The sequence below is a fragment of the Gossypium arboreum genome, chromosome 6 (genome assembly GCF_025698485.1).
Source record: "Gossypium arboreum isolate Shixiya-1 chromosome 6, ASM2569848v2, whole genome shotgun sequence".
Taxonomy (NCBI): domain Eukaryota; kingdom Viridiplantae; phylum Streptophyta; class Magnoliopsida; order Malvales; family Malvaceae; genus Gossypium; species Gossypium arboreum.
The window spans coordinates 82,157,993-82,302,171 of record NC_069075.1 but is presented as its reverse complement, the minus strand read 5'-3'; the positions used below and the strand labels follow the sequence as shown (position 1 = coordinate 82,302,171).

The 144,179-nt window shown below is 35.3% G+C and overlaps 1 protein-coding gene across 5 annotated transcripts; it reads left to right on the top strand.

Moving 5' to 3' along the window:
* The first annotated feature begins 41,251 nt into the window (after positions 1–41,251).
* On the top strand, positions 41,252–72,730 carry LOC108486265 (putative serine/threonine-protein kinase). Of its 5 annotated transcripts, none has more exons than XM_053029603.1 (4): positions 41,252–42,703; positions 42,955–42,987; positions 71,686–71,769; positions 72,495–72,730. In XM_053029603.1, the coding sequence occupies exon 1, from the start codon at positions 41,569–41,571 to the stop codon at positions 42,670–42,672; it is 1,104 nt and encodes a 367-aa protein (XP_052885563.1). In that variant the 5' UTR covers positions 41,252–41,568; the 3' UTR covers positions 42,673–42,703; positions 42,955–42,987; positions 71,686–71,769; positions 72,495–72,730. The 5 variants fall into 5 exon arrangements, with proteins under 5 accessions (XP_052885563.1, XP_052885562.1, XP_052885561.1 ...); XM_053029602.1 differs by having other exon boundaries at positions 42,955–43,076; XM_053029601.1 differs by lacking the exon at positions 71,686–71,769 and having other exon boundaries at positions 42,955–43,076.
* The last annotated feature ends 71,449 nt before the right edge of the window (positions 72,731–144,179 follow it).

Sequence of the window (144,179 nt, the reverse complement as noted above, 5' to 3'; positions counted from 1 at the left end):
TATACTCTACAATAGTGTGATGATTCTTGACAATTTAAATTGTATTTTCGTATAGTAATGGATCTCGAAAGAGCTATAGCTAATGATGTAGAGAGTAATGCGCCAGCTCCCGCTCAAGGGGTAGCACCATCCGTGTAACACCCCAAACCCGGCCTGGACATTATGACCGGATCTGATGCGCCACATTGATGCGTTCAAAACATTCCGTATTACTTAGTTTGGAAAAGCTGAGTTGGTGTTGTAAAAGACACTTTTAAAAGTAGGTTAAAGTGAATGGAAGCTGCGCACCAGGTAGGAAACCAGGAAGAAGAGGAGGTGAGTCCGCTTGACCGCTTAAGTACCAAGCTCTCTTCGGATCCAATCCTAGACATGCACACCGCCATTGCCACACTCTAACATCTCGTATAATTTTGAGAAAACCGTTTGATTATGACCAGCTTAAGAAAATGATTAAGGTTGCAAATCGTTTGCTTAAAATATTTATTTTTCTTGGGAAAACATTTACTTATGGAAACTTTTGCGTCATCGTGAACTTTTTAAAAACAAGTAGTTTTATAAAACGAACCCTAGTGCTAGCCAGTTTAATAATCCCCAAAATAAAAGTAATTAAAAAGAGCGGCCTTATTACAACTTTAAGCATGATAAAAATAAAATAATCCAAATTAAAGGCTAAACTTATTTAAAATCGTCAATCAATCTTCATGGCCACTCTGAATCCCGCCCAACTCCAAGTCCACCAATTCTAGGGCTCACCTGCAAGGATGGAAGAGGAAGGGGTGAGTTTGGGAAAACTCGGTATACTGAAACCCATCCAAAGCCCAAATCACTCAAGCCCATTGGGCCTAAGCCCTATTCAGATAATAAGACACAAGAGGTCAAGCCCTTTCGTATCACAAGAGTAAGGCCTTAGCCCTTTTACATAACAATGTGGCCCATAGGCCCGATTCAAGAATATGAGTAACATCAAGAATAATGAATGCAAGCCCATCCGGGAGACTACTCAACCCACCAACCGCTACATCGCCTGCATCATTTCTACACACCTTGTGGGGAATATCTCAACCCACCCAAATTTACTACACCACAGCTTAAAGAACGCCTCAAATTTCAATCACCGAGGCAAAGCCTCCAAGACGTGGATGAACCACTTTCAAGATTTCCTCCATTAATACCCCAATCCCATGCAACAGATATTAATAAATGCATATCATGCAAAATACAAGAGTAATCAATCAAGCAGTTCACCAATTTAAAACCCTAGGGGTATATCGGTAATTTTACTATTTAGGGTAATTTCGTGATCTACGCCATCGCACAAGCTAATTCAATAATTTTATCGGTTTTATGCAATTTGATTCTCCCATCTAACCGACAAGCTACTTTGCCCACCTCTTGCCCATATTGGGTCAGTAAGCCCATTGGGCCCAGCTTTTGGCCCATCGAGGCCCTTTTCGAGAGTACGTTGATACGTCACACAAACTTACTTACCACTTTGCGGTGCTAGATCTAATAATTACTCTATGTCTTGAGAGCATTCAGATACTCACAAGCCTATGAAATGCCGAATTTGGCATTTCGCTTTTGCCGAATTGAACTAAAGAAGGGTGTTTAACACACATTTGTTTCATGACGATCTCATTGAGATCCCTTACGATGTCCTAGAATTATTCATCACCATTTTTATCATACAAGTTATGCTTAACAAACTCAAAATCCACCCTACCTTATTCTACCAAAGAACCCTTATTGACCATAAGTTGCTTACCTTCACAGGGTCCAATAATACGATTCAAGCTTATCCAAGTCGATACTCCAAGCCTCATTGCTCCTCCAAAGTTGTCTATATCACACAGTCCAAGTCAACACTTGCCCACAAGGGCAAAATAGTCATTTAACACCCTAGGGGCAAAATGGTAATTTTACCCCACAAGGGTATTTCAAGAATTTTACCCTCTGAGGGTATTTTAGTAATTTTTCAAACCATGGGTATTTTGGTAATTTTATAAACAAAGGGTATTTTAGTAATTTTACAAACCGAGGTATTTTGGTGATTTTATAAACCAAGGGTATTTTGGTAATTCAGTAAATTGAGGGTAAAACAGTAATTACGTAAATCGGAGTACTTTGGTAATTTTACAAGTCGAGGGCATTTCAAGAATTGGTAAACTAAAGTATTCTAAACATGGATAACAATACGAATGGGCCTAAAGCCTATTCTCGGCCCAAATGGGCCCACACGCTCGTGTGGCCCTTTAGCCCAAACCTAGCCACAGATATTCGATTCACCTAGCCTAGTCCAATATTTACTACACAATCAAACAACTTATCCAATTGGGCTCAGAGGCCCATTGGGCCCATATGGCCCCTTTCGCCCATCGCACCAAGTAGCAATCCAACAACAAGAGTAGTGATAAATACACACCGATAGGAGACTGGAGTTAATCCGCGCCAAGCACTTCTAGCCGATGCCCAACCCAAACGAGCTCGCCATAACGCGAAGGGATCACCAAGAAAGGTACCTTTGCTCTCCTCATAGTTCTCTCTATTTAAAGCCACCAGCATCCACTCCTATGTTAGCTTACCGATGTGGGATCCTCTATCATCGAGTTTAAATTCAACACCAACTCTTGCCATCCCAACATAGCAAAATAATCAACCTTTGCATGCCAAGGGATTCGAACCAAAGTCCTCCTATATGCCAACTCACGCCATCACCACTAGGCCACCAACTCATTTGTGTCATAAATCCAACACATTAAACTTTAAAGCGCACCTACTTGCTTCTAGATTTATTGAAAAGAAAAACCAAAATATATTGCAAGAGCCAAGACTTGAACCTTGGACCCCTTGCTTCCTCTATGGCGTCACTTCCTTGTCCCTAAGTGGCGCCACCTTGCCACTACACCACACTCCTTTTTGTGTCACAATTTCTCCAACAATATTCTTAAGGCCTACCTACTACACCCGTGGTTTGATCTACCTTAAATTTTACTAGAGTCCGTGTTTGAACCCAAGACTTCTCCAACACTTCTCAAGACACTTAACCACTAAAATAAGCCTTCATTAACAAAATTTACATGCACAACAAAATATTAAAAGTCGCCTTCAACCGCTCCCATGCTCAAGGCCCAAAACTTCTAGGCCCAAATTCAAGGTGTTACAATCCGACTCTAGACCCGTGACTAGTAGCCATGAGGGAGAGTCTAAACAAGCCTTCTTCCAGATGATGAACAAGTGGTTCACGGAGTTCGTTCGAACAAATCTGGTTGCCCAACAACCTCCACCCCCACCTATTCATCAACAAATCCCTATTTTTCCTCAAGTTATAGATCCAATACGATTGAACAAGCCACTGGTAGATAAGATTCAAAAACATGGGGCTTAAGAGTTTCGAGCTACTGTTGATGATGATACGGAGAGAGCTGAGTTCTGGCTCAAAAATACAATCAGAGTATTTGATGAATCATCTTGCACTCTTGATGAATGTATTAAATGTGTTGTATCTTTCTTGAGAGATAATGCGTACCATTGGTGGAAAACATTGTTATCTGTAGTTCCTAGAGAACGGGTTATTTGTAACACCCCGTACCCGAGACCGTCGCCTGGGTCGGACACAAGGGGTTAACAGACTTCGTTCACTTAATTTCACCGTTCATAAAAAAAAATTCCAGACAGCTGGCTAACTGTGTCACTGTCACCTTAAAAATCATATCTTGAGTTCTACAACTTGAAAATCAGTTTCGTGATTTTTCCCTGAAACTAGACTCATATATCCATCTACAAATTTTTTTATAGAATTTTTGGTCAGGCCAATTGGTACAGTTTATTAGTTAAAGTCTCCCCTGTTCCAGGGTGCGACTACACTGACCTTCATGCATTACGACCTGGATATCTCCCTGTACAGGGCTTCAATACTGATTCCGTTTGTTTCTATAGAAACTAGACTCAAAAAGGAATCTATACATATATGGCATGACTTCTAAATGTCTCGGTTTAATTTATAATGAATTTCCAAAGTTGGAATAGGGAATCCAGAAACTGTTCTGGCCCTGTTTCACGAAAACCTAAATATCTCTTAACATACAACTCGTATGACCGTTTCGTTTATTCCATATGAAAGTAGATTCATCAAGGTTCATTTACATAATTTATTCACTATTAATTCCATTCCTACTATTTTTAGTGATTTTTCACATCCACATCACTGCTGCTGTCAGCATCTGCCTTTAAGGTAGACTTTACCTATTTCATAGTTTCCATGATTCAATTAGCCCTTTTTGCATACATAGCACAAAGTATAATCATGATTAACCATTCCAATGGCTAATCGTTTCCAAACATTTCCATACCTCTTAGTGATCAACATACAAACAATTATAGTACTATGCTAAAAATGTATATAAGCCATTTTCGCATGGCTATCCAAAGTTTTACATACCAAAGTTCAAACAAACATAATAGTCTATACATGCGAAATGTTCTCTTAGACCAACTAAGAAGAAGATACCAAAAAGTTGCAAGCTGGTGTGATGACTTGATGACGGTCCCGAATACGCAAAAAGTCGAGTCCAAGAAACCTAAAATGGGTGACAAGCAAACACCGAATGAGTATATAACTTAGTAAGTCATAAGCATTACACTACCATCCATTAATAAAATTTTCACAAGAGGAAACAACGAAATGAGGCTAAGTACTCCATCCATACCGAACTATGCCATAGTTTCTTAGACCTTACGATTCAATCTCATTCCAAGTCCTACATTGACATTTCATACGCTATTCAATAGGATAATTGAGGCATTTCCATACATCATTTTATTTTCGTTACAATCATACAACTAAACGAACTTTCACTTATTCCACGATGAACCTTATGTACGTGACTTCAATTATAATCATCACATAGGTTCAAAACTTACCACGCTCAACTCCATATATAAACATAGCACCTATTAGCCATGAACTCAAGGTACTTACCCTTTCCGCTGTTCGAAATCGATTCGGTAAGGTCGCACCCTTAATATAAATAATTGATAGAAAATATATATATATATAGTGGGTTCGCACACATAGTGCTTAATAATCGACCACGCACACTTAGTGCCATGTACTTTAAACTCGTACACTTAGTGCCATGCATTTCAAGCCCGCACACTTAGTGCCATTCTCTCAACCGTGAACACTTATTGTCCGCACACTTAGTGCCGAAAACCAGCCACTATATACGCTTCACTTCTTTTTTACATTCGACAATTTCATTTCTACATACATATACATTTGTATACATTTCACCTCATTAAACACAATTGCATAGGTATTACGATCATTTAAATCAATACCAACTATATGCTTAATGACTTACCTTGTGTTGGGTAAAATAATTCCAAGTCGGCTACTCGATGACCTTCGATTTCCCTTTGTTGGACGCCTCTCCTTTAGGATCTTGAGCTTAAACAAATAAATTAACTCATTCAAACGCTTTGCTACATATATTGGTATTCACATTTTAATGATTTTATGACATACGGAACGGCATGGTAAAATTTTTATCTTGCTACCTTATGCTCTTAGCTATTCGGCTAATAACCATATGCTATCGCCCTACTATCAATAATCCAATCACACATGCATATATATATATATGGCCGAATGTACAAAGCTTAGACTCATCATCACCTATGCTCTTAATTTGATGGCCGAATATGCATACATATATATATATATATATATAATATCAACTATACTATCATCTTTAATTCACCTAAACACAAAATTTCATCTCATGAACACTTGACTGAATTTTTCCTAATCTAGCATGGCTTCACATATATTTGTAACATCCTATAAATCCACATATATCACATTTCTACATAAATTTTCTTTTACTTTTCCTCTACTTCCATTCACAACATCAAAAGCACCATACACATGTATCATTACAAAGCTTCACACTTAGCATGTAAATGACATCAACACAAATCCACCTTAGCGAAACTTAACTCATCTTCATGCCTCATCACCACAACATCAAACATCAAACATCAACCAAGAAGACAACACCCATGGCGAATATCATCCCCATCTCATAGCAAAGATTTAAACTATGGGCTAGGTAGAACTCAAACTAACAACTAAAAACATGCATGAATCTCATGGACAACATCAAACATACCTTAGTCTAGCAATCTCCTGGGCTGATTTTCTCAAGCTCTTCCCCTTCTTCTTAGAACATTCGCCAAGCCAACAAAATGTGAAAGGATGGGCACTTTTTTTCTTTTCTTTGTTTTCATCATATTCCTTTTCATTATTTATTCTTTCTAACATAACCACTAACTAAACATGTTTGCAACATGTTTCCATTCATAGCATGGCCGCCACTATGCTTAAATTTTGGGTAAATTGACATGCAAACCCAAAGATTTTCACAACATGCATTTATAGGCCACCTTACATTTGCCTAGCACATTTCTAAATTTTCTCACATAAGTCCTATTTGATAAAATTAACTTACAATTAACAAAATCCAAACATGAAATTTTCACACATGCATATGTACATATAATGAGCATCAACTATGACGGTTAATTATTTTTATGACTCGGTTTAGTGGTCCCGAAACCACTTTCCGACTAGGGTCAATTTAGGGTTGTCACAACTCTCCCCACTTAAGAAATTTTCGTCCCGAAAATCTTACCGTAAATAGGTTTGGGTATCGTTCTTTCATAGAGTTCTCGTGTTCCCAAGTAGCTTCTTCCATTCCGTGTTTGAGCCATAACACTTTCACTAACGGAACCCTTTTGTTTCGCAACTCTTTCACTTCACGAGCTAGGATACGGATCGGTTCTTCTTCATAACTCATATCGGCTTGAATTTCAATCTCGGAGGGGTTTATTACATGAGAAGGATCGGATCGGTAACATCGAAGCATCGAAACATGAAAACGCTAGGATCCTTTCGAGTTCGGGGGTAAAGCAACCTATATGCAATCGGGCCAACTCGTTCGGAGATCTCATACGGCCCAATGAATCTCGGACTCAATTTTCCCTTACGCCCAAATCTGAGTATCTTTTTCCAAGGTGATACCTTGAGAAACACTTTGTCTCCCACCTGATACTCAATATCTCTTCGTTTTAAATCCGCGCAGACGACTTTCGACGATCCGATGTCGCCTTGGACTCTCACGAATTATACTTACTTTCATTCAAAGATCTTTAATCAAATCCACTCCGAAAATTTCTCACGAATTATACTTACTTTCATTCAGCATCTTTAATCAAATCCACTCGAAAATTTTACTTTCACCGAGCTCGGTCCAAAATAATGGCGTCACGGCATTTTCGACCGCATAAAGCCTCGTAAGGTGCCATCTTAATACTTGATTGAAAACTATTATTGTGGTTAATTCAATCAAAGGTACATACCGCTCCCATGAACCACTAAACTCGAGGATGCAACATCTCAACATATCCTCAAGTATCTGAATTATCCGCTAGGATTGACCATCGGTTTGGGGGTGAAAAGCGGTGCTAAAATGCAACTTGGTACCCAAGGCTTCTTGAAATTTCTTCCAAAATCGTGAGGTGAATCTCGGATCTCTATCCGACACAATAGAAATCGGTACCCCGTGTAATCTCACAATCTAAGAAACATACAATTCAGCTAGTTTATCCAATGAAAAATCCAGACGTCACAGGATAAAATGAGCCGCCTTAGTCGACCTATCAACAACAACCCAAATCGCATCTTTCTTACTTGTCGACAATGGCAACCTGGACACAAAATCCATCGTGACTCGATCCCATTTCCATTCGTGTATCATGATCGGTCAAGTAAACTCAGAGGCACTTGATGTTCCGCCTTTACTTTCGACATATTAAACACTTCAAACAAAATCGAAATGTCTCGTTTCATACCATGCCACCAAAACTGACGTCTCAGATCGTTGTACATTTTCGTACTCCCCGGGTGAATCGACATTCGGCTACAATGAGCCTCATTTAGAATCATCGAAATGAGTTCTGAATTTCTTGGAACACACAAATGACTTCTGAACCTCAAACAATCGTCATTATCAATTTGAAACTCTAATTCCATATTCGGAACACATTCAGCCCGTCTTGCAACCAACTCATCGTCGACTTTCTCGAGCTTCACGAATTTGATGAATCAATAATGGTTTGGCCTTTAATTGGCTACTAACACATTGTCGGGTAAAATGCACAAGTGTACATTCATTGCTCGTAAAGCAAGCAAAGTGATTTCGGCTTAAGGCGTCCGCAACCACATTAGCCTTTCCGGGTGATAATCAATGACCAGCTCATAATCTTTCAACAACTCAAGCCAACGTCTTTGTCGCAGATTTAAGTCTCTTTGAGTCATCAAATATTTGAGACTTTTGTGATCCAAAATACATGGCACTTCTCACCAAATAAGTAATGTCGCCATATTTTCAAGGCGAATACGATGGCGACTAATTCGAGATCATGGGTCGGATAATTTTTCTCATGTGGCTTTAATTGTCTCGACGCATAGGCCACAACTCGACCTTCTTGTATCAACACGCAACCTAACCCAAGTAGGAGGCGTCACTATAGATGACAAACTCTTTGCCCGATTTGGGTGCACTAAAATTGGGGCTTCAATCAAATAAGTTTTCAGTTGATCAAAAATTTTCGACATTTTTCCGTCCATTCAACTTAATATCTTTTTGAAGTAGCCGTCATGGGTGTGGCTATCATCGAAACCTTTACAAACCGTCAAGAGTAACCCGTGAGTCCCAAAAGCTCCGAACCTCATTAATATTTCTGAGGCTTCCAGTTAAGTATGGCTGAAATTTTGCTCGGTCAACTCGAATACCGATGCAGATACCACATGGCCCAAGAAGCTAACCTCTCTAACCGAACTCACACTTCATTGAACTTAGCATATAACTGTTTATCCCGTAAAATTTGCAACACTAATCTCGGTGCTCAAGATGTTCGGTCTCATCTCTTGAATAGACCAAGATGTCGTCAATGAACACAACTACTGAACCGGTCCAAATATCGTCTAAAATCCGATTCATCAAATCCATAAATATCGCAGGGCATTAGTGAGCCCAAACGGCATCACTAAGAATTCAGAGTGGCCGATCTCGCTCGAAAGCGTTTTGGGTATATCCGAATCTCGAATCCAAGAATCGATAATAACCCGATCTCAAATCTATCTTTGAAAACACCGAGGCTCCCTTTAGTTGATCAAACAAATCATCAATACGCTGAACGGATATTTATTCTTTATTGTCACTTTGTTCACCGACGATAGTCGATGCACAACCTCATGGTTCCGCCCTTCTTTTCACAAACAATCTGGTGCACCCAAGGTGAGAAACTTGGTCGAGCGAAACCTCTATCCGTCAATTCATGCAATCGAAGCTTTCAACTCTTTTAACTTTCGGTTAGTGCCATACGATACGGAGCTATCGAAATCGGAGTAGTCCTGTACAAGCTCAATACCAAACTCTACCTCCGAACAGTGGTAAACCCGATAATTCTTGGGAAAAATGTCCGGTATTCACAAACCACCGCATGATTCGGGTTTCTTTTCTAACTCTTTGTCATCAAGTACATACGCAAGGTATGCTTTGCCCTTTCTTACATATTTCGAGCCAACATTGATGATATTACAGCTGGCAACCCCTTTAAGTCCGTAGACTCAACTCGGATTATCTCGTTATTTGCGCACCTTAAATCAATGGTTTTTCTTTTGCAACTCACCACTGCGTCATATATGGTCAACCAGTCCATACCAAGAATAACATCAAATTCATCAAATGGTAAAAGCATCAAATCGGCCGGAAAATAGGATTCTCGGATCATTAGAGGGCATCTCTTACACACTTTGTCAACAAGCGCATATTGACCCAAAGGATTTGACACTGAATTACGAACTCAAGAGACTCAATAGGCGAGTCTTCTTTGGATGCTAAAGTCTCACATACATAAGAATGAGTAGAGCTGTGGTCGATTAATGCAATTACATTAGTGTCAAAAGAGTGAAAGTACCAAGTGATAACATCGGGGAGGATGCTTCCTCTCGTGCACGGATGGCATATGCCCTAGCAGGAGTACGGGTCTCAGATCGAACAGCCGTATTCGAGGCCCCTCTCTGACTACCTGTAATATCCTGATTTTGGGCCTAGTCGGAATAGTGGTTTCGTGACCACAAAATCCGATATAGAAATAATTATTTTATGATTATTTTAAGGTCTATGATATGATTGCATGATTGTGTGAAAATTTCGTGAAGAAATTTTATGCATAAAGTACTTAATTTGAAATTTGGGACTAAATTGAATAAATTGCAAAACTTGTGTTCTAGAAGTATTTTGCATAAAATTGAATTATATTATTAATTAGAGGTCCTTAAAGAGTAATTTTACCAATTTCTAAGTCTATGGACAAAAATTGGACATGGATGGAATTTTGGAAAGTTTAGTAGTAAGGGCATTTTGGTCATTTAGGGTAAAATGAATTAAAATACAAAATTAAAAGCCAATTTTGCTCATCTTCAACCCCATGGCCGAATATAGCAAGGAGAAACCATGGCTAGGGTTTTTCAAGCTTCCAAGCTTGATTGTAAGTCCGTTCTAGCCTCGCTTTTAATGATTTTACGCTTTTGGAGTCCCAGAGCTCGATTTAGCTTATGCTAGCAATAATTTAACCTAGGGTTTATATTTGGAAAAATACCCATAGGTGAAATTTGTGTATTTTGGTGTTTTATGATAGAATATGAGGTTTTAAATTATGTTAGACAACTTGTGCTACTCGGTTTTAAGTGAAAACGAGCAAAAGGGCTTAATCGGTAAAAATACCTAATAGTCATAAGTACATGTTAGAGTGAGAATTTGATGTTGCCATAGAAGGAAAAATGATCAGCATGTCATAAAACACAAGAAAATAGGCTGAATTTTAATTTACGAGCTTTGGGGCAAAAGTGTAAATATGCAAAAGTTTAGGGGCAAAATTGTAATTTTTCCAAAATATGATTTTGGGTCAATTTGAATAATGTGAGTCCTAATTAGACTATATTTTAAATGATAGAGCAAGGAAAACTGAAATTGGCTAAAATGGGGAAAATACCAAGTTGTGGATTTAAATGGTAAAATAGCCATTTTCAAGATACGAGGTAAGTTCATGTGTAAATAATGTAGCATAATTGTTATTTTTAAGTTATTGATGTTAAATATATGATATGCTGATTTTTATCATGAAATATATGCTTTGTGGTTATTTTGAATAAAATGCAAGATATGTGTATTATCTCGTTAAATATAAAGTGCTACCGAGTATTGGTTTCGTATTTTACTAAGATGGCAAGGATATGTGTTCGAGGAAAATCCCGTTTGAACCTTAGGAATAGATTAGGATACAAGTGACATGTCACTAGGATGGTTGAGCATCCGAACTCGTTGAGTTGAGTCCGAGTTCACTTATGGATGCGAATGTCCGAACTCGTTGAGTTGAGTCCGAGTTCGTGAGATGTAACTAGGCATCCGAACTCGTTGAGTTGAGTCCGAGTTCACTTATGGATGCGAACGCCCGAGCTCGTTGAGTTGAGTCCGAGTTCACTTATGGGCGGGTTACATGGTAGCTTGGCTACATATGTGGCACTTATGTGCAAACTTTCCATGTATCCGAATTATATTCGATGTGTTCAACGGGTAAAGTTCTACTCAAATGGAGGAATACTCAAGATGAAAGGGACGATTGGTAAGTGTTGTGAAATGGATACTTTGAACAGGTATGTACTTAACCCTCGGGTTGAAAACTCGATATAACAACAATATGGTAAGATGATAAATGAAAAGGTGATATGAATGTCTTGGTGATGATTATGCAAATGATGTTTTATGTTTGCTTATATGGTTATGTTACTTGCTATTTGCATGTGAGCTTACTAAGCATTTATGCTTACTCCTCCTTTTCATTCCTTGTAGTGTTGACAAGCCAGCTCGAAATCGGAAACGGTCGGAGGCACGCCACACTATCCGTATACCATCTTGGCATAATGGCTTGTATATTTTGAGTATGGCATGTATAGCATTATAATCATTTTATATGTATGGTCTTATGATATGGCTATTGAGTGGTATGGAAATAGAAATGCTTAGTAATGATTAGCCATTGGAATGGCTAATCATGATCATATTTGGTATTATGTATGTCAAATTGCTAGCTAATCCATGGAAACCATGAAATAGGTAAAATTTACCATAAAATAGATTCAGACAGCAGCAGTGATGTGAGTTTAAAAATCACTAAAAATAGTAGAAATGGAATTAAATAATGAATAAGTTATGGAATTGAAGCTTGATGAGTCTATTTTCATATGGAATAAGCAAAACAGGTATATGAGCTATATTTTATGAGATGTTTAAATTTTTGTGAAACAGGGCCAGAGCGATTTCTGGATCCCTGTTCTGAATTTGGAAATTCACCATAAATTTTACAAAGATAATTAGAGGTCATGCTTTATATGTACAGATTCCTTATTGAGTCTAGTTTTATTAGAGATAAACGGCATAGTCATTGAAGCTCTGTACAGGGAGATTTCTGATTCGTAATACACAGAGGTCAGAGTAGTTGAACCCTGAAACAGGGGAGACTTTAACTAATAAACTGTACTAATTGGCCCAACCAAAAATTCTAGAAAAAAATTAGTAGATATATATATGAGTCTAGTTTTAGGAAAAATTTACGGAATTGGATTTCGAGTTTCGTAACTCGAGATATGATTTTTAAAGCGACTGTGATGCAGTTAGCCAGCTTGTCTGGAAATTTTAAAATGAATTGTATGAGCTGTTTAATTAATGAATTAAGTCCGTTAACACCTCGTGTTCGACTCCGGAAACGGTCTCGGGTATGGGGTGTTACACTACCACCCCTACCTCCTGAAATTCTCGGTGGTCTACCTCTAGCTGTCATTCCACTAGGTCTTGCACCTTGCATCCTATTCTTCTCATCAAGCTCCGTGCAATCTCTAATGAAGTGGTCCTTCAAACCGCATCCGTAGCAGGCCCTGTTAGTAGACTTACCCCAACATTCACCTATGTGTCGTCTTCCACATTGGGGGCATTCAGGTTTCTCTTGGCGATTATTGCCCACACTAGCTACCAAGTAGCTCGGAGTCCGTCGATGGTCGTGTTTCTAATGGAAATTCCCTGATCGTCCTCGATTTAATAGTGTCCTCTCTGAACTTCTTTACAGCCGAGAATGGAGCTTTACCCATCGATCTTTTACGATAGTCTCTAGCTTCAAATTCAGCCTTCTTCTTCTCCTTTCCAAGTTCTTCCGCCTTGCAAGCTCGTTCAACTAGTGTTACGAATTCTTTTATCTCCAAAATACCCACTAGTAGCTTTAAATCTTCATTCAATCCTTCTTCAAATCTCTTGCACATAGCAACCTCATCAGCCACACACTCCCGGGCATACCGACTGAGTCTTACGAACTCATGTTAGTATTCAGATACTGTCATACGGCCTTGCTTGAGTTCCAAGAATTCCTTACGCTTTTGATCGATGAACCGTTGACTAATATATTTCTTTCAAATTTCGCTTGGAAGAAATCCAAAGTAACTCGCTCGCTTGGGACTATGGAAATCAAGGTCCTCCACCAATAGTAGGGTGAGTCTCGCAACAAGGATATAGCACACTTTAGACATTCATCGGTGTGCATGATAGTTCATCGAACACGAATGGTGTTATCAAGCGTAACTCGACCCTTTCGGCATCATCAAGAACTATGGCCTTGAACTCCTCGGCTCCGCGCTTCCTAATCAAGTCTACTGGTGGTTTACTCAGCCTCACAGGATCGAGAATCGATGGCATTACGGGCTCTTGGGGTGGATTATTAAAATTGGGAATGGTTGGACAGCCGAATGGTTCAGCATATTGCGCGACCCACTCATTCATCATGGTGAAGAAGGCTTGTTTTGCCCCCTCATCCTGATTATTTGCAGATGACTGAGGTTCAACAGGTGGTGTCCCTTGCGCAGGAGCAGCCGCTACACTTTCAACATCATCCGCTAAGGGTCTCTCTACCCCGGGTTCCATTTGCTAATCAAAACAAAAATTTTAACCGTCAGAAGTCATCACATTATTAAGCACTAACATTAAGGCATGTATAGCTAGACTCATACGCGCTATGGTAGTCCTAGAACCGACTAAACCATAGCTCTGATACCAATAAAATTGTAACACCCCGTACCCGAGACCGTCGCCTGGGTCGGACACGAGGGGTTAACAGACTTCGTTCACTTCATTTCACCGTTCATAAAAAAAAAATTTCCAGACAGCTGGCTAACTGTGTCACTGTCACCTTAAAAATCATATCTTGAGTTCTACAACTTTAAAATCAGTTTCGTGATTTTTCCCTGAAACTAGACTCATATATCCATCTACAAATTTTTTTATAGAATTTTTGGTCAGGCCAATTGGTACAGTTTATTAGTTAAAGTCTCCCCTGTTCCAGGGTGCGACTACACTGACCTTCATGCATTACGACCTGGATATCTCCCTGTACAGGGCTTCAATACTGATTCCGTTTGTTTCTATAGAAACTAGACTCAAAAAGGAATCTATACATATATGGCATGACTTCTAAATGTCTCGGTTTAATTTATAATGAATTTCCAAAGTTGGAACAGGGAATCCAGAAACCGTTCTGGCCCTGTTTCACGAAAACCTAAATATCTCTTAACATACAACTCATATGACCGTTTCGTTTATTCCATATGAAAGTAGATTCATCAAGGTTCATTTACATAATTTATTCACTATTTAATTCCATTCCTACTATTTTTAGTGATTTTTCATATCCACATCGCTGCTGCTGTCAGCATCTGCCTTTAAGGTAGACTTTACCTATTTCATAGTTTCCATGATTCAATTAGCCCTTTTTGCATACATAGCACAAAGTATAATCATGATTAACCATTCCAATGGCTAATCGTTTCCAAACATTTCCATACCTCTTAGTGATCAACATACAAACGATTATAGTACTATGCTAAAAACGTATATAAGCCATTTTCGCATGGCTATCCAAAGTTTTACATACCAAAGTTCAAACAAACATAATAGTCTATACATGCCGAAATGTTCTCTTAGACCAACTAAGAAGAAGATACCAAAAAGTTGCAAGCTGGTGTGATGACTTCGATGACGGTCCCGAATACGCAAAAAGTCGAGTCCAAGAAACCTAATATGGGTGACAAGCAAACACCGAATGAGTATATAACTTAGTAAGTCATAAGCATTACACTACCTTCCATTAATAAAATTTTCACAACAGGAAACAACGAAATGAGGCTAAGTACTCCATCCATACCGAACTATGCCATAGTTTCTTAGACCTTACGATTCAATCTCATTCCAAGTCCTACATTGACATTTCATACGCTATTCAATAGGATAATTGAGGCATTTCCATACATCATTTTATTTTCATTACAATCATACAACTAAACGAACTTTCACCTATTCCACGATGAACCTTATGTACGTGACTTCAATTATAATCATCACATAGGTTCAAAACTTACCACGCTCAACTCCATATATAAACATAGCACCTATTAGCCATGAACTCAAGGTACTTACCCTTTCCGCTGTTCGAAATCGATTCGGTAAGGTCGCACCCTTAATATAAATAATTGATAGAAAAAATATATATATATAGTGGGTTCGCACACATAGTGCTTAATAATCGACCACGCACACTTAGTGCCATGTACTTTAAACTCGCACACTTAGTGCCATGCATTTCAAGCCCGCACACTTAGTGCCATTCTCTCAACCGTGAACACTTATTGTCCGCACACTTAGTGCCGAAAACCAGCCACTATATATGCTTCACTTCCTTTTTACATTCGACAATTTCATTTCTACATACATATACATTTGTATACATTTCACCTCATTAAACACAATTGCATAGGTATTACGATCATTTAAATCAATACCAACTATATGCTTAATGACTTATCTTGTGTTGGGTAAAATAATTCCAAGTCGGCTACTCGATGACCTTCGATTTCCCCTTGTTGGACGCCTCTCCTTTAGGATCTTGAGCTTAAACAAATAAATTAACTCATTCAAACGCTTTGCTACATATATTGGTATTCACATTTTAATGATTTTATGACATACGGAACGGCATGGTAAAATTTTTATCTTGCTACCTTATGCTCTTAGCTATTCATTAATAACCATATGCTATCGCCCTACTATCAATAATCCAATCACACATGCATATATATATATATGGCCGAATGTACAAAGCTTAGACTCATCATCATCTATGCTCTTAATTTGATGGCCGAATATGCATACATATATATATATATATATATAATATCAACTATACTATCATCTTTAATTCACCTAAACACAAAATTTCATCTCATGAACACTTGACTGAATTTTTCCTAATCTAGCATGGCTTCACATATATTTGTAACATCCTATAAATCCACATATATCACATTTCTACATAAATTTTCTTTTACTTTTCCTCTACTTCCATTCACAACATCAAAAGCACCATACACATATATCATTACAAAGCTTCACACTTAGCATGCAAATGACATCAACACAAATCCACCTTAGCCGAAACTTAACTCATCTTCATGCCTCATCACCACAACATCAAACATCAAACATCAACCAAGAAGACAACACCCATGGCCGAATATCATCCCCATCTCATAGCAAAGATTTAAACCATGGGCTAGGTAGAACTCAAACTAACAACTAAAAACATGCATGAATCTCATGGACAACATCAAACATACCTTAGTCTAGCAATCTCCCATGGCTGATTTTCTCAAGCTCTTCCCCCCTTCTTCTTAGAACATTCGGCCAAGCCAACAAAATGTGAAAGGATGGACACTTTTTTTTCTTTTCTTTGTTTTCATCATATTCATTTTTCATTATTTATTCTTTCTAACATAACCACTAACTAAACATGTTTGCAACATGTTTCCATTCATAGCATGGCCGGCCACTATGCTTAAATTTTGGGTAAATTGACATGCAAACCCAGCATTTTCACAACTTGCATTTATAGGCCACCTTACATTTGCCTAGCACATTTCTAAATTTTCTCACATAAGTCCTATTTGATAAAATTCACTTACAATTAACAAAATCCAAACATGAAATTTTCACACGTGCATATGTACATATAATGAGCATCAACTATGACGGTTAATTATTTTTATGACTCGGTTTAGTGGTCCCGAAACCACTTTCCGACTAGGGTCAATTTAGGGCTGTCACATTATTTGGGAGTTTTTCCAATCCGAATTCCAAAAGAAGTACATTAGTCAAAGATTCATTGATCAGAATCATAAAGAGTTTCTGGAGTTAAAATAAGGTCGGATGACTAAAATTGAGTATGAAAGAGAATTTGTATAGTTAAGCAAGTATGGTCAGGAATATGTTTCCACTGAAGAAATCATGTGCAAACAATTTGTAGATGGATTGAATGAAGATATAAAATTACTAGTCAGAATTCTAGAGTTGAAAGAATTTGTCATTCTAGTTGAGAGAGCTTGTAAAGCCGAGGATCTTAGTAAAGAAAAGAGAAAGGCAGATTCATAATCTAAAGACTCGAGAAAAAGATCAATGAGTAAGCCATATCAATCTTCATCGAAGAAATTTTGAGACTTGTTTAATCGTTCTAATGCATCAGTGGGACATTCAAGCAGAGATCGTGAAAGGCAGCATTCGAGCTTTAAAGCTCCGGCTATCTCGATAGCAAGTGTCGGGAGTACGAAACCAAATCGACCTGAATGTAGACAGTGTAACACCCCGTACCCGAGACCGTTGCCGGAGTCGAACACGAGGTGCTAACAGACTTAATTCATTTATTTGCACAATCCATTTTAAAAATTTCCAGACAAGCTGGCTAACTGCGTCACTGTCACATTAAAAATCATATCTTGAGTTCCAAAACTCGAAAACCAGTTCCGTAAATTTTTCCTGAAACTAGACTCATATGTCCATCTACAAATTTTTTTCTAGAATTTTTGGTCAAGCCAGTTAGTACAGTTTATTAGTTAAAGTCTCCCCTATTTCAGGGTTCGACTACTCTGACCTTCATGCATTACGACTTAGATATCTCCCTGTACAGGGCTTCAATACTTATGCCGTTTGTTTCTAAAGAAATTAGACTCGAAAAGGAATCTGTACATATAGGGCATGACTTCTAATTATCTCTGGTTAATTTATAGTGAATTTCCAAATGCGGAACAGGGGATCCCGAAATTGCTCTGGCCCTGTTTCACGAAAACTTAAACATCTCATAAAATACGGCTCATATGATCGTTTCGTTACTTTCATATGAAAATAGATTCATCAACGTTCGATTACATAATTTATTCACTATTTAATTCCATTCCTACTATTTTTAGTAATTTTTCAAATCCACATCACTGCTGCTGTCAGCATCTATTTTTAAGGTAAACTTTACCTATTTCATGGTTTTCCATTGATCGACTAAAATTTTGTCATACATAGCACCAAAATGATCGTGATTAACCATTCCAATGGCTAATCGTTACCAACATTTCCATAACACTCCATGAACAACATACAAAATGATTATAATGCTATGCTCAAAATATATATAAGCCATTTTCGCATGGCTATCCAAATATATACATTACCGAAAGGTACATGACCAACAACAAAAGGGTAGTCCTATACATGCCATTTTCAGAGTTCAACTAAAAGAGTACCAAAAGGGCTTTGATAGTGTGGATGACTTCGACTTTGACACTCCCGAATCCGATAGCTGACGAACCAAAATCTATAAAACAAAGAATCAAAGAAACGGAATAAGCATTTAATGCTTAGTAAGTTTTGAGTAATGAAATCATGCACAATCAAGTATAGCATTCATATGACTAAATGAATAATTTCATATACACATATTCTCACAATCATACCTACTTCACATTTCCAACCCTTATATTCATACATAAGGAATCAACTTGACTAAAGGCCTAAGCTTGTTAATCGATTGAGCGAATATTATTTAAAAGGAATCAATTATTCCAATGCATATACAAAACATACCTCATCGTTGGGGTTTTACGAGCGTATTAATTGAAATTATTACAGCAAGATTGCTCATTCCCAAACCAAGTACCTTCGGGATTTAGCCGGATATAGCTACTCGCTCAAATGCCTTCGGGACTTAGCCCGGTTATAGTAACTCGCACAAATGCCTTCGGGACTTAGCCCGGATATAGTAACTCGCACAAATGCCTTCGGGACTTAGCCCGGTTATCATCCGAATATTCATGCACATATCAATAAATCATGACACATCTATATTTCATTTTCATAACTAGAATTCAAACACAAGTCACTTATCAAGCATTATCATTTTCGCTCAATAGCTACATACAAAGAGCATGATTTTGATTTGCTTATAACATGATCTAATCGAATCATAATCTAAGTTCCATTACTCAAAACTTACCTCGGATGTTGTCGAACGTCTTCAACGGCTATTCAATTACTTTTTCCTTCCCTTTATCGGATTTAGTTCCCCTTGGCTCTTGAGCTTAATTTAACAAATAAATTGATTTAATCATCTTGAACATCAAGAGAAATTCAAGGTACTTAGTCCATATATATATATATTAGACATTAGAGTCATATTTATGAAATCATGAACCAAATTCAACATATTGGCTAATATTCTCCTTGAGCCGATTATCTAAGTCAAGATAGAATCATCATTATGCTTGCCTATAACCGAATACATGCAACACCAATCTATCTATTCATTCATGTGTGCATCTTATTTAAGCATGTATATCTACAACCAATTCATCATATAAATATCTATGAATTCACTCAAACAATCTCAATACAACACATGGTGCTCAAACCATTATTCAAATTCAAAACTCGGCTAGTACACATATATACACTAGCAATCAAATACTAACATTTGCACTTCACCTTAATAGCTAGCTTAGCAAACCTTAATTTAACATATAATTGTTCATAACACAATTAAAGCATCCTCTCCATTCCATTAATTTAAAACACATACATTGCCCAATAATATCCAAAATCATATTCGGCCTTAGTACACACTTGTTAGCCGATTTTTCTCCATTTAGTAACTAATGCACATATGTGCTCATTTGCTAGACTCTACTTCACCTAACTACCATTTATCTCTTCTATTTACTACCATGGCTGAATGTTATGACCCAAGCCACACATATTGTTCCTCAAGGCCCTTCAATGACCACATTCGGCACCCCTTAGGAACAACCCAATTTCAACCTTCAAGAAGGAAGAAAAAATATATGTACTAAGAGATTCAAACTACTTGGCCGAATATCAAACCTCCAATCAATCAAAATTTAATCCATGGAATGAATAGAACTTGAACTAACCACCTTCTTTATACATAATTTTCCAAGAATTTCAAGATACTTACCTCTTCCTAATCCTCATCCAAGCCGAACATGAAGCAAGAGAACTCCTTTCTTCTTCCTTTCTCCTTAGAATTTTCGGCCAAAGATGTTAAAGGATGAACACTTTTTTTTCTTTTCTTTGTTTTCATCACCCTTCATCTCCTTATTTTATTACTAACCCTTTTATTTTATTATTTCTAACATAAAACATTAACACAACATGTTTATAATATGTTATGACCCATAGCATGGCCGCCACTAGCTCAAATTTTGGGTAATTTGACATGCAAACCCATCATTTTTATAACATGCATTAATAGGCCACTTTACATTTGCCTAGCACATTTCTAAATTTTCTCACATAAGTCCTATTTACTAAAATTCACTTATAATTAACGAAATTCAAGTATGAAATTTTCACACATGCATATATACATATAATAAGCATTAAATATGACGGTTAATTATTTTTATGACTCGGTTTTGTGGTCCCGAAACCACTTCCCGACTAGGGTCACATTAGGGTTGTCACAGACAGTGTGGAAAACGATATTTCAGTGATTGTAGATTGAATGATCAGGCTTTCTTAAATGTGGATCATTAGATTATTTTATCAGAAATTGCTCAAAGTTAGCTGAAAAATATAACGCTCAGAGTATGAGGCTGAGTAATACTGCAGTTAGAGGGAGACTATCCCGTAATGTTGAAAATATGAGTGGTGGTAGAGATGCAACATGAGACACTACTGCGAGATTTGATGCTAGAGTACCTGCTAGAGTTTATGCTATTCGTGCTCGCAAAGAAGCGTCATCGCCAAATGTTATCACCAGTACTTTCACTCTCTATGATACTAATGTGAAGCATTGATACATCCAGGATCAACTCATTCTTATATATGTATGAATTTAGTATCCAGTAAGACTTTTCCTGTAGAGTCTACTGAAATTATGATTAGAGTATCGAACCCCTTAGGCAAATGTGTTTTGGTTGATAAAGTCTGCAAGAATTGTCCATTAATACATCGAGATTTCTGTTTTCCGGCTAATCTTATGTTATTGCCATTCGATGAATTTGATGTGATTTGGGGTATGTATTAGTTAACGATGCATAGTGTTATAGCGAATTGTAGATGAAAGACAATTGAACTGAAATGCCAGAATAATGAGACTATTAGAATTGAATCTGAAGATCTGAATAGTATGCCAATTGTGATCTCATCTATGTTAGCTTAGAGATTTTTGAAAAAGGGATGTGAAGCTTACCTAGCTTATGTTCTTGATACGAAAGTGACAGAAAGAAAGATTGAAACAGTACCAGTTGTGTGTGAATACCGAGATGTATTTCCTGAAGAGTTACCAGGTTTACCACCTCCCAGAGAAGTTGAATTTGGTATTGAATTAGTACCGTGTACAACGCCGATATCGATAACTCCGTACCGAATGGCCCCGACAGAATTAAAAGAATTGAAAGCTCAGTTACAAGAGTTGATAGATAAAGGTTTTGCTAGATTAAGTTTTCATCTTAGGGTGCTCCCGTGTTGTTTGTGTAAAAGAAAAATGGCACGATGAGAATGTGTATTGACTACAAACAGCTGAATAAATTGACTATAAAGAACAAATACTCTCTACCGCGGATTGATGATTTGTTTGATTAGTTAAAAGAGGCAACAGTGTTTTCGAAAATCGATGTGAGATCGGGTTATTTCTAGTTGCGAGTTAAAGACTCCGATGTGCCAAAAACTGCATTTAGAACGATGTACGGACACTACGAATTTCTTGTAATGCCTTTCAGACTAACGAATGCACCAGCTGTTTTTATGGACTTAATGAACCAGATTTTCAAGCAGTATTTAGACCGATTTGTAGTTGTGTTTATTGATGATATCTTGATTTACTCACATGATGAATTTGATCATGCCAAGCATTTAAGAATTGTGTTACAAACTTTGCGAGATAAACTGTAACAACCCGATTTTGGCCCTAGTCGGAACAGTGGTTTCTGGACCACAAATTTGATATAATAAAATTTATTTTTATTATATTTTTATGGTCTACAATTTCACAAAATGATTTCATGAAAATCTCGTTCGAAAATTTTGATGTTTGGGCACCTAATTTAGTCAGAAGGACTAAATTGTAAAAAGTGAAAAAGTTGAGTTATACATGTTAGAGGTGTCTAATTGTTATTAAATTTTAAATTTGAGGTATTTAAATGGTAATTGGACCATTGGATAATTTGGTGGACAAGAATGGACATGAAATGGATGAAATAGAATATTTTTAAGTTAAGGGCATTTTGGTAATCTAGTAATTAAAATGAATTAAAAACAAAATAAAAGCCAAAATTTCTTGTCCATCTTCTTCCTTGGTCGAATATGACATAAAGAAACCATGGCTAGGGTTTTCCAAGCTTCTAAGCTCAATTATCAAGAAAACTGATATTCGAGCTTAAATCGGGAAAGTACGAGATTGTGGACTAAAATGAAATAATTAGTCGTGCTCAGATTCGAGGTAAGTTCATATGATAATAATAATGCAATGTTATGTTTGAATTATAACTCTTTACTATTATTTATGTTTGAATTATAACTCTTTACTATTATTACATAAATTGTATGATTGAATATATTGGAAAAGTTGATGGATTGGTGTATATGATGTGAAAATATGACATGGAAGAATATTACATGAAATGCAAGAAAATGAAGCTACATGACAAGTGATATATGAAATATGTGATATATTTTATGTAAATTTTTAAAAGCTTATTTGCTACTTGAGTTATGTCTTATTATGCCATGAATGGGCAATTGGTACTATAGATAGTGAGATCGACACTTCGAGTAAGTTCGACAGAGATGTGGCATTGAAAAATCCCGTTTGAACATTAGGAATAGTTTAGGATGCAAGTGACATGTCACTAGGAAATTATATGATCTGAACTCATTGAGTTGGTCTGAGTTCATGATTTATGTGAAATCTGAACTCGTTGAGTTGGTTTGAGTTTGTGATATATGTGGCATCCGAGCTCGTTGAGTTGGTCCGAGTTTATAAGGGATGCGATGCATGTAATTGGGTTCCGGGCAATGGTCTTATGTGTCCTACCAGTGGCTAGGTAATCCTTGAGTTGGTCAGATACTTGATAGCTTGTGTGAGTAGCCCGTGTAGCTACACCTTGGTCGATAGCTTTTATGAGCAAGCCTGTGAGTAGCTCCATTATGAGCGTTACATGTTATTAGGTAGCTTTGGCTATGTATGTATATGTGGCACTTATGTGCAAATTTTCCACGTATCCAATAGCATTTCGAGTGTTCAACAGGTAATGTAATGGATGATGTGATGAAAGTCCTACGGAGGACATGTTAAGGAAGGTATGATTATATGTTGTATTACGAGTTGGTACAGGTATGTACACTAAACTCACGAGTAATGCCATGATACATGATGTTTCATAATAAAGAGGTATGCGAGTGATAAGTAAGTCAAAGGTTTTGAATGATGAATAAACTTATGTTTATGTTTATGATTATGTTTATTATCTCATCATATGATAGTTATCATGATATTGCACTAAAATAGTTTTGGACAGCAACAGTTGTGTAACTTTGGAAATCCACCAAAAATTGTGTAAATTGAATTAGAAACTAAATAAGATATGAGATTAAAGCTTATTGAGCCTAGTTTCACATATAGGAAATTATGTAAACAAAAGAGTTTCATATTATGACATATTTGAATTTTTGTGAGATAGGGTTAGAGTGATTTCGGGATCCCATGTCTTAACTTTGGAAAATCACTAAAAATTGTACAAGAATAATTATGGGTTAGAATTTATATCAATAAATTATTACTGATTATATTTTCAAGAGAAATAGACAAGAACATCATCCAGATCTCGTACTAAGAGATAAATAAATTTTAGTAAAGAAAGGTTGAAGCTATCAAACAGCAGAATAGGGGTAATTTTGAAGAATAAAATGTACTTATTGGCTAGGTCAAAAATTCTAAAAATTTTATGGTAAAAAGATATGTGAGTCTAGTTTCAGATAAAATTAGTAGATCTTAATTTAGAGTTCTGTAGCTCAAGTTATAAATAATTTAGTGACTATGACTCGAGTAGACAGCTTGACTAGAATATGAGCAAATAGTGGAATTATGTGCAATTTCGATTATGTCACCATGAGAACATGTTGTAAGAATTTGGTAAAAGCATGTTAATAAATTGCTTATTATAATTTTCATACAGGCTTACTAAGCTATAAAACTTACCCTTCTCCTTTCCATTTCTTAAGTGTTGTCAGGTTAGCTCAGGGTTGGAGATCGTCGGGGGCAGCATCTCACTATCAAGCTATCACCGTTGGGGTATTGATAAACCTTAAGTGTTTTTGAGTGAGGGGCATGTATAGGGACTTAGTTATTGTGATATGTAATTTTTTTATTTGGCCAAGATGTTGGCTTAAATTGATTCGTTGTGTTTAGCCATGAGATGTGGCTTATATGGGTTATGACTTGTAAGCCTATTTATTCAAGCTATGTGTTGATGCCTTGTGATGTGTTCATGTGATTATATTAGTTTCATATGAATGGTTAGTGTTACGGTATGTATGCTTGATGAATGTCTTATGACCAAACGAAATGGTCATAATTAGAGAGTAAAAGTGTGATATGGCAATAAGTCAAAATGCTTTAAAGATGAAATTGGTGTGTTTAGAATTGGTATAAAATGAGTAAGCAAAATACATGTATGATGACATATGAATATTACAATTGAGTCTTAATGGAAGATGTTTAATCATTAATGTAATATCCTGATTTTGGGCCTAGTCGGAATAGTGGTTTCGTGACCACAAAATCTGAGATAGAAATAATTATTTTATGATTATTTTAAGGTCTATGATATGATTGCATGATTGTGTGAAAATTTCGTGAAGAAATTTTATGCATAAAGTGCTTAAATTGAAATTAGGGACTAAATCGAATAATTTGCAAAACTTGTATTCTAGAAGTTTCTAGTATGAAATTGTTTTGAAATATTAATTAGAAGGTCTTAAATAGAAATTTTACCAATTTCTAAGTCTATGGACAAAAATTGGACATGGATGGAATTTTGGAAAGTTTAGTAGTAAGGGCATTTTGGTCATTTAGGGTAAAATGAATTAAAATAAAAATTAAAAGCCAATTTTGCTCATCTTCAACCCCATGGCCGAATATAGCAAGGAGAAACCATGGCTAGGGTTTTTCAAGCTTCCAAGCTCGATTGTAAGTCCGTTCTAGCCTCGTTTTTAATGATTTTTACGTTTTTAGAGTCCCGGTAGCTCGATTTAGCTTATGCTAGCAATAATTTAACCTAGGGTTTATATCTGGAAAAATACCCATAGGTGAAATTTGTGTGTTTTGGTGTTTTATGATAGAATATGAGGTTTTAAATTATGTTAGACAACTTGTACTACTCGGTTTTAAGTGAAAACGAGCAAAAGGGCTTAATCGGTAAAAATACCTAATAGTCATAAGTACATGTTAGAGTGAGAATTTGATGTTGCCGTAGAAGGGAAAAATGATCAACATGTCATAAAACATAAGAAAATAGGCTGAAGTTTAATTTACGAGCTTTGGGGAAAAAGTGTAAATATGCAAAAGTTTAGGGGCAAAATTGTAATTTTTCCAAAATATGATTTTGGGTCAATTTGAATAATGTGAGTCCTAATTAGACTATATTTTAAATGATAGAGCAAGGAAAACTGAAATTTGGGCTAAAATAGGGAAAATACCAAGTTGTGGACGAAATGGTAAAAGTAGCCATTTTCGCATACGAGGTAAGTTCATGTGTAAATGTAGTAACATAATTGTCATTTTAAGCAATTTAATGTTGTTTATATGATATGATGCTGATTATTATCATGAAATATTATGCTTTGTGGTTATTGTTGAATAATATGTAATTATGTGAATTACTTGATGAGTATGAACTATCACAGAAGTATCGGTTCCAATATTCCATGGAAGATGGCATATGTGAGATCGAGGGAAAAAAAGCCCGTTTGAATCTTAGGAATAGATTAGGATTCAAGTGACATGTCACTAGGATGGTTGAGCATCCGAACTCGTTGAGTTGAGTCCGAGTTCACTTATGGATGCAAATGTCTGAACTCGTTGAGTTGAGTCCGAGTTCGAGAGATGTAACTAGGCATCCGAGCCCGTTGAGTTGAGTTCAAGTTCACTTATGGATGCGAACGCCCGAGCTCGTTGAGTTGAGTCCGAGTTCACTTATGGGCGGGTTACATGGTAGCTTGGCTACATATGTGGCACTTATGTGCAAACTTTCCATGTATCCGAATTATATTCCGATGTGTTCAACGGGTAAAATTCTACTCAAATGGAGGAATACTCGAGATGAAAGGGATGTATTGGTAAGTGTTGTGAAATGAATACTTTGAACAGGTATGTACTTAACCCTAGGGTTGAAAAATCGATATAACAACAATATGGTAAGATGATAAATGAAAATGTGATATGAATGTCTTGGTGATGATTATGCAAATGATGTTTTATGTTTGCTTATATGGTTATGTTACTTGCTATTTGCATGTGAACTTACTAAGCATTTATGCTTACTCCCTCCTTTTCATTCCTTGTAGTTTTGACAAGTCAGCTCAGAAATCGGGAACGGTCGGAGGCTCGCTCACACTATCCGTATACCATCTTGGCATAATGGCTTGTATATTTTGAGTATGGCATGTATAGCATTATAATCATTTTGTATATATGGTCTTATGATATTGTTATTGAGTGGTATGGAAATGCTTGGTAATGATTAGCCATTGGAATGACTAATCATGATCATATTTGGTGTTATGTATGCTAAATTACTAGCTAATCTATGGAAAACATGAAATAGGTAAAATTTACCATAAAATAGATTGAGACAGCAAAGATGGACGTGAGTTTGAAAAATCATTAAAAATAGTAGAGATACAATTAGATGGTGAATAAAATATGGAATTCACGAATTATGAGTCTATTTTCATATGGATGGAACAAAACAGGTATATGAGTTATATTTTATGAGATGTTTAAATTTTTATGAAACAGGGCCAGAGCGATTTCTGGATCCCCTATTCTGACTTTTGAAATTCACGATAAATTTTACAAAGATAATTAGAAGTCATGATTTATATGTACAGATTTATTATTGAGTCTAGTTTTATTAGAGACAAACGGCATAGTTATTGAAGCTCTGTACAGGGAGATATCTGATTCGTAATACACAGAGGTCAGAGTAGTCGAACCCTAAAACAGGGGAGACTTTAACTAATAAACTGTACTAATTGGCTTGACCAAAAATTCTAGAAACAAATTAGTAAATAGATATATGAGTCTATATTCAGGGAAAATTTACGGATCTTGATTTCGAGTTTTGGAACTCGAGATATGAATTTTTAATCGACTATGACGTAGATTGTTAGCTTGACTGAAAATTTTAAAAATAAATTGTTTGAAATTTGTTTAAGTAATGAATTAAGTCTGTTAACACCTCGTGTTCGACTCCGGCGACGGTCTCGAGTTTCAGTAACTCGAGATATGATTTTCTTGTAGCTGTGACGCGAGTAGCTAGAAAGTCGTGAATGTAGAAACAAATGATTTGAAGTTCTTAAATTGATAAATTATGTTCGGTAACCCCTCAAGCTCGACTCCGATATGGTCTCGGGCGTGGGGGCGTTACATTTGGTGGTATCAGAGCAGGTTTAGTCGGTTCTCGGACTAACTTAGCTTGTGTAAAAGTTTAGCTATACATGCCACTGATTTGTGATAGTGTGATGTCTTCCGACGCGTATAAGTACCGTCTTATTTAGACAGGGTACTCTCCAACCGAGCTGTGCCGACCATATTCAATGTTATGTGAAGGTATTTGAGTAAAATTATGATTATGATAAGTCTCGGTTCATAAAAGTATGAATAAAAGTTTATGATGCATATGTGATAAATATCCATATTTGCTTAATGCTTATATGATGTAGTGTATATGGCTTACTTGATAAAATGAACGGAATAAATAGAAAGTAGTAGAGGTATGAATAAAAGTCATAATATCATGATACGAATGAAAATGTCCTTGTCTTGATTTGGACATCGAATGTTGATGAATGTTAATGATATACAATTTTTATGAGATAAAGGATTATAATGAAATGAACTTATCTATGTAAAATTGTTGGACTGAATTATATGATTGTAATGATATGTACATGATGATGCACAAAATGAAAGTTGTGATTGTGATGCAAATATCTATGTTTGTTTGGCCTTATATAATGTCATGAGCATGAATTAATTTAATTAAATGAATGGATAAGTAAAGCTGTCTAGAAAACATAGAATGTATGCATAAGTATATTGTCTAAATGGGACAATAGGAAAATTGGTGTAAGCCAACATGAATGAATGACATGATTTTGATGATGTTACTATGATGATGGAAGTTGTGTCATATGTGTATGAATAAGAAAGTCGAGTCGAGGTCCTACAACCCTCCCCTCATCAAGTGGTACTTATAATGGAATTTCATGAGATTTGTATTGAATAAGTTTTCGATTGAGAACCCAAAGAGTACAGTGATAGAATAATTATAAGTATGATCAGAGATTGAAAATGAGCTGATAAGTAAAGTCAGAGCTAGTAAAGTATCGGATTGACGTAAAGATTATTGGAGTTATGCATCGTCCCGATTAGAAAAGGAATTCTCCTTGGTAAACCGAATTACTCGGTGCAAGGTCGAGAAAAGTGTAAATCGAAATTTATTCAGAACTAACCTTCTTTAGTGAATGGTTTAATATGAAATTTGTGACGACAGAACTAGTTGGGGAAATGATAATTGAAATGTGAACTATCTGAGTGTGACAGTTATGACTGGACAGATTTAGCAGTCTCTTTTGAGATGTTCTATGTGTTTACCCGTTCTCAAAAATATTTCTATGGCTATTGATCTTCTGAAGAAATTCTTGTTATATGGGAATGTCTTCTAATCCCGGTGTTGGATGAAAGCATTGGTAGTCTGACTGGTTTATATTTTATATTGCTATATTTCATCGGGTATTCTATTTCATTTCGTCTGATAAGAATTGATGAGAGAATACGTATGATATTATGATTCTGTTTCTTCTACTTGATGCTTCATCCGATATATATGTATGGGAAGATATATTGATCTTGTTATATTTGATTTCATGGGATTAAATGATGTTTTCTTCGGACTTTCTTTCTTTGAAGAATTATCGGGTATTCCGTATTTTCTCTATGAGTTTGGTTTTCGATTCTCGGCATAGTATCGTATCTTGGGTTTCTTTATCCGGATCTCTTTATTCGGATTTCTTTATTCCGGTTTCTCTATCTTGGATTTCTTTATTCGGTTTTCTTGTTATCTTTGTTCCATAATTTGTCAATTATGACTCATGTTCGAAGTGGGTTCTTCAACTCGTGATAATCATGTAAAATATGACTATAATTCTAATTTGATCTTAGTAATGTGGTGATTTTAGTATTGGGATTTTTTCTAATTTATGTGTAAGGATTTGACATCAGTAAAGGCATAGGTGATAAAAGCGCGAGTTTCAGTCGGTATAGTAAATTATTTATTTGAAAGATTTCATGTGACAATTATGTCAGGATTATTTTTCCCAAGTCTGATAATATAATTTCATTTTTGTACTGATAAAAGAGTAAATAGTCTGAACGAGAAGTGTATATTTATTAGGAAGAGTTGGATATTAGTTTAAGTCACTACGAATGATAAGGTTTCCATCTTGTGAAAGCTGAAAAGTTTATTACATGTTTCAGAGTTCGGATAGATGAGAATATTGGTAACCGAAGCGTCTGAACTAGACTAGTCTGCATTGAGCAAAGACTTCCTGACTTTCAATAATGTATTGTTGTATAAATTGTGATGTGTTTCAAGACAGTGAGGTAATGTGATAGTTTAGAGCATCCGATGTTACATAAAATCGGAGTTGTTAAAGGGGTTAAAGCTGAGCATTGGGATCTATCAAAATTATCCTTGTCAGTGTTGATATTGGGATGGAAATGAGAAGGATTATTCTTGAGGCCATATCAGAATCATTTCTATGGCAGAAAGAGGAAAATGTGATGTATCCTATTGTTAAATGTTTGGCGAGATCTATAAATCATATTTGTATTGAATGAATTCCTACTCATCAGATTCGTGAAATTTTAGGTCTCTTTGATTGTTGGATTTCTTGGAATTCCGGTCTCCATTAAATCGAGTTGAGATCCGGGTTTTATGTCATGATATCATGGGAAACTGAGAAAGGTTGAAATTTTAAGAACAGTTGAGAGTTGAGACTATAAGCTTTTAGATCATATGAGAAATTGAAGAGATGTATTGGAGGTACAATCTAAGTGCAAGTTCTTCGGCACCGAATATGAGATTAAAAGTGAAGACTGCTCGGTAAGATTTTAGGGACGAAAATCACGAAGGGGAGAGTTGTAATATCCCGATTTTGGGCCTAGTCGAATAGTGGTTTCGTGACCACAAAATCCGAGATAGAAATAATTATTTTATAATTATTTTAAGGTCTATGATATGATTGCATGATTGTGTGAAAATTTCGTGAAGAAATTTTATGCATAAAGTGCTTAAATTGAAATTAGGGACTAAATCGAATAATTTGCAAAACTTGTATTCTAGAAGTTTCTAGTATGAAATTGTTTTGAAATATTAATTAGGAGGTCTTAAATAGCAATTTTACCAATTTCTAAGTCTATGGACAAAAATTGGACATGGATGGAATTTTTGGAAAGTTTAGTAGTAAGGGCATTTTGGTCATTTAGGGTAAAATGAATTAAAATAAAAATTAAAAGCCAATTTTGCTCATCTTCAACCCCATGGCCGAATATAGCAAGAAGAAACCATGGCTAGGGTTTTTCAAGCTTCCAAGCTCGATTGTAAGTCCGTTCTAGCCTCGTTTTTAATGATTTTTACGTTTTTGGAGTCTCGGTAGCTCGATTTAGCTTATGCTAGCAATAATTTAACCTAGGGTTTATATTTGGAAAAATACCCATAGGTGAAATTTGTGTATTTTGGTGTTTTATGATAGAATATGAGGTTTTAAATTATGTTAGACAACTTGTACTACTCGGTTTTAAGTGAAAACGAGCAAAAGGGCTTAATCGGTAAAAATACCTAATAGTCATAAGTACATGTTAGAGTGAGAATTTGATGTTGCCATAGAAGGGAAAAATGATCAACATGTCATAAAACATAAGAAAATAGGCTGAAGTTTAATTTACGAGCTTTGGGGCAAAAGTGTAAATATGCAAAAGTTTAGGGGCAAAATTGTAATTTTTCCAAAATATGATTTTGGGTCAATTTGAATAATGTGAGTCCTAATTAGACTATATTTTAAATGATAGAGCAAGGAAAACTAAAATTCGGGCTAAAATGGGGAAAATACCAAGTTGTGGACGAAATGGTAAAAGTAGCCATTTTCGCATACGAGGTAAGTTCATGTGTAAATGTAGTAACATAATTGTCATTTTAAGCAATTTAATGTTGTTTATATGATATGATGCTGATTATTATCGTGAAATATTATGCTTTGTGGTTATTGTTGAATAATATGTAATTATGTGAATTGCTTGATGAGTATGAACTATCACCGAAGTATCGGTTCCGATATTCCATGGAAGACAGCATATGTGAGATCGAGGGAAAAAAAGCCCGTTTGAATCTTAGGAATAGATTAGGATACAAGTGACATGTCACTAGGATGGTTGAGCATCCGAACTCGTTGAGTTGAGTCCGAGTTCACTCATGGATGCAAATGTCCGAACTCGTTGAGTTGAGTCCGAGTTCGAGAGATGTAACTAGGCATCCGAGCTCGTTGAGTTGAGTCCGAGTTCACTTATGGGCGGGTTACATGGTAGCTTGGCTACATATGTGGCACTTATGTGCAAACTTTCCATGTATCCGAATTATATTCCGATGTGTTCAACGGGTAAAATTCTACTCAAATGGACGAATACTCGAGATGAAAGGGACGTATTGGTAAGTGTTGTGAAATGAATACTTTGAACAAGTATGTACTTAACCCTCGGGTTGAAAAATCGATATAACAACAATATGGTAAGATGATAAATGAAAATGTGATATGAATGTCTTGGTGATGATTATGCAAATGATGTTTTATGTTTGCTTATATGGTTATGTTACTTGCGATTTGCATGTGAACTTACTAAGCATTTATGCTTACTCCCTCCTTTTCATTCCTTGTAGTTTTGACAAGTCAGCTCGGAAATCAGGAACGGTCGGAGGCTCGCTCACACTATCCGTATACCATCTTGGCATAATGGCTTGTATATTTTGAGTATGGCATGTATAGCATTATAATCATTTTGTATATATGGTCTTATGATATTGTTATTGAGTGGTATGGAAATGCTTGGTAATGATTAGCCATTGAAATGACTAATCATGATCATATTTGGTGTTATGTATGCTAAATTACTAGCTAATCCATGGAAAACATGAAATAGGTAAAATTTACCATAAAATAGATTCAGACAGCAGCAGTGACGTGAGTTTGAAAAATCATTAAAAATAATAGAGATACAATTAGATGGTGAATAAAATATGGAATTCAAGAATTATGAGTCTATTTTCATATGGATGGAACAAAACAGGTATATGAGTTATATTTTATGAGATGTTTAAATTTTTGTGAAACAGGGCCAGAGCGATTTCTGGATCCCCTGTTCTGACTTTTGAAATTCACCATAAATTTTACAAAGATAATTAGAAGTCATGATTTATATGTAAAGATTTATTATTGAGTCTAGTTTTATTAGAGACAAACGGCATAGTCATTGAAGCTCTGTACAGGGAGATATCTGATTCGTAATACACTGAGGTCAGAGTAGTCGAACCCTAAAACAGGGGAGACTTTAACTAATAAACTGTACTAATTTGCTTGACCAAAAATTCTAGAAAAAAATTAGTAAATAGATATATGAGTCTAGATTCAGGGAAAATTTACGGATCTTGATTTCGAGTTTTGGAACTCGAGATATGAATTTTTAATCGACTATGACGCAGATTGTTAGCTTGACTGAAAATTTTAAAAATAAATTGTTTGAGCTGTTTAAGTAATGAATTAAGTCTGTTAACACCTCGTGTTCGACTCCGGCGACGGTCTCGAGTTTCGTAACTCGAGATATGATTTTTCTTGTAACTGTGACGCGAGTAGCTAGAAAGCTGTGAATGTAGAAACAAATGATTTGAAGTTCTTAAATTGATAAATTTTGTTCGGTAACCCCTCAAGCTCGACTCCGGTATGGTCTCGGGCGTGGGGGCGTTACAATGAAATTGATGTTATATTATGTGTCTATAATGTATTTATGTATGTGAGGGATTAAAGGTAGCAAAAGGCTTGGAAAATCGCCTAAGTATTGGCCACATGAGCAGAGACACGGCCATGTGTCTCAATCGCGTGGGGGACATGGCCTTAGCATACGGACGTGTCCCTTGTCTCACACGGGCGTATGGCTCTATATTAAGGAAAATTCCCAAACTTTTTTGAAGTTATCAATTTAGTCCTGAACCTTTTTCGATCCCTGTTTTGGGCCTCATAGGCCCATATTAGGGACAAATTGTGTATGTATGAATGAAATTGATTTGAAGAAAAATTTTATAGCTTGGTCTTGCATGAATGACTGTGTATGTGTTCGGTAATGCCTCGTACTTTGTCCCGGCGTCGGACACGAGTTAGGTGTGTTACACAAATAGTTGTTTGTAAAGTTTAGCAAATGTGAGTTTTGGCTATGAGAGGTTGGATTTCTGGGACATATTATTTCAGCTGATGGTATCCGGGTTGATCCGATTAAGATATCTGCGATTATAGATTGGAAGCCTCCGAGAAATGTTTCTGAGGTCCATAGTTTTTTGGGACTAGCGGGATATTATAGATGGTTTGTAAATGGCTTTTCGATGATTGCAACTCCGATGGCAAGATTGCTTCAAAAAGATGTTAAATTCGAGTGGTCAGATAAATGCCAGAAAAGTTTCGAGCAGTTAAAAGCTTTATTGACTGAAGCTCCAGTGTTAGTTCAGCCTGAGTCGGGTAAAGAATTCATAATTTTCAGTGATGCATCGTTAAATTGCCTCGGTTGTGTTTTGATGTAAGAAGGAAAAGTTGTAGCTTATGCTTCGAAACAGTTGAAGCCGCATGAAAAGAACTATCTGACGCACGATCTAGAATTGGCTGCGATTGTGTTCGCGTTGAAAATTTGGCGCCATTATTTGTTTGGTGAGAAATGTCATATTTATACCAATCATAAAAGTTTGAAATATCTGATGACTCAAAAAGAATCGAATCTGTGATTGCAGAGATGGTTAGAATTGTTAAAAGACTATGACTTGGTAATTGATTATCATTCGGGGAAGGCGAACGTAGTTACTGATGCTTTGAGCCAAAAGTCCTTGTTTGTTTTACGTGCTTTGAACACACAATTGGTTTTGCCAGACGATGGTTCGTTAGTAGCCGAGTTGAAAGCGAGACCATTATTTCTACAACAGATTTGTGAAGCTCAAAAGTTTGATAATGAGTTGCAAGCAAAACGGGTTTAGTGTGAGGCATTTTTTGATTCAGAGTTTCAAGTTGATACAGATGATTGTTTGAGATTCAGAGATCGAATATATGCTTCGAGAAATTCAGAGTTGATTCAGATGATTTCGAACAAAGATATAGTAATTGTTTATCAGTACACCGGGGAAGCACAAAAATGTATAATGATTTGAAATAGTTTTATTGGTGGCATGGCATGAAACAAGATATCTCAGAATTTGTTTAAAAATGTTTAATTTGTTAGCAAGTCAAAGCTGAGCATTAAGTGCTGTTAGGTTTATTACAACCTATTATGATTCCTGAGTGGAAATGGGACAGAGTAACTATGGATTTTGTTTTGGGTTTGCCCCTAACTCTAAGAAAGAAAGATGCAATCTGGGTTGTTGTTGACAGATTAACGAAATCTATGCATTTCATTCCAGTGTGTACAAACTATTCACTCGATAAATTGGCTGAATTGTATATTTCTGAAGTTGTGAAATTGCACGGAGTGCCTACTTCTATGGTTTCGAATAGAGATTCGAGATTCATTTCACGATTTTGGAAGAAACTGCAAGAGGCATTGGGTACAAAGTTACATTTCAATATTGTATTTCACTGTCAAACGGATGGTCAATCCGAGCGGGTTATTCAGATACTTGACAAGATGTTGCGATGTTGCATTCTTGAGTTTGAGGGTAGTTGGGAGAAATATCTACCACTGATTAAATTTGCTTATAACAATAGCTTTCAATCAAGTATTAAGATGGCACCATACGAAGCACTATACGGTCGTAAATGTCGAACACCGTTGTACTGGACTAAGCTAAATGATAATAAGATTCATGGAGTTAATCTGATCAGGGAAACAAAAGAAAAAGTGAAAGTAATTCGTGATAGTTTGAAAACAGCATCAGATCGATAGAAATCGTATGCAGACTTGAAATGGAAAGATATTGAGTTTCAGATCAGGGATAAAGTGTTTTTGAAAGTATCACCGTGGAAAAAGATATTGCGGTTTGGTCGAAAAGGGAAATTAAGTCCGCGATTCATCAGACCGTACCATCTGAGTTAGAGAAGATACATAATGTGTTTCTAGTATCGATGCTATGAAGATATCAATCCGACCCTCCACATGTTATTTCCCCGACCGAAGTTGAAATTCAGTCAGATTTATTGTATAATGAAGAACCGATTCGAATATTAGCTCGTAAGATCAAAGAGCTGAGGAATAAGAGAATTGCATTAGTGAAAGTATTATGGCATCGACACGGGGTTGAAAAAGCTACGTGGGAACCCGGGGATGCTATGAGAAACCAATACCCGAACCTATTCACTGGTAAGATTTTTAGGGATGAAAATCCCTAAGGGGGGAGTTGTAGCAGCCTAGTTTTAGCTAAATCAGAACATTGGTTTTGGAATCACAAATATGATGTCAAAAAATTATTTTAATATTATTTTATGTGTTTACAACATGATTGTACATATGTGTGAAACTTCGTGAAATAATTTTAGCATTTAAATGGTTAATTTGAGAAAAATGACTTAATCGCGTAAAGTGTAAAACTTGTGTGATATTAGTTAAATGTGCCTAATAGCTATGGCTTATTAAAGTGAAGGTCCTTATGATAATATTAGACCATTAGTAGTGTTAATTGACATAAATGGTCTTAATATCATGAAATATGGTGGCTTTTAACTAAAGTTATATTGGTAATTAGTTTAATTAATATATGTTAAATAAAACAAAGTTAAAATAAGCCTAAATATCATCATATTCAACTGAAATTAAAAGAGGAAGAAGCCATGGGAGACCATTTAGGTTTCGGCACACACTAAGCTTGATTGGTAAGTGTTTTGAGCTCGATTTTTGATGATTTCTACGTTTTTGAGATCGTTGCTTTGTATTCTAGCTAGCCCATGCCTTAATTTTTTGAAGTTTTTAATGATTTTTTAAAGTTCCATTGATGAATGCTTGAGCTTTTGAATGTTTTATGATGAAAAATGAATATTTGTTGATACTTATACAAGTTTTGTTAAGTGATTTTGAGTAAAAATGCCTATTAGGTATTTAATTGTGAAAAGTGTAAATTGAGGGATTGAAATGTGAAATAAATGGAAGTATTAGGCTGCTAGGGATCTATATGAAATACGGCTAGGCTTGGGTTTAATGAAATTTCATGAATTTTGTGTATTTGTGAAATAGGGACTAAATTGTAAAAATGTGGAACTTTAGGGGCTAAAGTGTAAAAATGCCCAAATATGAGTTTGTGGATTGAATTGAATGATTTGATGAATAAATGAGTTAATTTTTAATGTATATAGATCAAAAATGAAAGAAATCAGATTTAAATCGGGAAAATTAAAGGTTTTCGAATAGTAGATCCAATCCATTTATCCCGAATACAAGGTAAGTTCATATGCAAATAAATGTCTTTGAATTTAATTATATATGTTTAATAGTCATTGAATTGCTATGAATGTTGAATGATCAAATAAGAGCAAGATTCGACAGGGTTGCAATATTCGAAAGTCCTGTACGAACCATAGGAATAGTATAGGATGCGAATGCCATAACATTAATATTAACGAGATGTGATTATGTGTAAGACCATGTATAGGACATTGGCATCATTATGTGATTACATATAAGACCATGTTTGGGACATTGGCATCGTTAATTAATTTCGTGTAAGACCATAGCTAGGCTATCGACATCGATATCTGATAACATGTAAGACCATATCTGGGATATAGTATTGTACGAGCTATATGTGATCTCCAGGTACCCTTAACAATTCCAAAAGGTTCAACGGGCAAAAGTCAAGTCGAGAAAGAATGTGTGAATGAATTAAATGTCTCAGGTATGTACGAGATTCATACAAGTATTGAAAAGGAAAGTATTTGATGAATTCACTCATGATATTGAATGTGTATACATTGGGAAAGAATTGTGAGCTTATATATGCTTACGTATAGTTTGACTATTGATAGAAATGGTGTTGATTCACGTTGTAATTTTATTTGTATATGGCTTACAAAGCTTTTAAAGCTTACTTTGTGTGTTCTTTCCCTGTTTTATAGATAATCGAAGATAGCTCGGAGTCGGGGATCATCAGGAACATCATCACACTATCAATCAACTTTTTGGTACTTTTGATACTTTGTAAATATAGTATATGGCATGTATAGGCTAGTGATATGATAATGTGTTTTGAGATATGATATTAACTATGAGATTTGGCTCATAAATGATGTAAATGTTGGTATGTATTTAGCCATTTGGGTTGGCTTATTTTATGAGTTTGGTAAGTGAAATATGACGTATATAAATGGCCTTGTGTTTTGGCATGTTTTTCATGGATGTTGTGATGATTAATTGGTATGATTTGAGGTTTTAAATAGATGATAAGATGAAGAGAAAAATGCATAGAGAAGATAGGTGAAATTGTTGGTAATGGCATATTGTTTTAGTATGTTTTAGATTATGATTTGAGTAGTGAAATGGATAGATTTTAAATGGCATGAGTTTTTTGTGAAATAGCATGTTTTGGTTGCTTATAAATGTATTCAAATGGTATGAAATGTTGTGGTTTAGGTATGCTTGAAGTGGGTGAGAAATGTGGCTTAAACCAAGCCTATTTGCGCCCCACACGGTTGAGCACATGGGCGTGTGACTCAACTGTGTGTCTTCTGTAACTTAGTTATACAAGTCAATGAGTTACACGGCTTAGAAACACGGGCGTGTCTACTAGCCGTGTGTGACACAGGGACAGGTACATGGGCGTGTTGCCGGCAATGTGACCCAAGTCAGCATATCCTCTAGATTTCACACGGCCATGGCACACGTGCGTGTCTCCGACCATGTGATGCTAGTCAGTATGTATGCCCTGTTTCCACACGGCTTGTGACACGGCATGTTTGGTGATCGTGTGAGACACAGCTTGTTCACACAGGTGTGTGATCCCTGTATGCATGAAAATTTTATAAGTTTCCCAAAGTTTTCAAATGTTATCGGTTTAGTCTCAAACCTCTTTCAAGCATGTTTTAAGATCTTATAGAGCCTTATAAGGGACAATATAATTATGTTTGATTGATATTTAATTGATAATGGATTATGTTTGAGAAATGTATGTCGTATGTTGTGATTTTATCGGTAATGCCTCGTAACCTATTCTGGCGACGGATACGGGCTAGGGGTGTTACAAACATATTTCAAAAATTAAACTTCAAATAAATTTTCTATAATATAAGCACTAAGGTTCTTAGATTAAAGTTCTTACAATCAATTTTGCTTTACTGGGCATGTATATATATTTACTCGGCAAACTTGTCTCCTGACCTCGTGTAACCTTTGATTACTTCCTAGGGTTGTCAAGCCTAGGGTTTAAGAACACATAATTTATATCAACTAATTCTATGATGAACTCGTATTCTTTTTGTTAATTAATCGAATTAATTAATTAATCAATTCAATAAATGAATCATGCGAGGAATGAATGAAACGCGAGAAATTATTCTAATATTCATACTACAATTAATTGATCCGGTTAACTAAGTATAAATAAAATAATGAAATATAAGAGTAGAGAGAATGTTCATTGATAATATATTAAGGCGTAATTATGGAGTAATCTCCACTTGCAATTATCTTTACAATAGAATAGAAAACTTCTGACTAAGCGAACATAAAAATAAAATACAAAGAAAACTAAATAGTAAAAATTGTTTGTCTAAATCTATATATCAATCCCAATGACCCTAAGGTGACTTATATAGGCTACGGGTTACTTGGTGACCATTTAACCTCGATAACTTTGGGGTTCTAATTAATGTAATATTCTGATATATGCTTGGGGTCCAAGTAAGGAAATTTCCCAAGAGTGTCGTCCAAGGAATTAACCATGTTTTGGCCTGCCTTTGCCGCGTCATCGAGACGTGGGAAGACTTCTCATCACAACGATATGTTTATCTCTACTTGTACTGATAAGTTAGGCTTGCATATTGAGCCAATAAATAGGCAGCTTATTTGCATGAATAGATCCATCTTTCGGAGAGTGCTTGTGTTGATTTTGTTAGTTTATATACTATTGACTTTCATTGTTTTTTTTCCACTCGTTTCATAAGCATTATTTTTTTAGTGTTGAATTTGAGTGTAAGTAATGTTTTGGGTGAGTGATTTATGACAAGTTGCGTCTATCTATTGGGGTTGTAATTGCTTCTTGTGTAAGGGTAGATTTGGCTTTAGCCAATAGGTAGTTAGATCAATTATTGAATAAAATCATTCATTGAGCAATGCTTCGTAAAGTAAGATTGGTAAATTTAAACTGTGTTAATAAATCTCTTTTGTTTACTTCTCTCCTTCCCTTCTTTGCATACTACCTATGTTTTGTTCAAACATTTGTTTGAACATACTTTCCAAACATATAGTTTGAACATCAAGTTGGAAAAAGAGCAAACTAAGGTTGTTACAATTTTAATCTTTTCATTCCATGATTTTGTGTTTTTTATTGTGAACCTAGAACTAAAACTAAAGTTTGAACTTAGATTTGGAGAAGTGATCACTCATCCTCTTGTTCTGAAGCTAAAGTTTCCTCCAGCGGTGAGGTTAAACTCGACAAGGATGTTAAGCATTCGATGCCCTTTTGGAAGTAAAGATTATTGGATTCTGATTCAAGTTGTATTTTGTTAAGAGACTAAATTGAAATGTAGCAAAATGTAGGGTAAACTTTGGGTGGTTTAAGGAGAAAAGATGCAGAGAAGCCATGAGGGTAGATTATTCACTTCTAGACCTTGAATATTCTATAAATAAAAAATAAAAAGAACTTGAATGAGTATGTTTTAGTGGAAATATTAAGAAAATGAAGCTAGCAAAAGGGTTTTGTATTTTATCTTTATTTTGATAACAAGGTTTGGTATTAATTTATTCAAATGTAATTTTTTTTTAGTTTAGTTTTAGTAAAAGAACATTTGGAATTATCGTCAAGAGATGTTTAAACTTTTAGTCAAAAAAATTGCTACATATTTTCACCCCGTTAGCTCGCATTCCACCTCACGAAAATTTCAGTAAAGTATGGTAATAATTAAGAGAAAAATACTTTAGTTACCAAACCAACTTAGACATTAGAATAAACTCCAAAGTAGAGAAAGAAGTTTTTTGCCATTATAAAAAAATTAACCTACAATTTCAAAACAAACCTACTCGATGGAAAAATAAAAATGGGACCCAAAAAGGAAAATGAGTGAGGCTAATTTTGAAGTCTGACAGTTTTTTCTTATCCTAAGATCAACCCCACTGTATTCTTCCTCTCGCTACCGTTGATTCGTCCACAATTTCCACGACCCAATCCTCCCCTCTCCCATCAATCATTGAAAAACAAAACCGGACGGTCGCTTTCTTCTTCTCCTTCCCTTCGCTCTTCCTTTTTTCATCTAATCTCATAGCAGTTCTTTTCTTCTTCGCTAAATGGATCGAAGTCTTCAAGCAGTTATTGCAGCAATCTTAAGCTTCTTTTTAGTCTCTATAGTCTTAGCTTTCCTCATCTTAATCTGCAAATCAACTAAAAAGTCCACCCGCCCAAACCCTCCTCAAACCCGGTCCTTAAACCGAACCCAACCCGCCCCTAATCCTCCCGATCTCACCACATGCGACAGCGCCGCCTTCGACCCCTCTCTCAAACGTCTTGACATGGCGGAACTAGCTTCCGCCACGAAGAACTTCTCCTCCGACCTCATCATTGGCGACGGTAGCTTCGGAATAGTTTACAAAGCTACCCTCTCTTACGGTGTCACCGTCGCAATTAAAAAACTCGACCCAAATGCCTTTCAGGGGCTCCGGGAGTTCCGAGCTGAGATGGAAACCCTAGGCAAGCTGCGTCACGACAACATCATCAAGATCCTCGGGTTCTGTTCTTCGGGTGTGGATCGGGTTTTGATATATGAATTCATTGAGAGAGGAAGCTTGGACCAATGGTTGTACGATGAGGAACAAGAAAACACGATTGGCCGTTTAACGTTATCTTGGGATACGAGGAAGAAGATAGTGAATGGGATAGCTAATGGTCTGGCATATTTACATGGCCTTGATACGCCCATTATCCACAGAGATATCAAGGCTAGCAATGTCTTGCTGGATAGCGATTTTGAGCCCCATATCGCTGATTTCGGACTCGCTCGGCAAGTCAAAGAGGCCCATTCCCACGTATCCACACAAGTCGCTGGGACTATGGGATACATGCCGCCCGAGTACCGTGAAGGAAACACTGCTGCGACAGTGATGGCCGATGTTTATAGTTTCGGGATATTAATGATCGAGATTGCCACCCAAAATCGTCCCAATTGGCCGGTGAGGTTCGAGGGGAAAGATATGGGACTAGTGGAGTGGGCTAGAAAAATGGTGGCCCAAAATCGACAAATCGAAATGATATATCAAAAGATCCCAAATAAAGAGTTAATCGAGGATGAGGTTAAGGAGTATTTCCGAATTGCATGTATGTGTACAAATGAACTTTCCAAAGAAAGGCCTGTCATGAGCCAAGTTGTTGAGCTGTTGAGTCGAATTTCTTCATGAACTTGCAATGGGGAAAATGATGATTGTCTTGGTAATATTTTCCCTTTATAAGAATGTATTATTTTTGCTATCATGTGAAATACTGTAAGTAGCTTATAAACATTTAGGCAATATATTTATATATTTATATATGGAGTGGACAACTTCGTAGTTGATGTTTGTAAATCTGCATTTTATAGTGAAATTTACATTTTAACCATTGCACATGGCATTACGTATTTATCTTTGACTTCATGAGTGAAACAACAAAATCTAACCCTTTTTTTATCGACTTTGTTGCAGAGGTTCAGTTTGCCATCTTTATTTACTTTGCCGGTAAGGGTTGCTTTTGCATTTTACTTCTAAATTGGCACTGAATTCTCCAATAAACAAGGGAAGCCTCCTCGTATCATAAATTATTCATGGTAAGGATGCTAAATACGAACTCTGAATTGCACTAATACTTATTCATTGAAACTAACCTATAAATCTTTAGCTAGCCATTTCTACAATGCTTTTTTAAAAATATGTTGACTTGATTCCTTATTTCCAGCTGCTACAACACAATCATATGGTAAAATAGAAAAGGAAACCTAGGCTTGGATTTGGAAATTGTTACTGCAATTTGGTTTTTTGGGTGATCTAGAGTTTTAATTTAAGGATAGGTAATATATTTCCAAAATAAGCTAACTTATTTTTACTTTTAGGAGTGTTGCTTTGGTAATTGGAAAATCAGAATCTATGCTTACTTAGCACATTATTATCAGAATCTATGACTACTTAGCACATTATCAATTATGTTGCATTTTCCTGTTTGGCTAACTTGATTGCAATATAAGATTTTGTTGTTTGGTTGATGAAATGCAAGAATATTCTAACAATTAACCCATCTTGGTGTTATGAATGAAAGATGTTACTAGAGCACTTACGGAGCAGAAATCTCGAAAATCGTTTAAGAAATCAATCTTTGAACAATTTAATTAAATCATAAAACTTTGAAAGAATCAATTTCAATGTTCTGAAATAATCTACAAATCATTTAGATTTGTTTCGTGATGATTGGAAGTGTCTGGAACCAAAAACAAGCTTCGGTGGGCTTAGGACTGAAAAAATAGTGTAGTAGCCCAAGTTCAGGGGCTATGTATTGGTACAAATAATCTGTGAACCGATACTTGGGATAAGGTTTTGATGCATAAGTCTTATGTGCCAAAAATTGTAGCTTTTTAGTTATTGTCTTGTAATGTTTCGATACTTATAGTATCGGCACCAGAACATAAACTCCTAAGGCTGAAATCTAGTCCCAAAACATTAAAAAAACATATCTAAACACTTTCATATCATTTCAACAACTCTCAAGACATTATAGAACAAAACATAAACCCATTTAAGCTTAAAAACATGTCATAAACACTTTCAAATTGCACACTGAGCAGAGTTTATTTAAGAATACCAAAAAGGATTCAAATTTTCATTTTTCACATTTACAAATATAAATTCTATCTAAGGATATACGTGCATGTCAATATTCTAATAGAAAAGACAACCAACATAGCTAGAATACAACCTTAAAAGCTTGAATGGTGATGCCGTGCTCCCAAGTCGGAACTATAACATTCTCGAACAAGTCACCGACCTACGCATACAAGGAACTAATGTGCTTGATGACAAGGATAATCGTACCGGTCCTATCCAGTTATTAATGTTGAGTCCTTAGGGGGTATTTATCGCGAAATTTACTTATGCCACATTTTAATGTTACTAGTGGATTCATTTCTTAGTACCTAATTTTAAAGGCTCAAGTTACACATTTAAGTTATTTAACTTATCACATTAAGAAGTCCAGACGTATGGATCTTGATGAATATTTTATCAAACATTTTTTTCATTTTTATTAGAGTTCGATTTTCATAATTTCATATAAGTTCCACCTATGACCCTTTTTATTTCATACACATATAGTCAAACATTTTGTTTTCGTTCATCTCAATAGGAGTATACAAGGAAAAAAAAAAAGATTTCAATCTTTTATCATTATTTTAAGGTCCTTATAAACATATCCTAGTTCATAGTTTTTCTTTTGTTGAGTACTTAACCTCTCATTTGAATTAGCATTACCAATTTCCATTTCTGCCATAAGTGATCGGATGAGATATTAGAGCACATTCTTTATTAGCTTACTCAATTATTCAATTCTTTTTAAACTTATTTAATATATAGCCTTTTGTCCATGCCATTTTAATACACATATAACATTTTATATTGATAGACAAGTTTTATTATCAAATTTAATTCATTTCTCCCTTAATAAACTTTAGTAAAAAGTGACTTGGGTACTCGGGACTCCATTCAAACACACTAAGTGTTAATCCTCCAAAATACTGCGGCGAGCACTAAAGTGCTAAGCCTGAAGGCATTAGAGAATGCATGTGAGGGAAAAGGGTAGGGGGAGGAGGTGCAGCGACCGCTTAAATAAAGGAAAGGGACAACGGAGTTATGGGGTGGTGTAGTAGGTTGGGTATGTTTAGGGTTAGTTTTGGGTTTTGTATTAATAATAAAATGTAAAATATAAAATAAAATTAATAACATATAATTAAATAATAATCATTCTCGCTGCACCAAATACCTAGATCTCATTCCACTTGTCTGCTATTTGTTTGAGATATGTAACACCTAAAATTGGTATGCTCTACCGAACACATGTTTTTGCTCCACCCAATTTCTCTTTGTTTTAGATGTGTCACACCTAAACTTTGGCATCCTCCACGGAACGCATAGATGTCACTCCACTCATTTGCTGTCTGTTTGAGATGTGTAACATCTAAAATTTTTCTCCATCGTATTTAAAATTTTTTATCTAAATTGGGTCTTCTCTTAAACTTTTATTTCTCATCTTATTCGAATATCATCTCTCCCAACTCCCAAGAAGAACCTTATTTGTAGTATTGGCATGACTTTTTCAAGTCACTAAGGATCACGGAGTTTGAGGGCAGCAACTTGTTGGTTGACTTCACCGCCCCAATAATGCTCGAGACGTTGCTCTTTAATTTTAAAAGCTCTTCTAGTACGTTCTTCAAGAATCTCCTTGTCTCTATTTGGGGAGACCACCAAAATTTGAACCAGTCATGAGCAAGCAGATTTTTGTTTTCTTGAAAACATCTTGTGCCGCAGTTTAATAACAACACATACTATCCAAGCTCGAATTGTTCTTCTACAACCATCTTATCGTTCCATCTCTTCATCAGTACATGACACGGTTGTAGACAAACTGACTTAGTGATGAGCCTCCATGTGCACTAGTTTAACGTGGAGTTGATCTCTAAAGTTGACGGGTTAACAATGGAGGGCTAAAAGACTTTGCGTTGGTCAATTCCTTTTTCACTTCATCAAGGGGATGTTTTAAATTTATCTTCTTTGTAATGTTGCCAAGAACTTGAATTTAACAACATTCTTTCAAATATTGCATCAAATTTAAAATAGAGTAAGACCTTAAAGATTACCTATTCATTTTCTACTCTAATAGTGAGTTTGCCTTTCTAGACATTGATAAGTTCACACTGTCGCTAAGAAAAGTCTACCAAGGATCAGTTGAACATCCCTGTCTTCCTTTATGTCTAAGAAAAGTCTACCAAGGATCAGTTGAACATCCCTGTCTTCCTTTATGTCTAAAATAATAAATTTAGCAGGCATTTTCTACTCTAATAGTGAGTTTGCCTTTCTAGACATTGATAAGTTCACACTGTCGCTAAGAAAAGTCTACCAAGGATCAGTTGAACATCCCTGTCTTCCTTTATGTCTAAGAAAAGTCTACCAAGGATCAGTTGAACATCCCTGTCTTCCTTTATGTCTAAAATAATAAATTTAGCAGGCATTTTCTACTCTAATAGTGAGTTTGCCTTTCTAGACATTGATAAGTTCACACTGTCGCTAAGAAAAGTCTACCAAGGATCAGTTGAACATCCCTGTCTTCCTTTATGTCTAAGAAAAGTCTACCAAGGATCAGTTGAACATCCCTGTCTTCCTTTATGTCTAAAATAATAAATTTAGCAGGAAAATAGAATTTTTCCACCTTCACAAGTACATTATCCACAACACCTATAGGATATGCTAGAGTTCTATAAACTAACTACAATGTAACTAATATAGGCATTACCTCCCCAAGTCTAAGCTTATTATAAATTGACAACGGTTTCAAGTGTATGCTTGATCCCAGATCGCACAAACCTTTAGAGGAAGAGTTAACATCGATGGAGCAAAGGATATTGAAGCTACCTAGATCCTTAGGCTTTGGAGGTAACTTATGTTGTAAGATAACACTAAACTCCTCAGTTAAAGCCACAGTCTCATAATCTCCAAGATGCCTCTTGTTCGACAAATGTCCTTTATGAACATGACATATATTGGCATCTTTTCTAAGGCTACGACAAATGGAATATTCAGTCAGTTTTTTGAACATATCTAAGAACTATTGAAACTATTCATCCAATTTCCTTTTTTGCAATCGCTTTGGGAAAAAAAGGGTGGATAAATTGAAACCTTAGTTTTAACTTGTAATAAAGGCTTGGGGAAAAGAGTTGAGTCAATCTTTAGCTCTCCCATCTAGAGAAAAATTAAATAATTGGAGTCTGATCGCCTCATGGAATACCCCATTATGTTGGGATCTAGTTCCCTTATTGTAGTGATTTCGTCTATGTACTTATAATTTTTCAAACAAATTGATTTAATAAAAATCCATCATTATCATTAATATCTTTTGTATATTTTCTTCAATTGTTTTTCAAGCAAAGAAAAATGAAAGTAAATTTTGATTCACTATTTATTTAACGTTTAAACTAACATTAAGTGATACTACGTGGTCAAATCATAGTGTGAGAAGATAACTTAGTCTAATCTAAACATGTACCTAGTCTAATAAAAATTGAGCAAGTCAATTAAAACACTAATATGTCATCTATCAAGTTCAAATTGGGAGATACTTTGTTTTGGATAACAGAGCGGACGACTCCTAGAAGATAGAGATATTGATGTAACTGACTAAACTGATAGTGTATCAAACAAGACTCAAGTAGAATAGATCCTATATCTGTTTATGGATTTCTACATTTGGGATGTTCAAAGTGTGACTTACCTTAATCTTGAGTAAGTGACTATATGCATGACTTATCTCATTTGATATATTGATAGCTTGTGTTCAATTGCTAATAGAGCAGAAAGTTAGTATGTTGGGGTATACGATCTTCTAAATGAAATAGCTTCATTTGTAGTAGTGGAATTTATAGCCCAACAAAAGGTTAATGATGTCATTTCATCAGCATTACATGATAAATGGAAAGTAATGCATTCATGGGTCATTTATTTTAGTGACAAATGAATTAATTACTATTTGATAATAATTGACTTTTCATTAAGGAATGTGTAATAGTTACCATGAAATAAAATAGGATCATATTAAGAGAATAAATTTATCCTAAATAGATTAAGGATATTCTATCAGGGTAACACACTTATGAGAAGGTCATTGGACTGGCACTTAATAAGTAGCTTTCGTAATGATATGCAATTAGGGAGAGCTTAGTCATGGTATTGTAATGAAATGACTTCATTATTAAATAAATTTATAATTAATAGGTGAATAGATGAAATTTAATTATAAGTTATTTGAGACCCCATTATATATGTCAAATCGGTCTTTTTCTAACTTGTTGAAACTAGAAATGAATTGCAAGTTGAACCAAATTAATATAAATGAATTGAAATGATGAAGTTAGAGAAATGAGTCGTATTCACAAATGAATGCGTTTTCTCACTAAGTATAGAAATGATATGAAAATTAATTTTAGATTTTTAATTATTATTTCATTAATCATAATTAAATAAATGTAGTTCGAAAATGAAATTAAATTAATTAGTCATTAGAATCCATTAAACAAGAAAAATTAAATATATTTCCCACTAGAATCTTTTACGATAAAGTTGTCATGACTTTAACGAAATTAGAATTAAGTTTAGAAAATTATTTGATTAGAAAATTAATGTAGTTAATTAAATTAATTGAATAGATAATTTTATTTGGGAAGTAGAAAACAAATATTATGTTGGATAAAATTATAAAATATTGTATCAAAAGTCCACGAATCACATATAATTGGATTGAAAACATGAGAGGCCCAAAACTCCTTATGATAGATGAGAAAGGCAACAACCTTAGTATTTTAACTAGGGTGTGCCACGGACCCTCACTCTGATTAGAGTAGAATCGTATTTTCTATTAAATAAATATTATTTGTTTAGAGCTTGTCCAACTAGGATTGTTTTATCTCTCTTTCTAAATATATAGAACCAATTGACCTAATAGACACACTTCTTAATTATTGAGTTATCATTATTATGTTAAAAAATAATGATAACTTATTTACTTAGAATTAAATTTATTTTCTAAGAATTACGATCTTTATCGGATTTTATTGAGAGAATTATTTCTTGTTATTTGTTTGGTGCATATTGGTCAAGCTTACACTCAATGCTACTCGTGGTACGAGGATAATGAAGGTCGTTTGTTTAAATGTCATGATTGACTCGAATTTGTCTTACGCAAAGCATGTTTACTTTTCAGTAAAAATTTTATTGCTATAAATAGCACTAATTGACTCGGTTTTGAAAATTTTAAACTTCCGCTATAACTTTAAACAGTTTTCTTAATCGGATTTTTCCAACTATTGGTGTTAGAGTTAGGTTGTGCTATGCTTATATTATAAATTGGTATCAAATTTTTTTCTCTTCTTCATTTTTGGTTAATTTTAATAAGATGTGACATTCTTTTAATTATATACATGTTTTAGGTTATGTATGTGAATACATGTGTTTAATTATTTTATTATATATATGATAAAGTAAAATTTTCAAAGTTGTGTTTCCTAGAAACTAGACTATGTAATTTAGATTTTAATAAATTTAAGGATATGTAATTAGATCATGGATTATCATTTCCACATAGGTTTTATTTTATTTTTTTATAATTATTCATGTGAGTTAGAAATGGACTTATGGTTTTTGTAACCTAAATTTTTCTAAGAAGCCCAAAGAACGAAGAAATATCCAAAATCAATTGAGACAACGCAAAGCCAACCTAGCTAATCAGCAAAAGTTAGCAGGTGCCAGTGGTGGTTCAACCAGTAGTAGTCAAACAATCAACAACAGTGGCGATAGTGGAGACCCATGGTGGTGACCTGTCATAATTTGATACGTCAAATTAAGATCTCTATTACATTTAAAGAGCTTATTCTCAAACAATTTAGGTGTCTTTATTTACTTTTTTCCATTTTTAGTTTTTGTTGTTAATAAATTGTTTTTTGTGAGTTTTATGCTCTTTTAAGACCCAAATTGGTCAACGTGCCATGGGAAATCTAACAATGTGCTTGAGTGGTGTAAGGAGTCTATAATGGAATGAACTTGAAGAAAGCATCACTTAGAATGTGGGTATCACAATATCAAACCATGAAAGTCGTGATACCTTTGACAATTTGGAAGTGTGGAAAATTGAGGCCAACTACAGTGATATTATGATACTAGAGCATGGGTATCTTGATACCAAGATCCCGATACTGAGATCCCCAAGTCACTCAAGTTCAACACTTTTTTTGGTATAGCGATACTGTTGCCTGACAGGTGAAAACACTACAGGGGCAATTTTATGTCCAAGTAAGCTTAAGTCTTTTGTTTTCATTTAAGGGAATAATTATCAATGTTAGGTTAAAAGTTAGTAGACTATAAATACTACTTTATAAGCTTTGTATTTTCAGAATTGGTGGTTGAAAAAATTTTTCTCTTTAGTTTTCATAGTTTTAGGTTAGGATTTTCTTTTATTTTCACTTTAAATTAGGTTTTCTCTTTTCTTTTTAGGCTAGATTATATTTTTGTTATTCCATTTCTTTCTCATTGTTGAAGGCTATGTAAAAGGGAGATGATGAAACTTTTGGGCTTCGTTGGATTCCAATCAATTTAATGACCATTTCTCAAATTCTTTCCTTTTACCTTATGCCTACCATTTGTTTGATAAAATGTTTATTTGGGATTTAAGTTTGATTATATACTAAATTTGTTGATGGTTGGTTGATTGTTTATTTGTTAGTTTAAGTTAATGTTTATGTTTAATTAATTGATTGTTTGATTATAGAAATGTTTAATATGCTAGAATTGACACATTTAGTGAAAAACCTAAATAAATGAGACCAAGATGAGGGTTTATCCTTAAATAGTTTTATATAATTGTGTTGAATAGTAAGACCAAGAGAAAAGCTTAGTTGGTATCTTTTAGTCTAGGATAAAGTCGAGAGGAGAATCTTAGCTAAAAGTGGTGAAAAATATAATTGGTATAGGTTTATTAGCTTAGTTAGTGAGTAATGAATCAATTTGTAACACTCTAAACCCAACCTAGACGTTATGACCGAATTTAGAGGTGTCACAAAGAAATATTTAGAAAACTGAGTCGTTTCTATAAGACTTTGTGTTGTTGTTTTAAAAAATCGTCCAAGTTCTATAATTATCATTGATAGCGTTATTTAACTAAATCATTTGCAAAAACATTACTTACAATGGAAGTCTTAGAAATCGTTATATTTTGAAAATCTCATTCATGTTTTTAAAAAACCTTTGTTTACGTTAATTGTCTCAAATAAATTGTTAAATAAAAAACCCCAAATCCAAAGTAAAATCAAATAGTCCGAATAGTCCAATTATTACAAAACTCCCAAAAATAATCCTTGAAATAAAAGACCATAATCTTTAATAGTTACGAACTTGTGGTCACTGTGAGGCTTCACTACACCGATACGCCTAAGCCTGTGGATTACCTGAATAGAACAAACAAATAGATATGATTTTTCGTAAACTCAGTGTACAACTCAACAAAAATAGGCATGCAATACATAAAAAAGTCTCATATACGGTCATATATAGATTTGAACTCATGTCCATTTCAGATACAGATAACAAAATCAGATAGGCAGTACAAATATGCAAAGTCCTACCCCCCATTCTCTACAAACCATCTCTGACCATCCTATCACAACATGTGGAGTTAAAAACACCCACCCATCTCTACACACTATATAGTGTTGATGTGACACGTTACAGAAAAAAATGTAGCCAAGTTGCCAAAATATAGGCGAACTGTCACCGTACAAATCACTTCCTCCACATATACAAAACCCACCCCAATCACAGATACAAAAATAACATATATAGTAATATCATGCATAACATGCTCATATACAGATATCATATATATATACTTAACAGAATAATCAGACATGCATAATAATGTCCTACTCAGAGCAGAATATCAGGTTATCAGATCACATAATTTCAGGGTTTGGTTAGCTCTTACAGACTTTACGGTAGGCCCACAGTCGATCAGAATGATTCGTGCGACCTTAGAGAAAATTTTAGAATTATGGGCCCACATGCCTATGTGGCTCGCCCATATGGCCTACATGCCCGTGTGACTTGCTCGTATGGCCCACACGCTTGTGTGGCTTGCCCGTATGGCCCACACGCCTGTGTGGCTTGCCCGTATGGCCCACACGCCTAAATTTTCTTCACTCGTATGGCCCACACGGTCTGACCCAAAACTTACACGCCTATGTGGCATGCTCGTGTAGACTCACATGTAACACCTCTAACCTGTATCCATTTTCGGTATAGGGTTACTGAGTATTACCGGAGTTTACATTTTAGAACTATAAAAAGTTTTAGTACATTTAATTCATGTCATCAATCACAGTAAAATCAATCAATAGCATACATATTGTCCTTTATACGAGTCCTCGAGGCCCTAAAAATACATTAGAAACAAATCGGGACTAAATTAGAAACATATAAAAATTTTAGGGAAATGATGAAAATTTACAAACTGCAAAGGTCATACGGCCGTGTGGCCAGGCCGTGTGACTCACACGCCAAGAGACATGTCCATGTCTTAGGTCATGTAGGCATTCGAAATAGGGACATATGGCTATGTCCCATCCAGTGTCTGTACCGATGTAACTCACTGACTTGGATCACAAGCCAAACCACACGGCCGTGTACGCTTCGAAATAACCTCACAAGCCCCTGTGCCAGGCCGTGTGTTAGGCCGTGTAAAACCTGACTTGCAACCCTTTGAAAACTACAGGGGACACACGGCTGAGACACGCCCGTGTCTTTACCCATGTGGACGAAAATATGTCATTTTACAAGTCATTTTTCTCACCGTTTTCAACATATACCTATAATTCCTTTTGCATATATACCTAAGCCCTCAAAAGGCACCAAAATCATCAATAATCAAGCCAAACACATATGGTATAATAACATCCAACCAATATGCCCAAAGGCACTTCAAATGACAACATTAAAACATGTATAATCATGTACCCAATTTGACCAAAATAATTTATTAACTTCTAACTAAGTTTGCATCATTACACAACATGTAAATCACTTACCAAAATATACCATTTGGTACCAACTGTACCACATAATCATTAGCATCAAAATACATATATGCTTACTATGACAAAACACCAATTCACAACAAGTTATACGTCATATCTAATATGTACATTTAACTACTTTTCTATCTAAAATCATTCAACCATAACAAGTTATATATCAACCATTACAAGCCTACTTATATACACCTAATAATATATATCATTTTACCATCACAAGGCCAAAATGCAAACTAACCAAATGGTCATTTCCACAACCAAAACACATAGGCTAACATTAGCCAAAATACCTATACATGCCATTATAACCTTAACTAAGTTATCAAAATCTATCGATATAATCACTAGATAGTGTGATAAATCTCCAACGAGCTTTCAATCTGATCGAGCTTCCGATAGTCTGTAAGTAAAGAAAAATAACTACATAAGCAATGAATGCTTAGTCAGCTCGTATAAACTTTAATCATATCAATTCATTCCAAATATGAAATTTATACATATATAAAAAATCCAATACCGATACCGCAAGACTCAGAAGCTATATTCAACAACTCACAAGGTGAATAAACCCACAACACCACTTATACATATCATCCTTAGCATGGTAGGATTTTAAATAACTTTAAACCCTTTCAAATTTTTCTTGTTTTCATTTGCATTTCATTACTTTCCATTGCATTTACTCACATTAGCTCAAATAATATCAATTCAATTCATCATTTTCTTTTTCATCATTCTACACTTCAGGTATGAACTTACTATTTCATTACCTTTCCATACCCATTTTATATGCATAACACACAAAACATAAGCGCATCATTCAATCATAGCCACAAGTTAGTGTATTTAAATATAATTATTTTTGGAACTAACCACATGGAAAACCATTTCAATAGGAATTACATAATTTAAATCTTACCGCCCTTTCATGATCACAAGCATATTTCCATTTAGGCATTTACCATTTCAATGCATAACTTATAAGTTTAACATGGTATAATCCAACCACAACTTGGCCAAAGCCTAAGCACATATACACCAATCATGTTAGTCATGTAAATTCACATATGAATCAATAATCATGAATGAACTCAACAATTAATTAAATTTCATATACATGTAACATACATATCATGTATCAATACATTATGTAAAATTATTTTCATATATTTCATGTAAATACCTGTAATAGTTCGCATCAAACTCATATCATCTCGTAACAAAACATTGCCCATTAAACCATTTATAATATCGTTGGATACTCAGGATAGCTCACACATAGTGTGCTAAATTGTAATCCGTCAATTCCTGTACATGTATGCTCATGCGAGCGATGAATCGGTATGCTCTCGCGAGCTGTGAATCGGTAAGCTCATACGAGCTGAGAATTGGTAAGCTCATAAGAGTTGTGGTGTGTCCACAACACATGCAAGACCTCAACCAAATTAGTAACCTTAATGACATATCATTTGTATCCTACGGATTCCTAAAGTTCAAACGGGACTCGGTAATCTTAGTGCATCGTTGAAATTTTTCCCGTTTCATTATAAGCTAAATTGTATAACAACATATGTATATATCGTTTTATTTTCAATAAAATTCATATAATAACATTCAATTCAATCAACAACATACATTGTATAATTCATACAAACTTACTTGGCTAAATTGTAAAAATACCACAGTTCAAGGGTATTTTGGTAATTTTCTATTTTCCTTGATTTTCCACCCAATCTTGAAATTAATAATTTCATTCAATATATTAATTTAGTCAATAAAAAAAATTCATTTCATACAATTTGGTTATTTTTGACATTTTTACAAAATTGCCCCTAAAGTTCTACTTTTATTTAATTTAGTCACTGAGCCCAAAACATGCAAATTAACCATTTTTACCCAAAATTGAGCTTATCTGAATGTTCGTGGTATCCAAAACAACCCATTTATGCAACAATTTCACATTAAATCCTTGTACTTTTATTAATTTAACAAATTAGTACTTAATAAAAAAGTCATCAAAATCACTTAACAAAATACTTTTAAATATAAATCAACATTCCAAATTCATCACCTAGCATAAAAAATCACAAGATCATCAATGGAAACATTCAAAATCTTTAACATTTTTAAAATCGAAGGTACAGGCTAGTTGGACCTAGTTGCAACGATCTTAAAAACACAAAAATTATAAGAAGTTGATAGCTTAGGGGCTTACAAGCAAGGAATAAACATGGCTGAAAATTTCCAGCATCCATGGCTTCTTTCTTGCTTGTATAATCGGTTGAAAGAGAGAATGAAAGATGACAACTTTGTTTGTTTTATTTAATTTATCATTTATTACTTAATTACCAAATTACCCTTACCTAACTTTAAAAATTACATAATTGTAAAGCCATGCACATTCACTATCACCTTCAATGGTCTAATTATCATATAAGGACTTCCACTTTAAAATTCTATAGCTATTTAATACCTTTAGCTTATAGAACACAACTTTTACACTTTATGCGATTTAGTTCTTTTTGCTTAATTAACTATTGAAACGATAAAATTTTCCAACAAAACTTTAATACACCTTAATTACACTCCATAAATATTTCTAAAAATGTTTATGGCTTGGTTTATAGAAACGAGGTCTTGATACTTCATTTTTTAAAACCACTTGAGCTTAATAAATCATTTATACAACAAAAATCACTATATCAAAAACCTTTTTAAAATCACAAATAACTTGTAGATATTAAATATAATATTTTCAAACTTACTTGTCAGGTTTGGTGGCCTGAAACCACTGTTTCGACACTACTGAAAAATAAGTTGTTACACCACACGACCATGTGGCCCACACGGTCACACCCACATCTTCACACAACTGTGCCTTGCGCACGGTCACATCTTCGTCAGACACATGACCGTGTTTTGCACACGGCCAACCACGCGGGTGACCACATGCCCGTGTAGCGTCGACAGTCTATACTTTTGACTTTCGCTGAAACTCGATTTTCACGCATAAGGGGTACACATTTGGTTCGTTTTCGTGACGAAACTACTCCCAAGACCACCAACACCTAAAATAGATTGCCAAACACCAAATTAGCGGCTAAATTGTGAATTTTTCAACTACAATCTGACAAAAACTCGACTTACTGATGACAAAACCACCGCTAACACCGTTCAAGCAAACGGAACGAAACCTATAGTTCAACGCCTTCTCTTACACCAAAATAATCGTAGATTGACTGCCAGGGAACCACTTTAGTTACATTTATGCTATATCATGGGTGTATACCCATTCCTTTAGTTTGTCTCTCTCATGGCTGCTTGTTAGATTTCACTCATCGTCATAATCTGACTGAGAATTCGTGTCTAAACATATATATCGGAGTTCGCCCAATCTTATATGCCCAAAAAATTGCATCTAGGATTACCATCTTGCCAGTCATACTTCATCTCATCTTTACTATGATTACTTAACCTTTCCTATTACAGAGGGTCTTACGGACAGAACACTCTTGGTATGTCTATTCTAAACGTCAAGACAAACTCTTGGGCAAACAGTACTTCGCCAATCATGCTTACTTCAAGCCATGCGCCTTATCACATATATTTACTTACATGTTACTCTTTCTTAATCCATTACACTTACATTTCTTAAAAGTCAGCTTTTACTCATTCAAAGCATCTTATACACTATTTATACTAGTGTTCCTTCCCTTTAGTTCAGAGTCTGCTAGATTGGGCACACTTAAAAAAATAACTTACACTTAATCAAATCCCACGTTAGGCACCAAAATTAATTCCTTAAGCCTTATACACATAGTCAGAACTTGCTCTTTGTGCCTTGCATTTATGAACACCGTTCTGTAACTGGCACTTTCTTAGGTGGAGTGTTACATTGTTATGCACCATACATACAGTGAGTATGTCAAATTATAAGTGACATGGCTAAGAACTCATACATGTGGCCAAATGAGAGATTCACTTATAAACTAAAACCTTTAACGGTGAAAGCGATCGGTCAAGAAGATAAATATCAACAATTTTTTTATAAATTGAATTGGTTGGGGCCAACTATCAAGCAAATAAGAGTAGAGCCATATGTAGAGAAACAATTGGAGGATGTGAGCTATATTGGTAATAGCGGTGGAAATCCCTATTCAAACACATATAATCCTGGTTGGAAGGATCATTTGAATCTCAAGCGGGGAGGTAATTAAGGAGGAGGAAACCAAGTGCAGAATAGACTGAATCTTCCATAACAACCTCCACATTTACAAAGAACTCAAAGAGACCCATAAAAAGTGACTATACTATATGTGGTCAACGATTAGATCGAATCAAAGGGGAGATATAAGTTATAAGACCAGAATGTACTCAAAACCAAGCAGATATGAATGGCATGACGGTGCAGATGCATCAGATGATAGGTTTGTTATAAAAATGAGTTAGTCAAGGCATCCCCAATAACACAGAGAACAACCCTCGGATAGATGGGAAGGAACACGTAAATGCAATCGCCTTTTGATCAAGTAAGACACTTGATAACCCAAGTGCACCCGCACATGAAGAGGCAATTATATTTGAATCATCAATAAACCCGTGGAAGAAATCGAGCATGAAGAATTGATCAAAGAAGTAGCAGAATTGATGGCTAAACGGGTAATCTCAAAGTTGAATATGATTAAGATACCATTCCCGTCTAGTTTAGAGGACAAGCAAGAGAAGGATGAAACTGAAATTGTAAGTTTTTTCAGCTTATTTAAATCCCTCAATGTCAATTTACCACTCTTATAACTAATCAATAAAATTCCCAAATATGCAAAATACCTAAAGAAAATTATGGTAAGACACAAAAAAATGAAAAAAAGGTGTACAAATTGAATTGATGCCTTATGTAGTGCTATTATCGCGAGAAAGATACCCCTACAATTAAAAGATCTGAGAAGTTTTACAATTCCAGTAGAGCTAAGGGATAGACATTTCAATAAGGTCTTTTGTGATTTAGGTGTCAGCATTAACTTGATGACCCTATTGGTTTACCAGAAACTTGGATTAAGTGAATTTAAGAATACTTCGATAACACTATAATTTGCTGATAGGTTCCTAATACGCCCAAAAGATGTGTTAGAGGATGTATTAGTTGGAGTAAAGAGCTTCATAATCCCAGTAGATTCCGTAGTCCTTAAATTTGAGGAAGATCAAGATATTCTCTTTCTATTAGGTAGGCCATTTTTGGCCACATCTAGATTAACCATCAATCTAAAAAAAATGAATTAATAATGAAATTCAATGGCGAACTAAAAGTATACAAATGCAGTAATAATGCCAAAAGTGAGGAATTACTAGGGGAGGAATGTTTCATCTTATTTGATATAACCCCTAACAGTCTTGATCAAGGGTATTTGCATGAATACAAGTAAGCTAAATTTGAGGGAATGAGACAAATGGAAAGATCTCAATTGGACGGAACTCTATTGGAAAGATGGTGATGATAAAAAAAGGCAAAGAAAGTTAATGGTAGAACTCATCGAGTTACTGGACGATTCTAGTAGAAACACATAATTAAAACATCAAAAATTAAAATAAACTTGTACATATTGTAAATTAAATTTTTTTTTAGGTTTTAAGACTTTTATTTAATCGTTTATGTTTGATTTAGTTGGTAGAAGGTTTCCAGAAGCAAGCAATGAAGCTCGAAGCTGTTGAAGGTGTCTACGGACAACCAAAGGACTTCGACATGACCAAAAAAGAGGGATTTGGCACGTTCCAGGTCGTGTCTAAACATAGGTAACCATGTGTTGCAGCACACAACTTTGAAACTAAAGAATTCTTGAATACAAGGTTGTGTTATGAGATAGGCATCCCTGTTTTGCGGCACAGCATTTCGAGCCAAAAGAAATAGAGACACAGGAGCATCGTGTCATGACACACAACAAATTTGCTAACTTTCCTTTACTAGATCCAAAAACAAAAACATCATAGATTATACGTAGATTGCACAGCAAGGTTGCCTTAAATCCCCTTATAAAACCCTCTCGAATAACAACCAAGTTACCCAAGCCACCTTCAAGCAACCAAATATCTCTAATTATCTTTTTTTTTTAGAAAATTTTGTGTTTTCATCAACCGCTAGCAATCACAAGTGTGCTTCAGTCTCTTCACACGACAACATTCAAGATCACATTCAAGATAGTGAATCATGTTTCGATAATTTTTTTTCACATTTGAGAAAAAGAGAGGGAATTCAGAAGTCATCTTAGAGAAATCCAAAAGAAAACGCCCCATGTAACACCCTTAATCCGTATTCATCACCAGAATAGGGTTACGAAGCATTACCGGACTTACAATACAATTAACGGAGCATTATCGGACTTACAATACAATTAACATTCATTTAGCATACATTTTCTCAATTCAACCATTCTTCATTCAATCTCAATCAATTTGTCCCAAATACGAGCCTACGATGCCCTAAACATGCTTTGGGAGCGGTTCGGGACTAAACTGGTAACTTATGAAACTTTACGAAACTTAGAAAATTTTTTCTCAAAACAGGAGACACATGCAGGTGTGGCCAGACACACGGCCACCAGACACGCTCGTGTCACAGGTCATGTAGATATTCAAAATGGGAGCATATTGTCGTGTTCCAGCTCGTGTCCAACCTCATGTAACTCTCTGACTTGGGTCACACGGCCAACACACATGCTCGTGTGGCTACCCCGTGTGCCTTAAGAATGGCCACACATGCCCGAGTGCCAGGCTGTATGCTAGGCCATGCCAAACCTGTAGGGTGTACTGACTTATTTCACATAACCAAGTCACACGCTCGTGTGTGAGGCTGTGTGGAGTATATTAACTTGATTTCAATTTCAATTCTAAATTATGCGTCGGATAGTTCTTTTCATGTGACTTCAACTATCTAGAAGCATAAGGTATCACTTTTCCTTGCATCAACATGCAACCCAAACCGTTCAATGACGCGTCGCTGAAAATCACAAATTCTTTACCCGACTTAGGTTCAACCAACACTGGTGCCTCGTTTAACAATACTTTCAATTTATCGAAACTTTGTTAACACTTCTCAGACCATTCAAACTTTACATCTTTCTGTAGCAGTCTGGTTATTGGTGTAGTAATCATCGAGAACCCTTTAACGAAACGTTGATAGTAGCCAGCCAACCCCAGAAAACTTCTGACCTCAGATACATTTCTAGGTGGTTTCTAGTCAATAACTGCAAAAATCTTGCTCGGATCAACTCGAACTCCATCCTCCGAGACAATATGTCCCAAAAATCTAACTTTTCGGAGCCAAAACTCACATTTACTGAATTTAGCATACTGTTTCTTATCTCTCAATGTTTGCAACACAATCCTCAAGTGCTAAGCATGTTTAGACTCATCTCGTGAATAGATCAGAATGTCGTCAATGAACACAACAAAAAGTCTGTCTAAATACGATCTAAATATATGATTCATCAAATCCATAAAAATGGCAGGAGCATTAGTCAATCCAAAAGGCATAACAAGGAATTCATAATGTCCGTACCTCGTTCTGAACGTAGTTTTCGGCATATCTGAGTTTTTAACTTGCAGCTGATAATAACTAGATCTCAAATCAATCTTTGAAAACACTGTTGCACCTTTCAACTGATCAAACAAATTGTCTATTCTTAGCAACGAATACTTGTTCTTTATTTAACTCTGTTGAGCTATTTATAGTCAATACAAATTCTCGTTGACCCATCTTTCTTCTTTACAAACAATACTGGCGCACCCCAGGGCGAAAAACTTGGTTGTGCAAAACCTCTATCTGTTAACTCTTGCAATTGAGCTTTCAACTCTTTCAACTCTATCGAAGCCATTCTATATGGAGCTATAGATATCGGAGATGTTCCCGGTACTAATTCAATAGCAAACTCAACTTTCCTGACCGGTGGCAACCCAAACAATTCTTCTGGAAATACATCTAGATATTCACAAACTACAGGCACCAATTCAATTTTATTTTCTAAGACCTTAGTATCTAAAACATATGCTAGGTACACATTGCAACCTTTTCTTACATATCTCTAAACCAATATTGACGAGATTACTATTGGCAATCCACCCATTTCATCAGATTCAATCTGAAGAATTTCATTATTCTGACACTTCAATTTTATAATATTTCGTCTACAATTCACAATTGTATCGTGTAGAGTCAACCAATCCATACCCAGAATCACATCAAACTCATCAAATGGTAAAAGCATAAAGTCAGCCAAAAAACAGTAACCCCGAGTCATTAAAGGACAGTTCTTGCATACTTTGTCAACTAGAACATACTTTTCTAAGGGGTTCGATATTTTAATTACAAATTCTGTAGACTCAACAGACAATTTCTTACTAAACACTAAATTCATACAAATATACGAATGTGTCGATCCAGGATCAATTAAAGTAATCACACTAGTGTCGTAAAGAGAGAATGTACCGGTAATAACTTCTGGGGACAATGCCTCTTCGCGAGTGCGAATAGCATAGGCTCTAGCAGCTGCTCTGGCTTCAGATCTCATAGTTGAGTCCCTAGTCACACCTCTACCATTGGACGCATTCCCCGTATTTCTCGGTGGTCTCCCTCTTACATTCGTATTACTCGACCTTGCATTCTAAAATTTATCTTTATCGAATAACTCTGGGCAATCTCAAATAAAATGATCTGGCGAGCCACATTTGAAACAATCTCTATTATTCTTATTCCAGCGCTCTCCAAAATGTTTCCTCCCATACTGTTGACACTCTGGTTTATTGTTTCTTACACTGCCAACGCATGAGACAGAAGTTGCTTGAGTTTTAGAACTCACATGTTGATTTCTACGATCTCTATTTTGATATCCCATTGATACATTTGATCGATTATATGAATCTCGAAATTTCTTTGATGAAGAATGGTATGGTTTATTTATCGGTCTTTTTTTCGAATCTCTAGCCTATGAATCGGCTTTCTTCTTTTCTTGGCTAAAATCTTAGGCTTTGCAAGCTCTATCAACCAGAACAACAAACTCATTCAAGTCTAGAATCCCGACCAGAAGTTTAATGTCTTCGTTCAGCCCGTTGACAAACTGCTTACACATAATCTCTTCGGTAGAAACATACTCTCGAGAATATTTATTCAACCGTAAAAAATTCTCTCTCGTACTCTGTTACGGTCATACGACCCTGGTTCAGTTCTAAAACTCTTTATGTTTTTGATCCAGAAACTATTGGTTTATATATTTCTTTCGAAACTCAGTCTGAAAGAACTCCCAAGTGACTTTGTTTCTTGGCACCATTGATACTAATGTATTCCACCACTGATACGCGATGTCCCTCAATAGTGATATAGCACATTTTAAACTTTCAGTCGGTGTGCAAGAAAGTTCATCAAGTACTCTAATAGTGTTTTCAAGCCAAAACTTGGCTCTCTCAAGATCATCGTCAACATTAGCTCTGAACTCTTCATCCCCGTGTTTATGAATCTTGTCGACTGGAGGCTTATTGAATCTTAAAAGCTCAACACCTTGAGGAGCTATGGGAACTGGTTGGGGATTAAGAGGGGGTGGAGGTTGTTAAGTAGTCGGGTTCATTCGGATATATTGTGTGAACCACTCGTTCATCATTTATAAGAAAGATTCTTTAGCCTCTCCTTCCTAGCTACCCGACACGGGTCTAGAATCAGACAGCGCTGTCCTTAAGCGAGAACTGGCATATTACTTTCAAGCTCGTCAACTATGGCTCGATTGAGATCCATTTACTATATGAAAACACATTTTAAAATATCAGTAGTCATCACACTATCACGATTTTTATATGGCATGTATAGCTAGACTCTCACACACGCTACGTTAGTCTTAGAATCGACTAAATCGTAGCTTTGATACGAATAAATGCAACATCCCTCACTCGTATTCATCACCGGAATAGGGTACGGAGAATTACTGGACTCACAATACAAGTAAACATTCATTTAGGATAGATTTTCTTAATTCAACCATTTGTCACTCAATCTCAATCAATTTGTCCCTAATACGAGCCTATAATGCCCTAAACATGCTTTGAGAGTGGTTTGGGACTAAACCGATAACTTATGAAACTTTATGAAACTTAGGAAAATTTTCCTCAAAACAGGGGACACACGCCCGTTTGGCCAGGCCGTGTGTCTCACACGGCCACCAGACACGCCCATGTCACAGGTCGTGTAGACATTCAAAATGGGAGCACATGGCCGTGTTCCAGCTCGTGTCCAACCCTGTGTAACTCTCTGACTTGGGTCACAAGGCCAACATATACACCCATGTGGCTAGCCCGTGTGCCAAAAGAATGGCTACATGCCCGTGTGCTAGGCCGTGCCAAACCTGTAGGGTATACTGACTTATACCACACAGCCAAGTCACACACCCGTGTGTGAGGCTGTGTAGAGCATACTGACTTGATTTCAATTTCAACACCAAGGGACACACGGCTGCGTACTTGACCTTGTGTCACGGAAATTGTCACACGCCTAAACCACAATTCAAAGCATCAATTCAAAGCATTATAGTGTGGACAAAAATAGGCTATTCATCAAACCATTTTGCCACCCAAATTGTCACACACCTAAACCACAATTCAAAACATCAACTCAAAGCATAATAGGCATTAAATCCACCTCAACCAAGCATTTTTTAAACTATTTCAATGCCAACAATATACAAGAGACAGAATATTCCAATTTTCCATTTAGTTCGTACCAAATATCAACTACTTCAAACATCAAAATGACCAAACTCAAATATGCATTATTTGGCCTAATTTCGCGAGCATACCAACATCCACAAATCAACAATTTAACATTCACAATACTTATTATCATCAATCATCACACAACCATCAACCAACTCAATTCACAAGATATAATCAGACATATATGTACATGATTCCAACAAACCAAATATACCAAATTAAGCCATCACTCATGGCTATTTATACATACCAAGACATATACATTTACAAGCCAATCCATTTGGCCAAAATCATTATCAAGTCATAACCAAAATGACCAAAGTCCCTATACATGCCATACTCCTAAAATACCAAGTTCACAGGTATCGAGAGATAGATGGATAGTGTGACGATGTCTTCGACGATCCCCGAATCCGAACTAGCTTTGAATTCACTATAAAATACGAAAAAATAAACAAAGCAAGCTATAAAGCTTAGTAAGCTCGTATGAGATAAACGTAATGCAATCACATAAACATAAATCAATAATTTGAATACATCAATATCTAGCTTTCCTTAACTATCAAACCTTTCAAATGCTCATTCACAAAACTATATACTTCCATTTTCATTTCTTTGATTCAACACTAAAATAGTTTATACACATACCTGTATCATCTCATACCAACCTCATATACATTCTCATCCTTCATTTACTCGTTGAACCACTTGGAATAGAACTCGGATACTCAAGGGTCTCATACGATAAGTACCTATACCATGGCCTGAAGCCAAATCAAGGTAACTTATCTGTAATACTAATATCATGGCCCGAAGCCAAATCAGCTGATATGCATGGCTCGAAGCCAAATCGATTTATCTTACACCCAAAGTGCTATATCATGGCCTGAAGCCAACTCAAACTATCCCTAATGACATGTCACTAGCATCCTAAACTATTCCTAAGGATCAACCGGGCTTCCAATTGTTGAATCATCGTCGAATTATTCCCAAATTTGTTCTATAACACCCCTTACCCGTATCCAACGTCGGAACAGGGTTCGAGGCATTACCGGGCTTACATCAAAACATTCATACAAAACCAGGCCATAAAATTTCATCCAAATTAAAACTTTTCATACACATGCATAACATCCCTTATACGGGCCTACGAGGCCCAAACATACATCGGGGGTGGTTCGGGACTAAATCGAGAACTTTGGAAACTTTTGAAAAACTTAGAAAATTTCATCATGAAACAGGGTCACACGCCCGTATAGGTCGGGACACGCCCGTGTCCTCAGCCCATGTGACTCTCTGTTTATGACGTCATCACAAAAATAAGAACACAAGCCCGTGCCTCCAGGCCGTGTCCCTCACACAGCTGAGACACATGGCTGTGTCACAGCCCATGTGGCCAATTTGAAACTAAAGTACATGATGCAGGGGACACACTGCCCGTGTGGACAATTTTTAGGCTATTTTCCAGGCCAATTGCCACCCTCAATAACAAACTCACATGCTTACTTTTATTGATCATTAACATGGAACATTTAAATATTCAATCATCCACAAACAATACAAGATCATGGTAACCTTATATCATATTTTACATACTTAAAACATCATGCTTAGTTAAGCTCAAATTTACTAATTCTCATGCATAAAAGTTTATAAGATTACTCTCATATCATACATTTAAGCCTTAGTTATCAACACATCATCTCATCTCAATTAAACCATCAAGCATTCACCGCCAACAATATAACTCATTACATACACACAATCACAAGCCTTATCTCCATGACATAGGCACATGCATAATCATATAATCAACATAAGCCACCATTCATGGCTATACACAAATTGAACTATAACCATTATAGGCCAAAACATTTGGCCACATTAGTAATGACATAATTACAAAAGATAAAGCCCCTATACATGCCATAGACTTAAGTATTTGAATACTTATACCCAAAATGGTAGTTTGATAGTATGATTGAATCTCCGGCGATCTCCAACCCTAGCTAGTTAAATAAACCTATAAGAGATAAAAAGGAAGGGGAGTAAGCTATAAAGCTTAGTAAGTTCATATGAAAATAATAAGCAATTTATTAACTTGCTTCTCAAGGTAATACAACCATATTTGCATTTTTACTTATGTTCAGGTCAAGCTTTTTTCTCGAGTCATAGTCACTAATTTATTTATATTTGGAGGTACGGAACTCCAAATTAAGTTTTTCTAATTTTCCTTGAAACTAGACTCACATATATTATTACCATAAAATTTTTATAATTTTTGGTTTAGCCAATAAGTACAGGTTGTTCTTTAAATGCACCTCTGTTTTGCTACCCGACAGCTTCGACCTCTCTTCACTAAGAATTAATTATCTTATAGTACGGGACTCGAATAATGTTACTGTCTATTTTTATTGAAAATATACTCATTAATAATTATAGACATATAAATTATAACCTATAAATAGTTTTGTACAATATTTAATGATTTTCTCAAATCAGAGTAGGGGATTTCAAAATTGTTCTGACTCTTTCTCACACAACTTCAAATATCTCATAATATGAAAATCTTATACTTACACCGTTTCTTTTATAAGAAACTAGACTCAATAAGCTTAAATTCTATATTTTATTCAATCTCTAATTCACTTTCTACTATTTTTGGTGTATTTTCAAAGTCGGACTGCTGCTGTCCAAAACAGTTTTAGTAAGAAAATGATAATAACTAAATTTACCACACCTTCTTTTCTTTCAATTAGAAATCCATATATTTATAAACATATACCATTATTCACCAAATTAACACAACATCATTTCACAATGCTCATGGACTTACCATTCATGGATTTCATATTAAGTTGAGTTTCTGTACATACCTGTACTGATCCTTACCAATTCATAAATATACATAATGCCGTTGCATCTTCGATGTCTCGCACACTATGTACCATACTCGATTCCTCGCACACTAAGTGCTTTTCTAAATGTTTCGCACACTAAGTGCCATCCTCGATACTTTGCACACTTAGTGCCATTTATATATATATATATACCCAAAGCTATCTCAAACTGCACACCAAGTGCCACTTTTAGCCGAAGCTATTTCGAACCGTACACTAAGTGCCATTTTAGCCGATAAGTCGTTAATCATAAAAATAATTATGTATAGACAATTTATACAATATCAAACACTAAATGCATAAATTTAACAATGCTTAATACATACGAACTTACCTCGATCGTCATCGACTAGTCCAAAACTCTGTTTTTCCCTCGATTTAGACTCGTACGAGGCTTAACTTGATCTAATTAATCAAATTCAGATATTTCAATTCATAATCTATTCATTTTAACTCAATTTCATATTTTGGTAAAATTACTATTTTACCCCTACACTTTTGACCTTTTTACAAATTAGTCCCTAAGCTCGTAAAAAAAAATTTAGTCAATTTCATTATAGCCCAAGCTATCAGAATTTCATACATGCTCATATCAGCCCATATTTTTCATTTATTCATACTTTTACCACACAATTTATTATATTTCACAGTTTAGTCCAAATTTGACATTTTTGCTAAAATTTACTTAACAAAACTCAATAATCTACCATCAAAGATTTATTTTCTATCATTAAACATCAAGATACTCAAACATTCAACAATGGCATCATCCAAATACTATAACAATTTCGAAATCGGAGGTACAGGCTAGCTAAAACACAAAGCAACGATCTCAAAAACGTAAAAATTATTAAAAACCGAGACGAAATGGACTTACATGCATGAACAACCATGGCCGAACCTTCAAAGCTTTGAGAACATTATTTTCTTTCTCACCTTCGGCTATTGATGAAGATGATAGCATGTAATTTGGCTTTTGTTTTATTTTGTTTTATTATAATTACCAAATATCATATTTAACCTTAATATACATTAGTAATTTCCATTATACCAAGCAATGGGATTCCACTATCAAGAATTATGGAATAATTACCACTTAAAGACTCCCATTATTTAGTTCCATAGCCATTTAATATCTTTAACTTATAGAACACAACTTTTACGCTTTGCGTGATTTAGTCATTTTTGCTTAATTAGCTATCAAAACGATAAAATTTTTCAACGAAACTTTAATACCATCTTATTGCCACTTCGTAAATATTTATAAAAATATTTAGAACTCGGTTTATAGAAACGAGGTCTCAATACCTCATTTTCTAAACCTACTTGACCTTAGGGTCATACCACTTGAACTTAATAAATCGCTTATAAAACAAAAATTAAAATATCAAAAACCTTTTTTAAACTCACAATTAACTCGTAAATATTAAATATAATATTTACAAACCTACTCGTCAGATTTGGTGGCCCTGAAACTACTATTCCGATTAACCCTAAAAATAGGCTATTACATTTCTCCCCCTTTTAGGGATTTTCGTCCCCGAAAATCTTACCAGGAGAAGTTGCTTCCAAATCTTATGAATCACTTTCACTATTTTCTCAAGGTCACAAATCGATTTCAGCCTCGCATATCTTTTTCCCATAGCCTTTGACTGTGTAACACACAGTGCTAGAGTATATTGTCAAAATTTTGAATTACTCACTTAGAACACATAGCTCAATTGATCTATCAAATAGGAACTCGGTATATACTAAAACTATCATGCAAATTTTTTTTTCCATCATCAGATAAGATCAATCGAGTAACCATTCTCACAAAAATAAGCAAAGATCTTTCCATTCAGCATCTATAATTATATCTATTTTCTCTATATTCTCTTAATGAAACATATTCCAATCAGTTCACTAGTACATTACTGAAAATCATAACTTCTGTACTTAACCTAGACTGAACTCAGCACTAAAACTTTAGCTAATAATACTTTCAACTATTTCCAACTTTGATATCTCGCATCGATCATTCAACTTTCACAAACATGATAATCTCATTAACTAGAACAATTTTAACTCATAACAACATCATTCGGTTAGAATATTCCAATAAGCATAGTTCCGTATCATACTCTCGAGAACATAGTTTCTTTATTCCAACTATCCGTCTATCTATATGCTCATGATTGTACAAAAATTAATCACCATACTAGAGAATCATTTAAATACATATAACTCAATTCACATCTCAACAAATCAGTTCACGCTGATATAAACAACTAAGTTGATTTCCACTACTACAACCCAAGTACATGCACTCATTCATAATTCTCTTGTCATGCAAATCAAAGATCTCACAACTATATTAGCTCAAGGAAACGAAGATATTCCGAATAAACTCACTAACCTTAGTCAAGCTTACCCGAGAAAAGAAAACCACTACACATTTCAAGCTTGAGTTTCCATCATTTATGCCTTTGTCGATGACAATTCTTTACACTGAAAATCAGAGAAATCCAGATACTAGAATTTTCCACATTCCTATTATCAAATCTAGATAATCATCACAGATCAAAGAATGCACTTTAAAGATGAGCCATGTTAGATAATCCACACAATGAGGATGATAAGAAAACCCTAGATACGATCTCGCAACAGAAACCCGAGAACATAACTCATAAGAGAATAATAATAAAGAAAACTATGTTAATTTAGAACACCCAGAAGAAGTCACCGTAAAATTTTCAACTTTAACTGTTACACACAGACATCTTTACAACTCATTTATCCTTTCTCTGACTAATTCTGTCATCAAGGACCCCATATTATCCCACTCACTAACAATAACCAATTCGAAAGGAATCCTAGCAAACATATCTTTAAACTTCATACCCAAATGAGTAGAATAGCCGAGACCAATTTTCTTCTTTAACAAAAACATTACATACTCTATGTGATCTTTTAAAACATCCCGATATTTCTTCTAAACTTGAGTTCATTTGTTACTCTGTACTCTACTCTGTTTGCATTACTAATTATCCCACTATTGAACTCTTTAATCTCATACTTGTGAGCTTGTTCAACATAATTCTCGTAAATTTCTTTTTCGTCACAAAAGCAACACTGGTAAGGTGAAGTTGTAAAGCCTCTAACTTGACTCTCATAAATTCACACTTATGACTCAACATTCACCATCAATATAATATCATCACAATCACATAGTTTACTCCAAGCAAATTAACATACTTATTTATTTTACAACTGTTTCTGTCATCCACAATTTCAAACAATAAATCTACTTACTCGAGCCCAATACTAGTATCTAATTAAATTTCAACATTTAACTTCAATTCTACTTACCAACATTTGTCAAATTAAAGAGCGTCTTACGAGTCTGAGTACGTCGTTTACTTAAAGCCATAGTCCAACTATGGTCTTACACATACATTGCCAAATCCCTACCGTTGTGACAGCCCTAAAGTGACCCTAGTCGGAAAGCGGTTTCAGGACCGCTAAACCGAGTCACCAAAGTATTTGAATATGATATTTATTGTCTAAAATATGTGAATATGAATGTGTGAAAGTTTTAAGCTTCGATTTAGTCGATTGCATGTGAATTTAGTAATAGGACTTATGTGTGACACTTTTGAAATGTGATAGGTTAATCTATAAGGACCTATTAATGCATGTTGTATAAATGATGGGTTTGCATGTCAAATTAGCCAAAAATCTAGATGGTGGCCGGCCATGCTATGGGGTAAAACATATTATAAACATTTTGTGTTAATATGTTGTGGGAAGAATAATAAAATATGAGGGGAGTGGGAGGAGAAACCAAAGTTGTTTCATCCTTGCTCCCCCATTTTGCCGTAACTTGAGGAAGGAAGAAGAAAGGAGTTCTCTTGCTTCATGTTCGGCTTGGATGAGGATTTGGAAGAGGTAAGTACCTTGAAATTCTTGGAAAATTATGTATAAAGAAGGTTGTTAGTTCAAGTTCTAATCATTCCATGGATTAAGTTTTGATTGTTTGGAGGTTTGATATTCGGCCAAGTAGTTTGAAGCTCTTAGTACATATATTTTTTCTTCTTTCTTGAAGGTTGAAATTGGGTTGTTCTTAAGGAGGTGCCGAATATGGTCATTGAAGGGCCTTGAGGAACAATATGTGTGGCTTGGGTTATAACATTCGGCCATGGTAGAAAATGGAAGAGATAAATGGTTGTTAATTGTGATAGTTTAAGGAAATTGTAAGTAGTTTGAATAAATTAACAATAATAATAATAAATCATCTAGTGAATTGGTGTAGTTGCCGAATTTGAACTAGGAAGTTATTGAGTAATGTGTGTGTTTTAAGTGATAGAATAGAGTGAATGCTTGGAATGTGATATGTATGAATTATAAGTTGGATTAAAAGCTGTTATATTGCCTTATCATTTTCAGAAATGTGCTTTGTCAAAGAAATTGAGGGTTGATGTTTAAGTGATATGAGTATAGGGATATTCGGCTTGTAGTTTTATAGATGTAATATGAGTGTTAGGACGGAATGATGTTTAAGTACGAATGTATTTGGATGGATGTGCTTATAAGTATAACTTGAGATAAAATGGTGCTTAGTCATCATAAGTAACCATATTTGTAGAATGTATTAAGTATATAATCGGCTTCAACATAGACATGCATATTCGGTCACATGAATGAATACATAGATTGATGTTGTACGTTCGGCTATAGGTAAGCATATTGATGGCTTTATCTTGACTTAGAAAATCGGCTAAAGGAGAATGTTGGCTAATATGTTGAATTTGATTCATGATTTCATACATATATGACTCTAATGCCTAATATATATGGGCTAAGTACCTTGAATTTCTCTTTGATGTTCAAAATGATTAAATCAATTTATTTGTTAAATTAAGCTCAAGAGCAAAGGGGAACTAAATCCGATAAAGGAAAGGAAAAGGTGATCGAATAGCCGTTGAAATCGTTCGACAACATCCGAGGTAAGTTTTCGAGTAATGGAACTTAGATTATGATTCGATTAGATCATGTTATATAGCGAATCAAAACCATGCTCTTTGTATGTGGTTATTGAGCCGAAAATGGTAATGGTAGATAAGTGCCTTGTGTCTAAGTTCTAGTAATGAAAACGAAATAAAGATGTGTTATGATTTGTGGACATATGTGCATGATTATTCGGATGATAACTGGACTAAGATCCGAAGGCATTCGTGCGAGTTGCTATATCTGGGCTATGTCCCGAAGGCATTTATGCTAGTGATCATATCCGGGCTAAGACCCGAAGGCATTTGTGCGAGTTGCTATATCCGGGCTAAGACCCGAAGGCATTTGTGCGAGTTGTTATATCCGGCTAAATCCCGAAGATACTTGGGTTTGGAAGTGAGCGATCTTGCTGTAATAATTTCAATTAATACGCTCATAAAATCCAAACGATAAGGTATGTTTCGTATATGCATCGGAAAAGTCGATTCGTTTTAAATAGTATTTGTTCAATTGATTAACGAACTTTCGGCCTTTAGTTAGGTTTGATACCTTGTGTATGAATATGTTGATTGAAGCGCGAAGTAAGTATGATTATGAGAATGTGCATATATGAAGTTATTCATTTAGCCATATGAATGTTATACTTTAGTCAAAACTAATTTCATTACTCAAACTTACTAAGCATTAAATGCTTATTTCGTTGCTTTGATTCTCTGTTTTATAGATTTTGCTCGTCAGCTATCGGACTCGGGAGTGTCAAAGTCAAAGTCATCCACACTATCTAAGCCACTTTTGGTACTCTTTTAGTTCAATTTTGAAGATGGCATGTATAGGGCTGACCCTTGTTGTTAATTGAGTACCCTTTGGTAATGTATATTCGTATAGCCATGCGAAAATGGCTCGTATATTTTGAAGTATAACATTATGGTCTTATGATATGGTTATTAAGTGGTTTGGAAATGTTTGATAAGGACTAGCCATTGGAATGGCCAATCATGGTCCTATTGGTGCTACGTACGTCGTGGCTAATCGTGATTATACTTGAAAACAATGAATGTCAATTTGTTAATGGATTCATGGAAATTTATGAAATGGGTAAAATTTACCTTAAAATAGATGCTGACAGCAGCAGTGATGTAAGTTTGAAAAATCACTAAGAATAGTAGGAATGGAATTAAATCGTGAATAAATTACGTAATCGAACCTTGATGAGTATATTTTTATATGGAAGAAGCGAAACGACCATATGAGCCGTATTTTATGAGATGTTTAAGTTTTCGTGAAACAGGGCCAGAATGGTTACTGGATCCCCTGTTCTGACTTTGGAAATTTACCATAAATTAATCAGTAATAATTAGAAGTCATGCTTTATATGTACAGATTCCCTTTTGAGTCTAGTTTCATTAGAAACAAACGACATATGTATTGAAGCCCTGTACAGGGAGATATCTAAGTCGTAATGCATGAAGGTCAGAGTAGTCAAACCCTGAAATAGGGGAGACTTTAACTAATAAACTGTACTAATTGGCCCAACCAAAAATTCTAAAAAAAAATTTGTAGATGGATATATGAGTCTAGTTTCAGGAAAAATTTACGAAATCAGTTTTCGAGTTCTGGAACTCGAGATATGATTTTTAAGGTGACAGTGACGCAGTTAGCCAGCTTGTCTGGAAATTTTAAAATGAACTGTGTAAATAAATGAATTAAGTTCGTTAACACCTCGTGTTCGACTCCGGCAACGGTCTCGGGTGTGGGGCGTTACAACCGTGGTCTTTATTTCACTTGCCATAACCTGGTTATGGTCTTATTAGTTGATTGCCATATGTATATTTAGTAAAAGCAACTATAATTTATATCTCACATAACATTCAATACATACTTCATTATAGTCAAATAAACACATTTTGACATGAAACATGTCTATACACAATTCTTTCTTATTTAACATACATAATACAATATGAACTCACCAATTTTACTTTAATTTGATTCTCACATAAGTTCTGTATGTACCTGTATTACTTATTCTGATCGTACTTTAATTCTAATCTTGAATATGCCCGTTGAACCATTCGAAATCATTACGGATACTCAATAATCACATATAACTCATACAATGCCATATCCTAGATATGGTCTTACATGTTATCACATATCGATGCCACTGTCCCACACAGGGTCTTACACGAAATCACAATACAATGCCAATGTCCTAGACATGGCCTTACATGTAATCACATATTGATTTGATGCCATGTCCCAGACATGGTCTTACACTGACTTTCTTATATCGAGGTCGAATGCCATATCCCAGGCATGGTCTTACACTGGCACTCCTCTTTCCGTGCCGATGCCATGTCCCAGACATGGTCTTACATTGGCACATATCAAGCCGATGCCATGTCCCAGACATGGTCTTACACGAGCTCACATGTATTTCCAAGGTCCAACCATGGTCTTATCCGTCAATTCATCATCGAACGATTGTTCTCATTTCCTACGTTCTACTCAATTTGATCTTCCAATTCAATTTCATATTATCATATTATTTATGATTCCATATCAAAACCATAAAACATAACATTATAATACCTTTAATTTAGCAATTGAAACATAATAAGCACATTTATTATACATCATTCGATAAGTGTACATAAACACACATTCCGTCATCTTGAGTAAATTAGCTTATCATATTCACTTAATCAAATAGATTAGGCACATAACATCATATGAATACCAACACACATAGATAAGCTTATCACCATGTAAACTTTCATTTTATTCCACGTTTCCACATTTCTTAACTTATGATTATCACATTGCTTACGTTAGCACATAATTATCATGAACTTCTATTTACACCTTTCTCAATTTTGACACATCATAAGCATGTTTCAATCCTCTCAATATCATTTTTCTGCATTACTAAAAATAGCTCGGTTGGAATTCACCTCTGTCTTAACAAAACAATTTCGTTCGAGTCAGGAGATATCACACTATCACGAGTAGTAATATGACATGTATAGCTAGACTCACATACGCTAGGTTAGTCCGAGAAGCAACTAAACCATAGTTTTGATACCACTAAATGTAACACCCCTTAGCCGTATCCAACGTCGGAATAGGGTTCGAGGCATTACCGGACTTAAATCAAAACATTCATACAAAACCAGACCATAAAATTTCATCCAAATTAAAACTTTTCATACACATGCATAACATCCCTTATACGGGCCTACGAGGCCCAAAACATACAGCGGGGTTGGTTCGAGACTAAACCGAGAACTTTAGAAACTTTTGGAAAACTTAGAAAATTTCATCATGAAACAGGGTCACACGCCCGTATGGCTCGGGACGCGCCTGTGTCCTCAGCCCATGTGACTCTCTGTTTATGATGTCATCACAAAAATAAGGGCACACGCCCGTGCCTCCAGGCCGTGTCCCTCACACAGCTGAGACACATGGCTGTGTCACAGCCCGTGTGGCCAATTCGAAACTAAAGTACATGATGCAGGGGACACACGACCCGTGTGGACAATTTTTAGGCTATTTTCCAAGCCAATTTCCACCCTCAATAACAAACTCACATGCTTACTTTTATTGATCATTAACATGGCACATTTAAATATTCAATCATCCACAAACAATACAAGATCATGGTAACCTCATATTATATTTTACATACTTAAAACATCATGCTTAGTCAAGCTCAAATTTACTAATTCTCATGCATAAAAGTTTATAAGATTACTCTTATATCATACATTTAAGCCTTAGTTATCAACAAATCATCTCATCTCAATTAAACCATCAAGCATTCACCGCCAACAATATAACTCATTACATACACACAATCACAAGCCTCATCTCCATGACATCGGCACATGCATAATCATATAATCAACATAAGCCACCATTCATGGCTATACACAAATTAAACTATAACATTATAGGCCAAAACATTTTGCCACGTTAGTAATGACATAATTACAAAAGATAAAGCCCCTATACATGCCATAGACTAAAGTATTTGAATACTTATACCCAAAATGGTAGTTTGATAGTATGATTGAATCTCCGGCGATCTCCAACCCTAGCTAGTTAAATAAACCTATAAGAGATGAAAAGGAAGGGGAGTAAGCTATAAATCTTAGTAAGTTCATACGAAAATAATAAGCAATTTATTAACTTGCTTCTCAAGGTAATACAACCATATTTGCATTTTTACTTATGTTCAGGTCAAGCTTTTTTCTCGAGTCATAGTCACTAATTTATTTATATCTGGAGCTACGGAACTCCAAATTAAGTTCTGCTAATTTTCTTTGAAACTAGACTCACATATATTATTACCATAAAATTTTTATAATTTTTTGATTTAGCCAATAAGTACAGTTTATTCTTTAAATTCACCCCTGTTTCGCTGCCTGATAGCTTCGACCTTTCTTCACTAAAAATTAATTATCTCATAGTAGGGGACTTAGATAATGTTTCCGTCTATTTGTATTGAAAATAGACTCATTAAGAATTATAGGAATATAAATTATAACCCATAAATTTTTTTGTACAATTTTAATGATTTTATCAAATCAGAGCAGGGGATTTCGAAATCGTTCTGAATCTTTCTCACAAAACTTCAAATATCTAATAATATGAAATTATTTTGCTTAGACCGTTAATAGACTCAATAAGCTTCAATTCCATATTTTATTCAATCTCTAATTCACTTTATACTATTTCTGGTGTATTTTCAAAGTTGGACTTCTGCTGTCCAAAACTGTTTTAGTAAGAAAATGATAATAACTAAATTTACCACACCTTCCTTTCTTTCAATTAGAAATCCGTACATTTATAAACATATATCATTATTCACCAAATTAACACAACATCATTTCACAATACTCATGGACTTACCATTCATGGATTTCATATTAAGTTGAGTTTCTGTACATACCTGTACTGATCCTTACCAATTCATACATATACATAATGCTGTTGCATCTTCGATGTCTTGCACACTATGTACCATATTCGATACCTCATACGCTAAGTGCTTTTTTGGATGTTTGGCACACTAAGTGCCTTTTTGGATGCTTGGCACACTAAGTGCCATCCTCGATACTTTTCACACTAAGTGCCATTTATATATATATATATAGCCAAAGCTATCTCAAATTGCACCCCAAGTGCCACTTTTAGCCGAAGCTATTTCGAGTCGCACACTAAGTGCCATTTTAGCCGATAAATCGTTAATCATAACAATAATCACATATAGACAATTTATACAATACCAAGCATTAAAAGTATAAATTTAACAATGCTTAATACGTACGAACTTACCTCGATGTCAAAACATTGAAATGGATCGACTAGTCTGAAACTCTATTTTTCCCTCGATATAAACTCGTACGAGGCTTAACTTGATCTAATCAATCAAATTCAGCTATTTCAATTCATATTCTATTCATTTTAACTCAATTTCATATTTTGGTAAAATTACCATTTTACCCCTACACTTTTGACCTTTTTACAAATTAGTCCCTAAGCTCGTAAAATGCAAATTTAGTCAATTTCATCATAGCCCAAGCTATCTGAATTTCATACATGCTCATATCAGCCCATATTTTTCATTTATTCATACTTTTACCACACAATTTATTATATTTCACAATTTAGTCCAAAAATGACATTTTTGCTAAAATTCACTTAACAAAACTAAATAATCTACCATCAAAGATTTATTTTCTATCATTAAACATCAAGATACTCAAACATTCAACAATGGCATCATCCAAATACTTTAACAATTTTGAAATCGGAGGTATGGCTAGCTAGAACACAAAGCAACGATCTTAAAAACGTAAAAATTATTAAAAACCGAGACGAAATGGACTTACATGCATGAACAACCATGGCCGAACCTTCAAAGCTTTGAGAACATTATTTTTTTTCTCACATTCGGCTATTGATGAAGATGATAGCATGTAATTTGGCTTTTTTTTTATTTTATTTTATTATAATTACCAAATACCATATTTAACCTTAATATACATTAATAATTTCCACTATGCCAAGCCATGGAATTCCACTATCAACAATTATAGAATAATTACCACTTAAGGACTCCCATTATTTAGTTCCATAGCCATTTAATATCTTTAACTTATAGAACACAACTTTTACGCTTCGCGCGATTTAGTCCTTTTTGCTTAATTAACTATCAAAACGATAAAAGTTTTCAACAAAACTTTAATACCATCTTATTGCCACTTCGTAAATATTTATAAAAATATTTAGGACTCGATTTATAGAAACGAGGTCTCGATACCTCATTTTCTAAACCCACTTGACCTTAAGGTCATACCATTTGAACTTAATAAATCGCTTGTAAAACAAAAATCACAATATCTAAAACCTTTTTTAAACTCACAATTAACTTGTAAATATGAAATATAATATTTACAAACCTACTCGTCATATTTGGTGGCCCCGAAACTACTATTTCGATTAACCCTAAAAACGGGTTGTTACATGTTCGAAGTCACATAATCACGATTTATGCTATATCAAAGCATATAAAATACATTTGAAATGAAATTATGACATACGAACTTACCTCAGATGCTAAAATGGCGAATCAAATCTACTATTCTGTAACTTTAATCTTTCCCCGATCTAAACCTGTATTTCTCTTTTCTTGATCTAGATATATTCAAATTAACTCATTTAATCATCTATTCATTCAATTTAGTCCAAAACACACTTTAAAATACATTTACACTTTTACCCCTAATATTTCATAGTTTTTACAATTTAGTCCTCATTTCATAGAATCACAAATTAATGAAATTCAAAATAGACCCATGCTAGCCAAATTACTATTATACCCCTAGTAGCCCATATTTTTCATTTATTTCACATTTTAACCAATGACTTTACACATTTCTAAATTTAATTCCTATTTTGCATTTTCACTAAAAATCACTTTACAAAACTTGCATCATTCATAATAAATATTCATAATCTATCATCAAACATCCAAACTCATGCATATTCATCAATGGAAACTTTCAAAATCTTTAATATATTTGCAAAATAATCCTTGGGCTAGCTAGTACTAGCTGCAACGATCTAAAAAACGTAGAAATCATTAAAACGAGACAAAAGTCGTACCTTAATAGATAATGAAAGCTTGGCCAAATGAACCCTAAAGAAATTAATTTTCTTCTTTGCTATGTACGGTTGAAGATGATGATATTAGATAATGGTTTCATTTTGTTTTATTTATTTCAACTTAATTAACCAAATTACCTTTTTAACCTTAATTAATAACCATCAAAATACTTAAATACATGTCCATATATGTCCATTCATTACATTAATGGTATAATTACAACATAAGGACCTAAAATTTAAGGTTCTATAGCTATTAGATACTTTTAACTAATAGAACTCCACTTTTACACTTTACGCGATTTAGTCCCTTTTATCAAATTAACTAATCAAACGATAAAATTTCTTAATAAAATTTTCACAAAAATATATTTTCATGCTATAGGCATTAAAATACTAATTTTGATTTTAGATTTGTGGTCCCGAAACCACTGTTCTGATTTGACTAAAAACGGGCTGTTACACCCCATTAGGAAAAAAGATTCGAATCCCTACTTACATTGAATAGCAAAATAAGGGAGACAATCCAATACCACAGATGGGAAAAGTTCTATACAATTCTAAATGAAGTGGCATGCATTCATGTGTTCAAGAATTTTATGCTTCATTAAAGGAAACAAAAGGAAATCAATCAAAAGATGAGTCGTGCTCACAGGATCTGTCTTGAAGATCATGCACGGACAACAGACTGAGGATGCCGCAATTTCTCGCCGTTAAATACTATACCAAGCCTAGAACTAGTAAAACCAATGAAAAAGAATATATAGAAGAAGATGACAAAGAGTCAGAGCTTGATTCTGACTAAAACATTTTTAATTTAATTTGGACTACTTATTTTTTTTAAGATTTGGATATTTTTATTTTCTTGAATTTTTTTTATTATTTTAGGCTTATATTTTTTTGGTAGATTTTATTTTCGTTTTCTATCTTTATGTAGGGACTCCACATTTTTTTTGAAGGCACTACAATTTTGAGCTTAATCAGCACGGAGGAGACCACCCAACAAAATCTGAGAACTTCTAATGAAAATCAGGTAATCTCATTCCTTTAATTTTTTTATGCACACTAGGGACAATGTGCTGAATGAATTTGAGGTGACATGAAAAAAAATTAAGTTTTTCGACTTTTATTTGCTTAGTTTTTATATATTCTTACTAGTTAAATTTTTTTCTCTTGTGTGTTCTATTGTGCTTTAGCTTTTAGAAATACAAGTGATTGGTTAAGAGCATGTACATAGGTTGTTTGTTTAAACTATAAATTTAGCCTGAAAATAAATCATTTAGGTGATTTATATTTTGACTAATTAATTCAATCTATTAGACTGTGAATGGGAAAAAGGGAATAAAAATATCATATGATAAAGGTAAACAAAAATAGATCTTCATGTTTGTTGAATTATAGGATGTTTGAATTAAAAATACTCAGTAAATAAATCTATGGTTATTGAAATGATGCAGTATTATACTCCTTAAAAGCATGTGTTTAAATTCAAATGAATTGTGGGAACAAAAGCATTGTTAGTGTGATAAAAGTATAGAATGGATAAAATTCGAGTGTTGAGTGTTCACAGTGAAATCAAAATATGAGAAACTGAGAAAAATCACTCATATTGGCACAAAAATTCGTAAGTGTTTGTACTTATAAATATTGTATTAGAGTTCAAAGTATGGGTGAAAGAAACTGAGTAGAGAAATTTGAACTAACTGTACTCTTCACGTATAAATATTATCTTCATACATACATTTTTATGAATTATATATTTAATTTTCTTTAACTTATTTGCTTTGTAATCTTTTGAATTAATATGTTTGAATATAAATAACTGTAAATTATTTAGACATCTAGCTAAAGTTATGTGTTTAAGCACAATTTCCTAGTGCCAATGCTTCAATCTGAACACGTGTACCAAGCTTGCTCAAGAACATTTTCTTTTCTTGTATGCTTATTTTTCATTTTATTTGTTTTGTTTGCTTGAGGACAAGCAAAAAATTAAGTGTGGGGGTATTTGACTTGCCACCAATTGCAATGGTAGTTTTAGTACATTTTGGCATTTAAGGGGCTTGTTTTCTAGTCATTTTATATTTAATTATTACATTTTCAGCTTTCGTAGTTTACATTTAATTATTTGAAAAATAATATTTTTTACACAATAATTTATGTTAGTTGACCTATTAGACAAAAATAGGCCTTAAGTAGTTTTAATTTGCTTAATTGAGTGTGCAAGATGTGTAGTTATAAGCCCAATAGCCTTATGGACGACTCACGAGTGTAGCATAAGTTTCTTGAGATACAACATGTGAAAACAGACTTCAAAGCTCAGATTTAAGGTGTCGTGTTGTGAAACACCCTTGGATATGTCGCAACACAAAGCTGGTCATTGGGAGCAAGAATTGATGAGGCTATGGCTTATAATAGACCTAATTAGGGTTCTAAACATATCTATAAATAGAAAGGTTGTTGCTAAGGAGTCGTAGTTAGTAGATTTAGGTTTTAATTAGTCTTATTTTCGTTTCTAAATACTTTGTTATTTTCTATTATGTTCGATTTGAACCTAAGTCCCTTTTAATAAAGTATTCAATAGTTTTTTTTTTCTTTTTTTCTTTTGCAAACATCAAGGTCAATTCATTGTCAAGAGATTTCGCAACTATAAGCGCATTTGATTCATCAAACGGATCAATTTCTTAACCTTTCTCTTATTTTAATTTATTTATGTTTTCTTTCATATTTAAATTAAATCTAAGAGTTATGACATCTAGATCCATGAGAGGCTAAGTCTCTAGGGAGATTAACAAATGGATATGGGGGTAGTTAATGGAGGAATGCGAATTTCCCATAGGAATTAATTTGGTTTTAAATTGTGTGCTTAAACCCTAGGAGTGACGACCTTAGAAAGTAATCTACGTTAAACGATGTCAAGAGGTTTGTTTTTTGAGAAATCATAATTTATCCCAATGGAGAAAATGAGGTCGGGAGATAAGCAAGCATTTGCCGATTAGTTAATTTTTAACACTCAATTTCCAATTAATCTAGAAATCTGAAATAATTAGAGGACTAAATTGAAAGAGACCGTAAGTTGACGAGCTCTATTGAAAGAAATGAGAAAGTTGGAAACAAAATTGGACATGGTTGAGAACCAAACCTGGTTCAGTTGGTTTCTTAGTGGGAGATATAATAATTAGCTATGGATGGTTCTTAAAATGGTGGTAATAGCACGATAAGGGCTATAAATAGCTGGGAAATTGCTTCCCAGAGATTATTTTCTTCTCAATTCTGTTTCCTTTCCTCTCTTCTTCATCTTCTTCTTCGATTGCTTTGAAGAAGAAGAGGCCATGGAAGATAGACTTCATGAGTATGAAGCTGGACAGGTAGGGAAACCATCATGCTAGTAAGGCTCTTAGCCTTTCTATGTATGTAATAATTAACAAATGAAGTTATGGATCTTTAGAATTATCTTAAGGGGTCTGCATGTTATAAAATTTTAAGCTTCTAAGTTGAAGTGCAATTTTAACTAGTGGGTTTTTGGTTGTAAATACTTAGCTCCCAAGAGAGTGGAAGCTCTAACATTTGAGGATGCTAAGCTATGTAAATAATAAAGCTTCAAGCGAGTTCCTAAAACTCTATGAACATTATTATTTATGCTGTTTGAGTATGCCATGATTGCATAAACATGAAGCATGATGATATGTTCATGTATTGCATGACTGTAGGAAAAACCTTCAAGGGTTAGACGAAGCTAGGAAGGGAAATAGGGAGAAAACCTATTAGATACCACCTTGGGTGAAGCCTCAAGCCTTGTGGAGGGAACACTGTGATGATTAAACATCAAGGTTAGGTGGTGTAAAGGAGGTAATGAGAGGAGTATTCAGGTAATATGAATCGAGGAAAGGTATTTATCACGACAACATATCGATTGGTCCTTTGGGGCAAAATTGTGACAACGGTATATGGCGTAAGACCATATATGATAGACAATATGGCAGTCTAGTATGAGGTACATAGCACAGCTAGGTAAAATGAGTAAGACCATGAATGAAAGACTCCACGGAATCATTTGATAGTGTACCAAGATGGCGAATCGATGTAAGACCATGGATGAAAGACTCCACAGCATCCACAAAGAAAGTCCACTGAGACAGTAAACAGAAAATAAATAAAGTCTGTCAAGAAAATAAAGACAAGGTAAGTTTGAGGCGACATAGAAAAAAATGAGGTAAAAAGGGTGTAACACCATAGCTCGATTGTGGAAAATATCAGAGAGAGTCTACTAAAGTGGTATACATGTAGTCCACCAAAATGTTCCAATAATGCAAAATGCTAAAATAGTAAGGGCGAGGTACGATGCATAGGGGTGCAAGAGTCATGGCTAGGAGTCTGTCAAAAAGGTAAGTGGAATAAGGAGAAGGGTATAAGACCATAGCTTGACTAAGACAACTTATGGAGTCCAGCAATTCATTAAGCAAAAGGGTAATTGTATATACGATAGGTACGAGAAACCACATAGGTTAAAGAAGAGTTAAAAGAAAGTATAACGAGTGGCAAGCGAATCTGGAGGAGTCTGCCAATATGATAGAAGTGATAAGGAACAAGGTATAGGTGATGACCTAACAAGAATTAGAGGAAGATAGGTAAAGTGAGAGTTAGCCTGTTCATGGAAATGTCTAAAAAGGAAGTTATCCAAGGTAAGAATAGGAATCTATTACGATGGATTTCATAACAAAACTACCGGTAATTCTTTGCAGATTGATGTAATCAATTCACTTTATTTGGGTTTGAATAGATTATTCACTTGAGAAGCTAGTTAAGTTACATGAATATGAGATTATTAGATTGCACTATATGCTATTATTCATTGTTTCTGACTGTGATCTGAGTCCTAAGTATTAGATTTAATTTCAGTTTTGTTTTCCATTCGTAAACAGACAACTAATTAGAAAGAGTTGTTTACATTCTGGAAGATATGATTCGATGTTATATTATTGAATTTGTAGGCAGTTGCAAGAAATATTTACCATTGACTAAATTTGCTTATAATAATACTATCAATATAGTATTAATATGGCACCGTTTGAAACAGGTGTAACTGAAAAAATCTATTATAATGGTATGAATTCAATGAAAAGAAGCCAGTCGAGACTGACTAATCCATAAAACTGGGTATAAAGTTCTTAATATTAGTAATTGTTTGGAAGTTGTGTCAACTTGTCAGAAACTGTATACAGATCTGAGAAGAAAGGATATTGGGTTTCAAACTAGTGACAGAATATTTCTAAAAGTCTTTCTATGTGATGCGAGCATGGCCAAGGAGCTAGCTACCGAACCCATTGAGCTACCATTGGCGCCAATTACTCGAGCAATGGCCAAGAAGTTCAAGGAAGCCATTGCAAGCTACCTTGACTGAATATGGGGAGAGACCATCGCGGGGCATATTGATCATTCATGGACTAGCTCCATAAGTGTCCCATGTAGCTTACTCAAAGATGGATTTTAGCTTTCATTTTTAAATTAATTTGCTGGAATAAACATTAATAATGTTTAGTTATTTTTAGTTTAAGTATTTAATGTGTCTTAAGTCTGTTTAATATGTTCTAATTAGATTCGGTAATTAATATGTCTTAAGTTAATTAATGTGTTCTAATCAGTTCAGCTATTTAATATGTCTAATTAGTTCAGCCATTTAATATGTCTTAAGTTTATTTAATGTGTTCTAGTTAATACAGCTACTTAATGTGTCATAAGCTTAGACAATTTAAATGAGTATTGAATGTGTCCTTAACCGAATTTATTGGTGTTTGTAGGTGCTCATACCAGCTGAATTAGCTAGCTAGATGCATTGGATGGCATTAAAAGAAATCAAAGCATTTGGAGTTGAATTAAAAACCAAGTTGCTGATTACTCTTCTCTAAATACCTTTTCATGGAGATCAATGGACAAAAACACATTCACACTAGACCATTTAGCTTGCAGCTGATTTCAAACCTTAGAGGCTGTTAAATTCGTATGTTCACACTTGGAAGCTGATTGAGTTCTTGTGTTCACACCATTTGGGCTATTCATGCATCACAACTTCAATTAAAAGGCTGCTGCACATTCAGCTTCCCAAGGGAGGATTAAAAGAGCTCATAACTCTTTTTATTATCAATTATTAGCAAGATTCAGCTCAGCTCATTATGTGTACTCAATTAAGCTGATTGGGAATGTAAATAGCCTAAGTTATTGGTGTCACCTAGGTCTAGGAGTTGCTAAAAGTCATGTTAATCATATTTGGAGTTAAGTCAGCTCATTAATAGCTTAATTGAGTTGATTAGAAGCTGTCCATTCGACTGGAGTTAGCTCAGCCTATAAATACTTTGTTCATTCCATGTTGTAAAGAGTTTTTGCTTATTTTTATGAATATTAAACCTCTTGTGAGTGTTCAACTCTCATAGTTCTCTCTAGACTGAATTGGCTTATCAAGACAAGTCTTGTGGAGTCAATCCTATCTTTTCTTTGAACTTATCACTTGCTTAAGTGTGGCGTTCACTTATACCTTCTGTTCCTATCACATAGATATTGGGTCAAGGTTCCCTCAAACTATCCTTAACATTTTCCTTTGATTCAACCTAAGAGCTGTTATAAGACTCGGGTCAACATTGTCATATAGTGTTGGTTCATTCTTAGCCTTAGCTGAATCCACTTTGGTATCACCTAACCATTTCTAAAACCTTTTGTTCAAGCCTGTCCTTTCTTATTTATAAACCCATTTTGCAAACTTACCAACCTTAATTTTACGATCGGGCAGTGAGTTCGTATCATTTGGTATTAGAGTCAAGTTAAAAATTAAGTAAGTATCGACGTTTTTAGCATTTTTGGTTTGTAATTACTTGAAAAAAAATTTGAAAAAAAAAGAATATATATTTTTAGTTCAAATTCAAAAATATTAAAAAAAAGAAAGGGTTACAAAAATATATATTAAAAAAAGCTAGTTGTACAAAGTTCGTCTGCCCTATTCTACAACGTTTATCATCTTATCAAATTTGGCCATACTTAAAACCCCCTCACTTTGTTTCTAGCCTATTTTTTTGTCCTAACATTAATCCCCACCCAACTGATCATCACTTTTGCAAAACTGATTCCACAACGATTGCTGATATGTCTAAGTAGTCTATTCAGAACTTAGAGAGGCGAAATTGAGTGGAAAAAGGCAAGAGTGCAATAAGCTCAATCGAGTGAGTAAAAGCCAAAGTGTGTGAAATTTTTTTGTGAAAGAAGTTGTGAGATTTGTTGTGTGATTAAACACCATGTCAGGGAGTCTGAAAAGGAATCCAATGGATGGTGGTGGAGTATGTCCTGTGAGGAACATTACTCCTGAAGGTGGAGTGCCTGATTTGGGTCAAAAAGCAATGTGGCGAGAATTCCAACGATTGCTCTGCAATGAATTAGAACCAATACATGAGCATTTGGGACAATTGGATGAGCAAGTCCAACGAGTAAGAACACCACAAAATCCAAGGCGAGAGTGCGGACATCCTAGGTAAAATCAAGAAAACCTTTATGAGCCTAGTGATAAGCTTACTGATAATGAAAGTGACCAATCTTCGGTTCGCAGTGAAAGGCGACAAAGACATAGAAATCAAGGCCTTAGAGAAAGAGATCGTGTGGACGATAGACTTAAGAACATCAAGATGGCCATTCCCTTTTCCAAGGGGAAAATGTACCCGAGACATATTTGGAGTGGGAGAAGAAAATTGAACTTGTCTTCGAGTGCCACAATTACTCAGAGAGTAAGAAAGTGAAGCTCGTGGCCATAGAGTTCTTGGATTATGCTATTGTATGGTGGGATCAACTTGTGACAAGTCGAAGGAGGAACGGGGAGAGACCTATCTCGACTTGGGCCGAGATGAAGGCAATTATGAGGAAACGTTTCATTCTATCTTACTATCACTGAGGCTTGAGCAGCGATTGCAAAGCCTCACCCAAGGCAATCGGAGTGTCAAGGATTACTATAAAGAAATGGAGGTGGCCATGATCCAAGCCGATGTTGAGGAAGATCGTGAGGCAACGATGGCTAGATTTCTTGTTGGGTTAAACCGTAACATCGCCAATGATGTGGAATTACAACACTGTGTTGAAGTGATGGACATGGTCCATACGGCTATCAAGGTCGAGAAGCAATTGAAATAGAAGGGAGTTAGTCGACCTTATTCCAATACCACAACCACGAAGTGGGGTAAAGGAACAAATAAAGCCCGCATTCATTCCAAAGAGCCCGTTGTAGCTACCAGGTCCAATCAGCCAAGTGGTGAGACAAGTAAAGGCAAGAACGATCCTGTACCTAATCGATCAAGGGACATAAAATGTTTTAACTGCTAAGGGAGGGGACACATAATCAGTCAATGTCCCAATCAACGAATTATGGTTGTAAGGGCCAACGGAGAAATTGAGTCTGAAAAAGAAAAGGAGGAAGAGCCTGAAAATCCCACCAACGAAGAAGAAGATTTAGAATATCCCATTGAAGGTGAGATTCTCATTTTCAAAATAAGTTTAAGCATTCAAAGTGCTAAAGATGAGCAGCAACGGTAAAACATATTTCACACTCGTTGCCACATCCAAGGCAAGATGTGCAGCATGATAATGAATGGAGGAAGTTGCACCAACGTTGCAAGCAACATGCTAGTGGAGAGACTTGGCTTAGCCACAACTAAGCATCCTAACCCCTACAAATTACAATGGCTCGATGATGGTGGTGAACTCAAAGTGACCAAGCAAGCTATAGTGGCATTTTCAATTGGCAAGTACTAAGATGAGGTGGGGTGTGATTTGGTGCCAATACACGGGGGACATCTTCTTTTGGGGGCATCATTGGTAATTTGATCAACGCTTAATCCATGATGGATATACAAATTGATATACATTTAAACACTTAGAAAAGAATGTAACTTTAGCACCCGTCACCCCGAAACAAGTGTATGAAGATCAACTCAAAATGAAACAGTTTGTAGAAAAATCAAAAGAAAAAGAACAAGAGAAAAATAATGAAAAAGAAAAAGAAAAGAAAAGAAAGTAGAAAAAAAGAGAAAAAAGTGAGAAACATGAGTCAAAAACTCGAATGGAAAAAGAAAAGCAAGAAGAGAGTGGAATGAAAAAATAAGTGTCTTTGAGAGGAAAAGAGAAGTGCAGAAGTTGCTTTTGATGAGACAGCCGATTCTTGTACTCATGTACAAAGAATGCCTTTTTGAAACTAACAAGCTTGATGAAACTATACCCCCTTCTGTTGTTTCCTTGCTTCAAGAATTCGAAGACATGTTTCCGGACGAAGTGCCGAGTGGTTTGCCTCCCATTATAGGCATTGAGCATCAAATCCACTTTGTGCCTAGAGCAACGATTCCGAACCAACCAACCTATCAGAGTAATCCCGATGAGACAAAGGAATTGCAAAGGCAAGTTGCTAATTTGATGGAAAAAGGATACATTCGAGAAAGCTTGAGTCCATGTGCGGTGTCCGTTCTTCTAGTGCCAAAAAATATGGTTCATGGTGTATTGTGTTGATTGCGACGCCATCAACAAGGTCACCATCAAGTATAGGCACCCTATCCCTCGACTCGATGACATGCTCGACTAGTTAAGTGGAGCCCAAATCTTCTCAAAAATTGACTTAAAGAGTGGCTATCACCAGATTCGCATGAGGGAGGGAGATGAGTTGAAGACCACCTTCAAGACAAAATATGGTTTGTATGAATGGCTAGTAATGTTGTTCGGCCTTACTAATGCTCCTAACATATTTATGCGATTAATGAACCATGTATTGCGTGCTTTCATTGGTAAGTTCTGCGTGGTTTGCTTTGATGATATTCTAATATATAGCAAATCTTTGGAAGACCACGTTCAACATTTGCATACTGTATTGGAAGTTTTGCGTAAGGAAGTTCTTTTTGCTAATCTTAAGAAATGCTCTTTTTGTACTAATAAAGTTGTGTTTCTAGGATTTGGGTGAGTGCTGGTGGACTTGAGGTAGATTGAGAGAAAGTCAAAGAAATCCAAGATTGGCCACGTCCTACAAACATCAGCCAATGAGCTTTCATGGACTTGCAAATTTTTATAGGGGTTTGTACCAAACTTTAGTACTTTAGCTGCTCCTTTCACGGGGATTATTAAGAAAAACTCGCCATTTCATTGGAGAGAGGTGGAAGAGATTACTTTTAATTAGATTCAAGAATGTTTGACTAACGCACCTCTTTTGTCTCTACCCGACTTTAACAAAACCTTCGAGCTTGAATGTGATGCCTCAGGGATAGGAATTGGAGTTATTTTTGTAACAGCCCGGTTTAGACCCTAGTTGGAACAGTGGCTTTGGGATCACAAATCTGAGTTAGAAAATTATTTTAATATTATTTTTGGTAATTACAACATGTTATTTGATATGTGCGAAAATTTTGTGATTTAATTCTACCGATTGGTTGTCTAATTTGATAAAAGGACTTAATCGCGTAAATTGTAAAAGTGACTTGCTATTTGTTAAAATGCTATATTGCTATGTTCTTTTAATGTGGAGGCCTTAAAATGAAATTAGACCATTAAATGCTAGCATGGACGGTTGTGGACAACCATTATATGGTTTTCCAATTAATTTATAAAGGTTAGTTTTGTAGATGTATTAATAATTTGTAATATAATAAAACAAAACATAAAAAAAAATTCACATGCATTTTTGTTCTTTAATGGCCGAATGTTGAGAAGAAAATAAGCCATGGTTGTTGTTTAACTTTCGGCATCTAGGAAGCTTAATTTGGGTATGTTCTTTGTTCAGTTTTTGATAATTTTTACATTTTTTGGATCGTTGCTTCGGATATTAGTAAACCCATGCCTTAATTTTCAGATTTAATTAAGAATTTGAGATTTTCCACTATTGATAATGTGATGAATTTTATTGTTTTATGATGAAAAATAAATCATTGTTAGTAGATTATTATGTTTAATTAAGTGATTTTTTGATAAAAATGTGTATTAAGGACTAAATTGTGAAATTTGTAAATTGAGGGGTCAAAATGTGAAATAAATTGAATTAATGGGCTGATAGGGACCCAAGGTGAATTCGGTCAAACATGGGCATAGTGAAATTTTGAATATTTTGTGTTTTGTGAAATAAGGATTAAATTGTGAAAAATGTAAAATGTTAGGGGATAAAGTATAAATTTCCCTTTTATGTGTTTTTGGATGAATTTGATTGAATATATGATTAAATAATTCAAATTTGTATTGAACTAGATCAAGAAATGAGGAAATCAAATTTGGATCGTGGAAAGTAAAAAATTATCGAATAGTCATTCTGGTCGATTCGTGTCCGTACGAGGTAAGTTCATAAGTAAATAAATATTATTAAATTAAAATGTATGTGATGCTGTATTGAATTGAGTTGTAAATAAATATGTATGTGATGCCAAATTGAATCGAGTTTTGGAGAATTTGTTCTGATCATGGATTGTTCGAATAGGTGAAATTGAGAAAGTTCTGATAATGTGACAGTGTCTGAAAAGACCCGAACAAACCATAGGAATAGCTAGGATACATATGTCATGACATAGGGTTCCAATATGTGTTATCATGTAAGACCACATCTGGGACGTTGGCTTCGATTTCTGATTTACGTGTAAGACCATGTCTGGCACATTGACATCGTATATGATTTCGTGTAAGACCTTCTTTGGGACAGTGGCTTTGATATTTGATTACATGTAAGATCACATCTGGGATGTTGGTGTTGTACAAGCTTATGAGCTATCCGAGTATCCTTATTAATTTCAAACGGTTCAACGGAGCATTCCGAGGAATAAATGAGTATATGAATCTGCATCTGAATCAGGTATGTTGCGATGTATATGAAATTAAGCAACAAAAGTGAGTATGATTATGATTAGTTGATATATGATCTATGTGAAAATGAGATGTGGATACTAGCAAGTGAACTATGATCAAATGAATTATATGAAAAATGTGGTATTGTAATAGTGTTTTGCCATATATGATTCAGGTACATGTGATTTGTATATGAAATTTTGATATGAAATGTGAGTATGATTCAAATGATGATATGTGAAATATATGATAATGAACGATGTGTTATATATGCTCATTATATGAAATTATGATCCTATGTTTCGGACATGAGAATTATGAAAAAAGGAACATGGTTTGAATGTGTGATTTGTTATGGTTATTCGGGTTTTGCAATGCATAAAAAGAAATTGATTTATTTTTATGCATGAAATGTAATAAACGACCATGTTTCGGTTGGTTATGTAATGAAATTGTGCAAGCTTAATTTATATGAATGAGCTAATGGTCGTTATTTGAAATTGAAAGTATGGTTTATATGTTCACTGATAAATAAGCGTAATGAAGTTACTTAATATGGTGATGTTGGATTATATAAGAAAAATGATTGGATATGTGTATGAAGTTAACTAAATTTGGCTTATTCAAGTTAAATTATATACATGATCTTTTGAAGATTTATTTGCTTATGGCTTACTAAGCTCTCGAAGCTTATTCTGTGTGTTTTTCATGTGTTTATAGATTTTTAGAGATTTGCTCGGGTTGGAATTCAATGGAGACATCGTCACACTATCCGGTTATTATTTCGGTAAATAATGTTTTGAGATTTGGTTATGTGGCATGTATAGGCTAGTTTCAGTATGTTTCCTTTTGATTTGTATATATATATAGCCATACGAAAATGGCTTGTTAATAAGGTTAATGTTTGTGTATATTCGGGCATGGTATAAGCTTATTTTGGGAAGTATGTTTCATGGTATGTGTGTATGGTGTCCTGGTTTCATGTTTTGGTTAAGTAATGAATTAGTTGATAAAAGTGTTTTCGGTTGTGGCTTAATTGGATAAACTAAGTAATGAATAAATCATTGCTTGTATAATTGGATTTATTGGTGCATTTATGGAGACAAGAATGTTCATGAGTTATAGTTGATTTGTTAATTATTAAGTCAAGTTTAATGTGTTTAGTTAATATGACTATTTAGTTACGAAATTGGTATAAAATAAATTTTTTTTATAATTAATTTGCTAGCTGAAAAGATGAAAAACAATTTGGTTTTGAAAATGACATTCTAGCATGATGCATAGCATATGAATTTGACATATTTCAATTCGGCATTGGTACTTAGTAAATGACTATTAATAGTCAAATGAGTGGTGCATGGATTAGTTACAAATACAATTGAGTTTCAGTCATTTGGTAATGCTTGTATGTACTTGTATAATTTTGTCTAATAATCCATGTGGAATAACTTGACCCTTCAGTAATGGTTGCTAATATTTCATGTTTGGATGTATTAATGTATGTGCATGGAATTGTGGAGTAATAAGTTTCCTTATAATTTGATAAGTAAAGATGCCATAAACGAGATGTATGTATGGTTAGAATAGTGGAATTGTAAATCATGTATAACATGACTTGTGGTAGGCTAGTTACTTCGAATATAAAAAAATATATGATTTAAATTTGAATTTATGACATCTGCTCGGTATATGTTAAGCTTAAGTGTGAGAGATGGAAATGGTATGAATTTGGTTGAAACTTTAGGTACGATTCGTGTTTTAATTAGCTACATGCTGTATATATATATATACGATTATGATTTGTGTGAATATGTAAATGTTTGGAACTGTGCTTTAGTTTTGTAATGCCTCATAACCCTAATCCGGCGACGGATACGGGTTAGGGGTGTTAAATTTAGTTGTTGTCAGAGTTATGGTTTAGTCGGTTCTAAGACTTCCATAGCGTATGTGAGTCTAGCTATACATGCCACATTTAACCTGCGATAGTGTGATATGTCCCAACTCTGACGAAAATTATTTTGATGAGACAGATATGTTTTCCAACCGAGGTAATTCTGATAGTACGGATTGTATACTCAAATGTTTGAATAGAAATGTGTTGATTATGAGTTGAAACTCATAAAGGTATGGATCAAAGAGTATGACATTTTGTTATTGATAAATGTTATAATTATATGAGCATATGAGATATGATATTTGAGTTATGATTGCTATCTGAAATACTTTGATTGTGAATTAGTAATTTGAGTTGGCATATGAACAATGTGTTAAGAACAAAAGTGATTAAAAGAAAAAAGTTTATTAAATGATTTGAGAATGTGAAATTAGTAATGAACTGACTATTTGTGATAGTATGTTATGTGCATTTATGTGTAAGTTAAATTTGAGGCTTTACTATACTTACCCCCCTTATCAGTGAAATGTTAAAATGAAATCTGTAAGATTTGGTTGAATAAGTTCACAAGTGTGGAGTTATAGAAGTCCATGTTCGGAAGATTAATAATATGGTCAGAAAAGTGAATGAATTAGCAAATGAAGACAGTATTAAAAGAGATATCGGATAGTTTTGGAGACTATTCAGATTATGTAAACTCACTGTTATAGAAGAAGTTAACTCCGATTAAATGACCTATTTAAGTAAGTTATCTAAGGAAAGTATTAACTGGAAGCTTCTCTGGATTGATTTCTATTATTGATGGGATAATATGAACTTAATGATGACAGAATTAGATAGTTGAATAATGTTTGAATTATATTGATGGCTGAGTGTAGTGGTTATAGTCGGGTAGGTATTATGACTGCTTCTGGACAATTTATGTGTACATTTATCCTCAGAAGTATATGTGACAGTTTAATTTCAGAAGGAATTCTTATCGTATGAGAACATTAGCTAAACATGCTTATAGACGAAAGCATCATTGGTTTGTTTGGGTTATGTTCGACATTGCTCTGTCTTTCTCTAGTATTTATTCCATTGTGTGGATATGAAAGTCGACGGTAAAATTTGTATAATGTTAATATTCTATTTCTATTGGCTATTATTCTGTTGAATATACGTGAAGATTATATTGCTTCTGTTACCGTGGATTTCAGTATTTATGAGCGACGTCGTTCTTTCTGGAAAATTTCTGGGATATCATCGGAATTGTTATCATTCTATATGGGTTGTAATTTTCAGAAATCCTGTGTAGCTTCATACGTTGAAATTTCACTATTCTGGTTTTCTTATGGTTCTATATGATTATCTATAAGAGATATCTATTTGACGGAAATGGTTATATCTATTATAATCATAATTTCTGTTTTGAAATTTAGGAGTACTGCAATACCGTTATCAAAGTTATAAAAGTTGTGCTTCTGCATTGGCTGCTGTTCAAATCACATTTGATTTTCTTCTGGGTTCAAATATTTTATTAACAGCCAGGATATTATCTATTGTTATGGGTAAGACGTCGGTCTTATTATGACATTATGATTTCTATTGGATGATTGTGGCATCTGTATAATGATATGTTTGGGTTATCCTTTTAATGAGAGGAAAAGATTTCTTCAAAAAGACTGATTCAGTAGTTTAGTCTAATCTAAATTATTTGATTGAAAAGTTAATTGGGTTATATGTGTTTGAATCTATCCACCGGATTGGAAATAAACTTTGAACGCATATGTGTGAGTTGAGGGATAGTTGGAGGAAGAATTTGTATTCTTGAAGACTTGATACAGAATTTTATCTATTGAAATAATTCTATCTTGAAAATGTTGTGGTAAATTAAAGTTAGTTCGATTGTTAAAGTTTTTCTTTTTGCATGGAGATATTGTTAACCGAAACATCAGTGCTGGTTCAGTCTAAGTTAAAGAAAAAGTTTATGATCTTCAGTCATGCGTCAATGAACGGTTTGAAGTGTGTTCTAATAATAGAGTGTACAGAGATATCTTGTGATTCCATACAGTTAAAGTTGCATGAAAAGAGTTATGTGACATATTTGATGATTACAAGAGTTTAAAATGTTTGACGTTGCAGAGCGAGACCCGAACTTGGCACAACAAAGCTAGCTCAAATCGTCGAAAAACTTTTGAGTCTGAAGTAAATATGATTATCTGAGAAAAATGATTATAGTTTCGAATGATCTAAATAAGAAATTTTTGTGTGTTTTATGAACGCTGAATACATGGTTGATTTTATTAGAGGATGATTATATGTTAGCTGGATTAGAAGTTAAATTGATGCTTACTAAGTGAATTCGTGAAACTTAGAAATGTGTTATCAAATTATAAGTTAAATAGGGGTTCAGCATAAATTGATTTCTGATTCAGAACTTCAGATATGGAATTGATGATTGTTTGTTACTTCAAGATAGAGAGTGTATATCAAGAAGCTTTGAGATTGTAGAACCATTGTTGCAAAAGACTCACAGTGTCAGTTGGATTGTTCATACAGAAGTAACAAGATGCTTGATAATATGAGAAAGTGATATTGCTAAATGGGTATAAAACGTAATATTTCTGACCTCCCGTTTAAATGTCTGAGCTATCAACAGGTTAAAGTTAACTATTAAGTGACTTTAGGACTATTTCAGCATGTTTTAATATCTGAGTAATGGTGAAATAGAATTTTGATGAATTTTGAATTGGAATTATCTCTTATCATTGAAAAAGATAGATGTTATCTGAATTATTGTTAACTGTCTGAATAAGTCTTTCTGTATGCATGGATTTCTCTTTTGATAAATTAGCTGAGTTGTTCGTATTGAGACTGTCAGTTTGCACATGGTGTCAGTTATTACTGTTTTAGATTAAAATCTAAAATTTATATGGTAATTCTGGGAGAAACTACGGTAAGCTATGAGCACGAGGTTGCAATTACCAAAATATATTGTTTTGGGTCAGAGCTTTGTAAGAAAAAGGATTCACGGGTTTTAATTCATTAATGAAATTGAATAGAAAGTGAAAGTAATTCAGTACAGTTATAAACAGTTTTAGCTTGATATAATAAATAGCGGAAAACAGATCAGAATCTTAGTTTTGAGATTAAATAGATATGAAATTTGAAGCCATGTGTGAATTTGAAATTTACTATGTGGAAGCAAATCCTTAATTTACTTTCTGGTAAGATTTTAGGGGACAAAAATTCCTAATGGGGGAGAGTTGCAACAGCCCAGTTTAGACCTGAGTCAGAATAGTGGTTTCGGGACCACAAATCCGAGTCAAAAATTATTTTAATATTATTTTTGGTAATTAAAGCATGTTATTTGATATGTGTGAAAATTTCGTGATTTAATTTTACCGATTGGTTGTCTAATTTGATAAAAAGAACTTAATTGCATAAATTGTAAAAGTGACTTTCTATTTGTTAAAATGCTATATTGCTATGTTCTTTTAATGTGGATGCCTTAAAATGAAATTAGGCCATTAAATGCTAGTATGGACGGTTGTGGACAACCATTATATGGTTTTCCAATTAGTTTATACAGGTTAGTTTTGTAAATGTATTAATAATTTGTAACATAATAAAACAAAACATAAAAAAAATCACATGCATTTTTCTTCTTTAATGGCTGAATATTGAGAAGAAAAGAAGCCATGGTTGTTGTTTAAGTTTCGGCACCTAGGAAGCTTAATTCGAGTATGTTCTTTGTTCGATTTTTGATAATTTTACGTTTTTAAGATCGTTGTTTCAAATATTAGTAAACCCGTGCCTTAATTTTCGAATTTAATGAAGAATTTGAGATTTTCCATTGTTGATAATGTGATGAATTTGTTGTTTGATGATGAAAAATAAATCCTTGTTGATAGTGTGACAGCCCAAAATTGACCCTAGCCGGGAAGTGGTTTCGGGACTGCTAAACCGAGTCACCGACATGCTCGAACGTAATATTTATTGTCTAGAAATGGGAAAATGCAGGTGTGAATTTTGAATTCTTTGATTTAGTTAATTTGATTGTGAATTGAAAGAAAAAGGACTCATGTGAAAGGATTTAAAAATATGTAGCTATTTTAAGAGGTTAATAAAGGAATGAAGCAAAATAAATGGAGTTGCATGTCAAATACTCCATTTATTTTGGATGAGTGGCCGGCCATGTCTAGAGTATGGGCAAGGGGACATGTTTCCAACATGTTTAGTTAGTGCATTATGTAGAAAGAATTAAAAAAAAAGAAAAAATGAGCATGGATGCCCCCATGGTGCCGTAGCTAGAGAGAAAGAAAGAAAAAAAAAGTTGTCATTCATCCTTTCTTTGAGCAAAGACTAAGAAAGAAAAAAAAAAATTGTTCATCTTTTCCCTCCTTCCTTTGGCGAAATTCCCAAGAGGAAGAAGAGATTTTGCTTCATTTTCTTTGTTTAGAAGAGATCTAGAAGGAGATTTGGCTAAACTTGCATCAAGATTAAGGTATGTATGAGGTTGTGTCATGAGATTCATGTTTGTTTGGTTGCTAACTTGATGTGCATGTTAGCCATGGTTCAAATCCTTGCTATGCCATGAAGAATGGTATTTGGCCAAGGTTGATATTGTGTTAAAGCCATTGCATGCTAAATGTGAAGCTTGCTAATGATGCATGCAATGATGGATTGACTACTCTTGAAATTTCTTTGTAGCAATCTTGAGTAAGACATTGAGTTCTTTGTTTAACCATGACCAAAATTCAATGGGGTATGATTGTGATGTATTCGGCCATGATGCATGCATGAGCATGATTTATGCTTGTTACTTGATTGGTAAAAATTTGTGTTTTAGAGGGTTATGAACACCTTGAGATTCGGCCATGCACCTATATGTGTATATATGTTTGCACATGATATTTTCATTATGAAGAAAGTGATAAATATGTTTGTTTAAAGAAGAAATTTGTTGAAGAATGTTGTGAAATTTGCATGTACATTCGGCCTAGTACATGTATAGTGTGAAAAACCTTGAAATTATTTTTGATTTTGTGTATTTATGACCATGTGTAATCGGCCACATGAGTAATTTGAGCACTTGATGTTATGTTAAAACTCTTGAGCTTAAATATATGGATGTATGTATATGTGGCCATATAATGGCGTTTTGGTTCAAAGGTTGAATGATAAATTATAATAAAGTGAGATGATATGAGATGCTAAATGTGAAGCTTGCTGAATGTGATTTACTAGTAAACATTATTGATAGAAATATTGAATACTTCTACTTGTATTCGTTAAGCTCAAGAGCAAAAGGAGCTAAATCCGATAAAGGAAGGAAAAAGTGATCGAATAGCCGTTGAAGCCGTTCGACAACATCCGAGGTAAGTCCTCAAGAAATGACCCTACTCGAATTATGTGAAATGAAATATGGATGTGTAATAATTATTGATTTATGTGTATGAGTATTTGAATGATACCGGCTAAGTCCCAAGGCGATTATGCTAGTGATATGTTTGTGTTTGAGCTTTAGTAACGAAAATGAAACATGGATGTGTAATGATTATTGATGTATGTGTGTGCATGAGCAATTGAATGATATCCGGCTAAGTCCCAAGACATTTGTGCTAGTAATTATATCCGGTTAAGACCTGAAGGCAATTGTGCTAGTGACTACATCCGGCTAAGACCAAGGCATTCGTGCAAGTTGTTAAATCCGGCTAATACCCAAGGCATTTGTGCAAGTCGTTCTATCTGGCTAAGACCAAGGCATTCGTGCATGTGGTTATATCCGGTTGTATTCAAGAAGCTTGGGCTGGAGGTGAGCGTTGGTTGCTGTAATAAATTTAATTAGGACGCCTCGAAAAGCCCAAAGGATAAGGTATGTTTATATGTGCATTGGAAAAGTCGATATGTTTGAGTAACATTCGTTCAATCGACTAACGAGTTTTCAGCTATTGAATTGGTTGTTATCTTGTGAAAGTATATAATGATGAAGTGTGAAGTAAGTATGATTATGTGAATGTGTATTAATGAAATGATTCATTTGGCTATGTGAATGTAATGCTTTAGTTAAAGCTGATTTTATTGCTTGAGACTTACTAAGCATAAAAATGCTTACTCCGTTGCTTTGGCTCTCTGTTTTATAGATTTTGCCCGTTAGCGATCGGATTCGGAATCATTAAAGTCGAAGTCATCTACACTATCAAAGCCTCCATTTTGGTATAATTTTGGTTGAACTCGAAATGGCATGTATAGGACTACCCTATTGTTGAAGGTCATGTACCTTTCGGTTTTGTGTAAACTTGGATAGCCATGCGAAAATGGCTTATATCGTTTTGGTATGATACTATAATCGTTGTATGTTGATCATTTTGGGGTATGGAATTGTTTTGAGAAGATTAGCCATTGGAATGGTTAATCATGATCACACTTTGTGCTATGTATGCAAAGAGGGGCAATTGAATCGTGGAAATCATGAAATAGGTAAAGGTTACCTTGAAAACAGATGCTGGCAGCAGCAGTGGTGTGGTTTTGAAAAATCACAAAAAATTGTAGGTATGGTATTAAATAGTGAATAAGTTATGTGAATGAACCTTGATGAGTCTACTTTCATATGGAAGTAACGAAACGGTCATAGGAGTTACTTGTTATGAGATATTAAAGTTATTGTGAGACAGGGCCCGAACGGTTTCTGGGTCCCCTGTCGCGACTTTAAAAATTTACTATAAACTATCCAGAAAGAATTAGGAGTCATGCCTTATATGTGCAGATTCCATTTTGAGTCTAGTTTCATTAGAAACAAACGGAACCAGTATTAAATCCCTGTACAGAGAGATATTCAAGTTGTAACGCGCGAAGGTCAGAGCAGTCGATCCCTGTAACATGGGTGACTTTAACTAATAAACTGTACCAATTGGCCCGACCAAAAATTCTAGAAATAAATACATGGAAGGATATATGAGTCTAAATTCAGGGAAAATTTACGGAATCAGTTTCCGAGTTTTGAAACTCGAGATATGATTTTTAAGGCGACAGTGACGCAGTTTTCCAGCCTGTCTGGAAATGCCAAATGGGTCGGTGCTCTAAGAGGACTTGGCTCGTTAACCCCTCGCGTCCGACACCGGCGATGGTCTCGGGTTTGGGGTGTTACAATTTTATTGGTATCAGAGCTACGGTTTAGTCGATTCTAGGACTACCGTGATATGTTTGGGGTCTAGCTATACATGCCATTAAGTGATAATTGATAGTGTGGTGATTTCTGACATTCTGAATTTGTGTTTGTTTATAGCAATGGATCCCGATCCCAACCGAGCAATAGCTGATGATGTGGAGAGTGTGGCGCTGCTCCCCAAGACAAGGGACAGCGCTGGCGGACTCTCAACCTATGGCCAGCAATCCGAATGATGAGGCTAGGCAAGCCTTTTATAGTGTGATGAATGATTGGTTCAACCAATACATTCGAACTAACACTACTGTTCCACAACCTCCATTCCCGACTAATGCAACCCCGACCTACAATACCTCCCATGAATCGACCAAATAAGGTCAAGTAAGCCCCATTCGACAGGATTCAAAACATGGGGCCACTGAATTTAAAGCTACGGATGATGACGATGCCGAGCAAGCTGAATTTTGGTTGGACAACACTATCCGGGTGCTCGATGAGCTATCTTGTACACCTGATGAGTGCTTAAAGTGTACCATCTCCTTGCTACGCGATTCCGCCTACTATTGGTGGATTACTCTGACTCCTGTGGTGCCTAGAGAGCAAGTAACTTGGGAGTTCTTTAAAACTGAGTTCCGAAAAAAGTATATCAGCCAGAGATTCATCGACCAAAAGCGAAGGGAATTTCTTGATCTTAAGCAAGGCTCTATGTCGATTCGACTACGAACGAAAATTTGTGAGGCTTAGCCAGACGCTGCGAGAATGCATTTCGTCCAAAGCTATTATGTGTAAACGCCGAGGATGGGCTGAATGATGATATAAGGATGTTCGTTGGCATTCTCGAAATCGAGAGTTCGTAGTACTTGTTGAGCGAGCTTGTAAAGTCAAGAGCTTAGAAAGGAGAAACAAAAAGTTGATGTGGGAACCGGAGAATTCGAAAAGGTCCTCGGAAAGTCTCTTCAACAGCATCAAGAGATTTCGAGATGATGTGAGCTGGTCTAGAGGCGCTTCGGGCTTTTCTAGACGATATCGCGGTCGACCCCCTGTGACCACACGAGTCACTTCGATCGCCAGTGGTGGAAATGATCGCCGAGAGAGAGCGGAGTGTCTGCATTGTGGCAAATGGCATTCGGGGAGCTGTAGGTTCCGTGATCACTCCTGTTATAAGTGTGGATCGGCTAACCACTTTATCAAGGACTGCCCGAGGTTGCTTGAACAAAATGTAAGTCAAAGTGGAAACCCGAAAGTGCTACCATCGCCGAGGTAGGCCATCCAAATGCGGCAATGCTAGTGGCGGTCGAGAGGGCCGAGAGATGCTACAACAAGACCCGAGGCTCGTGCTCTGCTAGGACTTATGCCATACGCCACGCGAGGATGTTGCCTCACCAGATGTCATTACCGGTACATTCACTCTTTTCGATACAAATGTGATTGCTTTGATTGACCCTGGTTCTACTCATTCTTATATATGCGAAACCTTAGCATCTAGTAAGACTTTGCCTATTGAGTCTACTGAGTTTGTAATTCGGGTGTCAAACCCCTTGGGTCATTACGTGCTTGTCAACAAAGTGTGTAAGAAAAGTCCCCTAGTGTTCCGAGGTTCTTGTTTTTCGGTGGACTTGATGCTTTTGCCGTTCGATGAATTTGACGCTATTCTTGGTTTGGATTGGTTGACCATGCACGATGCAGTTGTAAATTGCAAAAGCAAGACTATTGATCTGAGGTGCGCGAATAACGAGATAATTCGGGTTGAGTCTACGGACTTAAAGGGGTTGCCGGTTTGTAATATCGCAATGTTGGCCCGTAAATATGTAAGAAAAGGTGCGAAGCATACCTTGCATATGTGCTCGATGACAAGGAGTCGTAAAAGAAACCCGAATCTGTGCGATGGTTTGTGAATACCCGGATGTTTTCCCCAAGAATTGCCGGGTTTACCACTGTTCGGAAATAGAATTTGGCATCAAATTGGTACCGGTACCACTCAATTTCGATAGCTCCGTATCGTATGGCACCAACGAATTAAAGGAGTTGAAAGCTCGGTTGCAAGAATTGGTGGATAGAGGTTTTGCTCGCTTGAGTTTCCGCCTTGGGTGCGCCGGTGTTGTTTGTGAAAAGAAGGATGGAACCATGAGGTGTGCATCGACTATCGTCGACTTAATAAAGTGACGATAAAGAACAAATATCCGTTATCACAGATCGACGATTTGTTCGATCAATCAAGGAGCTTCGGTGTTCTCGAAAATAGATTTGAGATCGGGCTATTATCAATTACGAATTCGAGATTGGACGTACCCAAGACCGCCTTGAGCGAGATATGGTCACTACGAGTTCCTAGTGATGCCGCTTATGCTACCAATGCCCCTGCGGTATTTATGGATTTAATGAATCGGATCTTCGACCATATTTGGATTGGTTCGTAGTCGTGTTCATTGATGACATCTTGGTCTATTCAAGAAATGAGACCGAACATCTTTGAACACCGAGGTTAGTGCTGCAAATTTTACGGAATAAGCAATTATATGCTAAGTTCACAAGTGTGAGTTCGGTTAGAGAGGTTAGCTTCTTGGGTCATGTGATATTCGTGATCGGGTATTCGAGTCGATTCGAATAAAATTTCAGCCATACTTAATTGGAAGCCTCCGAGAAATATTACTGAGGCTCGGAGCTTTTTGGGGCTTGCCGGTTATTACCGACGATTTGTAAAAGGTTTCTCAACGATAACCACGCCAATGACGGCTTACTCCAAAAGGATGTTAAGTTCGAATGGATGGAGAAATGTCGAAAAGTTTCGATCAATCGAAAACTTATTTGATGAAGCCCCAATTCTAGTGCAACCCGAATCGGGCAAAGAGTTTGTCATTTATAGTGACGCATCCCTACTTGGGTTGGGTTGCGATTGATGCAAGAAGGGCGAGTTGTGGCCTATGCGTCGAGACAATTAAAGCCACATGAGAAAAATTATCCGACCCATGATCTCGAATTGGCGCCATCGTATTCGCTTTAAAGATATGGTGACATTACTTATTTGGTGAGAAGTGCCATGTGTATTCGGATCACAAAAGTCTCAAATATTTGATGACCCAAAGAGACTTAAATCTGCGACAAAGACGTTGGCTCGAGTTGTTAAAAGATTATGAGCTCGTCATTGATTATCACCCGGAAAGGCTAATGTGGTTGCGGATGCCTTAAGCGGAAATCACCGCTTGTTGCTTCTGACGATGAATGTACACTTGTCTATCTTACCCGACAATGTGTTAGTAGCGAATTAAAGGCCAAACCATTGTTGGCTCATCAAATTCGGGAAGCTCGTAAAGTTGATAATGAGTTGCTTGCAAAACGAAATGAGTGTGTTTCGAACAAGGAATCGGAGTTTCAAATTGACGATGACGATTGTTTGAGGTTCGAAGTCGTCTGTGTTCCAAAGAATTGAACTTATTTCGATAATTCTGAACGAAGCCCATTGTAGCCGAATGGCGATCCACCCGGGAGTACGAAGATGTGCAACGATTTGAAACGTCGGTTTTGGTGGCATGGTATGAAACGAGACATCTCCGACTTTGTTTGAGATGTTTAATATGTCAACAAGTGAAAGCGGAACATCAAGTGCCTTGAGATTACTTCACCGATCACGATACCCGAGTGGAAATGGGATCGAGTCACCATGGACTTTGTATCCCGACCGCCATTGTCACGAGTAAGAAGGATGCGGTTTGGGTCGTGGTAGATAGATTGACTAAGTCGGCTCACTTTGTCCCGTCGACGACGGATTTTTCAATGGACAAACTAGCCGAATTGTACGCTTCTCGATTGTGAGATTGCACGGGTGCCTATTTCCATTGTGTCGGATAGAGATCCGAGATTTACCTCGCGATTTTGGAAAAAGTTGCAAGAAGCTTTGGGTACCAAGTTGCATTTCAGCATCGCCTTTCACCCCAAACCGATGGTCAATCCGAGCGGATAATTCAGATACTTGAGGATATGTTGAGATGTTGCATCCTCGAGTTCGATGGTTCATGGGAACGGTATTTGCCGTTGATTGAATTCGCCACAACAACAACTTTCAATCAAGTATTAAGATGGCACCTACGAGGCTTTGTACGGTCGTAAATGCCGTACACCATTGTTTTGGACCGAGCTCGGTGAAAGCAAAATTTTCGGTGGATTTGATTAGAGATGCTGAATGTAAAGTGAAAGTAATCCGTGAAAGTCGAAAATAGCCTCCGATCGTCAAGTCGATGCGGATCTGAAGCGTAAAGACATCGAGCATCGTGGAGATAAAGTGTTTCTCAAGGTTTCACCTTGGAAAAAGATACTCGATTCGGCCGTAAGGGCAAGTTGAGCCCGAGGTTCATCGGGCCATATGAGATATCCGAGCGAGTCGGTCCAGTGGCATATCGTCTGATTTTGCCCTCGAACTCGAAAAGATTCACGATGTCTTTCATGTTTCGATGCTTCGACGCTATAGATTTGATCCATCGCACGTGATTAGTCCATCAGAGGTTGAAATTCAAGCCAATATGAGTTATGAGGAAGAACCGATTCGTATCCTGGCACGTGAAGTGAAAGAGTTGCGAAACAAGCGGGTTCCGCTAGTGAAAGTGTTATGGCTCAAACACGGATGGAAGAAGCTACTTGGGAAACCGAGAACTCTATGAAAGAGCGATACCCAACCCTATTTACGGTAAGATTTTCGGGACGAAAATTTTTTTTAGTGGGGAGAGTTGTGACACCAAAATTGACCCTAGCCGGAAGTGGTTTCGGACCGCTAAACCGAGTCACCGACATGCTCGAACGTAATATTTATTGTCTAGAATATGGGAAAATGCAGGTGTGAATTTTGAATTCTTTGATTTAGTTAATTTGATTGTGAATTGAAAGAAAAGGACTCATGTGAAAGGATTTAAAATATGTAGCTATTTTAAGAGGTTAATAAAGGAATGAAGCAAAATAAATGGAGTTGCATGTCAAATACTCCATTTATTTTGGATGAGTGGCCGCCATGTCTAGAGTATGGGCAAGGGACATGTTTCCAACATGTTTAGTTAGTGCATTATGTAGAAAGAATTAAAAAAAAAGAAAAAATGAGCATGGATGCCCCCATGGTGCCGTAGCTAGAGAGAAAGAAAGAAAAAAGTCGTCATTCATCCTTTTCGTGAGCAAAGACTAAGAAAGAAAAACAAAAATAAATTGTTCATCTTTTCCCTCCTTCCTTTGGCCGAAATTCCCAAGAGGAAGAAGAGATTTTTGCTTCATTTTCTTTGTTTAGAAGAGATCTAGAAGGAGATTTGGCTAAACTTGCATCAAGATTAAGGTATGTATGAGGTTGTGTCATGAGATTCATGTTTGTTTGGTTGCTAACTTGATGTGCATGTTAGCCATGGTTCAAATCCTTGCTATGCCATGAAGAATGGTATTTGGCCAAGGTTGATATTGTGTTAAAGCCATTGCATGCTAAATGTGAAGCTTGCTAATGATGCATGCAATGATGGATTGACTACTCTTGAAATTTCTTTGTAGCAATCTTGAGTAAGACATTGAGTTCTTTGTGTAACACCCCTTACCCGTTACCGTCGCCGGAACAGGATACAAGGTATTACCAGAACATAATACCTACCATTAAACATAATCGAAATATAAATATGTCTTGAACAATATTAGCCAACTTTAATGATTTGTACAAATTAGCTGGTTGAGTACTGTAACTAATATTTTAAACCTAGACAAATATGACACGTAACAAAATAACTAAGCCTACTATACATGCCATAATTCAAAACGTTTAGTTCAAATACCCTAAAGTAGGATAGTGCGGATAGATCTTCACGATCCTTAACTCCTGAGCAAGCGGAGAACACTATAAGACAAAAGAGAGAAACAAAGTAAGCTTATAGCTTAGTAAGTAAGTATGTAAATACTAATTAAAAAAATCTAACATGTTTACACAACAATTCAAGAACATCTACTTTAACTTCACTATTCATTCCACTTTGATTAAGCTGTCTCGCAAGGTCATATTCACTAAATAAATCATAACTCGAGTTACCAAACTCGAAATTCAAATCCGTAAAATTTCCCTGAATCTAGACTCATAAAGCTTTTTGCTAATTTTTTTTCTATAATTTTTGGTTCAGCCGATTAGTACAGTTTATTAGTTAAAGTTTCCCCTGTTACACAGCTCGACTGATCTGACCTCTGTTCACTACAAATTGAATTTCTCTCAGTACACAATTCAAAAAACCCTGAAGTCTATTTCATTTAAAAATAGTCTCAATAAGGAATTTAGGAATGTAAACTATATTTCTTAATTTGCTTTGTACAATTTATAATGATTTTTCAAAGTTGGAACAGGGGATCACGTATTCATCCTGAGCAAGTCACATACAATTGTAAATATCTCAAAATATAAAATTCCTTTGCTTGCTCTGTTTCTTTTATATGAAAGTAGACTCATTAAACTTTAATTTCACATCTCATTCAACCTCTAATTATATTCCTCCTATTTTTGGTGATTTTTCAAAATCACGTCACTGCTACCATCCAAAAACAGTTTTAATGCTAATTTCACTATTTCACAAATTCTTTATGCTAACCTCATTTTATCTTATATTTGTATATACCACAAATCATTTTCACCATATTTCATTCACCATAAGTATAGGTCCAAACCACAATGTCACCACAAAATCATCCCGTTGAACAATTCGGATCAATCCTCGATATTTAATGGTTTCAGCACACAGCCCCACCATCATACTTCGTTTAGTTCGGCTCTCTTGTACACATGGTGAACACTTAGTACCACTCATGCGACCTAGCCGATTTGTCTCGTAGCTCTCTTGTCTACATGGTGTCCGTCACTTGGAATCACGCATGCACCCAGCTACTTTTATCTTTCACGTAGCTCTCTTGTCTACATGGTGTCCTTCACTTGGAATCACGCATGCGACCTAGCTACATTTATCTTTCACGTAGCTCTCTTGTCTACATGGGATACATCTCGTATCACACATGTGACCTAGCTACTACTGTGGTGTCTCAGTAGCTTTCTTGTACACATGATGTGCACTCGGCATCATACATGTGACCTAGCTACGCTCCATCTATTTTATTCGATTTTTCCGAATGTTCAACCGGATCTCTCCTCTATTATTTATTTCCATTCTTCCAATAGTCGATTTATACTTCAACATCAGCTAGTATATACATATAATAGGCTGAAATATAAGAATGTACATGAAATTATTGTAATATTTACATACAAACTTACCTTGGTGCAAAATGTGAAAATTTTGCAATTTAATCCAAAACTTTTTCCTTCCCTGCTCGAGATCAATTCGCGTCTTTCTTGATCTATAATAGCACATTTAGCTCATTTAATACTCATACTATTTATTTCAATCCAAAAATCACATCATGGAAAAATTACATTTTGCCCCTAACTTTTACAAAATTACATTTTGCCCCTAGGCTCTGGAATTAATTTCAGCCCTTATTCTTATGTTTTATGATATGCTGAACATTTTCTCTTCTACAACCACATCAAATTCTCACTCTATCATATAGTTATGAACAATAGGTATTTTTACCGATTATGCTGCTTTTATTCGCTTTCACTTAAAACCGAGTAGCACAAGTTATTTAACATAATTTAAAACCTCATATTCTATCATAAAACATCAAAATACACAAATTTCACCTATGGGTATTTTTCCAAATATGAACCCTAGGTTAAATTATTACTAGCATAAGCTTAATCGAGCTTCCGGATTCCAAAACGTAAAGAACATTAAAAGCGGGCTTGGAATCACTTACTATGGAGCTTGAAAATTGAAGAAACCCTAGCTATGGAGAGAGGGAGAATTCGGCAGCAACTAAGGAGGATGATGACCAATTTTGTGTCATTTTTCCCATTTTATTTCATTTAATATCCAAATGACCAAAATGCCCTCCTTACTAAACTTTCAAAAATTCCTTCCATGTCCTAATTTTGTCCATGAACTTAAAATTGGTCAAATTTCTATTTAAGACCTCCTAATTAATATTCCAAAACAATTTCATACTAAAACTTCGGGATGCAAATTTTGCAACTTATTCGATTTAGTCCCTACTTTCAATTTAAGCACTTTAGGCATAGAATTTCATCACGAAATTTTCACACAATCATGCAATCATATCATAAACCCCAAAATAATTATAAAACAATTATTTCTATCTCGGATTTGTGGTCACGAAACCACTATTCCGATTAGGCCCTAATTCGGGTTGTCACAATTCTCCCCTTTTGAGATTTTCGTCCCTCAAAATCTTACCCAGAAAGAGGTTTGGGTACTGTTTCCTCATAGCTTCTTCAGTTCCCACGTAGCCTCTTCTATCCCATGTCCGTGCCACAATACTTTCACTAAAGCTATACTTTTATTTCTTAACTGCTTAACCTCTCGAGCCAAAATCTTTATTGGTTCCTCCTCATAGGTCATATCCGATCGAATCTCAATTTCATTGGAGAAATCACATGTGAAGGATCGAACGATAACGTCGCAACATTGATACATGAAACACGTTATGAATTCTTTCTAACTCGCCGGTAAGGCCAACCGATATGCCATCGGTCCAATTCTCTCAAGAATCTCGACGCCCAATAAAACGCGGACTCAACTTACCTTTTCGACTAAATCTCGAATCTTTTTCCATGGTGACACCTTCAAGAACACTTTATCACCCACGAAATTCAATCTCTTTTCTTTTAAATCTGATATGACTTTTGTCGATCCAAGCGACTTTCAAGCAATCTCAATTACTTTTATTTTCTCTTCGGTTTCTTTAACTAGATCAACTCCATGAATCTGCTTCTCACTAAGCTCGGTCCAATATAAAGGAGTCCGACACTTACGACCATACAAGGCTTCAGACGTGCCATTTGTATACTTGATTGATAACTGTTATTGTAGGCAAACTCAATCAAAGATAGATATTTCTCCCAACTACCTCCAAATTCTAAAACACAGCATCTAAGCATATCTTCGAGTACCTGGATTACTCTTTCTGTTTGACCATCTGTTTGTGGATGAAATGCGGTACTAAAGTTCAATTTTGTACCCAAAGCTTCTTGTAACTTTTTCCAAAATCTCGAGGTAAATCTTGGATCTCTATCTGATATTATAGACATAGGTACTCCGTGCAACTTCACAATTTCAGCAACATATAATTCGGCTAATTTATCAAGTGAGTAATCGGTACGTACTGGTATAAAGTGGGCTGACTTTGTTAATCTATCAACCACTACCCAAACAAAGATCCTTCTTTTTAGGAGTTAAAGGCAAACCGGTTACAAAATCCATGGTAATCTTGTCCCATTTCCACTCGAGCACCATTCTTGGTTGAAGTAATCCTCAAGGCACTTGATGTTCAACTTTTACTTGTTGATGATCAAACACTTGGTTACAAATTCGAAATGTCCTTTTCATACCGCCACCAATACTGACTTTTTAAATCATTATACATTTTGTGCTACCAGATGAACTGATAAACAGCCATTGTGCGCCTCATGTAATATTTTCGAATCAATTTATCGCTTTTCAAGCACACATATCCCGTCTCGAAACATCAAACAATCATCCGTCCAACTCGAAAATCGAGTCGTAACTCGATTCGCATTGAGTTCTCTTGATCCGCAACTCACTATCATTCTTTTGAGCATCACAAATTAATCGGAGAAATAACGGTTTAGCTCTCATTTCGCTAAGATTGACCCATCATCGACAATGCTAACCCCGTGTTCATGGCTCTCAAAGTAAAAAGAAATTTTTCGCTCAAGGCGCCAAGAACTACATTTGCTTTTCCGGATGATAATCAATCACTAGATCATAATCCTTTAATAATTCAAGCCATCTTCATTGTCGCAGATTCAGATCCTTTTGATTCATCAAGTACTTCAAACTTTTGTGATCGGTAAAAATTCGCATTTTTCACCGTACAAATAATGTCGCCAAATCTTCAAGGCAAAACAACAATGCCAGATTCCAAATCATGTGTAGGATAGTTCTTCTCATGCGGTTTTAACTGCTGTCTCAAGCATAAGCTACCACTTTACCCTCTTGCATCAACACACATCCAAGGACCTGTCAATGATGCATCACTATAAATTACGAACTCCTTTCCGACTCGGGCTGTACTAAAATTGGTGCTTCAAATCAATCGTGCTTTCAATTTTTCAAAACTTTGTTGACATTTATCAGTCCATTCAAATTTAACATTCTTTTGCAACAACTTAGTCATAGGAGAGGCAATCATCGAAAATCCTTCAACAAAACGTCTATAATACCCGGCTAAGCCTAAAAAGCTTCTAACCTCGGATACATTCTTGGGCGGCTTCCAATCGACGATCGCAGAAATTTTACTTGGATCCACCCGAATACCATCACCTGAGACTATATGCCCCAAAAATCCGACTTCACGAAGCCAGAACTCACTTTTACTAAACTTGGCAAACAGTTTCTTTTCTCTCAAGATTTGCAATATAGTTCTCAAGTGTTCGCATGTTCGACTCATCTCGAGAATAAATTAAAATGTCATCTATAAACACTACTACAAACTTATCCAAATATGGCCTAAGATCCGATTCATTAAGTCCATAAATATAGTGGAGCATTTGTTAAGTCGAAAGGCATCACAAGAAACTCATAATGTCCATACCTTGTCCTAAAGGCGCTTTTCGCACATCCGACTCCTTAACTCTTAATGGTAGTAACCGGACCTCAAATCAATCTTTGAAAACACTGTGGCCCCTTTAACCGATCGAATAAATCATCAATCCTCGGCAATGGGTACTTGTTCTTTATAGTCACCTTATTAAGTCGACGGTAATCAATGCAAAGTCTCATTGAACCATCCTTCTTCTTCTGAATAATACAGAGCACCCTGTGGAGAGAAACTCGGTCTCACAAATCCTTTGTCGTTAACTCCCAATCGAGCCTTCAATTCTTTTAATTCAATGAGCCATTCTATATGGAGCAATCGAGATCGATCGCGTGCGGCAACAAATCAATAGCAAAATCTATCTCTATTCGGAGGCAACCTGTGCAATTCCTCCGAAATACATCCGAAACTCACGGACTATCTAAGATCGATTCAAATTTCAGTTGGGGCAACTCAATATTCATTACATAAGCGGATAAGCTTCACACCCTTTTCTCATGTATTTCGTGCAGACATGTGCGAAATCACCATAGGCAATTTATTTGATTCATCTGTTTCAACCCACGTAATTTCTCCATTTTCACATTTCAATTCTAGTGTCTTTTGTTTACAATCTACCTTAGCATCATACAATGTTAACCGGTCCATTCCCAAGATGACGTCAAACTCACCAAATGGTAACAACATCAAGTTGGCGGAAAGCAGTGACCTTGAATCATTAATGGGCAATTCTTGCAAACCTTGTCAACTAGCACATATTGGCCTAAGGGTTCGACACTTTAATCGTAAACTCAAGAATTCAAGAGCAACTTTTTATTGGATACTAAATTCATGCAAATATAGGAATGAGTGGACCCGGATCAATCAATGCAATAACAATAGTATCATAGAGAGAAATGTACCAAGAATAACATCGGAGATGATGCATCTTCTGCACGATAGCATAAGCTCTAGCTTCGATCTTGCCGTTAAATCTTTCATCACGCTTTTACTACTAGTCCCACCTCCAAGATTTCTCGGTGATCTACCTCTACTAGCGGTGGTATTCATCTAGCACTCAAATCTTTCTTCTTTAACTTTCTCCGGACAATCTCTAATAAAATGCTCATGAAGAAGACTTTGAAACAAGCTCGCTTCGGTCCCCCAACACTCACCATAATGTTGCTCGCCACATTGTCGACACTCGGGCTTTCTAGGTCGCACATTACCCACACTTGCCATCAAGTAGCTTGAGCTTTAGACCCGAATATGCTCTACCACGATCTCTCGTGTGAATCCCCAATTGAAACTGTCATTCGAGGGTTTGTCTCTTTGGACCTCTTTGGTTGAGATTGAAATGGCTTGCTTATTTGTCTTTTTCGACATCTCAGCCTCAATAGCACTTTTCTTCTTTCTTTGTTCAATTCTTGACTTTAAGAGCTCGATCAACCAATACTACAAATTCTTTCAACTCCAAAATTCCTACAAGCACCTTAATGTCCTCATTCAGCCCATCTTCAAATCTTCTACACATAATGGCCTCGGTGGACACACATTCTCGGGCATACTTGCTGAGTCTTACAAATTCGCTCATACTCGCTATGAGACATTTTCCCCGCTTTAATTCAAGGAACTCCTTCCGCTTTTGATCAATGAATCACGACTTATGTATTTCTTTCTAAATTCTTCCGGAAGAAATCCCAAGTAACTTTTTCTTTTGGCACCATGCAACCAAAGTCTTCCACCGGTGGTAAGTCAATCTCTCAAAAGTGATACAACACACTTTAAGCATTCCTCGGTGTACATGAGAGCTCATCAAATACACGGTAGAATTTTCAAGCCGAATTCCGCTTTCTCGTGATCATCATCGATCTTTGCTCTAAACTCTTCAGCCCCTTGTTTTCGAATCTTATCAACCGGAGGCTTGTTCATTCTTACCAAATCTATACCTTGAGCATTCTGAGAATCGTTTGAGGTATAGGAGGGGTGGAGGAGGTTGAGCATTTGGATTTGCTCGAATAAATTCAGTATACCAATTGTTCATCATTTGGAGAAAGGCATCCCGAGCCTCATCTCCTTGTCTCAATGTCTCGTGTCTATTTTCCACAAAGCGGTCCCTTGTGCGGAGCCGGCGCATTACTAGCAAAGATCATCATCGCAGCTTCCTTCAGGATCCATTACTATATTAAAACAAAACACGCTTTAGAATAATCAGAGTCACCACACTATCACAATATTTTTATGGCATGTATAGCTAGACTTTTACATGACTTTATTAGTCCGAGAACCGACTAAACCATAGCTCGATACTACTAAATGTAACACCCTTACCAATTACTGTCGCCGGAACAGATACAAGGTATTACCGAACATAATACCTACCATTAAACATAATCGAAATATAAATATGTCTTGAACAATATTAGCCAACTTTAATGATTTGTACAAATTAGCTGGTCGAGTATCAGAACTAATATTTTAAACCTAGACAAATATGACACGTAACAAAATAACTAAGCCTACTATACATGCCATAATTCAAAACGTTTAGTTCAAATACCCTAAAGTAGGATAGTGCGGATAGATCTTCACGATCCTTAACTCCCGAGCAAGCGGAGAACACTATAAGACAAAAGAGAGAAACAAAGTAAGCTTATAGCTTAGTAAGTAAGTATGTAAATACTAATTAAAAAAATCTAACATGTTTACACAACAATTCAAGAACATCTACTTTAACTTCACTATTCATTCCACTTTGATTAAGCTGTCTCTGCTGCGTCATATTCACTAAATAAATCATAACTCGAGTTACCAAACTCGAAATTCAAATCCGTAAAATTTCCTGAATCTAGACTCATAAAGCTTTTTGCTAATTTTTTCTATAATTTTGGTTCAGCCGATTAGTACAGTTTATTAGTTAAAGTTTCCCTGTTACACAGCTTGACTGATCTGACCTCTGTTCACTACAAATTGAATTTCTCTCAGTACACAATTCAAACAACCCTGAAGTCTGTTTCATTTAAAAATAGTCTCAATAAGGAATTTAGGCATGTAAACTATATTTCTTAATTTGCTTTGTACAATTTATAATGATTTTTCAAAGTTGGAACAGGGGATCACGTATTCATCCTGAGCAAGTCACATACAATTGTAAATATCTCAAAATATAAAATTCCTTTGCTTGCTCTATTTCTTTTATATGAAAGTAGACTCATTAAACTTTAATTTCACATCTCATTCAACCTCTAATTATATTCCTCCTATTTTTGGTGATTTTTCAAAATCACGTCACTGCTACCATCCAAAAACAGTTTTAATGCTAATTTCACTATTTCACAAATTCTTTATGCTAACCTCATTTTATCTTATATTTGTATATACCACAAATCATTTTCACCATATTTCATTCACCATAAGTATAGGTCCAAACCACAATGTCACCACAAAATCATCCCGTTGAACAATTCGGATCAATCCTCGATATTTAATGGTTTCAAAGACACACCCCACCATCATACTTCGCTTAGTTCGGCTCTCTTGTACACATGGTGAACACTTAGTACCACTCATGCGACCTAGCCGATTTGTCTCGTAGCTCTCTTGTCTACATGGTGTCCGTCACTTGGAATCACGCATGCACCCAGCTACATTTATCTTTCACGTAGCTCTCTTGTCTACATGGTGTCCTTCACTTGGAATCACGCATGCACCTAGCTACATTTATCTTTCACGTAGCTCTCTTGTCTACATGGGATACATCTCGTATCACACATGTGACCTAGCTACTACAGGTGTCTCGTAGCTTTCTTGTACACATGATGTGCACTCGGCATCATACATGTGACCTAGCTACGCTCCATCTATTTTATTCGATTTTTCCGAATGTTCAACCGGATCTCTCCTCTATTATTTATTTCCATTCTTCCAATAGTCGATTTATACTTCAACATCAGCTAGTATATACATATAATAGGCTGAAATATAAGAATGTACATGAAATTATTGTAATATTTACATACAAACTTACCTTGGTGCAAAATGTGAAAATTTTGCAATTTAATCCAAAACTTTTTCCTTCCCCGCTCGAGATCAATTCGCGTCTTTCTTGATCTATAATAGCACATTTAGCTCATTTAATACTCATACTATTTATTTCAATCCAAAATCACATCATGGAAAAATTACATTTTGCCCCTAACTTTTACAAAATTACATTTTTGCCCCTAGGCTCGGAATTAATTTCAGCCCTTATTCTTATGTTTTATGATATGCTGAACATTTTCTCTTCTACAACCACATCAAATTCTCACTCTATCATATAGTTATGAACAATAGGTATTTTTACCGATTATGCTGCTTTTACTCGCTTTCACTTAAAACCGAGTAGCACAAGTTATTTAACATAATTTAAAACCTCATATTCTATCATAAAACATCAAAATACACAAATTTCACCTATGGGTATTTTTCCAAATATGAACCCTAGGTTAAATTATTACTAGCATAAGCTTAATCGAGCTTCCGGATTCCAAAAACGTAAAGAACATTAAAAGCGGGCTTGGAATCACTTACTATGGAGCTTGAAAATTGAAGAAACCCTAGCTATGGAGAGAGGGAGAATTCGCAGCAACTAAGGAGGATGATGACCAATTTTGTGTTATTTTTCCCATTTTATTTCATTTAATATCCAAATGACCAAAATGCCCTCCTTACTAAACTTTCAAAAATTCCTTCCATGTCCTAATTTTGTCCATGAACTTAAAATTGGTCAAATTGCTATTTAAGACCTCCTAATTAATATTCCAAAACAATTTCATACTAAAACTTCGGGATGCAAATTTTGCAACTTATTCGATTTAGTCCCTACTTTCAATTTAAGCACTTTAGGCATAGAATTTCATCACGAAATTTTCACACAATCATGCAATCATATCATAAACCCCAAAATAATTATAAAACAATTATTTCTATCTCGGATTTGTGGTCACGAAACCACTATTCCGATTAGGCCCTAATTCGGGTTGTCACACTTTGTTTAACCATGACCAAAATTCAATGGGGTATGATTGTGATGTATTCGGCCATGATGCATGCATGAGCATGATTTATGCTTGTTACTTGATTGGTAAAAATTTGTGTTTTAGAGGGTTATGAACACCTTGAGATTCGCCATGCACCTATATGTGTATATATGTTTGCACATGATATTTTGATTATGAAGAAAGTGATAAATATGTTTGTTTAAAGAAGAAATTTGTTGAAGAATGTTGTGAAATTTGCATATACATTCGCCTAGTACATGTATAGTGTGAAAACCTTGAAATTATTTTTGATTTTGTGTATTTATGACCATGTGTAATCGGCCACATGAGTAATTTGAGCACTTGATGTTATGTTAAAACTCTTGAGCTTAAATATATGGATGTATGTATATGTGGCCATATAATGGCGTTTTGGTTCAAAGGTTGAATGATAAATTATAATAAAGTGAGATGATATGAGATGCTAAATGTGAAGCTTGCTGAATGTGATTTACTAGTAAACATTATTGATAGAAATATTGAATACTTCTACTTGTATTCGTTAAGCTCAAGAGCAAAAGGGAGCTAAATCCGATGAAGGGAAGGAAAAGGTGATCGAATAGCCGTTGAAGTTGTTCGACAACATCCGAGGTAAGTCCTCAAGAAATGACCCTACTCAATTATGTGAAATGAAATATGGATGTGTAATGATTATTGATTTATGTATGTATGAGTATTTGAATGATACGGGCTAAGTCCCAAGGCGATTATGCTAGTGATATGTTTGTGTTTGAGCCTTAGTAACGAAAATGAAACATGGATGTGTAATGATTATTGATGTATGTGTGTGCATGAGCAATTGAATGATATCCGGCTAAGTCCCAAGACATTTGTGCTAGTAATTATATCCGGTTAAGACCAAGGCAATTGTGCTAGTGACTACATCCGGCTAAGACCAAGGCATTCGTGCAAGTTGTTAAATCCGCTAATACCCAAGGCATTTGTGCAAGTCGTTCTATCTGGCTAAGACCAAGGCATTCGTGCATGTGGTTATATCCGGTTGTATTCAAGAAGCTTGGGCTGGAGGTGAGCGTTGGTTGCTGTAATAAATTTAATTAGTACGCTCGAAAAGCCCAAAGGATAAGGTATGTTTATATGTGCATTGGAAAAGTCGATATGTTTGAGTAACATTCGCTCAATCGACTAACGAGTTTTCAGCTATTGAATTGGTTGTTATCTTGTGAAAGTATATAATGATGAAGTGTGAAGTAAGTATGATTATGTGAATGTGTATTAATGAAATGATTCATTTGGCTATGTGAATGTAATGCTTTAGTTAAAGCTGATTTTATTGCTTGAGACTTACTAAGCATAAAAATGCTTACTCCGCTGCTTTGGCTCTCTGTTTTATAGATTTTGCTCGTTAGCGATCGGATTCGGGATCATTAAAGTCAAGTCATCTACACTATTAAAGCCTCCATTTTGGTATAATTTTGGTTGAACTCGAAATGGCATGTATAGGACTACCCTATTGTTGAAGGTCATGTACCTTTCGGTTTTGTGTAAACTTGGATAGCCATGCGAAAATGGCTTATATACGTTTTTGGTATGATACTATAATCGTTGTATGTTGATCATTTTGGGGTATGGAATTGTTTTGAGAAGATTAGCCATTGGAATGGTTAATCATGATCACACTTTGTGCTATGTATGCAAAGAGGGGCAATTGAATCGTGGAAATCATGAAATAGGTAAAGGTTACCTTGAAAACAGATGCTGGCAGCAGCAGTGGTGTGGTTTTCAAAAATCACAAAAAATTGTAGGAATGGTATTAAATAGTGAATAAGTTATGTGAATGAACCTTGATGAGTCTACTTTCATATGGAAGTAACGAAACGGTCATAGGAGTTACTTGTTATGAGATATTAAAGTTATTGTGAGACAGGGCCTGAACGGTTTCTGGGTCCCCTGTCGCGAATTTAAAAATTTACTATAAACTATCCAGAAAGAATTAGGAGTCATGCCTTATATGTGCAGATTCCATTTTGAGTCTAGTTTCATCAGAAACAAACGGAATCAGTATTAAAGCCCTGTACAGAGAGATATTCAAGTTGTAACGCGCGAAGGTCAGAGCAGTCGATCCCTGTAACATGGGTGACTTTAACTAATAAACTGTACCAATTGGCCCAACCAAAAATTCTTGAAATAAATCCATGGAAGGATATATGAGTCTAAATTCAGGGAAAATTTACGGAATTAGTTTCCGAGTTTTGAAACTCGAGATATGATTTTTAAGGCGACAGTGACGCAGTTTTCCAGCCTGTCTGGAAATGCCAAATGGGTCGGTGCTCTAAGAGGACTTGGCTCGTTAACCCCTCGCATCCGACACCGGCAATGGTCTCGGGTTTGGGGTGTTACAGATAGAATATTATGTTTAATTAAGTGATTTTTTGATAAAAATGTGTATTAAGGACTAAATTGTGAAATTTATAAATTGAAGGACAAAATGTGAAATAAATTGAATTAATGGGCTGCTAGGGACCCAAGGTGAATTCGGTCAAACATGGGCATAGTGAAATTTTGAAGATTTTTTATGTTGTGAAATAAGGATTAAATTGTAAAAAATGTAAAATGTTAGGGGCTAAAGTGCAAATAGCCCTTTTATTTGTTTTTGGATGAGTTTGATTGAATATATGATTAAATAAGTCGAATTTGTATTGAATTAGATCAAGAAATGAAGAAATCAGATTTGGATCGAGGAAAGTCAAAAATTGTCGAATAGTCATTCCGGTCCGTTCGTGTCTGTATGAGGTAAGTTCATAAGTAAATAAATGTTGTTAAATTGAAATGTATGTGATGCTGAATTGAATTGAGTTGTAAAGAAATATATATGTGATGCCGAGTTGAATTGAGTTTTGGAGAATTTGTTCTGATCATGGATTGTTGGAATAGGTGAAATTGAGAAAGTTCTGATAATGTGACAGTGTCTGAAAATCCCCATGCAAACCATAGGAATAATTAGGATACATATGTCATGACATAAGATTCCAATATGTGTTATCGTGTAAGACCACGTCTGGGACGTTGGCTTCGATTTGTGATTTATGTGTAAGACCATGTCTGGGACATTGACATCGTATATGATTTCGTGTAAGACCTTCTTTGGGACAGTGGCTTTGATATTTGATTACATGTAAGACCACGTCTGGGACGTTGGCGTTGTACAAGCTTATGAGCTATCCGAGTATCCTTATTGATTTCGAACGGTTCAACGGAGCATTCTGAGAAATAAATGAGTATATGAATCTGCATCCGAATTAGGTATGTTGCGATGTATATGAAATTAAGCAACAAAAGTGAGTATGATTATGATCAGTTGATATATGATCTATGTGAAAATGAGATGTGGATACTAGCAAGTGAACTATGATGAAATGAATTATATGAAAGATGTGGTATTGTAATTGTGTTTTGCCATATATGATTCAGGTACATGTGATTTGTATATGAAATTTTGATATGAAATGTGAGATGATTCAAATGATGATATGTGAAATATATGATAATGAATGATGTGTTATATATGCTCGTTATATGAAATTGTGGTCCTATGTTTCAGACATGAGAATTATGAAAAATGGAACATGGTTTGGATGTGTGATTTGTTATGGTTATTCGGGTTTTGCAATGCATAAAAAGAAATTGATATATTTTTATGTATGAAATGTAATAAATGACCATATTTCAGTTGGTTATGTAATGAAATTGTGCAAGCTTAATTTATATGAATGATCTAATGGTCGTTATTTGAAATTGAAAGTATGGTTTATATGTTCACCGATAAATAAGCGTAATAAAGTTACTTAATGTGGTGATGTTGAATTATATAAGAAAAGTGATTGAATATGTGTATGAAGTTAACTAAATTTGGCTTATTCAAGTTGAATTATATACATGATCTTTTGAAGATTTATTTGCTTATGGCTTACTAAGCTCTCGAAGCTTATTCTGTGTGTTTTTCCTATGTTTATAGATTTTCAAAGATCTACTCGGGTTGGAAGTCGGTGGAGATGTCATCACACTATTCGGTTATTATTTCGGTAAATAATGTTTTGAGATTTGGTTATGTGGCATGTATAGGCTAGTTTTAATATGGTTCCTTTTGATTTGTATATATATGTAGCCATGCGAAAATGGCTTGTTAATAAGGTTAATGTTTGTGTATATTCGGGAAGTATGTTTCATGGTATGTGTTCATGTTTTGGTTAAGTAATGAATTGGTTGATGAATGTGTTTTCGGTTGTGGCTTAATTGGATAAGCTAAGTAATGATAAATCATTGCTTGTATAATTGGATTTATTGGTGCATTTATGGAGACAAGAATGTTCATGAATTATAGTTGATTTTTACTTATTAAGTCAAGTTTAATGTGTTTAGTTAATATGACTATTTGGTTATGGAATTGGTATAAAATAATTTTTTTATAATTAATTTGCTAGCTGAAAAGATGAAAAACAATTTGGTTTTTAAAATGACATTTTAGAATGATGCATAACATATGAATTTGACATATTTCGATTCGGCATTGGTACTTCGTAAATGACTATTAATAGTCAAATGAGTGGTGCATGAATTAGTTATAAATACAATTGTGATTCGGTCATTTGGTAATGTTTGTATGTACATGTATAATTTTGTCTAATAATCCGTGTGGAATAACTTGACCATTCAGTAATGGTTGATAATATTTCATGTTTGGATGTATTAATGTATGTGCATGGAATTGCGGAGTAATAAGTTTCCTTATAATTTGATAAATAGAGATGCCATAAACGAGATGTATGTATAGTTAGAATAGTGGAATTATAAAGCATGTACAACATGACTTGTGGCAGGCTAGTTACTTCGAATATAAAAAAAAATATGAATTAAATTTGAATTTATGACATATGCTCGGTATATGTTAAGCTTAAGTTTGAGAGATGGAAATGGTATGAATTTGGTTGAAACTTGAGGTATGATTTTTGTTTTAATTAGCTGCATGTTGTATATATATATACGATTATGATTTGTGTGAATATGTAAATGTTCGGAACTGTGCTTTAGTTTTGTAATGCTTCGTGACCCTAATTCGGCGATGGATACGGGTTAGGGGTGTTACAGTTTTGATCCAAGATGGGCGTCCCATTTCATATTTTAGCGAGAAGCTTAACGAGGCCGCTCTCAATTATCCTACATATGACAAGGAGATGTATGCCTTAACTTGGGCGTTGGAGACATGGCTACATTATCTCTGGCCTAAGGAATTTGTTATATGCACTAATCATGAAGCATTGAAGCATCTTAAGGGACAAACCAAGCAGAACAAGCCAATTCTAAATGGGTTGAGTTTTTAGAATCTTTTCCCTACGTGATCAAATACAAGAAAGGTAAAGAAAATATCGTTGCTGATGCGTTGTCACTGAGGTATGCTCTCATTAATCAACTAGATTCTAAATTGCTTGGTTTTGAATATTTGAAAGATCTCTATGAAACTAATGTTGATTTTGGTGAGATATATAAGTCTTGTGTGCAAGGTCTCATGAATGGTATTATCAACAAGATGGCTACCTATTTCGTGAAGGTAAGTTATGCATACCCCAAGGATCGGTTCGAGACGTGCTAGTCAACGAGGCATACAGTGGAGTACTTATAGGCCACTTTGGTGTAGCCAAAACTTTGGCTATACTTCAAGAACATTTTTATTGGTCGAAGATTAGGCACGATGTAAGTAGAGTGTGTGAGCATTGCATTTCTTGCAAGAAAGCTAAGTCGCGAATCAAGCCATACAGGCTGTTTGTCCCATTGCCAATTCCGGAAGAACCGTGGGTAGACATCTTTATGGACTTTGTTCTAGGGCTTCCTAGAACCAAGAGTGGGAAAGACTTTATTTTTGTTGTTGTAGATCAGTTCTCTGAAATGGCACATTTCATTACATGTCATAAAACTGATGACGCTTTAAATGTTGCTAATTTGTTTTATAAAGAAATAGTCCGGTTGCATGGAGTTCTAAGGACCATCATATCTAATCGAGATGCTAAGTTTCTTAGTCACTTTTGGAGAACCTTGTGGGGAAGCTTCACACCAAGCTCTTGTTTTCTACAACGTGCCACCCCCAAACAGATGGTCAAATGGAGGTTGTCAATCGGGTCCTGTCAACAATGCTACGGTCCATCATTAGGAAAAATTTGAATACTTGGGAGGAATTCTTGCCCCATATTGAGTTTGCCTACAACCGTTCGGTTCATTTAGCTACGAAGCATTCTCTTTTTGAAGTGGTATACGGTTTCAATGCTCTAACTCCTTTAGATTTAGTTCCTTTGCCTTCTAACTAACTAGTGCATGTAGATGGCAAGCGAAAGGCTAACTTTGTGAAACAGCTACATCAAAGAGTTAAGGAGAATATTGAGAGGAGAACTGAGCAATATGTTCATAAGGTGAACAAGGGACTCAAACGAGTCATATTCAAACCCGGTGATTGGGTTTGGATCCATATGCGCAAGGAAAGGTTTCCCGCACAAAGGAGGTCTTAGCTACTGCCAAGGGGTGACAGTCCTTTTCAAGTCTTGGAAAGGATCAATGAAAACTTCTATAAATTAGACCTACCAGGTGAGTATGGAGCAAGTTCTTGTTCAATATTGCTGACTTATCCCCTTTTGATGTAGGTGACGATTTGAGGACAAATCACCTTTAAGAGGGAGGATGATGTGAGCATGGCCAAGAAGCTAGCTGTGGAACCCATTGAGCTACCTTTGGGGCCAATTACTCTAGCAAGGGCCAAGAAGTTCAATGAAGCCATTACAAGCTACCTTGACCGAATATGGGGAGAGACCATCGCGGGGCATATTGATCATTCATGGACTAGCTCCATAAGTGTCCCATGCAGCTTACTCAAAGATTAATTTTAGCTTTCATTTTTAAATTAATCATTTGCTGGAATTAACATTAATAATGTTTAGTTATTTTTAGTTTAAGTATTTAATGTGTCTTGAGTCTATTTAATATGTTCTAATTAGATTCAGTAATTAATATGTCTTAAGTTAATTAATGTGTTCTAATTAGTTCAGCCATTTAATATGTCTTAAGTTTATTTAATGTGTTCTAATTAATACAACTACTTAATGTGTCATAAGCTTAGACAATTTAAATGAGTATTGAATGTGTCCTTGACCAAATTCATTGGTGTTTGTAGGTGTTCACACCAGTTGAATCAGCTAGCTAGATGCATTGGACGACATTAAAAGAAATCAAAGCATTTGGAGCTGAATTAAAAACCAAGCTGCTAATTACTCTTCTCCAAGTGCCTATTTGTGGAGATCAATGGAAAAAAGCACATTCATACTAGACCATTTAGCTTGTAGCTGATTTCACGCCTTAGAGGCTGTTAAATTCATATGTTCACACTTGAAGGCTAATTGAGTTCTTGTGTTCACACCATTTGGGTTGTTCGTGCGTCGCAACTTCAATTAAAAGGCTGCTACACATTCAGCTTCCCAAGGGTGGATTAAAGGAGTTCATAACTCTTTGGATTATCAATTATTGGAAAGACTTAGCTCAGCTCATTAAGTGTACTCAATTAAGTTGATTGAGAATGTAAATAGCCTAAGCTATTGGCGTCACCTAGGTCTAGGAGTTGTTAAAAGTCATGCTAATCATATATGGAGTTAAGTCAACTCATTAGTAGCTTAATTGAGCTGATTAGAAGCTGTCCATTCAGCTAGAGTTAGCTCAGCCTATAAATACTTTGTTCATTCCATGTTGTAAGGTCTTTTTGCTCATTTTTATGAATATTAAACTTCTTGTGAGTGTTCAACTCTCATAGTTCTCTCTAGACTGAATTAGCTTATCAAGACAAGTCTTGTGGCGTCAATCCTATCTTTTCTTTGAACTTATCACTTGCTTAAGTGTGGCGTTCACCTATACCTTCGGTTCCTATCTTCACATAGATAGTGGGTCAAGGTTCCATCAAACTATCCTTAACATTTTCCTTTGATTCAACCTAAGAGCTATTATAAGGCTCGGGTCAACATTGTCATATAGTGTTGGTTCATTCTTAGCCTTAGCCGAATACACTTTGCTATCACCTAGTCATTTCTAAAACCTTTTGTTTAAGCTTGTCCTTTCTTATTTTTAAACCCATTTTGCAAACTTACCAACCTTAATTTTACGATTGGGCAATCTAAACGACATGAATCATCAGCGAAGCAAGTTTGTATCACTGTCGAAGAAAATTCTCCATTTTAGCCCCCCAAAAAAAGGAACTCAGTTCAAGGTTCATTGATCTGTACAAGGTTCTCAAAAGAATGGGGCCAATAATGTATAATTTTAATTTTCTGTTATAACGTGAAAAGTTGCATAATTTTTTCTATGTTTTGATGCCAAGACGGTATACATCAGATTTCTCTTACGTCTTAACTTCCGACAAGATAGAAATACAACCCGACTTGTACTTTCAAAAGAACCTGTAAAAGTATTAGCGATCGTTAGTGAAAAATCTTGTGAAATCGATATGGTACAGAAGAAGCTACTTGAGAAATTGAAAAGTTAATGAAATTATTTTATCCGAACCTATTTTTAGGTAAAAATTTCGAGAACGAAATTTCCTAAGGGGGGAGTTGTAACAACCCGTTTTACAGTGGTGTCAAGAACAGTAGTTTCGGGACCACAATTCTGATGTAAGAGTCCATAGATTATATTTAATTAATAATTATGAGTTAAATATAGTATAATAGTGAATCATGATTTTATAGATTTTATTAAATGGTTTGTTAGTCAAGGTAAAAATGGTTTGTACTGAAAGACAGTGGTTTTGGAAAATGAGATATTGGGATCTTATCTCTATAAACCGAGCCCATAAATATTTTTTTTAAAATATTTATGGAGTTATTATATAGGTGTATTAAATTTTGATCCGAAAATTTTAGTGATTAAATGACTAATTAAGGTACAAGGACTAAATTATAAAAATCATAAAAGTTAATCACTATTGATTTGTATTGGTTAAAAGGGTTTAAAAGGTAAATGTTTAAGTATTAAAAAGGCAATTATGTCATAATTTATGATAATGGACGGTTGGAGTATTTACTTTTAACTTTGTTTTATTGATTATTAAGTAAAATAAAAAATAAACATTTGTTTATTTTATCATCTTTTTCACCGATTGACAGTAAAAGAAACCAAGAAGCCATTGAAGAGCTTCAAGAAACCTTTGGCCCTCTTGCATGGTAAGTAAATCAACCCTTTTCTTATAATTTTTATGCTTTTGAGATTGTTGCAACTAGGTCTAGGTAACTCGTATCTCCGTTTTCAGCACTGCTAAAGTTTGTTAAAATTACCATTGATGATTTTGGATGTTCTTGATATTAAATGGAAGATTTTGAAGCTAGGAAATGTTTTAGGACTATTTTGCTAAGTGACTTTTGTTAGTTTTGCAATTAAAGACTAAAATATAAATATGTTAAACTTAGCATGAAAATATTGTAATTTTTTTAGTGATTGAAAGCTGATTATGGATAGAATTAGAATTGGTTATGTGTATTGGGGCTTAAATGTGAAATTTTTAATAGTTTCAATTTTAGGGACTAAATTGGACAAAGTGTAAAAGTTCACGAAAAATTGTAAAATGAAAATTTAAAGTCATATACATAAAAATGATTATGATAATGTATTTTAAATTTATAAATTAAATTTAATTATTATATAGATCAAGAATTGAACCAAACGCAGGATAATTGGGGAAAAAGGGAAAAATCACGATTTTGTCCCTACGAGTCAATCGATAGCATATACTAGGTAAGTACATAGAATAGATATATGTTTATATGTTCAAATTATATGATGTATGAATTAGTTAATTAATTTGTGGTTGAATTATTAATATTGAATTGAGGATATTAACTGCTCACGGCGAGAATGTAAAGTGAGAAAGAATTACTTGAAATGTGATGAATGTATATATAAATACTTATAATTTATATTTTTTTTGAATTAGATTAAATTGATTTGTGGTTGAATATTAGTTTATAATTATAAATCTTTTACAATTAAGTATAAGGTGAGAGAATGCTTAACTGGAATTGATGAATGATTGTGAAATGTGAGTTATACGATCTCAGAATGAACGTAACAAATTTATAGCATGTGTATGAATATTATGGAAGTGCCTCTAATTTATAAATTTTAAAAATTTTGTTTAAATGCTCGTTTGAATGTAGTAAACAATTAGGATATGATTTGCATGCCAATAGGGTTAGAACGCGCGCTTGTACAGATTTGTACTTCGGTGCCTCTATATGCACTTTGGTGCCTCTATTAGCATTACGGTGCTCTCTAGTGTGTTTTGGGCTACCCGAGTGTCCGAATTACTTTGCTATAGTTCATTGGGCCATCTGTTGAAAAAATATATGTATTGAATTCATGAATTATATACAGATGATATGTTTATATGAATATTGAAATGTTAAATGATGAAGTTGAATAAATAATGATTATGTGTTTAAAGTTTGTTTAAAATGATATGAAATATCTGGAAAGTTTATATTTATAGATATGAAATACTTGCTTTGTGAATGTGATATTGGTGATGAGTCATGTGTTTCAAAGAAATGGAATATGATTATGAATTGACATAATCAAATGGTTGATATGTTTTATATGTGTCGAATATTTCCTATTGAATGATACGGAAATATATCATATTAAATGATTGAGAGATTATATGATTGATATGTGAAATGCTCACCTAATTGTTTTAAATGTATTGATAGGAACTTGTATTAAATTTAGTTATATTCATTTACTTAATTGTAAACTAAGGTAAGAGTTTTTGTTTAAATACTTATGGACTTACTAAGCTTCTTAAGCTTACTCGTTTAATTCTTGTTTTTTTGTAGTTGACGTTTTGCAGAACTAGTCGGACAGATCAACTTTAAAGCTCAAACTATCTAGCCTTTCTTAGGTAGTTTTTGACTTGACTATTTTGGTTTGTGGCATGTATATAGGGCTTTGAAGTTAATGAGTTTATATTTCTAGTTGGATTTGTAAATTTGGTTCATAATGATATATCATAGTAATATCATGTTTTGTGTTTAATTTGTGATGTTGGTGGAAAAGCCTAATTGAATTGTCTTGATGGCTTTAATGGGTAGAGAAACGTTTTGTGTCATTAATATGGAAAGAATGAATTGATGTTTGTTACATTGATATGGTAGTATCTTTGATGTATCATTTGTGCATAGACGTGAAGTGGGCATTATGGTCTAAGTAGTTTATAGTTTTGGATAAATTTGTTGGCCCCTGATATGTTGTATAAATGAATGAGCTTAGCATTTCGTATTCTGAGCTTTTCTGATGTTTGAATAAGATTTACTAGATGCTTATGTTTTTGGTTATATTACTTGTTGATATATATAAATTGTGGTGCCAACGAGAGCATATTGATTAGGCACTTATGTTGTGTGGTTTTGGTATGTTTTAGGTGTGTTCATATGTGTTTTGAATAGGTGAAAGTAGTTGGAAATGGTTTGGCTTGGTACCTAAGAAATGGTTGATGAATTTGCTTGAATATGAAGTCATTTGGGTGCACAAAGCCTAAGACACAGGCTTTTACATGGCCACCCCACACGGTCGCGTGTCTTATTGATTTTTAGGTGCATGATTTTCCACATGAGTTCAGTTTGTTACACAGCTTGGTGACACGGCCGTGTGACCCTATTTTGAATTGCACATAGTCTGGCAACATGATTGTGTGACCCTATTTTCAATTTGTACATGGTCTGAGGCCACATGGGCTGGTCTCTTTCACACGGCCTGACCACACGGCCGTGTGACCTTTATTTTCAATTTTACCTTGTTTTCATATTTTGATTCGATTTAATCCTTGATTGTTTCTAAATGATTTTTAAGGCATTATAGGCTCGAATTAAGCTTTGTATATGATTGAATGACATGTTTATTAAATGAAATTATTGTTGATTGTTCCGAAAAATAAATTTTTGAAATGAAGTGTTTTACTTGTGTTATGTTAATTGTTGTAACTTCGCGTAACCCTAATCCGATAACAGTGATAGTTGAGGGGTGTTACATTTCATGTTTACTGCTTAGTAGGATTATCATTTTTATTTAAGTATACTTCAATATAAACAGTACACATGAAAGATTCAGAATAGAAACTCACCTTATTCTCACCTACTATATTTCTAAGCTCCAAACTCTGACATCTTTCTCAACCCAGCAGCATCAACTGCTTAAAGAACATAAATTCACTATCACAACTCTTATACATACAATTTACTTAACGTCTCAATCCCTGACCACCTCATACAAAACCTTGTACTTAAAGCTTTAATGTTCATTTACTCTTACGATCTTACTCTTTCAGAACTTAACATGCAGAGCTGTAACACTTACTCAGAGATGAAATAACCACTGATTAGTCCAAGAATGTTAGCTTCCTCTTACATAATGTGAAAAATAAAATAAAAAAATAAAATAAAGAACACACAAATTTTACGTGGAAACCCTTTCGAGAAAAAACCACGGGCGGAAGAGAAGAAAATTCACTATGTCAAAAATTTTAAATCAATACAAGAGGAATAGACTATGTCTATTTATAGGCTTGTAAAGCCATATTCTAGTAGGATTGAAACACCTTATCCGAATCAATATAAAATAGATGGAGTTTAATAAGGTTTAAAAAACCTTATTCTAAAATAAAATAAAAGAAGTCTAGTTCTATATGGATTTTAATTTTATTTTATTTTCCATCGTATTTTATTTAAATAAGAATTCGGGTCACTTAATTCTAACAATCTCCATCTTGACAGAAATTCTCAATGAAAAAATTCTTCATCGCGAACTTTTAATGAACAAGTCCTCCACCTCTTCCATAAAACCCCTTAAGGGTTTAACTTCAACAATGAACACCAACCAAGTCTAAGCAATGCTCAAACTTGGTTATAGGAAGTGACTTAGTCATCATATCTGCAGGATTTTCATGAGTACTAATTTTGCTCACAACAATATCACCACGAGCAATAATATCACGAACAAAATGATACCGAACATTAATATGTTTTGTTCTCTCATGAAACATTTGATCTTTTGTAAGGAAGATGGCACTCTGACTGTCAAAAAATACTGTACTATTTTGAAGGTCTTCATTGAGTTCACTAAATAGCCCCTTCAACCAAATAGCTTCTTTACAAGCTTCAGTAATCGCCATGTACTCAGCTTTAGTGGTAGACAAAGCGACTGTAGTTTGCAAAGTGGCTTTCCAACTAATTGCACAACCTCCGATTGTAAAGGCGTGACCTGTGAGAGATCTTCTTCTATCAAGGTCTCCAGCAAAATCAGCATCAACATACCCTGTGACTCCATCTTTAGTTCTTCCAAACTATAAGCAAACATTCGTAGTGCCTCGTAAGTATCTTAATATCCATTGAACTGCTTTCCAATGTTCTTTACCGGGATTTTCCATGTATCCGCTAACTGCACTGACTGCATATGATAAATCTGGACGTGAACAAACCATAGCATACATGAGAGATCCCATTGCACTAGAGTATGGAACATTTGACATGTACTCAATCTCATCATCTGATCATGGAGACAAAGCCGATGAAAGTCTGAAATGGGCTGCTAAAGGAGTACTAACAGGCTTAGCACTCTGCATATTGAATCTGCAAAGAACTTTCTCAATGTACCCCTTTTAGCTTAGGTACAATTTACTTGCTTTTCTATCTCTAAGAATCTCCATACCAAGTATCTTCTTTGCTGGTCCTAAATCTTTCATCTCAAATTCTTCACTTCGTTGGGCTTTGACCTTTCTTATCTCTCCTTTATCTTTTGCTGCTATCAACATGTCATCAACATAAAGAAGTAGATACACAAAAGAACCATCATTGTTTTTCTTAAAGTAAACACAACTGTCTAAACTACTTCTTTTGAAATCATGAGAAGTCATAAAGGAATCAAACCTCTTGTACCACTGTCTTGGTGACTGTTTCAAACCGTAAAGGGACTTTCTCAGGAAGCAAACATAGTCCTCTTTTTCTGAGACTATAAAACCCTCTGGTTGTTGCATGTAAATATCATCCTCAAGTTCTCCATGCAGAAATGCAGTTTTTGCATCTAACTGCTCAAGCTCCAAATCATGCATGGCCACAATTCCAAGCAAAGCTCAAATCGAACTATGTTTAACAACTGGAGAGAACACATCTATGAAGTCCACTCCTGGAATTTGACTGTAACCCTTTGCAACAAGCCTTGCTTTATATCTGGGTTTTTCAACTCCTAGAATCCCTTCTTTTTTTTTAAACACCCATTTACAACAAACAACCTTTTTACCTTTAGGAAGTTTCACAAGGTCCCATGTTCTGTTTTTGTGGAGTGATTCCATCTCTTCTTGCATAGCAAACATCCAGTTTTCTGAGTCTTCACAGCTAACCGCCTCAGAATAATTAGATGGCTCTTGATTCGCATCTATATCTTCATCCACATTTGAAGCATAAGCAAATAGATCAACCTCGGCATACTTCTTTAGAGGTTTAATTTCTTTTCTAGTTCTGTTTTTGGCGATAGAGTATTGTGGTGAAGAAGCAAATTTATTCTCAATTTTTGTTCTGGCTTAAGGAGTTGACTCTGTATTAATCTGATGCTCCACCTGCTTTTGATTTTCTTTATTGGAAGAGTCTTTAAGAGATACGTTAGGTATTCATCAAAAACAACATCCCTGCTAATTACAACTTTTCTATTTTCAGGACACCATAACTTATACCCTTTTACACTAGCTTTATAACCAAGAAAAACACATTTAATGGATCTCGGTTCCAATTTTCCATTATCAACATGAGCATACGCAGGACACCCAAAAATCTTTAAATCAGAATAATTAGCAGGATTACCAGATCATACCTCTTGTGGAGTCTTTTTCTCAATGGTAACGGATGGAGATCGGTTGATCAAAAAACATGCAGTAGAGGCTGCTTCTGCCCAAAATGACTTCGGTAAGTTGGCAGTTGACAACACACATAGAACCTTCTCCATGATTGTTCTGTTTATTCGTTCTGCAATGCCATTTTGCTGTGGATTATGATGAACTGTCAAGTGTCTCATGGTCCCTTCTGACTTGCACAATCTATTAAACTCATCAGAACAGAACTCTAAGCCATTGTCTGTACGGAGGTATTTTATCTGTTTTCCCGTCTGTTTTTCAATCATAATTTTCCAAGACTTAAATGCAGAAAACACAATGTTTTTCTGCTTCAGGAAGAACGCCCAAACTTTTCTAGAAAAATCATCAATAAAGGTTAGCACATAATTAGCTCCACCTCTCGAAGGCACTCTGGATGGCCCCCACAGATCAGAATCAATATACTCCAACGTTACCTTCGTGTTATGGATTCCTCTAGTGAATCAAACTCTCTTTTGCTTCCCAAAAACACAGTGCTCATAGAAATTCAGTTTGCAAATTTCTTGCCCATCAAGAATTCCTCTTTTGCTCAATTCTGCCATGCCATTCTCACTCATATCCCTAGGCGCATATGCCAAAATTTAGTAATATCATCATCTGACAAGGAAGAGGAAACAACAGCTGCATCACCAGTAACAGTAGAACCCTGCAAAACATATAACTTGGCAATTTTTCTCTGCCTTTTCATCACAATAAGGGACCCTTTGGAAATCTTTAAAACCCCACTTTCAGCTGTGTATCTGTACCCTTTTGAATCAAGAGTACTCAACGAAATTAAATTTCTTTTCAATTCTGGAACATGCCATACGTCACTAAGTGTTCTGACAACTCCATCAAACATCTTAACTTTAATTGTTCCAACACCTACGATTTTACACGAAGCATTATTTCCCATCAAAACAACACCTTCAGACACTATTTCGTAAGTTGTAAACCAATCCCGATTGAGACTCATGTGAAAGGTGCAGCCTGAATCAAGTATCCACTCCTTGCTTACTTTAGAATCATTGACAGAAGCGACTAGAAATTCACCATCGCTGTAGTCTTCTACAACATCAGCTTCACCAGAATTTTCTGGTTGTTTTCCCTTTTGATTCGCAGCCTCCCTTTTAATCTTATTTTTTAGCTTATAGCACTCAGATTTAATGTGCCATTTCTTCTTACAGAAGTTACAAGTGTTACCTCTATTTGAAGACTTCGATCTACCCTTAGATTTACCACGAGGATTCCGTTCCTGTGTCCTACCATGATCATCATCAGCATTCCGATCTTGTCTCCCACGAATAATGAAACCCTCTCCTTGAGAGTCAGGTTTAACCATAAGATTCTTCATCTTATCATACGAGGTTAAAGAATTGTAAACCTCATAAACTTTGAGAGACTCGCGGCTATATAAAATCGTGTCTCTAAAGGTTGAATAAGACGGAGGCAACGAACAAAGTAGAATCAACCCTAGATCTTCCTTATCATACTAAACCTCCATGGCCTCCAAGTTTGAGAGAATTTCTTTAAACACTGTTAAGTGTTCATGTACAGATACACCTTCCTCCAAACGATGACCATAAAGACGCTGCTTCATATGTAACTTGCTTGTTAGAGTTTTCGACATACATATTTGTTCTAGCCTCGTCCAGAATGCAGTGGCAGTCTTCTCTTTCATTACATCCTGCAAAATTTTGTTGGACAAATGCAGATGTAATTTTGTTAACGCCTTTCGATCCTTACGCTTCTTCTCTTCATCTGTTAATGTTGAAGGCATCTTATCTATCCCTAGTAGGGCATCTTCCAGATCCATCTGCAGAAGAACTACTTGCATCTTAATCTGCCACAATGCAAATATGGTGTTGCGATCCAACAGCGAAATTTCATATTTCAAAGATTCCATTACTGTGATTAAGATGAACAACTCGGAAGCTTGGATACCAATTTTTGAAAAATAAAATAAAATAAAAAATAAAATAAAGAACACACAAATTTTACGTGGAAACCCTTTCGAGAAAAAACTACGGGCAGAGGAGAAGAAAATTCACTATGTCAAAAATTTTAAATCAATGCAAGAGGAATAGACTATGTCTATTTATAGGCTTGTAAAGCCATATTCTAGTAGGATTGAAACACCTTATCCTAATCAATATAAAATAGATGGAGTTTAATAAGGTTTAAAAAACCTTATTCTAAAATAAAATAAAAGAAGTCTAGTTCTATATGGATTTTACTTTTATTTTATTTTCCATCGTATTTTATTTAAATAAGAATTCGGTTGACTTAATTCTAACACATAAAAAGAGCAACCAGCAAATAACATTTAATATTTAAGAAAAAGAAAGAATTAAAGAGTCATTTTGAAGGAAGAAGAAAAACCCTCTTACAAACCCTACTCCCATATATATAGCCCAACACACTTAGTGGAACTTAACAAGTGTCAGACGTTTCAAAAGTTGTCTTCTTAATGGTCTACTTTATCCGGAAGAATATAAATGAGAGTCTTTTCTATAGGTTACTTAACCAATCAGTTTAGATTGTTTACAATTAGATCTAGTTAACAAAACCTGCTCTTCACAAAACTTAAATTAATCAGGTGTACTATACTTTTGGCAGTATCTTACATAAGCCCTACTTTCTTTTATCGAATTCTTTCTTTTACTGAAAAACACATCAAAGACTAAATCTTGAAACTCACCCATGGGTGTATTGTAACACCCCTAACTCGTATTCGTCGCTGGAATAGGGTTACGAGGCATTACCGGACCAAACACAACTTCCGAACGATTACATAAACTCTTAGGTCATTACGAATGCATACATAATAATTTATAAAACACATAGTAAAATTTTACAAAACATTAACATTTAATAAACATCTCATTTCATACTCAAACCCTGTCATATTCAAAAACAGTCATACGAATATAATATGTAACCATACTTTGAAACATATAGTAACAATTGTTAATTTGTAACTATTAAACATACAACAAATACTTCATTAATAAATCTCACAAATATCTCAAGCATAATTTCAAAATTTATAACATTATGCTCATGGTACAAATTAGTAGAAACCATTTGATTAATAACTTGACTCAAAAATCAGCTTACCTAATTTGCATAAAAACAATCATGATTTCTTATAACTTGAATTACTATTTATATGATCAATTGCAAATGTATAAGCAGAAATTGTATATACTAAAATTCATAAACTTTATAAAGTGTCTACTTTCATTTTGTTCAATCACATCATTATACACATCATCAATAAGACATATGTTTTAGTCAAGTAACCAAATGCATGTAACATTTGCCATTTCCAAAACGTTTCACCTATATTTCATTTCAAACGGAAAACAACTAAGCTTAAAACATCATTTTTAGCCATTTTATTATACACTTATCAAACACTCAACTTACATATACTATACATATTACTTATCTATCACATGATATAACCCAATTCAACTAACATCCAAAATTACCTTATTTCAAACACATCAAAAATCCTTATCAAACCATATCAAGCACCATTCACCTATATTTATATTCATATTTCTTAACAAAGTCAGACATATATGCATCAGATAAAACTCATATAATCTTCTTGTTTTACCAATACACATTCATTTGGTCATTTTTCAGTGCGTTAGTCGAATATAATCATACTTAATATATATGCTTTGATCAATGTTTAAATTTTTCATCAATTTTAATCTATCACTTTATATGCATATAACCTTTCATAGAAATAAATCACTATACATATGTATTAACCATAATTTGCACATCAAGTCAAACATATTACAGATATATCTCATCTAACATATATAAATATCAAACCAATACATCATATACTTATATATATATAAATGCCGAATCATGATTAACATACATGATTCATAACAATTTCTTCACTTAACGAAAGCATATTAAACTCACATTTATCACAAGCCATAATCAAATTACCTAGTTACCATAATCCGTAGCAAATCTAAATAAAACATGTTTCACTTATAAATACAAAGCATGGCTGAACCATCAATCAAATATTAATCTATTACCTAAATTCAAATACAATACATAGCCGAATCATTCAAACAATAGGTAACATATCAAGCGTAATTCATACATATATATATACCATAGCCGATTAACCAAACCAAATAAAATCATCATTTGAACATAGCATACAAACCAAACTTAGCACACACAAGAACTATGATCAAGATAGCAAATACTTATATATCAAATTAGCCATTTTCGCATGGCATATTATATACAACACTTCAAACATATCTGAAAAGTAGTATAGCCTATACATGCCATAGGTTCGAAATTTAGCTTTTAAAAATATCGTTAAACAGACGATAGTGTGTTAGACTTCACTGACGATCCCCGAGTCTATAACTAGTCTCCAAAATCTATAAAAACAGAAGCAATCAACACACACAATAAGCTATCACAGCTTAGTAAATCATAAGCAATTAAACAACTCGATGACATAATCAAATCAATTTAACCAAACCAATTCATGCTATCATAATCACATTTAATCTCAAACTTACAAATTCATATACAATATATACATTCATGTATCAACTTTAACTTGGCCGAAATACATATATATGCATTATCAAATTTATCATTTACTTCCAAGGTCGAAATATCATCATATAGATGAATATATATACACATTCATATATGGATACACATGTTTCACACTTTAATATCACATACTTATATCATTTTTCCGAATATAGATTTGCATTCAATATACATATAACCAACTTAATAACATGATTCATATAATCATTTCAAATACCAAAACTTACCTTAATTTCAATACATTAGCTAACACATACCTGAAGCTTTTTAATTCGATTTCGCATTCGGTCTTTACTTAACATTTCCCATTGAATCATTCGCAATTAAATAGGATACTCGGATAATCACACATATCGTACAATGCCAACGTCCCAAACGTGGTCTTACATGTAATCACATATCGATGCCACTGTCCTAGACAGGGTCTTACACATAATCACATATTGATGCCAATGTCCCAGACGTGGTCTTACACGTAATCACATATCGATGCCAACGTCCCAGACGTGGTCTTACATGTAATCACATATCGATGCCAACGTCCTAAACATGGTCTTACACGTAATCACATATCGATGCCAACATCCCAGACATGGTCTTACACGCACACACATATATCATTTTAACCATGCTTTAAGTAAATGTCAAAATGCTTGTTTCATATAAAAACAAATAGTCATATCATACAACTTAAAGACCAAACTTACTCATTCTTTTACTTCATGATATGCCCATAAGTATGTCAAATGAACATTGAAAACCGATTCTCTAAAGGCCAACTTATACATTGCTTAATCATCAAACATAAATCATTTTTACTAGAATATTGGCCAACTCAAAAATGTACCATTTCATTTACCATATTTCAAGCCAAAAATATCTCATATTTAATACAAATAACTTATAAATAAACATTTGGCTAATTGATAAATCTTTAATACAATATTTGTAATATACATCATCAAATCCTTATAAACCAACCTAACTAATTTAATACATAAACGAATATACCGTTATAAAATCGAATTATAAGATCATATAACTCACAAATCATACCACAATCACATTTTTCATTACTCAATATCGATTCATAACTTACTAATAATCATTACAATTATTTATAGATCACATATACTGAAATTTAACAACATCTATTTGCTTATAAATTTACCTCGAACAATGACGATCGGAATGGAATGACTATTCAATAACTTTGGTTTTCCCCCGATCCAAATTCGATTTCTTTGATCCTTGATCTAAACATATTTAAACTAAACTTATTCAAACACAAATTCATTCAATTTAATCCGAAAAGACATAATTGGGCATATTACCATTTTGCCCCTAACATTTCACACTTTTCACAAATTAGTCCCTATTGCACAAAACACAAAATATGTAAAATTTTAATATACCATGCTTAGGCCAAATATACCACACATTTCATTTATCTCACATTTTAGTCCCTCAATTTATTATTTTTACAAATTAGCCTAATTACTCAAATTCATCAAAAATTTAAATACAAAACATGTTAATCTATCACATATCTTTTATTTTCTAGCATCAAACAATAAAAATCACAAGCTTTCAACAATGGAAAAAATAAAAAAATCATCATCAAATTCAAAAATTGAGACATGGGCTTGATAGATAACATAGCAATGATCTCAAAAACGTAAAAATTATCAAAAACCGAGCTAAATTACATACCTTAATTAAGCATGCATATGACCGAACCCTTAAACTATTTTTTTCTTTTCTTTCTTACAACATTCGGTCATTTCAAAAGATGAATGCATGGCTTTTACTTATTTTATGTTTTATTATATTAACATTATTTAATATATTACAAAATTAACCTTTGTTATAAAATATGAAACCATTATATATTATGACTAAAACCATCCATCACCAATTCATATGGTCTAATTACATCATAAAGACCCCATATTAAAAGAACAAAGCAATTTGGTACTTTAATAATTAGTTAGCAACTTTTATATCTTACGCTGTAACACCCCAAACCCGGCCCAGACGTTATAGCCGAATCCAGCGTGTCACATTGAAACATTGCTGTAAAACTCATGTTTTATCTAAAATCTTTCTTAGTGTTTAAAGAATATCTTCGTTATAGGTTAAAGTGAATGGAAGCTGTGCACCAGGTAGGATACCAGAAAAGAGGAGGTGAGTCTATCAGACTGCTTAAGTACCAAGCTCTCCACGGATCCACTCATAGACATGCACACGACCATTGCCACACTTGAACTGAATGATCGTTCAGGAAAATCCATTTCGTTTTAAGCCTTTGAAAGCACTTATTAATCTTTGAAAATGTTTTCATTACGGAAGCTTTGTTTTGTTTCACGATATTTTGAAATTAGGTAATTTCTTTAAAACGTGCCCTAGAGCTATTCAATTCCAAACATTTAAATCAATATCATGCCTAAGCTAATAATCATACTAAAGCAATTAAAAATAATTAAAGCGGCCTTATTACAACTTAAACCTAAAATAATTAAAGTAAATAAAAACTAATCAAGTCATAAGAAGAAAATCGAGCTTTCAAAACATGTGGCCACTTTGAATCCCTCACAGCTCCAAGTCCACTATGGTTGAGGGTTACCTGCATGGATAAAATTAAGGGGTGAGTTTGGAAAACTCAGTGTGTAAAATAACCCAACCATAGTCCAGATCAGTTCAAACCACAGAAACAGATTAAGTTAGGCCTTAGCCCTACACAGAATTCAGAATGAAGCCTATAGGCCCATAACAGAAACATAACAAATATATCATGTATGCAGAAAACCCAACCCATATCCATCCGTATACACCCTCATGGCAACCTTACACCATGTTGGGAGACTACTCGACCCACCCATCCGCTACACGTCACAAGTTTACAGCATGGCTGCCAGAACAGATATTGTGACAGAGTCACCAGATACAAATATTTGTGGCAGTGCCACCAGAATCAGATATTTGTGGCAGAGCCACCAGAAACAAATATTTGTTTCATAGCCACCAGAAAGCTTCCTCCATCAATATAACCCATATCCCATGCAACAGATATACATGTCATGGCATACAACAAACAGAATCAGAATATCATGCATCTCAGTCAAAACTAACCCTAGGGGTATAATGGTAATTTTGCACTTAGGGGTATAGTGGTAATTTTCATACTTAGGGGTATTTTAGTAAATTCAACTATTTTAGGGTTTACTTACATGTTATAGTCATTAACGCATTAACAAAAACACTTACCGAGTGTTTTCACCGAATTAGGCCCGTTGGCCCATTAACCCATTTTCGGCCCATTAAGCCCAAATATACCAAAGTGCACGAATTTGGGCACTCTACAATCATACCGCTTGTGAGTACTAAAATTAACAAACAAACCACCTCACAAGCGCTTGCATGCTCGCAAGTTCACAAGATGCCAGCTTTTCGGCATTTTGGCTTTACGACTTTTACCGATCTAGTCTATGAGTGGGTATCGTTTACACACCTGACTTGTAACGGTACGCTGGCGAGATCCACTCATGTGTTGCCTACAATTGAGTTACTAAATGTTAGTCTACAAACTGAAAACAAGCTACGTACTATCTCCCCCTTACCATATTCGGCCAACATTCCCTTAGACCCTAGAGTTCTTACCTTTTTGCTGAAATATGGATTAGATCTAGAGATCCAATCTGAATCAGTCTTCAAACCCTCTACTACACGCTCCCTTGTCCACACTAACGCTTACACAATGAAAAAGAACGAGGCACCAACGCCCTCAGTCCAAACGCTAGCCACCCTTAAGGGGTTTCGGCTTTTATCTTAAATCATAAATAATTAACGAAAGTTATTCGACAACTTACCAATCGTTGTTCGGCCCAGAAAAGTGCTCCTATCTATGATCTTAACTCCAATCCACCGTAGTTACGAGAAGAAGCAGATTCAAGTAGCCAAAGATTCAGCTTCCTATACTACAGGTATGAGGGTTTCAGCTTTTTAAGGAAGAAAAGAATAGAGGTTCGACTATGATGAGATTCGGCTACTGCAAAATAATGAAGAAAGGAAAATAAGGGAAGAGACAGAGAGAGAAGAGTATGGGTTTGGCTATGGAGAAAAGAAAAGAAAAGATGAATGAAAGAGAGGGAAGAAGGGAGATAATATTCGACAAGGAAAAAAAATAATGGCACATAGACCTAGCCGAATTACCTAACTAAAGACCCTTAGCCGGCCAACTCTTGCTCCTCAAGAGTCCAACATTCGGCTAACACCAAGCTCCTTGATCAGCTCCTAAATTTCCTCTTTTATCTCATTGTTAGCCAATCCCCTGATTAGCTCAAACTCTTCCATTGATTAGCAGCATCCTTATCCTCCCCTTGCACCGCTTCAGCATGCTGCCAGGAGTCCTGATCAGACCCCAACTCTTTCTCCACGTGTGCAGCAAAAACCCAAGCCTTTTGTGTGCGAGGTGAGGCTCGAACCCCAGACCTCCGTCCATCCTTGCGCCTTTGCCCTGCACCATGCTTCCTTCTTTACTAATATAGGGTCACAATTAATTATAAACCTTACCTGCTGAAGCTCCGGTTACTTCTAAAATAAAAAGGAAGTTTTGCCTGCTGTACATCTCAAACCTGCGACCTTCTAAACCCACACACAAGCTACTTGCCATTGTACCGAAGTTCCTTTCATGACATAATCCTCTCTCAATTAATTTATAACCCTTACCTGCTTCAGTTCTGGCCCGCTTTAAAAATAAAACAGAATTCGCCCGAGCAAGGACTTGAACCTGCGCCCTCTTCGTGTGCCCGGCACACTGCTGCCATTGCGCCACAGGAGCTCCTTGTGTTGGATTATGCTTTCAACTCCTTTTAACCCCTATTCCAACCGCAACCTGAATATTAAAAAAAACACCCAATTTGCGCGCGCCGTGCCTTGAACTCAGGCACCTCCCACGCCCTCCTAGCATCCTTAGCCACTGGGCCAGATGCCTGCTTGTGCTAAAACTCAGCCCAAATTATTAATAAAGCCTTCTGCCCAGATTCCCTTAAGAGGAAAAATTTAAGAATTTTGCTAAAGCTATAGACCGAGCCTTGGACCCTTTTTTCTACACCATAAACCCTTCGTAATTTATTTAATTACTAAACTAGACATACGAAATAATAATAAAAATAATAATAACATCAAAATTATTCGAGCCGTCTTCTACTCGAACCCAGACTCAAGGCCCAATACTTTCAAGCCCAAAAATCGGGGCGTTACAACTCTACTCCCCTTAAAGAAATTTCGTCCTCGAAATTTTACCTGATTCAAACAGATGAGGGTATTGTTGTCGCATCGCCTCTTCTGGCTCCCAAGTCAAGAACCTGTTGTTCTCCCAGCTCAGTCCAACAACTAGGTGTACGACACCTACGTCCATACAGCGCTTCATATGGTGCCATTCGGATACTTGCCTGGTAACTGTTGTTATATGCAAACTCTGCCAACGGCAAGTAATCCTCTCAACTATCTCAGAAGTCGATAACGCATCCCCTCAACATGTCTTCTAAAATCTGAATAATCCTTTCCAACTGACCATCAGTCTGAGGATGAAATGCCGTGCTAAAATTCAATCGCGTTCCCAATGCCCCATGCAACTTTTGCCAGAACTGAGATGTGAACCTAGGATCTCAATCAGAGATAATCGATACTGGCACCCCATGAAGTTGCACAATCTCCGCCACGTACAATTTAGCTAACTTCTGAAGTGAATAATCAGTGTGAACAGGTATGAAATGAGCAGACTTGGTTAACCTATCCACAATCACCCAAACCACGTCCTTCTTCGTTGGTGTCAAGGGTAGCCCACTCACAAAGTCCATGGTTACCCTCTCCCACTTCCAAAGTGGTATCTTAACTGGCTGCAAAAGTCCGGAAGGTAGTTGATACTCAGCTTTCACTTGCTGGCACGTCAGACATTTCCCCACAAACTATGTTACTTCTCGCTTAAGCCCAGGCCACCAATACCATCCTCCCAAGTCATGATACAACTTATTCCCTCCAGGGTGCGTAGCACAAAGTCCTCTATGAGCTTCTTTCAGTATTAACTGCCTTAGGTCAAAGTCCTTTGGAACACAAACTCTCCCTCAGAAACACAGGACTCCCTCACTATTCAATCCAAACTTAGAAGTTTCCCCTTTCTCAACTTATTGGAATCGAGAAACTAAAGACTCATCCTTCAACTGCTTTTCCTTAATCTGATCCACCCAGGCTGACCTTACTTGCAACTCAACCAACAGGCTACCGTTATCATATAGACTCAAACGAGCAAACATTGCTCTTAGATCAGATACAGCTCTACGACTTAGGGCATCGGCTACCACATTAGCCTTGCCTGGGTGATACTCAATCGAACAGTCATAATCCTTAAGCAACTCTATCCATCTCTGTTGCCTAAGGTTGAACTCCTTCTGAGTCAGCAAGTACTTGAGACTCTTATGATTCGTGTATATGACACACTTTTCTCCGTACAGATAGTGTCTCCAAATCTTAAGTGCAAAGATTACTACTGCCAATTCTAAATCATGGGTAGGATAGTTCACTTCATGAGGCTTAAGTTGTCGCGATGCATAAGCAACCACCTTACCCTCTTGCATCAACACACAGCCCAAACCCACATGTGATACGTCACTATACACGGTAAAATCCTTCCCAGACTCTGGCTGAATCAATACAGGTGCTTCGGTCAGAACTTCCTTCAATTTCTAAAAAGCTTCCTACTACTTCTCGGTCCATACAAACGGTGCTCCTTTCCTTATAAGCTTTGTCAAAGGTGCTGCCAACACCGAAAACCCTTCCACAAACCTTCTATAGTACCCTGCCAAACCCAGAAAACTTTGAATTTTCAACACCGACTTAGGTGGCTTCCACTCTAGAATCGCTTCAATCTTTCGAGGGTCTACCTTGATCCCCTCCGCAGAAACAACATGACCTAGGAAGGTTACTTCCCGCAACTAGAATTCACACTTACTGAATTTTGCATAAAGTTCTACCTCCCTCAATACTTGCAGCACAATGCGGAGATGCTCATCATGCTCCTCTTCAGTTTCAGAATATACTAGAATATCGTCAATAAAAACAACTACGAATCAGTCCAAGAATGGTTGGAATACCCGATTCATCAGATCCATAAATGCTGCAGGAGCGTTCATCAACCCAAATGGCATAACCAAAAACTCGTAATGCCCATACTGAGCCCTGAATGCTGTCTTATGAATATCTACCTCCTTGACCCTTAATTGATGACCCCAAACCCGGCCCAAAAGTTACAGCCGAATCCAGCGTGTCACCTTGAAACGTTGCTGTAAAACTCATGTTTTATCTAAAATCTTTCTTAGTGTTTATAAGAATATCTTCGTTATATGTTAAAGTGAATGGAAGTTGTGCACCAGGTAGGATATCAGAAAAGAGGAGGTGAGTCTATCAAACTGCTTAAGTACCAAGCTCTCCACGGATCCACTCCTAGACATGCACACGACCATTGCCACACTTGAACTGAATGATTGTTCAGGAAAATCCATTTCGTTTTAAGCTTTTGAAAGCACTTATTAATCTTTGAAAACGTTTTCGTTACGGAAGCTTTGTCTTGTTTCACGATATTTTGAAATCAGGTAATTTCTTTAAAACGTGCCCTAGAGCTATTCAATACCAAACATTTAAATCAATATCATGCCTAAACTAATAATCATACTAAAGCAATTAAAAATAATTAAAGCGGCCTTATTACAACTTAAACCTAAAATAATTAAAGTAAATAAAAACTAATCAAGTCATACGAAGAAAATCAAGCTTGCAAAACATGTGGCCACTCCGAATCCCTCAGAGCTCCAAGTCCACTATGGTTGAGGGTTACCTGCATGGATAAAATTAAGGGGTGAGTTTGGAAAACTCAGTGTGTAAAATAACCCAACCATAGTCCAAATCAGTTCAAACCACAGAAACAGATTAAGTTAGGCCTTAGCCCTACACAGAATTCAGAATAAAGCCCATAGGCCCATAACAGAAATAGAACAAATATATCATGTATGCAGAAAACCCAATCCATCCGTATACACCCCCGTGCCAACCTTACACCATGTTGGGAGACTACTCGACCCACCCATCCGCTACACGTCACAAGTTTGCAACATGGCTGCCAGAACAGATATTGTGACAGAGTCACCAAATACAAATATTTGTGGCAGTGCCACCAGAATTAGATATTTGTGGCAGAGCCACCAGAAACATATATTTGTTTCATAGCCACCAGAATGCTTCCTCCATCAATATAACCCATATCCCATGCAACAGATATACATGACATGGCATACAACAAACAGAATCAGAATATCATGCATCTCAGTCAAAACTAACCCTAGGGGTATAATGGTAATTTTGCACCTAGGGGTATAGTGGTAATTTTCATACTTAAGGGTATTTTAGTAAATTCAACTATTTTTGGGTTTACTTACATGTTATAGTCATTAACGCATTAACAGAAACACTTACCGAGCGTTTTTACCAAATTGGGCCCGTTGGCCCATTAATCCATTTTCATCCCATTAAGCCTATATATACCGAAGTGCACAAATTTGCGCACTCTACAATCATACCACTTGTGATTACCAAAATTAACAAACAAACCACCTCACGAGCGCTCACACACTCGCAAGTTCATAAGATGCCGGCTTTTCGGTATTTCGGCTTTTCGGCTTTTGCCGATCTAGTCTATGAGTGGGTGTCGTTTACACACCTGACTTGTAACAGTACGCTGGTGAGATCCACTCACAAGTTTCCTACAATTGAGTTACTAAACGTCAGTCTACAAACCGAAAAAAAGCTACGTACTATCTCCCCCTTACCATATTCGGCCAACATTCCCTTAGTCCCTAGAGTTCTTACCTTTTTGCCGAAATATGGATTAGATCTAGAGGTCCAATTCGAATCAGTCTTCAAACCCTTCACTGCATGCTCCCTTGTCCACGCAAATGCTTACATAATGAAAAAGAAAGAGGCACCAACGCCCTTAGTCCAAACGCTAGCCACCC

Coding starts and splice junctions, on each gene's coding strand:
- LOC108486265 (XM_053029603.1), top strand. CDS start 41,569: ATGGATCGAAGTCTTCAAGCAGTTATTGCAGCAATCTTAAGCTTCTTT.